This window comes from Odontesthes bonariensis, chromosome 18 (assembly GCF_027942865.1).
Source record: "Odontesthes bonariensis isolate fOdoBon6 chromosome 18, fOdoBon6.hap1, whole genome shotgun sequence".
NCBI classification, from domain to species: Eukaryota; Metazoa; Chordata; class Actinopteri; order Atheriniformes; family Atherinopsidae; genus Odontesthes; species Odontesthes bonariensis.
The window spans coordinates 6,227,507-6,354,145 of NC_134523.1; the positions used below are offsets into that span (position 1 = coordinate 6,227,507).

The window sequence follows — 126,639 nt, forward strand, 5'->3', positions numbered from 1 at the left end:
CTCATGCACCCTCGCTGAATGATAAAATGAGCCTCTGTGTTTACCTCTCTGACAGCTCGTAGCTACCACCTCGTGCATTTGTATGTCTGTAACAAGCGATGGGAGGAGTAACACAGCGAAAAACCTGCAGAACGAGCTCTGAGCAATTTGCACATCATAATACGTGTGAACATCTCCATCATAATGGGTCCATTGCTGCGGTGAGATGACATCGGGCTCATCAACCCGTGTGTCAGAACAATTGATGGGAAGCACACGGTGTAATAGTTCTTCCTGTCCTGTCCGTGCTGGTGCTTGATCTCCTGGGAGATTCATTCACACTACACAGAAATGTCGCCTGCAGCCCGACAAAGAAAATGGAAAAGCCTCATGTGTGGAAATGAATCCTACACATCTAGCAGACAGATGAAGAAAATCTGTGTTAATAACTTCTCCTTCTTGTTCTTAAAAAAAGAAAAAAAAGAAAAGGGTTTTGTCACATGTTATTTAGAACCAGGACGGAGGGATTAGAAAAAGATAATGTATTATTATTTCTGGCTATGCAGCAAGTGTCGTCTTGTGAATGCTGCCTGATGTTCCAGTTTCATGGGGTTAAAACGGAATTTATTGGAACCTAGGAGCTCCTGGACCACCTATGAATCTGAACACCACCAGGACAGATCACATGTTGGCATTTATGCCTAACCTCAGAGGATGCACACTGGAGGCATAGAGAATTTGGGTATGTAACTGCAGAGTGTTTGTTGTGTTGAAACGCTCTGCACTTGTGGTGAGGAGGATACATGTTGGAGCCTTTCAATGGATAGTGTCTGCTGCAGCCAAGATGCTGACTACTCATAAGTTCTTCATACAACCCCACTTAAAAAAAAGAAAAATAAAGAGAAAGAGATTATTCAAGCAGCAGTTATGTCTGACATATTGGCCATTGCACAAGCATTACCTTGTACAGGCTCTTGGTAAATGCATTGAGGAGATTAATGACTGGATGTGCCACAACTTTTTCCAGCTAAACAAAAACAAAACTGAGGTAATTGTCTTTGGAACCAAAGAGAAACGATTACAGGTCACCACAGAACTTCAATCTATACACCTAAAAACTACCAACCAGGCTAGAAATCTGGGTGTAGTGATGGACTCAGACCTAAATTTGGAAAAACACATTAAGGCAGTAACAAAGTCAGCCTACTATCACCTTAAGAATATATCGAGGTTAAAGGATCTGATGTGTCAGCAGGACCTGGAAAAACTAGTCCATGCATTCATCTTTAGTAGGCTACCTCAAAAGTCAGTTAGACACCTGCAGCTCATTCAGAACTCTGCTGTTCGAGTCCTCACTAAGACCAAAAAAGTGGACCACATCAGTCCAGCTCTGAGGTCTTTACACCGGCTGCCTGTCCATCAGAGGATAGACTTTAAAGTTCTGATGCTGCTCTATAAAGCTCTGAATGGTCCAGGACCAGAATACATCAGTGACCTCCTGACCCAGTATGAACCTTCCAGACCCCTCAGCTCATCTGGATCCGGTCTTCTATCAGTTCCCAGAGTCAGAACCAGACATGGAGGAGCTGCATTCAGCTTCTATGCTCCACATGTCTGGAACAAACTCCCAGAAAGCCTCAGATCACCTGAAACACTCAGTGTGTTTAAGTCCAGGTTGAAGACACACCTATTTTCAGCTGCGTTTGAATAAAGCTCCAAATCTGAAGCTTGAGTTTCAAACTTAATCACATTTTAACTACTAATTTTATCTATTGTTCTTTCATTTTTGTTTAAATCTTAAATCATGCTTTTTCTTTCTACTGTTTTAATGTCTCTGTAAAGCACTTTGAATCACCTTGTTGTTTAATTGTGCTGTACAAATAAACTTGCCTTGCATTGCTTTGCCTTGCAGTCGTCATCCTAAAAGGTTGGTGTCGCTACTGAGAAAATGGCACCACTGCAGGAATGCACAAACACAGACTTAACTACGCAGTTTCAACTTATCTGTTTTACTTTTGAGCGTCATTTAATTCAATTTTATTAACATAGCGCCAAATTGCAACGAACGTCATCTCAAGGCACTTCAAAGACACAATCCAATTCAAGCCAATTAGAATCCATGATTGATGTTGTTTTTGTTACATAAGCAATAATTTTACCTTATACACTCTTCCCAGCAGCTTTTTCTGTTTTTAACGGAGGTCACGATGGCTAACACTACCCAGGCAGTATGACGCGGCTGAAGTGACACCAAAGCAACTGGCGCACCTGGTATTGTGATGTAGTTTTGACACATGGTACTTTCTTAATGTTGTTTCAATTTAAAAATACTCCTTTTTAAAGTAACCATCTTTACATGTGCAAACCATGTTGTGATCTGTCTGTAGATCTGCTATTTTTACAGAAGCCGTCAGATGGTTGTGTTATGTCGCTGAGGCTCCTGCTAAGCCTGAAATTGAAACACAGCTGCAGCTGTTTTTGCATGCCTTGAACATGAATAATTCAAAAGGTTTTTCAAAAGAAAATGAATCTAAAGTAACTAACATTTTAGAAAAACCCTGTCATCAGATTAAAACGTTGCTGTTCCACATTTCCAGTAACTATGGACACATCCAAGTGATGGTGGAATAACTCACTGATCCTGCGTTTGACTGTGGTGTGGGACCACCCACTCTGTTGTTTGGTCAGTTTCTGCTTTGGGCACCTTGATTCTGGTCTCTTGTTGTTGACCGTTGTTCTCACTCGTTGTTTATTTATCTCTAGCTACCAAAACTGCGTCGTAAAGTTTTGGAAAATGTGCACTTTGCCGGAGAAACATCGAGATGAGACATATCCAGAATTTCTGGAAATATGAAATGAAAAATCCTGCTTAAATGACTGGGCTGGACAAGCAACTCCGAGATGTACCTCATGGGTAAAACGGTCCTCAGAGGCTTGTCGAGGATACACATTTGAGAGCAAGAGAACTGAGAGCGATGCATTAATAGAGCTATGCATTATTTAGTGTGTTTACTAACTGTATACTAGAGCTGCAGCAAATGTCTCCTGCAAGGGGTCTCTCACTGTCTCTCTTTGTAATATCGCGCTCCAGTTTAGTTTCTTTCTCAAAATCCCGCATTAAACAGGCAATTAAACTGAACTTCTCTGGCCACATGTGCGTTGCATGAAATCAGATGGATCGATCTCACAGGAGTGGTGAAATTATGCTGGTCGACGCTGAAAGGTGTAAAAACGATCGTGCTCAACAGGTTGCCTTGAGGCTGCTTCCAGTCTGTATCTCAAACTCAGAACACACTTACACACACACACAAAAAAAAAACCCTAAAAGTGTATTCCTCAGACATTTCACACACATGCAGGCCTCCCACACCACATGGTTAATTAATTCTAATTTGAACGGCTGTGGCCTCACCTCCTACACTCATGCCTTTCTGATGGTGCCTGTAGGAAACTTTACAGCTTCTTCAGTGTCCACGGAAGGCAAGGCAGAGGGAAGGGAAGCAGAAATGTGGAAGGAAAGATGTGAGTGAGGTGACGTGATTGAGAATTCTGTTCTCATCCAAGGGTGTCAAACACCAGTGTGTATCGAGACCCCCTTGGGATCTCTGCAAGACACACAAGGTGTTCTTCTATGTCTGCTTTGATGCCCCAGACAAGAGCGGACCCTGGGAGAAAGTGTTCTGACTCCACTCTTAGGTGTTTCTTACCAACAAATGACACCAACTATTCATAAAGAGGTTGGACGGAGGAGGTGGAAAGCCGCAGGACTTTAAATCAATTTGGATTTGTTTTTCAATCATTTTGGATTTGTGAATAACATGGGGTAGTATACCATGTGTTGTTGTTCTTCTGAGGTTGCATTTAACAAATTTTACAAGCCGTTAAAGGGACAGTTCGCCTCTTTTGACATGAAGCTGTATGACATCCCATATTAGCAATATCATTTATGAACATTTTCTTACCCCCCGCTGCGTCCTGTGAGCTGAGTTCCAGCCTCGTTTTGGCGTTGACGAAGGTAGTCCGGCTAGTTGGCTGGGGTCCCGAAAATAAAGCGTTTTTTGCTTCTCAAAACAAACTGCGTTCAAAAAGAATAATACATTTGCATCACAAAATCGGTAGCCAGAAAAAATCAGACCTCGCTTGTTATTTTTGCCTCCCTTGATATCAATGCGTACAGCTACCTGCCGATAGCCGCACCTGTTACAGTGTTTACTGCTCGGAAGCAGGGGACTGCTCGGTCTGCACTTCGGTCTGCACGGTTTACACAGCCCGTAGTGATACGAAGGTAGAGAGAAATAGCGCCAAGCGATGTGAGGTCTGACTTTTTCTGGCTAACGATTTTGTGATGCAAATGTATTACTCTTTTGAACGCATATTGTTTTGAGAAGCAAGACGCTTTATTTTCGGGACCCTAGCAAACTAGCCGGACTACCTTCGTCAACGCCAAAACGAGGCTGGAACTCGGCTCACAGGACGCAGCGGGGGGTAAGTCAATGTTCATAAATGATATTGCTAATATGGGATGTCATACAGCTTCATGTCAAAAGAGGCGAACTATTCCTTTAAGCACCAGACAATTTTCTGTTCAGTTCATGTACCTAAAACCTTAAAACCTGGCTGTGTTCTCTGTCTTTGCATCGTATAATCTTCTGTGCTCGCATTGCGTTGCATCCTGGACTGGATTTCCACTCTTGAACCATGGTGCATCATTATCATTCAAAAGGATTCACATTTCTGCCAAATGGAAATAAAAGGCCAGTGGCCCGCATTTCTATGGCGCTTTTCTAGTTAGGACGAAAAGATAATCAAGCTTTTGCATCAGTAGAGGTATAATATAAAGGTATAAAATTGAGCTTTTTTATGGCATTTGTCACACCAGTTGTATCGTTCAAGTCCAACTTGAGCATTCAGTTTCAACCCTGGGTCTTTTAGTATCTGGGCAACCCATTTTAGACTGTTCATTGGGCCTTTAAACAAGCAGCAATAAAGGTTAGCATGCACATTTAGTTTTGCTGAACCTGCACTGAATCTTGTGATTGCTTGTTTTTTCGGCAGCAATTAATTCATAGTTCATTGAACATCAGCCCTATTTTTAAATACTGATCTCTGGGACACTGTGTGTCATTCATATTTGTCTCCTAATTAGAGTATTGCAGTGAAAGGATGTCTGTATTCCCTCCTGTATAATTTCCCCTGTGCATGTCCATGTTAGTTAACAGCCCCACTGAAGCAGCATTTTCTCGTCCACGTCGTCTCAGCGGCGGGTAAAAACAGCTCTGCTCGCCTGCTCCTGTCATGTACCAGAGGACCGTCAAACTCATTAATAAAAACATTAACTCACAACAGCCGATCAATAGCTATTGACTCAGGCTGACTGATTTGCCACACCGGTGTGATCGATGGGCCGGGTTAATCCCGTGTGATTAAAGAGGGAGAGACGGTGGGTGCATCGTGGAGATGTCTCACTTCAAGCATGAGCATCCACTGACATTTAATACATGTGTGGGCGTGTAATACTCACACCTACTCATGCCTGACCACCCACTGCACCCGCCCACGCAAACAAACAGAATAGATTTGTCTACAAAAATACTGATTGAAAATCTTCCCAAATTTGACATTTTTCACAATATGTCAACAGCACTTTGAAGATATAGTTTTGATTGAGATAATACAGTCTTATGTGCACACGTCTCTCTCTCGCTCGCACGCACGCACACACACGCACAGTAGCGAACACATTGTTAATGCATGTCAAACATGCAGCTCCTGGTGTTGAATTTTATGACAAGCAAATAGGCAATAAATCTGAAGCCCCGTGCCGTGTTGTTGAGGCTCCAACAAATGTGCTCAGATTAAGCTCGCAAACACTCAAAACACTGTGGAACATGCGGGATGATGCTCATGGAAGCAAAGCACGCACACACACACACACACACACACACACACACACACACACACACACACACTCAGAGGGAGCTGAGCGGGGAGTATAAAAGGGGCATCCTTCCCACTCATCAGAGAAGTACTCTCCTTATTCTCACACACTCCTCTGCCACGCTGAACCTCTTTTCTCAAGGTAAGCGAGACACTTTTTCTTGTTTGTTGTCTGACAGTCTACTTAGGTGATCTTTAGAATTGAAGAATATTTTTCCTCATCATGCTCAATCTAGAATTCAAAGATGAAGGTTATACCAAGTAAAATATATTAATGCAAGGACCAAATTTGCCTACCGGTAGTTTCTTTTTTGTATTTTTGTTTTAAACCTTTTAAAGTCATTTTAATGGAAGTGCTTCTCTGTTGCATAGAAAAACTTGTGACAAATCTAGTCTAGTAAGTCAAAGCTTTACCATCTTGATATATTGAAAACATTTCTGGAGATGTTTCCCGAAAGCAAAGAGGAAATGAGAAATGCTCTGCTTTGACTATCAGGTCACTTTGAGCTGCTGAAATGGCGCACGGGATATATGCAGAACATGCTGCAAGGATTTGGAGTCAGACCGCTCATTAGCTGTGAAAGAGCAGTTGTCGGGCAGATGCTCTAAACTGTCTCACGGTGGAAGATTACTTCTGAGTCGTCAGACTGTTATCTCAAACCGGACTGCATCTCAACTTCTGTCTCATGAAACTGCCCCTGTGTGCTCCCGTCTCATCTCTTTTTGTGTTTCAGATGACTGCAGGGCTGTGTGTGTGTGTGGTGCTGGCAGTCCTGTGTACAAGCTGTTTGGGGCTCCCCCTCTCCTCCCAACCTTTAGACAAGGGCCAGCGCTCCATCTCAGCTCCCTCTGAAGGTACAAGTCTGTTTCCACGGGCAAACCAAAGCCCCAAAAGAGTATCAATCGATATCACACTGAGCTTTCTCATCTGACATTTACTCCCGTGTGTATCTTTGCCGGTGTGCGTGGAGCAGCTCTCCTTGAAGCTGACACCCACAGCTTTGGAGAGCCCCACCTCCGACACAGCCGCTCGAGTCCCCAGCTGAAACCTCTTCCTCTGTCTGAAGAGGATGCAGACTCCCGTGCAAACCTCAGTGAGCTGCTTGCAAGACTCATCTCCACCAGGAAAGGTATGCGCGAGTAGTGTAGATCTGCTTGTGTTTATGTGTGTTTGCCTGCGTTCACAGTCTTGAAGGTTATGCCGAGTAGATAAGTGTGTTTTCTGTGTGCCAGAACATCTGGCTGCATCAGTATTTGCAACAAAGGTTGAGTTTCAGAAACAACACAAGGGTTTTCTTGCCATTCTCCTCCCCTTGGTCATAGCTAATTACTGGAATTAGTGCAACGCCAGCTTTGTAAAATGAATTAGTGGCTCTGAAAAGCTTTTGTGGTTTTAAATAGCATTTATTAGTGTGTGCAGCCTTCCGGTCGTTCCCCACATGCCATCTCATGCAATCTTTTTTTCAAATCTAACTTCTAATCGCTTGATTTCTTCTTCCTCTCTTTTGTCAAGAAACACACAGACATACAAACATCGCAACCCTACCAAAGACTACCTAACTTTTGGTACATATTACACGTAGACACTCGTCAGGATCTGAATTTTATACTTGGTCTCCAGATATTGAAAACTGACTCTGTGTGCACAATATCTGTTTGTGGAACAATTCCAACTATCTGAAACATGCACATTTTCACAGGGCTACAAACTAAATGTTTTTCATTTCTTACGTCCTTACTGGGCAATTTATACCTAAAAGTGGATATTTTTTTCTGGATTTAAAGAAAAAACTGATACAAAAAACCCATCTTGACCAAGACATTAAATAAGTTAAGTCCTAGTTGGACTCAAAGAAAGCCTATGTGTTGCGACAATTGTATGAAAACACAAAAATGCAAATAAACTATAACACTGTCATACTTAAGCTCTAAAGTTTCTTCTTAGCTGTTGCATCATTTTCAGTAGAAGACTTCAGGACAAAAAAAAACGCGCTTGGAAGCTGTTAAGTCAGACATAAAAATCTATAAAATGTCAAAGTGCGCGCTGAAATTTCTATGTAATACCTTAGGGACTGTGCTTCTGCGTAATGGTTTGTGTGTGTGTGTGTGTGTTTGTGGGTGTCTGTGCTCACGCTGTTCACTTGCATGTTTTGGTGTGGGAGGTGTCGTTGTCGAGCCTTCTGCGGCCAATCTTCTCAGCACACCAGTGAACCAAAACGCTGTGTGTGTGTGTGTGTATGCATGTGCGTGCTGGTGTGTGTGTGTTGTGTGGGAGGATGTGGGTGGAGTGAAAAGTGCATCTCTGTGAGTGTGTGTGCGACTGATTACCAAACGGAAAGAAGCTCTGCTTCACTTTGCTTGGAAAAATGAAGAAATGAGTAAATTGAATACGGGATTTGGAGATCAGAGGGAGAGATGTTGTACGAGATGGCGGGGCATGAGGGGGAGGGAGAGGATGCTGTGCTCATTTACCGTGAGTGGATGCACACATTTGTGCACACATGCACATTCTATCATGTGAATGCACCAAAAGGAGAGCCTAATAGTATGGTGTCAGGCTCAAGTCCAGCTGTTGCTGCATCCTGTTTCTTTTGGCCACATGGAGTGTGTGAGTGTGCTGTGTGTATCTATGTGTGTGTTGTATGAGAGACTTAATGAGAAAGCAAGTACAGAACCACAACTGGGCAATTAAAATGCCCAAACGCAAATCAGCCCCACAGCAAAGCAGTCTCAAATCTAGATCAGAGGATATTAGTAACCGGAATAGAGAAAATAAACATCATCATTTATGAGCTGTGAGGAGTAACGTGCCTCCGGAAGGCAATATCATAAATCCGGGAAGCCTGTAATTTGTTCATGAATTCAACTGACTGCCAACTAAGTGCCATTTTAATGCAGAAAATGTCATTAAAAGAGTTGCAAAAGTGGTAAATATTGTTATATTAAAAGTATGAATCAGTGAAAATGCATTCTGCAGCTACATCTGTAAACTGTTTACTTTGTGTGTAAATGGTTCCAGTGCACCAGTTATGTCATGATTATTGAAAGTCTCTCAGATCAGTGAATCATTTTTTAAAAACTAATTGTCCTTCAAATCCATTAACACCAAAAAAAAAAAACCAAAGAAACCCCCAGACAAATACCACAGAGCTGTGAAGTTCTCTCATGCTGCCCCCACTCTAAGGAGCACTGATTTCACGCGTGCTCATCTTTTCTCCTCATCCTCCCAGGCTCTGTCCGCAGAAACTCCACAGCAAAGAACAGAGTCGGCGGACTGAGCGCCAGCCACCGGATAGCAGACAGGGACTACTTGGGCTGGATGGATTTTGGACGCCGCAGCGCAGAGGAGTACGAGTACGCCTCGTAAGGGGCAGTCTGTTCTCCTGCCCCGTCCTTTGTGGAATATGAGCAAAAGCAGAAAAACCCCACGCAAGCTGGCTCCTCACTGTCTCACAATAAGAGTCTATTTATGACGTATTTGTTGTACATTTGTTTGTAAAAGTGTAATAACGCAATATTAATACTGTATGCCAAATTTTGCAAAAAAGCTCTCACTGTTTGTTTCTGGTTTGTTTCTCTGGTTTCTTTATCATTTGGGGTGGAGAGGATTTGGGTCTGTTGAGACTAACTGAACTGAATAAAGAAGAAAAATACCCTCTGCATGTGAATTTTTCCAACAAAGTGCATGTTGCTTGAATTAAATCTATCGATATTCATCAGGCACTTCAAACAACACTTTGACTGTAGTGTTTTTTCAGCAATATTGAGGCGTCGCAAGTTTTTATACATCTAAAAAACGTGCACGTGATTAACACTCATTACGCATTTACAAGTTCTCGTGTTGTAGCTTTAAAAGCAGTGACCATCATAATACAATATAATATAATATATATAATTTGATTCTGCGTATTTATGTGTTTCCTGTTAAACAGAAACTGAGGAGGAAACCTCTTACTAAAAAAAACAGGCCTGCCTTGATTGGTCAGTTCCAGTGGCCTGATCAGGCACCACCCACCATTCTGCATCAGCAATGAAGCATTTCATTGGTTACTAATTTAGTATGTGAAAGGGGAGTCCTCAACATTTGTTAAAAGAATTTTGAGCGCATTAAAAACTTTACAACATGCCTAAGAGACAATTTCAAGCCTAATGCCTTGGTCACAAAGGTGTGTAGGTGATGTATGGAATAAGACAGATTTTGTAGAAACCGATAAACATCTCATTTAATTTTACGGAAGCTTTAAATATCTGTATCCCAAAGTTGCTGCTTTTTGATTGGAGAAATGCCATTCAATTCATTTACTGACTCGTAGCTTTTCTTTGCATTTTTCTTTACACAATCTCAAGCAGAATGCTTTTGGTAGTGAATAAACAAACAAACAAACAAACAAACAAAAACATAATTACATATTTTTTTTCTAATTTTGTTTGCATTGAACCATTGTTAATCATTCACATATTACGTGTTATTCTAATTTCATATAATTAAGCTTAGTAGTACTGCCACATTACACCAACTTATGAGATTCTTTTCTTTTTTTGCTGAAACCACCTCCGAGTGTGTTTGTTTTTTCTTTCTTTGAAATATAAAGTTTATATTATTTATTATCATTATCATCGTTATTAACAACACCTAAAAATTAAATAACACCTCTATTCAACACTTTTCAATGTGATTTAATTCAAGACTCACTGCTGGCCAGTTTAAAGCCATGCTTAAAGGTCTTATGGCATGAAAATAAATGGAGGTTTTTATATATCTTTATAGGCTTTAGTGGTCCCCTAATACTGTATCTGAGTTTTTTCCCCCAAAATTCTGCCTTGGTGCAGAATTACAGCCAGTCCCAAAAATGAGCTTTCCTTAGGATCCTCAGAATGAGCTGTTTAGTGGGGGTGTGGCCTTACTTACGCCCGTGGTACCATGCGCAAATGTTTTGTGAATCGCTATGGCACGTAGATGGCACGGCAGCCCTATGCCGTAAAACTAGCGAAACCTGTTTATATGAGCTTACTTTGACAATATGACGAACTAGTTAGTGAACAACTCTCCTAACACAGTCAAACATCAAGCAAGTGCTACACAAGACAGCAAAAAAGGCGTGCGTGAAGGGGAAAGCAGGAGTGAGGATTTTGACATTCTCATCTGATTGCTCTGGTTTTCTTGAGTTTCTTCCGCAGGGTGTCTGGGCTCTCCCTTATTGGGCTCGGTATTGGCCCAAGTTCTGAAAACATTCGTCGGTGAAATGTTTGGCGCACACATACACAAATCTCTTCGGTTCTGTCGTCACTTTCCCAGAAAACACTAAGTCTGTCCACTGGCTCTTTAGAGGTTCTGATGCAGGAGCTCTAAACAGATTTTTTACATCGATATACAGAGTAATGAGCTGGCCAAAGAGCTGTGGGCGGGGAAAGGCAGTTTATTGGCTCTGGGGGGAAACAACCTCCACGTCATAAGCGGCGGCTTTCCCGATCAGGCCATCTGCATGGTCACATTACCAAAGGCGGAGAATAATTTCCATTGCATGGTTTAGGTCTATCGTCATTTTTAGCCACTGGGGGACCGCAGGCAGGCTAGAGGAACTCATATTAATGTTAAACAACCTTAAAAAGTGAAAATTTCATGCCATGTCTCCTTTAAATTCCTTTTCAATTATTCTTTTGTGCTTTGGATGTGTGCTTGAAAAACCCAAGTTATTTCTCTCAAACCTAGTTTGCTGATACTGAATAACACATTTTTCTCTAAAATATGCCTCCAGAGGCAGCAAAGCAGCCCCACATCATGACTCTACTTCCACCATGTTTTTCTTATGGCAGGGTGTGTTTTTCAGTTCAGTTCAATACTATTCAGCAGTCCCTGAAGGGAAATTATTACATTGCATTACTTATTATCAAATATATGCTATTGTTGTCGGTATCAAAATAAAATGTGCATAAGCTGAAAAACATGTAGAAGTGTAGGTGAGAGGGAGGTGTGGTAGAAATCTTCAGAGGTCGCCATTAGTGGGTTGGGGTCTTGTTTTAGTAGCTTGGCAACAATTGAGCTAATGAGTGCACATGCAGAATTGGCAGATAACACAGATGAACTCTCAGGAGACAACGTGGACGTGAACTCAGAGTCAACAGTTCAGCACTTGTCTGTCTGCAGTCTCTGTCTCCACGTTTGGTTTAAAGTTGAGAGGAGAAGTGTTGGAGTTGTTCCCACAGCCATGTCTCGATGAAAAAAAGAACATTGGGCCTCATGCAAGAACATTTTCGTATTTTTATTCTAAATTTCTCTCACTTTTTTCGTAAGAAGGTCTCGTACGAACATGCCACGTCAGATTCAACAAACGCTCTTAACTTCGGAAAAAGTGTGTAAACGACCTGCGTAAATGATGAAACGCATCCATGCGTATTTAAGTGCACGAGGATAGTAAATTTGCATACTCCACGCCCAAATTAATACCATATAAAGCAGTGCCTCCTCGCTCCTGTGCCAGGAAGTGTTGTGTTGAGTCATGAAAACAGCATCAAGGCGCAAAAAGAACAACTTTAGGAGCTCTGAGATGGAAGTTCTGCTTTCAGAGATCCAAAAAGGAAAATCTCTCATTTTTAGCAGTGTCAGCAGTGGAATTACAGGACCTGCTAAAGCCAAGAAATGGGAAGTTATTACGAGTGCTGTTAATTCCATGTAACCTGTAGTTTGTAATGTTGTCGAAATAAAAAAGAAATGGTTTGATATGAAAATGGCTTAAAAACAAAAACGTCTCGCCCTGGGCAGGCGCTCGATGACTGCAACTAAAGCCGTGCAATCAGTTGTTGCCTCATCATGATGGCACTTTGATGGGGTGGTCCATGAGGGGGGTCTTCTGGCACCACACCTTCTGGTCTCCCTGGGCTGGTTCAGGTGGAGACCCTCGTTCATGGCAATATTGTGCAGATCTGGCATGCCTTCTCTGGGCTATAGAGCAGTCCCCCCCCCCCGCTGTATCGAGACACACCCACCTGGCCTTCAGCTCAGTGCGCTCCACGACAGCACGGGTGCTTTGATGCGTATATGTGTGCTCCAATTATGATTGGCAGTCCAGCCACGGCATGAAAGTCCCTCTTAATTTGTACTTGTTGGACATTGGTGTGTTGGAATTTGATGTACCATGGGTGATAAACTGATGAGAGCTTTGATCACCAAGGGGAGCGCACGGCTCACAGAGGACTGGGACACCCCTGATCTGTCTCCAATCTCGCTCTGAAAGGTTCCAGTGGCCAAAAATCCAAGGGTGGTGAGGACCTGGACTCTGGAGTTGTGGCTCTAGCAAGCTGCATATTTGCAGCAGCACAGTCCCTGGCAATCTAAGTTGCAACGTCAGCCATTCGTCGGTCTCCACATGGGTATCTACACGGTCTCTACACGGACGCGCTAAGGCATCCAAAAGTAGAAAGTCAGCCGCTGGTTATGCTTCCCATTGACCTTGTTATATACAGCGTCAAATTAACCTTCAATTAGTGCATAATTTAAGTCAAACAGAATAATGTCAGCATAATTATGTAGTATAATGTATATATTTATTTATGTTTGCTTCAAAGTAATTAAATATACAATCCATTGGTCAAGCAAACTTGATTGGAATAACAGCGGACTACTTTATGAAACTCCTACGACAGCTCTGGATCACTCGTAAATTCTGTTCGTACCTGAAAGAAAATGTAAAATACGGAAAGATTGGTGAAATTCTCTTAAATCACTTGTACGCACGATTTAAGAACAAATCTGTGCGTACGAACGGTTCTTGCATGAGGCCCATTGCCTCCCTGTGTTCTCATCACGAGTCCAAGCTTGTCACTTTTACCTACCGGGGATCTCACACCTCCACGATGATCAAGGGAAGAAATGGTTTAAACTTCTGTCAGCTTTTTCTCTGTCTTGTTCCTGCTCTGAATCCTAAACGTCTCCTCTTCAACTCATCTTTATTTGGTGTCTCATGTCAGGCATTACTCGGGCTTTGAAAAGCTCAGTTAGTTGCTCCAACAAGTTAACAGCTTCCCTGTTCCCATTAATATGAGTCATAACAGATGTGAAAAATTGCTGCTGAACCTCTTTCTTCCACAGAATTTTCATGCAGTTTCTTTTTGGTGTCATTTCTCAGTACAGGTTGTAGAATGTGTTTGTAAGGGAAAGAGCAAAACACCATAGTAGTGGAGAATTGTAATGAATAATGGCCATTATGCTGCCCTTCACTTTAACTGATAGATGTTTCCATGTGAGTGAGAGGTGGAGAAGGGGATCGATGAACATCGCAGGCCGGGTGAATTATTCAGAGAGGTGGTTTGGGTTGCCCTGGGGAAAGAGAGAGTTTGCCTTGTTTTTGTGTTTTGGACATTAAAGCCAATGGCTTGGACTGAGGACGCACTTAAGGCAGAAAACTTACAGAGACTTTAGATTAATAGCGATCCACTGGAATTGACCCACCCTTTCTGTTTAAAAATCTGAGGCAGAAAGGCTTCAGAGTTCAAGGCTCACCAATGGTTTAAGGGCTTCAATGGGACTGCTGGTAAATATTTCGACTGTGTGTGTATGGATTCCTACGCAGACACACAATAGAGTAAAAGAGAAAACAAAAATCGTTCGGCATCTTACATGGAGTGATTGAAGCACTCATACATGAATAAGTGCTGTAGCTTTGTGTGCTAATGGGCAAAGCCACACACTTATGAAAGGAAGTTTCATAAGAGTTCCAAGAGTGTGGCTACATTGAAGCTCCAGCTACTGGTGGATGGTCCAAACTCTTTTCTGAATCTGGCTGAACATCCTGTTTTTAATTCTATCCCTTCTCTCTCTCTCTCCTAAACCTCCATGTCTTTGACTTTAGATGAGTCAATTCGAATGCTTTTTAAAGGCACATAAAACAGAAGAGTTTCAGGGATATGAGTAAGTTTTAAGTTTAACTGGATTCATCTAACGTTCACAGCAAAATAATATGACAGTAAAGATGGTAACGAAGGAAGTACAACTAGAATTTGATTTAAACAAAGAACTAGTTCAACATTTTGATGCTCTTTGGCTTTCTGGCTCAGACTATAGGAGAAGAGTACAACGTGCGACAGTCTATAAGCACATCTGTATGCAATTTCTCGATGTACTTTATCTAATTTCTTTAATTTGTCTGGGGGGAAAAAAGATGACCGAGGTTTGCAGACTATGTTTGGTTCAGTAGTCATTTTTGTGTGGATTTTACCTAATCAAGATAAACACTTCTAGAAGCAGTGGTTATTGATAAGCTGACCTTGTATTACTCAAACATGACGCAGACTGAAGAGGATCCACCTCCCAGAGTGCGGTGAAATTCACAGAACTGTCCATGTAATCTATTTAACTTTGAAAATTAAATGGAAGCAACATGTTTTAAAAAAGTTGGGAAAGAAGCATTTTTACCAGTATGTTGTTTTTACCTCTTCCCATTCCTACTTGAAGGATTTCAGCTGCTTTACAATTTGGGTTTTCGATGGGAGTCAGGTGTGGACTGCAGACGTGTCACTCTAACACTCAACTTATGCTCAGATTTACTTTGTTCATTTGCTGTTGGAATATCTGCAGCATGCAGATCTCAAGTCTTGCTGAAATAAGAAAGAAAAACTTTATAATTACACAACTTTCTTTCGTTGCCTCTTTCCCAATTTTTCCAGAAAACTACTAGCATCAAATTTAAAATGAGCACATATTGTTCGAATAGTTATACTATATTTTTTGCACAATTTTATATAATATACTGTATTTGTTTTAAATGATGAGCAAATAATTGCATTCAGTTTTTTCCACTTACTTTACAGTGTCCAACATCCTTTGGGAATGGGGTTGCACTGATAAATACCATCCAGATAATATCTACTGAGATCATCTCGTCTGGAATTTGATGAGTTTTTACAAAATGACCTACTGTCGAACCTGCAGACAAAGAAGCAGTTTTGACTAGTGTGTGTGTACTGGGGCTTTCACTTTTTCAAAAAGGTCGAGTTTGAAGGAATTTGTAATGAACTTGCAATCGCTCAAATGTTTTCCAATGGAATATTGGAATATGTGAAATCTAGTCAAACAGCTGTACTACAGTTAAATGAGATTGTTATGTGTGATGGAGTTTCACATCGTTGCTCCAGTTCCATCGAAAGTTCTTAAATGTCTTTCCCAAAACAATACTGATGAGGCAAATGTCTTTGTCATATATCTTGCAAACTTGTAGTTCATTGCATTTTTACAAGTCTCTAGCAGGAGATCTGCTATAGCTGACTGTGCAGAATAGCAGGCAGTCAGACAACTTTGAACTTCCAATGTTGTCTTTCTTATCCTTTTGTTTTCCTTCTGCTGCCTTACTTGGATGTCAAGCTAGCAGGGGAGTCCCCGCATTTGTTGTTATGCTAAAGTAAGACAGCTACATTTTACAAAATCTACCAACAGCCTTATCAATATTTGTTACTTTACCATTTACAGCATAAAAAGTAAAACACTTAAATACACACACTGTTTCTCAGTTTATTTGGTGTTGTGATTGTCTTCTTAAGACATCTTTGCACAGTAGTTTCCTAGTTTTATTCACTAGTTTCCTTCCAATGTAGCAAACATAAAATGAGCTTATTTACTGACAGGTCACCAGGATGCTATCCGATAAAACACATACGAAAGTGTCCCACAAGAGAAGCTACTTCCAACATTCTGATGCATCTGCTTACACCAGCCAGTCATTTTTTACTTAGAACATGTTAGTGATGCTTAAAGTTTCATACAGATGTTGGAACTTTGAAGAAAAAGTGACAGTACAAGCTTGCAGGGCTTGTAAAGGGGAACATATATTTTTTTACAAATGTACTAAAGGGCATTTCTGAAGTGGAAACAAGTTTCTGGTTGTTTTATCACCTAAAAGTGGATGTCCTGTTTCATCACTGGAGGTGTGCTGCGTTGCTCTTGGCATCAACGAGATTAGTGAAATGTAATTTTAGGATGACAAATTTCCTGCATGAAAGACGTCTGTGACATTTGAAACGGTTTCCTTTCATCCAATTAAACTCCCCGCCAGCGATAGTGGCATTTTTTGTTTATTGCTCACCTCTGGCTCACCCTTTGGCCAGAAGAGGTTTAATAAACAGTCCTCATCACATCCCTTATAGCGCAGAGATAAAGATGGTGAAAGGGTAATGGATTTATGACTGCACAAATGTGGACAGACAGATACACAATGTCCTTCACATACTCACTATGTGTGAGTTATTTGTGAGCACCATCTGCTGGAGGAGGGTAAATAATAATCTCAAGTCTGGGGGCTCTTTTTCTTGTCGTGATTAGAGCAAGATAAAGAGCAAAATAACATTCCATAGAGAGGACAATTAGTGAGATTAGATTATTTGATGGTCTTTATTTGGAAAAACCCTGATAACATGCTCACTCCAATACTTGCAAAGACTTGTGGATCTTGGTTATGCACTTCACTGAACAATTTCTTTATAAGTGTGTCATTAAAGATATTTCAGAGACAATGAGCAGTATTTACAGTGAGCAGGGCAACATCATTTTTATGAAAAATAGTTCAAACCCTAGATAGGATTATTGAAATAAATAAACACAAGCCCTGTGAGCTACATCACACCAACATGAGAAACACTAATTTGTAATGACAAAAGGCCGAGGCACTATATTGCTTCCTTTCGATTAACATAAACCTTCAGGAAAACGTCCAAAACACACCAACCACAATGGTGTTTTAGCCCCCAATGACTTCCCCCATCCTGCTCTTCGCTGTCCTTGTGAGCTGTGCCTTCAGTGCATTGATCTGTCCAGTTCGGTGGAAGCTCCATCCACCCCCATCTAATGGCCAATTAGGAAATGAAGCAAAAGCATCTTTAATACTGCCATAACATCTATTCGGTGATTTGCTGAAAGTGAATTGTCAGACTCCTACTTATTTGCCTCAAGAAGGATGATGGTGAGGTCATGATGAGGCGATGGGGTTGACATATTTTATATATTAAACTTAAAAGAAATTAGCTTTTCAAAATCTCTGCATCTTAATCCAGCAGTGTTGGAGAAGAAAGGCATGGTTTAGTGCTACAGTGACTACAAATAGCCAAACAGTGCAATGACAGATTAAGCAGAGTGCTCCTGTGTTTGTCTAGATGGGTGCGGGACTTTGTGGATGTGTTTCAGAAAAGGCAAGAGTGGGAGTACTACATCTAGCCAGCAGAGTCAGTCTCCAAAGCTGCGGTGGGAGTGGATGTCTCAATAGCTCTATTTTTAGTATAGTCTGTTTTCAAAGGTCAGTTCACCCATTTATGTAAAATGAAATTACATAAAAAACGTTTTTGCGTGTCCATAGTTTTAAATATATATTTGTTTTAAAAACTGTCTGCCAGAGAGTCTGCAGCAGCTCTGCGAGCTAGCGTTGGGCTAGACACAAAGGGTTAGAATATTAACATGCTCAGAATAGCACCTTAGGTTGTTTGCATGCCAAATGTTGCTGATTATCAACGTGCACTTGAGGTCTAAGAGGATGTTTTAATTCTGGCGAAAATTTGGGCTAAAACATATCCAAAGTGGGGATCAGAACTGCGAGTGCATGTTTGTGCCAAAATTGTGATCTGTTGAACAGAATGTGATTTTTGAGGGTTTGTACTAGGAAAACCCAAAAATCTGGACACATACAAGCAAAACTAGAGCATATGCGTTGAACAGCTAGACATTAGAAGAAATATGTTAGATTATACCCATTTCTATTTTGAGTGAACTAACCATTTATGTTGTTTTTTTTTCCAATTCAAGCAATTTGAGTGGATGCTGCTCAGGTAGAACTGCAGTAATGATTGGAAGCTATTAGGGCCATATTAGTGTTGATTGGTACAAACATTGTCAGTCCATGTTTGGGCTTCCAGTGACCGCTCAGCAGTCCATCCACTCCGTTCCGCCTGTCTCCTTGGCTACCCTCATGGCCAGTGGTAGTCCAGACTACTCCTGGGGCCCTGGGGCTTTCATGGCCATGCTGGCTCCAACAGCAGCTGGATAACTCCGGTTCCTCCTCATTCCATCTGGCCCAAAAGGGGAGCCGGACCTGCGCAGCCCACCCAAAGGCCCCAGGATGGGAGCTGGACTCATTGCCCTGCCCCCTCGAGCTCCAGCCACACCCAGCCTCTTCACCTTGTCCAGCAGGTTGAGGTTGTGAACAGTCACACTAACATCCGTTTGGCTTTCACAGTCCCTCCCTCTCTGTCTGCCTCTCAGCCCACCTGTCACTTCCTTTAGAATTGAACGTGCTGGTTTGGAGGCCAGGAAGTTATCATAAGATGGGCTCTTGAAGTCGAAGCCTGCGGAACTTGGCACAGCTGAGGCACCTAGCCTTGTTGGGGAGTTTGGGGGGGTAGATGGGCGCATAGGGTCAGAACTGTATGCTCGGTTTTGTGCGATGGAAGTGCTGAGCAGGACTCCTCCGCTGCCCTGGCGGTTCTCCAGGCTCTGGTGATACATGGCTGCTGAGATGCCTCTCTCCTGGAGAAGGCGCACTAACCCGAGGGAGGTGCTGGTGGTGCGTGTTCCATCTCTGCACAGAAATCAAAGATTCAAAGACGTTTACTTCTTATCCTGCAATCTGCATTATTTTGTAAATATTACAAACTTTTCTTGCATCTAACTTTACTGAATCCAAGTGAACTTTTTGCTTTACTTTGGTAGTGAATAAATAATTAGTAGCTTATTTAACTAATTCATTCATTTAGCAAGAATAAGATATCATTGGAGATAACCGACAGCAGTGCTTGCATATGTGGTGTCTTACCTGAGGTTAGTTGAGGACTCAGAGGGCCTGAGGCTGAGCCTGCGGGGCGTGCAGGGAGTAGCAGCCGGAGTACCCAACAGAGTGCTGGTCATCACACAGGAAGACGACGCAGGCATGGGGTTTAGACTGGAAAGCAATTAAAACGGGAAGAAATTATAAAACTTTTGGATCATTTCACCAACTGAAATCGCAGTTTCATGAGCATCATAAAATAGTTAAAAGGCAGTTTAAGTGCCCAGAGGCTGTGTGAGCCATGTATTATTTAGCAACTTCACTTAACAGAAAACAGGCTTAATGTTGTTGTCTGGACATGTTATCTCCTTAGCCCGGCCATGTTCGGTTTTATTGAGACTGAGTGCTCACTGAGCACACTATGGGCCTATGTAAGTATAACAAATATCAGCTATATAATAACATTAGGCTGCAGATGTGTTTGTGTTTTTTAAAGACTATAATTTAGGAGATTTTTAAAAGCGTCAATGCAGAACACAATGAGCATTCTCCATAAAGGCAAATACTGTGTCATTGTTGTTATTGTTGTAAGAAATATACTGGTTTTTAGCAGAAAACCAAGTTTTGCAATAATTAAATTTGAATGAATTCTGGTGGAAATAAGACACAAAAAACTGGCTTTCACACCTTATCATGCAGCAGTTAAGGAGAGCGTCTTACCTTGGCGTGACCTGCGTCTGCTCATCTGTTGGGTGGAGGATCCGGCAGGTTGTAAAGGTGTATGTAGAGCTAGTGTGGGCCATGCATTTACCTGGGTAGTATGCAGCTGAAATCCCCACAAAAAGAAGCAGCCAGTAACTTTAATGCTACCTGACACGCCTCAGGTGCTTAAAAGAGTTAAAACAATGTGAAAGTTTCCAACAGTACAGATACAGGTCAGGAAATATTTGGGAACTAACACAGTTTTTGTTACTTCACCTGTTTGCCATAAATATATTTGACTAGCATTTACATAATGACGGGCGGCTTGAATGTAATTTGACAAATTAGTCAACAATAAATCATCCACTTTTTCCTCCTTTACGAAGGTTTACCAAGTCTTTACTGCTGCTGTGCTCTGCTGCTGGATCTCTGCCTTCAGTTTTGTCAACATCAAGTGAAATGGCACACGATAAGGTTTGCATCAGGTGATTGACATGACTAGCTTTTGTAGAATATTCCACTTATTTCTCTTCAAAAGTTCCTGGGTCTATCTATCTATATATATATAGATAGATAGATAGATAGATAGATAGATAGATAGATAGATAGATAGATAGATAGATAGATAGATAGATAGATAGATAGATAGATAGATAGATAGATAGATAGATAGATTTATATGTAGCTTGCAAGTGAATTGGAATAGAGATCATTAGAAAAAAAACACGTTAGTCACCAAATATGTCCAAGCCTATCTGTAAATGTGCCTTATATCCTCACCCAGTGCATCAGTGTTGCTGAGATGCGGTGATGGGGATGGAGAGGGTGGAGAGGGTGGAGCGAGGCTAGTTGGAGGCTGCCCGAGGCTGGCTTCACCTGTGCTGGAGGTAGAGGGCACTGCTGGTGAGGCAGAAGCCGAGGAGGTGGGCAGGTTCTGGAAGTATTGCTCTCCTGGTTCATCCTCCTCAAAACCACCCCAAGGGTACACCTGCAGGCTCAGCAGCAGAGATAAGAAGTCAAAATCTGCCCTTTTAAAAGGTTAAACTAACAGTTTCTAGGAGTGAGGCATCTACCAGGTGATATCTGTCCATACTCTCTAACTATTTTTCCACTTTGTGCTCCAAACGTTCCTTTCCTAAATGAACATACTTGATGGACAGCTCTTTTCAAAACAGCTAAACAGTGTAGCATTTATGGCAGTGAAATATTAAACCCCAACACGGCATAAAATATGCTGAGCTGCATTTTTCACAAACTTTGTCTCTCACGCTCACAGACCTGCTCCAGCTCTAGTTCGAGGGGCCTGTAGCCCTTTGGCACGACTCCCGGTCTGGCATCCAGGATCACACCGAGGTGAGGCTGCGCTAACTGCTGCCAGTGGTGCAGGGTGGCAGAGCCTTCAAACACACACACAACAGATTGGTGGAATACCTTTCATTCCCTGAAAACACTTAGCATTGCAGTGTCCCATGGTCTCAGTTAAAAAGCTATTTTTCTTCACGTTATCTCTCACCTATAATAAAGGCATACTAAATTGTTTTGCACTGTTATTGTTGGGACAAACTGACAGCTACTCTACAGTAAAGTTCACATACACACAATGGAAAACATTTGGCTAATGTGGGCTACTTTAACACTGCAAATTATGTGACATCACCATCACAAATGACCAGTGAAGAATGTATTTGTTTATTGGTTATTTGGTTTTAAGGAGACATTTTTAATGTGAGCATTGATAAAAAAAAAAAGAAAAAGAAAAAGAAAATCGAGCGATTGGAGAAGATAACGGCGTATGTCCAAGTGATTGGGTGATGGAAAGCAGGGGAATGATGTGAAAATGAAATGAAATGGAGAAATAAAGAATGAATGAGAAAATGTTTTTATTAGTCAGCCACATGTGTTATTCACAGATAATAAACAGAGACAGCAAGAAATGACAGTGACGATGGAAAAACTTAAAAGAATGAGTAACATGGGGAAAACATATGGATAATAATAATAGTGACAGAAAATAATGCCACTATTTATGCATATATATGAAGAATGCACCAACAAAACACAACAGCAAGGCTGATGTATGTTATGTGGGTGGAGTTTGTAAGCTTTTAAGTGAAATCTGAGCTATTACCAGCAGAGGGCAGCACAGGCCCAGAGCAGATGCCCTCAAGGGTAAATAAACACTGAACCACGAGGACAATGATAAAATGCTGCCATGACTCTGTCTAAGGTCAAACTTTACAATATCAACTGTTAAAGTAAAAACACCAGCGCAAGAGTAAACACACATTTAGAGGATAGCTGTAGTGCACGGCTGCTGAACTGTATGCACATTTTACTTTTAGTTTAGCTTCTCCTACGTGACAAAATTAGTTAAAGAACAGCAGCAAATGATCCGGCAGCTTTGGCTGAACAGAGTGCCATCTCCGCTTTCTTCTTCTTCTGTTTAATTGCGCTTGTGTGTGCGTGTGTTTACAACCACTCTCTGGGCTGTGTGTCTTTGTAATAGCTGGCTGACTTGTGATGGTGCATTAGAGACCAGAAGGAGTTGAAGAGCATCAGCGACAGAGGCCTCTCCTTTCTTTCCCTTGTGCTCCTCCTCTTCCTGCCACTGGCCCGGTCTCTGGCCCACCTCTTTCCTCTCTCCCTCTCTATCCCAGCTCCAGTCTTCCTGCCCCATCCCCATCCTTTCTCTCTGTCCCCCTCGAGGATTCGCCCGTGCCGGCTCTCCCAACCCCACTTGTTCCCTTTCTTTGTCCCGACCCCTCTGTGTCGCTCGCCTTCCCAGCTCCTCCCTGCCTTGCAGCCGGTTCCACACTCTCGCTCTCCCTCACCTTCAAGTGGCTTGACGATCTGGAGTTTGTCGGGGAGGTAGGGCCCTCGTGAGGCCCATAGGTGGAGGTTCCCGAGGGACATGATGCTGTCAGACGGGGTCAACAAGCTCTCCTGGCCGAGGGTGTCCTGCAGCCCAGAGTGTCCTCCCCGCCGCCGCTCTCTCTCCTCTTCAAAGAAGCGCCTCTCGCTGAGGTTGTTTTGCCGACGCAGAGACAGGCGGCGCAGGGCCAGCCGCAGGTCCTCAGCCCCACTCACCTTCTTCTCTCCACAGTCTGAGCTGCTGATGGAATGAAGTGGAGATGAGACCAAATGTTCAACCGAGGCTTTTTCTCTAATGAATAACTGATATTAACCTGCTCCTCCTCACCTGTTCTGATTGGATGCCGTCTCCATGAGGATGCTCTGTGTTCGGTTGTCAAGGGCAACGCTGCTCCCGCTGATGTCACCTCCGTACATGCTGGGATGGGGAGTGGAGAGGCCGCTGGACTGGGGTGAGGTCCGAGCCGACAGGGACTGGTTGGAGCCCGGGATATTGGCGCTGGTTGGAGTCAGTGAGCGCTGACGGACTGTCTGGTTAACATTCTTCACCGTCTCAAACACGCGCTTCCGATGGATCCTGCAAACACAACAGTCTCAGCCTGTACTGTATATACTGTTTGCTGACACTCTGCTCTGCTACCAACTCACAAAAAACAAACATACTTCTGTTCTTCGCACTCAGGGTCATCCAGACTCAACTCCTTCCTCATTGTTCCCTCGATCTCAGCTGCCAGAGAATCCTGCAACACCAAAGCTTATGAAGGAAGGGAAAACTGCAATGTGCACACATCCAGAGACACACACACACACACACATGCACATGCACTCTCTTACCATTGGGTACAGTCCCAGGGGGTGATAGCGGCGGGGGGTTCCTGCAGGGAAGTTTCTGTTCCTCAGGTTCTTCAGCTCCTCTTGAGCCTCGTGCAGCATCTCGATACACTCTAAGTACTTCTCCTCCAACTCCTGCAGCTGTTGGATTGTAGACATGACAGTTACATTTCAGAAACAGTCTCTAAAATGAAAAAACTGTGATTAGCAAGTCTGGAAACTTACCTCTACCGTAAGCTGCCTTTGGGCATCTTTGGCTGCAATAAGGTGTTGCGAAAGCTCCTCATTTTCTACTGCATACTGGACACACATTTACAGCACATTTGACTCAGCAGCAATAAATAATGTCACAAACGATGAATCTGAAACGCGACTGCTCATGCGCACTTACAGACTTGGCCTTTTTTTGCAGATCTACCATCTGAGAGAGGAGGTGTGTGATCTCCTCTTGCTGCCGGGAGGCATCCTCAGTCTTCCGAGCCAGCTCCTCCGCTATGGTAGAGATCTGCAGACTGGACAACCCTAAAGGGGAAAAAGTTCCACTCAGTAAGAAAAGAGAAGAACGTGAGTATATAATGTTGGCCCAGAGGTGTGAAACACACCAACAGAAGACAAGTCAAAATATCAGATAAAGCAAGAACGGAACAACAAAGCAAAAGCAACCAAAAGAAGTGAAAACGCATTTCAGAGAGAACAGCAAAAAAAAAAGAGGTCAAAAGTTGTGCTTTCCTAAATGTTGCTGGGATTTCACTTTCACGAATGTTTCACAAATGAAACAAAAACAAGAATTCCAATCCAAGTTAAATTCAGAACAACTTACTGAGTTCTTTCACACAGTCATTGACGAGCTGCTGCTCTTTTTCTTCATAAGTTTCAGTCTCCGACTTCAGGTGGTTAGCCTGCGCAGATAGCCACGATTAAACAAAAATTCCTGAGAGTTAGTTAATCACTTTTGCGTTTGCGCTCGACCGATATTGTGTGTTTTACCTCAGAGCGGAGTGACAGGTTCTCCTCTTCCAGCTCTTTGAGTTTCCTCTGGAGTGTGTCACTCACAAAGAATCCTGAAGCTGCGTCTGCTCGACTCTTTTTACCCCTGATAGAAAGATACACACAGAGTGAGCATGGAACTCAGCTTGAGGCCAACATCACTGTACTGATTTAGCTTCTTTTATTGTCTTACTACCTTAAAATTACAAACACAAGTGCTTATAAGTTTTAGAAATGACATTAAAAAGACAAAGAAAATGCTGACGTTGGGGAGCTGGTGGAGTCGTCCTCACTCTCCTCAGCTGCACTGGTGTAAAACTGCAGCAGCTCATCTTTCAGGTTGAGCTCATGGTGAAGCTGGGCCACCTGGAAGAGTAAAACACTTTAATTCTGGCACCACAACACTTGACACACAAGTCAATAACTAACGGTTAAGGTCCATGTGTGAATATGCAGACCTCCTCTGTGATTTGGCCCACTTGTTCTTCCAAATAGTAATTCTGCTCAGTCAGAGTTCGGTTCTTCTTAAGAAGTGATTGGCCGATCTTCGCAGCCAACTCCAGATCTCTCTCTTTCTGTTGGAAAGAAGAGAGAAGTTTAACCTTAATTCTGTAGGTCACATGACACATTGGGTAAATCTACAGCGCTGCGTCCTCTCTGGTGCCGAGCTCATGTTGGGGTTTCATTTCATTTATAAAGAAATGAAGAAAAAAGAACATTTCGGAGCTTTGAATAACGCCGCCTGAACAGAAGAAAATAGAGCATCTCACCTCCTCCAACAAACGTGTGACAGCATCAATGTCATTGTAGGTCTTCGTCATCTGGCCCACTCTGTCTGCACATAGCACTGTGGAAATGTGAAACATGCCAACACAGAGTGAACATTTTTGCACACACAGCCGCTTTATGTAACACACAAAGGCTGCATGGGTCATGTATAGCGTCCAGCACCTCCATCAGCAGTGATATAATGCCAAAGCTCTGGAGAGCAGTGCAAAGTTAGGGGGGAAAGGGTTGTTTTCCATGGCGCACAGCAGTTGGCTCTGTTGCCCTAGGGTGGCAGCTGTTATTGACTTCAGAGTCCTGATCGATAACATGATGTACAAGTTATTGAATGCATTATGGTAAGCCTCTGTAATACTGTCAGTGTTAAAAGCAGAGCAAAATCACTAAAGTAAAGCACCTTGGAAGGCCATTTTTCATAAAAATAAAGATAAGCTAAAATGTTGATCCATCTCTGTCTCGCAATGACCCATGAGAACAGGAGTATGTCGGTGTGTGTGTTAGCTGAGAGCCACAACAAAGCAGTCCCAAGGCAATAAGATTAAAAAATTCATCTGAGGGAGAACAAAGCCCGAGACAAGGTCCTTTGCTCAACTTTTCACTAGAAGAACCTACAAAAACTTCCAACAACTGTTTCAAATGCATCGCTAAGGAATAATAAACAATAAATTGAATATTATCATAGGAAGCCTGCAGTTCTAAAAGTCTGCCTGCACATCAGCCAGCCTGCACAAAAATCAAACCCCAGTATTAGGACGATACTCTTTCTTTCGGACATGTACCTCACCTTTATTGTCTTCCCCACAGTACCAGTCCTCCAGTTCACATTCACCCCTCGCCAGTCCCTCCATCCTGGTCTTTCTGTCCATGTTTTCCATCTGCTTCACGATGATTGCCATGCACGGATGTCCATCCGCCTGACGCTGATCCATTCACTTTCTATCTCTCTCAGTACCACTGCTCAACAACAGTATAACAGGCTCAGTGACTGAATTACCCTCCTCCCACATGGACGCAGCTGAGAGTGAACGTGGGGGAGGCGGGGACATGACAGAGTGCGTGTATCTGTTTTAGAAATGCTATTCCAGCTACAGAAGTGGAAGTTGTATCATGACTGGAGACAACAGGATGGAGGGTGGAGGAAAGATTCGCTCACAAAAGGTGGGCTGCCTACCTCTCTCCTTTCTGCCTGACTCTCATTACCTCACTTGCTCTCTTTTTCACTCTATACAAGGCTGCTGTACACAGATCTGCTTCTAGCAGTTATCACCATGACAACTCCCATTTCCAAACAAAACTCTAATACATGCAAGGGCACACAGACTCACTTTTGATCATTAATGGTGCTGCAAATATACAGATTTGGTATTACTAGTAACATAGAATGTAAACAAATATTATAACTTCCTCCTCCTGGAAATAGATTCCTAAAGTTTCTGTAAGTGCAGCGTTTAAGCACAAACTGAATCAGGACCACCAAGTTTTACAAAAGTTACAACAGTTGGGACATGGACACCATTATGTTTGACTGGAAAAAGAATTGCAACAGTCACATTCTTTTACCAGTAAAATTTCACACAATTAGTGGATTGTATTATCTTAAGTTCTTAAAGAATTAAATGATGAACAGAATCTGTCATGAAAAACCTCTGAATGCAAGGGACCAGGCTGAAAACTAATATCGAATGGCTTCACGCCCTGAGGCCTCATTGAAAAACAGACACAACACTGCAGTTGAAATCACCGCGCATTCTTTGGAAATGATCTGAGAACCACTGTCAGTGAACACAGTTGTCGCTGTATCCACAAATTCAAGTTAAAATTCTACTATTCTTTGTGGAAATCTTTCCTTTTATAAATCAGAGAGATAGCATGCTCCAGCCTAAAGAGGAGAGGAACCGCGCAGCTCGCTATCAGCCCACAGTTAAAAAAAACAGCACTGGTGATAGTATGATGGTGCATTAGTGCGCATGACATGGGTAAACTACACATCTGTGAAGGCACCACTGATGCATGTTTACCACTGTGCAGCATTTGCTCTTTTTCATCGACAGTCTATGAATGTCTGGGGGCACTGAGGAGGCCAGTTGCAGGACTTTTGCCAGAGGAATGTTGCCCATTCTGGTCTGATATGTCATCCGTTGTGCTAAATAGTACAGACTCTTCTTTGTTGTATTTTGTGTTTTATGAAGTGTCAAATGTTTTCAGTTGGTGAAAGGTCTGGACTGCAGGCAGGCCAGTCCACCACGTGGACTCTTCTACTATGAAGGCATGCTGTTGTAATAGAAACAATGAGTATTTTAGCATCATCTTGCTGAAATATGCAAGGTTTTCCCTGAAAAAGCCTTTGTATGGATTGGACATACGTTGCTCTTAAAGCTGTATACAGCATAACTTTCAGCATGTGCGAGTTGTTGGTTTCATGAACTAATGCAGCCCCATAACAAGTTGGATGGTGCTCATTTTATATAGTACCATTAATGATACTAATTTTCACCCGTGACCCGTGCTCAGAGAGACATTTCTAAATTTTCTGAATCTTTTGATGACATTATGTACTGTAGATAATGTAGATGTAGAAAAAGAACTTTGTTCCATAGTTTGCCGACACAGTATTTTGCTAATTAGAGAAGCTCTGTCTATCTTTACTTCTGAGAAACTCTGCCTCTCTAAGGTGCTCGTTTCATACCGACCTGCAGGCATTAAACCTTGTACGTTCCTCCAGATGTTTCTTTTTAGTGCTATATTCACTTTTCCAGCCTTAAGTTTACTCCCCTCCCAACTTTCTTGAGATGTGTTGCTGCCATCAAATTCAAGATAAACTATAAAATGTCTCACTTCTGACATTTGATACATATCTATATTTTGTTGTGAATAAAATATTGGTTAATAAGGTTTGTAAATCATTGCATTCCCTATTCTTATTTACATTTTACACTGCATAAAAACGTCTTTGGAACTGGGGGTCATAAGTCTGTAAAAGGGCTTGGACTAAGTTATGATCTAAAAGACACAATGCACTTGGTTTAAGAAAAAAAAAAAAGTAATTCCTCTAAATTAGGAGGATTAGGCGACCTCATATGTTTACTGGACGTTTCTCAACTGAACCATATAGCAGGCTATCTAACTGAAGTTGCTTGTTAAGCTAAGATGAAATTCAGCAGTTCAGTTTGAAATAGCTGCAATTGCAAAAAGCTAAAAGTACATTATCAATAAGCCCAAGGCATTGTCTATGCAGCTCAGTCAGGATTCTTTCCTCCTTTCTAAACGCACTGTAGAAACACGCTGTTTCATTACTGCATCGTATCGTTTTAAAAAAAGTCCCAGCGAAGCCAAGGAGAGAAAATATTATCTCTAGTCTCTTTCCATACTGCTGCATTGAAAACTACATTAAGGAAGCCCTGGGCCCAGTGGTTAGAGTGGGCAGTCCAATAACCGGAAGGTTGGCAGTTTGATTCCCACTTTTGCCGCTCAAAAAGATTGCACAGAGATGCCATTGAGCAAGGCACTGTACCCCTCATGCTCCCCGGGCGCTTTGATTGGCTGCCCACCGCTCCAGTGTATGGCAGCCGTCTCCATGAGTGTGTGACCCTGTGCATGAGCATGTGTGTGTTCAACAGGTGCCAACCTGGGTGGGTCAAATGCGGAGGAGTAATTGACTACATGACAACAAAGTAATCTTAATCTAATCTTAATCTCATCAACATACCGCTGTGGTCAGATCATCAGTCAAACTTACAGAAATATTTTAGAGTTTCTTCGATTTGCTCGGTGGTCAGGTCAAGTCTGGCATCCGGTGCGACGATGGGAGTGTGGAGCCAGTCATCGTTGTCGTAGCCGTAGACGGTGTCCGCCCGCAGCCGGTACACCGGCAGCTGCTCCTCCAGAAGACTGATGATCTCAAACTCGGGCAGGTCCGTGCTGTTGCACACATCTGGACATCACCGAACAGAAGAGAGGTGAAAGTGGAAGATAAAAAGAAATAATACGCCACAATAAAGTTAAAAATGTTTTTAAAACTTACATTTATTCACTACTTTTTGACATTTACAAACCAAATAATGGAATATCATATATTTTTGCATGCTTTTGCTTTAAGTGTTTGGTGTGAACATCTGTGCTCGGTGCTTAAGTTGAGATTCAGTTCGCAGCCGGTTGTTCTGACAGTTTCCTTTAGAATGTTATGTTGGTTTAAGTCAGAACTCACTGTACCACCGGGACTCTCAGACAGGGTCAAACCATGATACTACCACCACCATGTTTCACAGATGTGTAAAGGTTTTTGTGCTGGAATGCAATTCTCATTCAAACCACAATGATCTACTTTAGTGTCATTAGTCCATAAAACATTTTTTAAAAAGGCCATGTGGCTCGTTCTCATGATCTTTAGCCGATGGGCAGAAATATTCTTGTTAAAGAGCAGGGACTTTTATCCTCACAGCCCTGCTGAACACTCCATTGTTCTCCAACGTTCTCCTGATAGTGAACATGAACATTAACACCAGCCAGTGTGAGTAATGGCTTCGGTTGCTTAGTAGCTGCCTCGCAAACAACTCCAGCTGAGACCGCTGATGGTCTTGAATTTGGACCTTGATGAAAATCTGACTGATGGAGTCAAAACTCTTTCAAGAAAGTTTTGCAGCCTTTGCCATACTGATGGTCTAAATCAGCTCTTTTTCTACTACAGTACTTTTTCTACCGTTGAATACTGTGTCCAATGATTTCTGAAACACACAACAGAAGTTGTGTTTTCCTTTTTCCTTAAACCACTGTACCTGTTATTGTCTCGGCGTCCCTGCTGTGGGGTGGCGCCGGGTGCGTGTTAAGATGGCTGTACTCGCCCTCGCTCACATACTGCTCCTCGTGGGTAAAACTCTGACTGGGCTCAGGGTCCGGGTCTGGGTCCGGATCCAGGTCTGGGGCCGGGGGCGGGGAGGGGGCTTGGGAAGCCAGCTTGGCTCACCTCTCACTGGTGGAGAGAAGCAGGGGCCATGGGCCACTGGTTAGCAGTTCCACCAAAGAGACAAAGGACAGCAGAAAAGGACACCTGGTGGGGACAGAAAATAAGGGGGGTTGGGAGCAGTTACTTTGCTGTAACTCAAAGTCCACATCGATCAATATGTCTCTCTTTTCCTAGAGTCTTTAACTTCAAGTGGTGCTGCTGACTCTGCAGTGTACTGCCTGCCTGAAAACTGCCTGAATCATAGCCTGTCTTCAGCAGATAACACTTTGCTTCTGCCTGGAAAACTAATATGAAGGCAGGTGGGGGTAAAGTCGAGCAACTCTTGATGACGTTAACTTGTTCGTTTAGGTGTGTGAGCAGGGCCCAGCAATAGCCGCATTCGGACAGAGCCGTTCTAAGAACGGTCCTCCTCGAATTTCGTTCTGATAGCTGTCCTTCCCCAGGGGAACTGTTTCAGTTTGCATTTGCACATGAGTCGGGACTGATGCGGCGCAACCATCTGCGACAGTGACGTGTTACTTTAGCGCCACATTCAACAACAAAACAAAACCCGGTAAAAGTAAGGAGAGAAGAAAAAAACACCACCAAGAAGCTAACATGGAGAGCGGGGAGGCCACCGTGTTCATGGTCTGCATGATGGTGATATTAATCATGGACGATCACATCGGGCGTCTAACATGGAGGCTGGAAGAGCTCACAGAGAGAGTCAGGAGACGAAAGATCGAGCACAGGCCATACTTCAGAGCGCCGCAGACAAAGGAGACGACGTGTAAGTTTAACTTATTAAACACGCACAGGTTCTGTCTGTGTCGTATGAGGAAACATTTCAGCCGTGACAGCTTGACAAGGGGCGGAGCTACCAACTACCAAACACCTACGTCAGATGTGTTCCTATAGAACCCAGAACAGACCCAGCCTCGGAGAAGGAGCTGAAATGGTTATAGGAACTGAGGGCGATGGTCCCGAGTTCCTGTATGTCCGAATGCAGGAGAAAACGGCCCCGCGGATTAAAAGGTTATTAGAACTGCCAAAGGTTCCAACAGTGCGAATGCGGCTATTATACCTAATTCATCCATTCAGTCCCATTCTAAATCCCACCCTTCCTTTTCTTCATCCAATATTGATTTATTTCCTTATCCATTCACCCACTCTTCCCTCCTTCTACTGTCCTCAGTTTCAGTCATCATCTGGGAGGACAGCTGTCAGCCAAACCTAATGACAATCTAAAACAGTTCCCCTTTTCTCAAGCCCCCGACTCCTAGATGAGCCAAACGGAGGGGCCTTTGCTTCCAATTCTCTATCATACTACCTGATATTTTGACTCCTCATTAAACCATTAAACTAATCTTACACATCTGAGGCATGGTCCTGAAATAGATGCAGGTGTGGAATATACTAAGGGATATAAATATGGACAAACTTTTTGACCTGAAACCCAAACTTCCTGACCTCCCCAGTCACCCAAGAATGCCTCACACTGTCACAGATTGTACCGAAATGCTCAAGCATGGTGAGCTTGTATTCTGTCTGTACACCACAGGAACCAGCGTTTGGCTGCAGATGCACAGAGGGATACAACCAGTGAACACACTGCAGGTCGAGATCACGACATCAATGGTGGGCCCGATCAAACAGCAAGCGCAGCGGCTTCCAGGGCAGAGGCAGACAAAGGGACCTGTGCATTTGCGTGAGTGTTTTGTAGGAGATAATTGTATGAAGAGAGACCGACATGTGGTGAGGAATGAGCGCGTGCAGTCTTTTATGTTTCCGTCACAGACAAGCACCTGCAAGAAATGTGCACAGAAACGTTGGCAAATTCTCCGTTTACGGCACATCTCTCCCACTGCAGCAGTTTGAAAGCCGAACACTCTGGTGGGCTTGTGTCTTTAAATGCCTTTTCTCTGTAACACGTTACACAAATCCAAATAACCTTCACCAACCACATCAGCCTACTGTATGTCACCATGTTGCCAGTATTTGATCAGATAGGAATTGGATGCTGTGGGAAGAGGTGGGAAACTTAAATAAAATCCAAGTCGTTTGTGTTTTCAAAGTATTTTAAAGAAAAGCAGAGATAAGAAAAATAATGTATAAGGAAGCACTTGGGCTTGCTTCAGTCACGCATTGTACTACTGTCCTAGCAGTGAATGCTGGTCGCTGACGGTGCTGCTGGCAGTAAATAGGTCAGGGTTCATTCATGCATGTCACATCAACAATGCCATTTGAATGCTGTCTGAGGATGTGGCTTCGTCTACATCAGCAGGTCGAATTACGGATTTGAATCTGGGCTTTCATAAATTGCGTCCTCTCTGTTGCACACACACACACACACACACACACACACAAAATGAGGTGATCAGCTGACTGTGTGATGCAAGGCATCGCCATTAAAAGCATGAAATCATGGCAGCGGCATTCAGACCCTCTACTCACATCCACAGAGGCTGACCCAAGCGTGTTGTCTCTGTGAGGTGGAGTCGGGTCGGGATGAAATCTACGGATGCTGGATAATGCCGCGAGGATGGGCAGGTAGAGACGGGCTGAGTTGCAGGCCGGGTGGAGCGATGGTACAGCTGGGCGGTGTGGCGTCTGTTTACAGCGCTGCCTGCTCTGGATGATCAAGGGCACCTTAGGCTGGTTTCACAACTCGCTCCTGACCCGGTCCACGCCTTTGTCCCCTTCAGCCATCTCCCTCTGTCTCTCCTCTCTGTCCCCGAATGAAGCGGCCGCACAGCGTCAAACCTTAAGGACGCAGGAACAGGGTAGTTCCGGGCATGACCTTCAAAATAAAATCCATTTTCCACGAGAGGATTATAAGAAGAACCTAAGTCTGAATGTTAAAACAAAACAAACAAACAAACAAGCAAACAAACAAATTAAGAAAACACAATATTTGCTGTCATAATCATCTGAATCATCTTTTAATTTATCTGGACTGTTGCTCGCTTTTAAATTCATTCAAATTATTTTAATTGTTTCTCTTTATGTTCTTTTATGTATTTTTAATGCTTCTTCCACTCCCTGCTCCAATGCTTTTATTTTATGTAATGCACTTTGAATTGTTTTGTACATGAAATGGGCTATCAAAATAAATTTGATTTGAAAAACATTTATATACGTATATGTTGATTGGGAATTTCCATGCTTTTACTTTTACGACGGTGGTATATTTCTAAATAACTGTGACTTGACTTTTTTTTTTATCATACCCAACATTCAAAGACCTACATCAGGACCAAGCCGTCTGACGTCACAGGCACCCAGGACAGGAAAAGAACAGACTGGACGTAAGATACTGTAGTTTATAATTAACATGACATAGGAAGTTTGGTTCTAGGTCATCCCAGAATGAGCAGCAGTAGGATCCAGTACCCTGTTATGAGCCACCCCTCATTTTTTTTATAGATAGATGGCTTATTTTGAGTATCATAATAAAAAGAAAAACTAAAAAAAGAAAACAAGAAATAACTTGTGGTTGATTACAAAATTACTGAACCACTTTGGAAAAGGAGTAGGGAAAAAAAATAAACATTTCATATCCTACCAGTTCTTCCAGATTTAATGATCATTTTTATGGATCTGGATGTGGTAATTAAGTGAACATTAAAGTATATAAAGTGACACGTAGGATAGTTTATACTTCAGGATTTCCAAATATCATAGGCTACAGCCCCCCATCTTGCGACCCTGAGTTGGAATAAGTTTGTATAGAAAATGGTTGGATGGATAAATTTAGTCTAGATTAAATTGAGTAAAAATTTTCTCCTGTCAAACCATCTTTATGTTTTGCTCATATCTTGATTAACTGCCTCTAAAAGCTACTGTAAACTTGATATCATATCATCTGCAAATAAAATGAATCTTATTATTATTGATGCTCTACATGCGCCATTACTGTACAGACTGAAAAGATGAGTTTTGGTCTCGATACTGACCCCTGGGGAACATCACAGGCAGTGTTGTATAACCCCACGCTGTCTTTGATCATATTATCAGTGATTTCTTCAGTTCACTGACTTATTGCAATAGATGGTGATCTGTTTGACCTAAATCAACACTGATTGTATGTTAATACTTTTTTTTTTTTTTACTTATCAATAATCATAATCCGGCTATAAACATTATTTCAGTATCTTGAAAAATTAAAGAAAAGAAACAGGCCTGGAATTTGAGAAGTGGTCTTTATGTCTAGGTGTAACTTGGGTTAAGAAATGTAATCAGATCGGGTGCAACACGAACAAAGAATCCATTATAACGGTTAATCACCTTATCTATTTTGTCAGCACATTGTTCGTTGCTGATTAATTATTCAGTTGGTTAATGTGCTTCTGGACATTTTTTAATAATGGTAATCATTAATATGTTCCGGATCCTTTTAAATTGAGTTTAATTTCTATCTAATAGTTCACTGTATTCCTTTTTATATGTCATCATAATAGTCTTAAATATTTATCTCCTTCCTCAATAGTACTTCTCTATGTAAGTATGTTTTTTTTCTTGAAGTGATTTTGCTAGTCTTTTGTCCTCCGTGGACTATTAGTATAGTTAGATGATCTATTTTACAGCTTTATTGGACAGCATTTATTTTGGGAAGTTTTAAATGTCCTTAAAAAAGCTTGATATGCTTCATCGATATGTTTTGGTACATTATCTCCCAATTTAGTGTAGTAATTTGTCTTTTAAATTCAATCTTGGACTTCTTAGTCCTGCTCCGTTGTAATTTTGGTGTATTATCTTGTTTGTCCTTTCTATAATTCCCATAATGTTATTTTTGTTCAGATCCATCCAACTCAAAAGTCCATTCCTTTTTCTAGGTTAATCCATGTCTCCTTTATAGCTATCATAATGGATGCACATCTGAACTTACTCAAATATACCTGATGTTGTGGAAATCCACATGCAGAATGCACAGGCCAAGGTAAGAGAAAATAGGTGCAACAATTTATTGAAAGTTATGGAAACATGAATGGAAATAAAGCATACAAAGAAAAAAATAGCGTTTGTCAATTGAAAGTCATATTTTGGTATGTCTACCTGTATTCTTCAGCACAGTTTGAACCCTCTCAGACGAGCTTTCTGTCCTTTCTTTAAGGAGTCTTCAGGAATAGTTCTCCAGTCTTCTTGAAGGACATCCCAAAGCTCTTCTTTGGATGTTGGCTGCCTTTTGTTCCGTTCTCTGTCAAGAGAGATCCCAAACTGCTTCAATAATGTTGAGGTCCGGGCTCTGGGGAGGATTCATCCCTCCATAAGACCTGTTGCCACTGATTTTCAGCCCAGTTCTTGTGTTATTTGGCATGCCTCAGTATTTTCTCCCTGTTTTCCTTCCTTAAGAAAAGCTTCCTGACAGCCACCCTTCCACGGAGACCATTTCTGATGAGGCTTCAGTGTCGATGGATCAACTGAAGGTCCTGATGCATCTCTCAGGTCCTTCCTCAGGTATATACCGTGTTTTTAGGCCTGCCACTTCTTTCTTTTTTTGTCCTCTACTTGTCCAGCTTCCACAATTTTTACGGACACACTGCACGCCATGCTGAGATGCAAGTTTTTGGCAAAGAGCTCTTTGGAATCATCTTGTTGATGAAAAAAACTGTTTTATGTTGAACAAACTGTGTTATCGTTAGCACTTTTCTTTGTGCCCAAGGATACAAATTAAAATGGGTTCCTCGCTAAGTTGTCCGTTATGTGTACCACAACACTGGTTCATCTCTTGAGTTAGGTGCCTTTTTCTATGTCTGAATAATTCATAGGTCAGTGTTAAATAGCTTACCACAAAAATAAAGATAAACAAAGCATATTCCTCTAAAACTGGTCAGTGAGCGAGCAGCCAGTAACCAAAGAAAAACTTTGAGTCTTTCAGAAAGTCTGAAAAACTGTTTTTTACAAGAAAGTTTGGTTCCCTGGCTTAATTTGGCTTTAGAACATTACACTAAACGAATGATTAGAAAATATATAACTCACTCAAATCTTAAGTTGCATTTTTATTCACTAGAAACACAACATTTCGAAATTACGAACAGGTTTTTTTTATCATTAAATACAGAATAAATAGAAGAGAAGAGCCTCTGTTCTCCATACAAATCACAATGACAAAGGTCGAACCACATTTCTTCAACCCCGGACCGACATGCAGTGACCCTCGTCATGATCTCCTAAATGATGCTCCCTACTGATTTAGTGTGTTTCAATTTTATGTACACAAGAAAAACTTTAAAACAAACAGGAGTTGCAACAAAGAGCTGTACAACAAAAGTTACATAAACCAAGACCAACAATGAAGTAGCATCCCATAAAAACACAGAAATAAAAACAGTAAAAAGATCGGGCAAAAAGTAGCAGAAAAGCAGTTCAAAATAACACATACAGGGTAACATCAAAGTATTAAACACTACTTGAGTCAAACGCCAATGAGAAGAGGTGAGTCTTAAAGCTTTCTGAGCAGATTAGGAGCAGCCTCTCCAAAGGCCTGCTCACCTGCATTATCTGAGAGCATCTGGTTGGCCGATCTCAGTGTTTCGAAATACATTCATGACGTGAAAGGTCCTGTGGATAGGCTGGGTCCAGACCATTAAGAGCCTTGAAAACCAACAACAAAAATCTTTCAAATCAATCTTATAACACACAGGAAGCAAATTGAGTGAAGCAAACGCTCGTGTTATGTGACCAGCCCATCTGCTCCACGATGCAGAACACCATTTCTTACAAAACGACGTCAGGTCACTTTGGAGAAGACGAGCCTTTTCTCAACACAGTGTTGTCAGAGTTTATATGATGTGTTGTGTGGATCTGCTTTGTTGTACTGGCCGACATGAACAGTAGCATTTCATTGCATTAGTAATTGTTTCATTTAATTTGTAACAGTGTTGTTGTATCATCGAAGCAGTTTAATCTAAATAGCCTCAAATCAACCAACAGTCGCAGAGGGACGACTGTAATCTGTGAAGTGTACGACAGCCTCAATCCTCAACCTGTCCATTAATCCAAGGAAATATCACAAAGTGTACCTTCATAAATCAAACAAAAATCTTGATTTTATTCATATTGTTGTTTTTATATGCTTTTATGCTGCATAAATACTGGTTTAGAAGGCAAATCTACAGACACCCTGCCTTTTCAGAACAGTTCATCTTGGTTATAAAGCAAAGCCTCTGACACGAGATTACCTGTTCAACCAGTAGATGGCAGCAGAGGGCCTGTGTGGAAAACAGGCACGTTTTTCACTCTCAATTCATGGGGATGAGATGCTATAGCATATATTATGTATGGTACTTAACGTACGCCTGGCAACTGACATTTTCACATTGTTTCCATAATGAACACCGGTCACCGTGGGCGCCTGATCAGAGCGCACCGCGGGCGCGCTGCGAACCCCACATTGGAGGGTCTTAGTGAGGGTCTTTTGTAATGTTACTATGGGCCTGCCCTGTACAGTAAATAACACATACGTCACACGATGTTCCGCGCCTCCATTGCCATTTCTGTGTGTATGCCTCCACAATTTGCATCGAGTGGAAAACAAGGGTGCCAGAAAAAACAACAACACCGGAGGGGCTGCCAGATGCATGACTTCTCTCACTTCTTTATTCTGCTTGAATTATGGATGAGATGTGGATTATTTTGCATTTAGTTCTCCTTCCATCTGATTAATCCACGTTTATGGCTTCCACGTGATCATCTGCAGAGAGAAACTTTGTTTCAGGTTGTCGCTGCGTCCGATTTGTCAGAACTGAATCAACCTGTGTGAACTCTGTGTTTGGAGCCAGAGGAGCTGCATGCAGGCAGGTGGGAAGATGAGATCAGTTTGCTTCACGCTTAGACTTAATTCAGGTCTTTTCAGGAGTTGGTAGAGTTCGCCTGCACGGACCACATGGAGACAGATTTACCTTAATGACCTCGTGAATAACACTACACAGCCTCACCGCCTCTTTGACTCATTGTCTGCCGGGTATAGGCCTAATTACAGTCAGCCTCCCGCCTCCCCTGCACCGGCTGATCCACTTAAAAAGAGCGAGCCATCGATGTCGCTCCTACATTTCCAACAAAGATGAATTTCGACCAAATCCTCGCCGCCATCGGAGGCTTTGGCAAATACCAGAAGATTTTATACATCTGGATTTGTTTACCCCAAATCCTCCTCGCCTTCCACATGATGGTGAGCATCTTTACTGGAGCCGTGCCGCCCCATCAGTGCCGGGAGAACTCGAGCGCAGGAGTCGGGAATCAGACTGTTATCCCCGCGCCCGTCGGCTTGAACTCCAGCCTCTCGGACGCCTCCTGCTTCTCTTCGGATGTGCTGCTGCAGGGCAACCGGACGGAGCGCGTCCCGTGTGGCCACGGATGGGTCTACAGCAAGGAGATATTCCAGAGCACAACTGTCACCGAGGTACAGTGCGGTCGCAAGCAACAATCAGCTGTTATAATGCAAATTTTCTCTCCTACTTTACTCTGACACCTGCTACACATAGACGTAACAGTGTGCCCCCCCCCCCCCCCCCCCCCCAATGTAACAGTTTAAACTCAGTTTACTTCAGAAACAGCCATAAACCCTGCAGATAGGGGTTGTGGCTGTTTTGGGTATCCATAAAGGCTCGTTGGAAGTGTTTTGCATCACTTCAGCTCTTTGTGCTCATTTTACATCTCTCTCATGGTTTTTAGTTACAATAGGTGTGTCTCATTTTGATCATTTCTCATGTCTGTAGTCCCTACTTAGTCATATTTAGTATGATCTTGGTTGTTTTCTCTCTCTCTTGATAGTCATTTTGCAAATATTACTCTCTATTCTGCATCCCTTACTGGTTTTGTATGTCTCTGTGGTCACATTTGGGTCCTTGTCTGTCTTATTTCGACTGCTTTGTATATTTCGTCGGCCACATTGGTGTTATTTTGTGTTGCATTTAGGAAGATTTCTAATTCTGTGTCGACTTACTACGGTTGTGTTTCCATCCCGCTGTCTTTATGCACATTCTCAAATAGCACACACACACACACACACACACGAACACACACACACACACACACACACACACACACACACAAAACATAATGGAAAGTCTATAATTAAAAAAAGCTGGTGCTTAGTACCATTACACAATGCAAGATCAGTATCACCTTAAAATGTGTCACCTGAACTCAGCCGTCTACTACTAAGAAATAAAAGTTTACATCATTCGGTAACAACACAGAAACTACCTGCTCTTTCCATCTGTCAGTGGGACCTGGTGTGCAGCGAAGCTGGACTAAACAGTCTCGGATCATCTATCTACATGTTTGGGCTCTTGGTGGGATCCGTGGTGTTCGGAGTCATGGCTGACAGGTAGGCTTTGTGGCTTTCTTTCACTGTACCGACTTAAAACTCTGACTTTCTACAGATACTACACACAGTACGATCCTTTGCATCAAAGCTTGGCCGCAAAAGGCAGACGCAGCTGGAGTTCTTTGGCATGTGGTTGCTGTATGCAAGCAGGGCAGCTGACACACCACCCTCAGTTAGATCAGGGGCCAAAGATACACATGACAGTTTGACGAAAACTGCAAAGTTGGACCGACCATAACTTGAACATGTCTTTAAAGAAATGTTAAAATACCAACCTTTGACAGGAAGAAAGAAAAAAAAATTCTCGTTTAAGCTGGTGAAAATGCTAACATTAAAGATAACGACGACGTACAAACGCATTTGTAATTACAGAGCTTTTATCACTGTATCTACGGGATCTTTGATTAGACTCGTGTAAGGCCAAGCATACAAGAGAAAACTTGAAGAATTCCAAAAGAGTGCAACATCTGGCATTAAAGGGAGTAGAAGACAGTTTAACAGTTCAGTGAAATCTTAGCATCTTAGTACCCGTGATTCCCTTGAGACACATTCTTGGGAATTTGATTTTGGAATTTGACATTTTGTCATTACAGAGATCACACATGGCTCCTGGTAGCAATACTTGTACTTTTATACGTTTATACTTGGCACATTCATTCCAAGGAAAAGGTGTGTTTAAACAGATCCAGCTTAGTGGAGCAAGCTTCCACACGCTGTTTTACTAGCAAAGAAACATTTAGACGTTTTTTTTTAGATTGTTAGCAGATTTCTCCAACTCTTCACATCCCAGACTTTCAAAACTTCAAACCCAATTTTAAAGTCACACTCCAGCAATCTTTAATCCCGTGAAAACTCATTCATCTTCCTCAAAATTGGACATTTAAAGGGATAATTCGGAGTAAAATGCACTTTAGATCAATTTACGGGATGATTGGGAGTACATACGTTGAGTTGACATCAAAATCATGTCATTCGGATGTGTTTTGAGAATTTCGATTCGACCGTTTTTAGCCAAAAGTCGTTAGCCTGGAAGTGAGCGGGGCATATCATTTCGCCGCTACAAAACGCTATTTTTATACCTCTTCTACAGCTCCAAACAACACAACACTTACGTGGCAGTGAGTAGAGGGTCCCTAAAGCCAAACCGAAGTGTCCGGAGGTCTTCATGTGGTCGGATATAGAGTCCAGAATGAATTTAATCAAGTCAGTACCTGTTCTTCTCTGCTGCTGAATCAGAGCCTCTTCCGTCAACAGGACGCTACCTCACGCGAGACAGCCGAATCCTACCATGCCTCCACAATTCTATACCATAGCCAGATCAAATTTTGGGAGACTCACCGCTTGAGTACAGCAATTGTGAATAAGAGTGGGACAGAGAGAAAATACATGAAAAACAAATTGTCCCTGAAGACTCTGAAGCACAAGAGCTTACAGAATCTGATTTCGGGCTCTCACATTCTAATAAACAGAAGATGTCAGCTCCGCTATCTTCACAACAAGAGCCAAACACACCAAATAACTCCTCCATCTTGCTTCTGCCGTCGTCTCCACCCAACAGAGCATGCACATTAGTAAGCCTCACCCTGCAGGTAGTCTGGATTGGTTCCTCCAATCTTCTGCGTAGAACATGTAAAAACATCTTACTAACATGTTACGGATGTAAAAAATGGGATTTTATAATAGGCTGACTTTAAATTCCTTCAGTGAAAGCTGAACAACTGTAACTGAACAAGCATGGCTCTATAAGAGGCACAAAGGAGAATTTTAAGACAAAGCAAGTCACTATCCCCACTCAAAGGAAGCCCAGCACAAACAGCACAAAATTACCCTTTTCTTTTGCCCAGTCAAAACTTTGAATTAGAGAGTAAATCATATAATGAAGAATCAATTACACTGACGTTAATAACTTTCTTTTCTTAACATGCAAAAGGTCTGCAGGCTTATAAAGCACCAAAGAAAGTTATTCTCCCCGACATAAGACACTGCTCCTGAGCTCCCCGAAGGGCCTCGTTTGTGGTTGAGCCTTTATCCATCACTCAATGAAATCATCTTGAAACATATTTGTACACCGCCTACTTAGTGGCTAGTTCGCCATGACTCAAACACATATTGCGCAGCTGTCTTCTTCTCTGGCATTTTTTTTTTTTTTTAAAGTATTTTTTTGGGCTTTTTATGCCTTTAATGATAGGATAGTGTGAGAGAGACAGGAAGCAGGGGGCAGAGAGATGGGGAAGACACGCAGCAAAGGGCCGCTCGGTGCGGGAGTCGAACCGGGGCCCGCTGCAACGAGGACTAAGCCTCTGTACATGGGGTGGCTGCTTAAAGCTGCAGTCTGCAACTCTTTTTCAAGCATAATGCCTGGAACTGTCGGGGGATTCTGAAAGTAGTACATTAAATACCCCAATACAAAAAAAAAATTAGTTCTCTAGGTCCCCTATTTGTCCCGCTAGGTCCCTCCAAAGCCAGCAGGTTTGTTTACAAAATTGCAGACCGGACCGGTAAAAGGTAACCAATCAGGTTACGAGCTGGGCTCTGCTGCCTGTCAATCACCGATTGTGCACGCGCAATACAAGGTAGGCTCGTCCCCACGCTTATTTATCTGGACTATTGAACTTCATTACGGGCTAGTCTACTTACTGTGTCTTCCATGATCGCAAATGACAGGTGAGTTGATGAATGAGGAGTCGTGTAGGCGCATCTGGCGTGCACGTCTACGTGCACGAGTTCTCACGTGTTTTGAAGGGGCGGGACAGGAAGTTGAATAACTTTTTATTTTTCGGTTAAAAAATAAGCATTTCTTGCATTTTGCGACTACGGAGGTCACCGTTTTCAACTTCAAGCGTTCTGATAGATCATGTAAACTCTTAAAATGCAAAAAAGTAGGACTTTACGTATGACAACAACAAATCTTGCAGACTGCAGCTTTAACCCACTACACCACCGACCGCCCCCTTCTCTGGCATTTTTGACCCATCAAGGCAGAAAAGGCCTTTCAGCCTTCAGAAAAATGTTTTCTTGTTTTTCCTTTTGAACATTCAATTGTTTCGAACTTTCAAACAGACCACCCTAATTTAATGATCACCCCGTAAATGTAACCAGTAAGGGCTCCTTAATGCTTTCTACATGTTTTCCAGTAGACTCATGCCCATCTCATCTCTCCGTCTAAGGTACGGCCGGCGTTTCATCTTGCTGCTGTCCATCGCTCTCCAGACTGTCTTTGGAGTTGCTGTAGCTTTTGCACCCAATTTCCCTGTCTATGTGATTCTTCGCTTTGCAGTTGGCACCACCATATCTGGAGTCATCATCAATGCTTTTGTACTTGGTACAAACCACACAAACACACTCAAACACTGCTGGCATGATATCGTTGCAGGAACAAATGTATTAAATGTGTACAAAAGTATTTAGTCCTGAAAAGGATAAACTAGAAGCACGTTGGTGTCTGAGGACGTATGTTAACATTTACTTTTTGCAATGTAACCTGAAGGGTTAAGGTTACATTTTCTAAAGATTTTTTTTACTCCTCTTGGGCCTCTTAGATCTCTTCAAAACCCATCAGAATAAAATTGGATGCATGTGACCAAGGTTTTAGAAACAACTTAGCATTATTCTTTACCCACTTCTAAAGAGTTAGACTGGGAAATCAAAACCATCTTCATGTTTGTGTGGAAAATCTCAAGTTACAGCCAGCTGTTAGTGAACTTCGCAAAGAATGGAAACAGGAGAGCAGCCAGTCTGGCTTGGTCCAGAAAAAAAAAAAAAAAAGCTGCCTACCAGCACCTCTAATGCTCTCCGAACATCGTACGAGAAGCTGTGTACTGATTTACTTTTTATTAGACTTTGTGGAGAAATTATCCACAAGTAATAGGATTCTTACTTTTGTGCACTGAAATGAAATACTATTTAAAAACACAAAAATAAGGATACATGTAAAACGTATATTTTTATACGTATACACTGACATTAACATTCAAGATGTTCCTTCAGCAACTGCTGCATCTTTAGATACAGCTCTGGTGGGAGATCTGACCGTATCCCCTCCGTAATTAGACTTGTTTCTTGAAGTCTTATTTGGGAATGAGCCACCTCTCCCCGTTCTCCTGCAACTGTCATCACGGAGCACCTAGCTTGTACTTTAAGTATATGTACACGCATTTCAGTATCACTGCTGTGGAAGTTCTTCCAGCTTTTTTCCCCTGTTCCTTCCATAGCACTTATGGGGGGGTGCTTATTGCTAATTAACAGTCGGTTGTGGGTCTCAAGTTTAAGATGAAGTGAGATTCATCAGTTAGCACTCCTGGTTTAAAGCATATTTGTACAGATTGAACAGGCAGAACACACGCATCACAGCACTCCAGAGGTACTTGCATGTGTTGAATTTGGACAGAGCTGGGATTAAGGTTCCCTATGGTTTCAATCCTTATGCTAAGCGAGGATAACTGGCAGACTTGACAGTAGTATACATATTCTGACCTGAACTCCTTTGTCCTGTACACATGGACATGGGTATTTTTGATAACTGCAGATTTTTTAATCTGTTTGGGCTTATTGTTCACATACAAATGGATTTTTGGGCACTGAAACCAGACTTTTTAGAAAACGCTTTCCACGGTGAACACTTTCACAAGTCTGGTGGTAACATTCAGAGTTTTTGGCTTGCAATTTCCGATAGTGTGCTGCTATTTCCTTAGTTTAACATCCAAGTATGCACCGATGTCTCCTTTTGTTTATAAGGCATCGCCTGACTTAGTCGAGATGACGCTGGTGCTAATCTTACTAATAGGACTTTTTTTTTTACATGTTTTCACATAAATGTACAGTTAATCTTCAACTATAATGAGGAATGGAGGGCTCAGAACTTGTGCTAATACACTGCTCCATAAAACAATACTCCAAGAACACAGAACCAGACATCAACATCACCAATTTTGGACCAGGCACAGTCAGAACTCAAGTTGCTGGGGCAACTTTGAGCTTGAGGTGGTTTTCGCTGAAGAATGCTGAGAAGAATTTTTGTATGTTCAAGACATCACTGTTTGCTTTGTGACTGAGCTGCTTCATCCATACATGAAGGGCAGGAAACTGCTGTGAGATAAACCTGTCAATCCCTTTATGAAATGTGCATGTACCCTGTGCATCCAAATGTGTCTATACATTTTCACGTGAAGCTCTATGTGGTTGTAATTCTTTTTTGAAGGGGCTGGAGTTGTTTTTTAAAGAATACCCATGTCCATTGTGTCAGCTAGTTTAAAAAAAAACAAAAAAAAAACAGTTTTATGAAAACTAAGAAGAATGAAATGCCAGTAAAATTAAATGGATTGTACACTGGAAAAAATGCCCCTCCAAAAGCAAGTAAAAAAAACAACAAATAAAAGACGTTTTTGCTTGAAATAAGCAAAAAAAAATCTGCCAATGGAACTAGTGAAAATCGGCTTGTCAAGATTTATTGAAATAAGATGCGATATTTAGGAGTTTTGAGATAAAAGTGATCTTGAAATTAGCTTAAAAACCTCTTCAAATGTAAAAAAAACTTGTTTCATATGATATGTGACTCAAAACAATTTGTTTTCAAGACTTTTTCATCTAACAAGATATTCAAGATGTATTTTCTTCAAACAAGTCCCTATATTTGGCTGAAATAGTACGTGTTAGGAAGTTGTGTTTTATATTAAGTGTAATGAGATATTTTGACTAGAAATGAGACAAATATACTTGGTAAGACTTAGATTTTTTCCAGTGTATTGTAACATTAATGTGGATATATTACAATAAAATGAAAATGAAATCATTTCAGAGGCAAGCACAGCTGCAGCTACTTTATTTTTACTGCCTTAAACTTTAATGCTGTTTTTTGCAAACCCTTGCCACTCTTTCCTCCACCTGAAAGCTCCTGCACCTCAACACCTCACTTGAACCCACTACCCATGATTCCTCCTCTCCTCCCCCTTCCCCCTTCCCCCTTCCCCCTTCCCCTCCCCTCCCCTCTCCTCCCCTCCTCTCCTCCAAACCTTGCATTATTTTTCTCCATAAGGTACTGAATGGACGTGCACCAAGAGACGCATGCTGGCGGGTATCATCACAGACTACACCTTTGGCCTGGGTTACATGCTCCTGGCTGGGGTAGCGTACCTCATACGAGACTGGAGAAAATTACAACTAGCTATATCAGCCCCAGGCTTCTTGCTTATCTTCTATATACGGTGGGGAATTAAACTGGCATCTAAACATTAGATCCACTGTGTATTCATGCTATGCATGAATGCCCTCTTTGTGGTGCTCATTTCCTCCTCTACCCTCATGTCCATCACTCTGTCACTGCTGTCCACTTCCAATCCCAACCCACCACACCACACCACACCACACCACACCACCTCCCCCACTCCCCCCAACACTTCTTCCTCTCCCTGTCTTTGCTCTGTGATCTGTCCCCCTGTTAGGGTCCTTCCCCAGTCTGCCAGGTGGTTGTTGGCAAATGACAGGAGAGAGGAGGCCATTGCACTCCTTCGCAAAGCAGCACTTGTTAATGGACGGGTCTTACCCCCCGCTGTCCAGGTGTGTGTGTGTGTGTGAAAGAAGTGTTCTTTTGCTCTAATTCTAATTTTTGCCACCAAATTCTATGAAATTGTATAAACTCAAAAGCTACTTACCTTAGCTTAGCTTGACTTAGTTTATTTTCGCTTAATTTGCCTTGGGTTGGTTTAGTCTAGCTTAGTTTAGCTCAGCTTAGCCTAAATGGTCATTCTATTTCATACCAGCTATTTCTGACACATCTGTTCTTTTTAGTAAATGTCACTCATGCTCAGGATTAATTGGTGGGACTATACGCAGCAGAAATGTGCCCATGTTTTATGTAGGGAACTAATCTCTTGGTTAAAAAAATACAATCGGGTCTATAACTACTGACAGTGACACAATTTTTGATATTTTTCCTCTGTACATCCCTAAAGTGGGTTTCAAATGAAGCAGTCAGAATGTGACTAAAATGTAGTTTCAAACTGCTTTAATCACGAGCAGCTGCTTTAATCATTGTTTAGAAAATCAAACTTTAATTTGTCCCTCCATTTTCACTTACGCTAGCGTAGTTATAAACATAGGGTTATTTTTTTTAATTCTGTGATGCCGTTTCTTTTTGTGGTCAAATGGCTAACTTGGCCTTGAAATAATTATTTTTAATGAGGGAGCTCACAGGTTGCTTTTGTGGTGTGTTTTGGGTTATAATCTGTGTGTAGTTTCAAAAGGTTCCTGAGTGTCACCAGTAGTTTCCATTCCAAGGGAATCCAATGATTGTGGACTTTACATCTATATCGTCAAGAGTGTCTTTGATTTGGCTAGATGTTGCTATGGGGTTTTTCTCATGGTGACAGATTTCTGCAGTTATCCACTGTGGTTTCCTTCAATGGTCCGCCAGTTCCTTTACTGGGCTGAGCATGCTTATGCATCAATCCTCCTCGCCACTCATTAAAGGGATAGTTCGCCTCTTTTGACATGAAGCTGTATGACATCCCATACTAGCAATATCATTTATGAACATCTTCTTACCCCCTGCTGCATCCTGTGAGCAGAGTTCCAGCCTCGTTTTGGCGTTGACGAAGGTAGTCCGGCTGGTTGGCTGGGGTCCCGAAAATAAAGCGTCTTGCTTCTCTAAACAAAATGTGTTCAAAAGAGTAATACATTTGCATCACAAAATCGTCCATCCAGAAAAAGTCAGACCTCACAATCGCTTGGCGCTATTTTTGCCTCCCTTCATATCAATGCGTTCAGCCACCTGCCGACAGCCGCACCTGTTACGGTGTTTACTGCTCGGTCTGCACGGTTTACACAGCCCGCAGTGATACGAAGGTAGAGAGAAATAGCGCCAACTAGCCGGATTACCTTCGTCAACGCCAAAACGAGGCTGGAACTCGGCTCACAGGAAGCAGCAGGGGGTAAGAAAATGTTCAGAAATGATATTGCTTATATGGGATGTTATACAGCTTCATGTCAAAAGAGGCGAACTATCCCTTTAAGTTTATGCTTTGTTCTTTTTTTCCCCCATCACTTGAGTTAAAATCAACTGAAGACAACTTATTTCCTTACACCTCACCCATCTATGAAACTGCCAAACAGTCACTTATCTCATTACTTTTGCACCTGTGAAAATGATAAAAAAAATAAATTAAATAATTTTTTATTCATTTGTCACAACAAGAGTTGTGCGTCTATGGCACAGATACTTTAGGAAAATCAGACTTTACACCAAAGATTTTAGCAATTTATTCTATATGTTGCTCTTAAAAGAGCTCTTCTTACTGTATGATAAATATAGAATGGCAGCTTATGCCACAGTGATTTTCTCGTGTGTCCACTTGCATTTGAGGTTGAAAAGTGGGAGATTTTAGGTGGAGCAAAGCAAAGTCACTCTACAGTGGATCTTGTACGGACACCGAAGATGAGAAAGAGAGCGATCATCTTGTTCTACATCTGGCAAGTAATTTAAATGGCATCATAACAGACACAACTCTATAAGTTTGCTGCTCTCTTCACCTTCCTTTTTCTCCTGTGTTTGCAACTCCAGGTTTGTGAATGTGCTGGTGTATTACGGGCTCTCCCTGGGTGTATCCAGATTTGGGACAGACCTCTATCTGACCCAGTTTGTGTTTGGGTTGGTTGAGATCCCAGCTCGCACTCTGGTCCTCCTTGTCCTGCCCTTTAGCCGCAGACTCAGCCTAAGCGGCTTCCTAGCTGTTGGGGGGCTCGCCTGTTTGCTCATGCTTGCTGTTCCGGCAGGTAGGAGTAATGCAGTACACACTTTTCATCTTCGAGTACCTGCTTCTCGAACGTGTGGACAATTTTCTTCCATTTGTCTGCAAATCATCCAAATGTCCTGACTGCTCTTGCCATGGTAGGGAAGTTTGGCATAACAGCTTCTTTTGCTGTCATCTATGTATACACTGCTGAGATATTCCCCACTGTGGTAAGGTAAGATTTGGAGTTTTTTTTTCTAATTAGGGCATATTTTCCTCAAGTACACACTCCAACTTTTGTTGTTGGTGTGCCCCCAGGCAAACAGGACTGGGTGTGTCCAGCATGTTTGCGAGGATGGGGGGCGTGCTAGCACCCATGATCAACATGCTCCATAACCAGAGCCCTGCTACCCCCCTCATCATCTTCGGCACCTCCCCTCTACTGGGAGCTGTCCTTGCCCTGGCGCTGCCTGAAACTGCCAACAGACCTCTTCCCGACACACTGGAGGATGCAGAGAGCTGGGATGTTGGGTACTAAAATGATACCTTGGGTTTTAGCTGAATGGGACTTTATCCTTTCTGATAAACTAAAGTTCAAAGTCAAATTAGAACTATATTGATTCTTTCATTCCTCTTCCTACGTGAAAACTGCCTGCTTTGGAGCATGTTACAGAAAGTTAAATAGGAAATGGACAAAGCTGAAAATCCAGATTTCTTAAGCTTAACCTTTGTCACGTATTGGCTCAAAGACCAACTTAAACAGGGAAAATGCCACTGGGTTTTTCCCATGTAAATCACAATGCAAACAGTTGTCTGCTTTGTATTTTATCTGCTGCAGGTTTGCTCCCACCGAGGAAAACCCTGAGATGTGTGATGACGTTGGCCAACTGGCAAGCAGCACGGAGAAGCAAGAGTTACAGATTCTCGCAAGCCAGACCTAACCGTGTGTAAAAGGATGCAGACACTCCATACTTTGCGCAATAAAGAGCCTCAACTTTGAACATTACGTACCAGAACACCCTCTATGCAATTACATGTCAGGATGTGATTCTGAGCTCTATGCAAGAAAGCCACGTTTCACTTGCCAAACTAGCACAAGGTGTTAAAGCACCGGCACACAAAGCAGGCATTCAGTTCTCCTGCCAAGGTCAGTAAGAAGACTACTGTTTCAGTAGGGGAAGGTAAGAACCAACAGTCAGGAATAGTTTTGTAAATCCTTCATAACTTTGTACCTTTGACCCAGTTTTGTAAAGAGGTATGACACATTTTGGAAGACATAATAAATAGTCCATCTTGGGGCTTTACAGAGGCACAGATTTCATATTTGTATATGTTTTTTTTTTAGACCAATAATGATGTGAAAAACAACATTCCATAAGAAGACTGCCGGAGCAGTCCAACGCAGCACTCGGTCTTGTAGAAAACTTCATATTGACTATACAGTGATCTACAGCCTTTTATGCATTACTTAAAAAAAAGTTTCTGAAAAGTTTGTTGTATATTAATGCGGTTGTGCAAGTATCTGCCTCATATTCTTTTTTGTGATGTCTAGCAAAGATTAGATTGCATGTATTAGTTACCTTTGTTGTGCCTAATTTGGCCTTTAGTAGCTGAGTTTTGTACGGAAAACATGAGATGTAACCAATCAGCATGTAACAAGGTACTTGAGTTGAGGAGCGTTTGTAGATTTTTTTATTTTTTCCTCTTTAACCGAATTATACTCAAATGTAAATCATCTGTGGCTGTGATGCCATCTTTGATCCCTCAGATAAGAACATGTTACATGTGTTTAAGGGCTGATATTAAATGAGTGTTTGATATGTTGCGTACAAATTCAAAGCATGCATGCTGAGCAAAGGTCATCAAGTAAGTTTCTGCTGTTACTCAGTCAAAGGATTGTAGACGTTTTAAGTTCATCGTTTTATTGGCAAGGAATTTACAGTCCAATACACTTTGAATGAAGAACCTGTAAATGAGGAGTGGTAACCAGTCATTCCACAGCATGAATTTGAGAAAGCATGCTTTACTGCTGGCTACAGCATGTGGTCTTTTCAGAGTTAAGCAGAGATGTCACTGTAAATGAATGACTTTTGAAGAAAAGAAAAGAAATTGTGTCACAAAATTGCCCAACTGAAATGGAGGCGTTGTGCCTTGGTGCCTCCAGAAATAAACGTGTATGAGATGGTGGAGATATTTCTGTGTGCAAGTTGTGCAGCATCTAAGCAGCGATATTTAACAATATTACCAGGCAGTCGATCCAGACGCAGTAACTGCATCTTCACATGTTGAAAAAGGGATAAAGAAAGAAAAAAAAAAAAAAAGTGGTGGGGTTGTGTGGAGTTCGTACGAGTAGACGAGTCTCGGAGCGCCTTTAGTTAGGAGAATCAGAAGCTTTCCTGATGGGCGAGTTAAAGCTGCTCACAATGGGATCTTCTGAAGAACACATTTTTAACATAAAAATGAAAAATTCAAGCAGTCTGAGCAAGAGCTGCAGTTGTTTGTTCATGGTCTGTTCAAAGACCGTCTGCTTTGCAACACCATGGACAGAGTTAGGCCGACCGAGTCCAAGTAACTGCGAGGCAGAAGCGATGCATTGTAAATATCAACAATATCTCCAAACAGAGCACTCCGAGCACCATCTACAGCAGGTAAGACTACTCATGAGCACTACACACAACACCACCACCACAAAAAATAAAAATCACAAAAACATCCCTGACGTGTCAGTTTAGGACCAGGCACTCACAAAGTGGCTTAAAGTGAATATCATTAGGAACACAAGCAACGTCTATGCCAACGTAACATATGTAGCATCAGTGGTGACGCCACAGTTGTTATTCTTCATAGACATGAGGATGTATCCGTCGTTGCCCCAGTAGGTGGACCAAGAGTTCTTTACCAACCAGTACGGCTCCCCATTCAGGGTGCCGTATCCCACTGCGAGCACAGCGTGGTCCAAATCATCTGCGGTACTACCTGAAAAACAAGAAGGAGGAGTCAGGTTTATGGAGAGGGGCGGTGTAACAAGTCCGAGCACCAGTTTGAGGAAAACCCACCACAGGCAGGTTCGTAGTAGACCCCATGGCTGTAGAAAACGAACGACCGATGTGAGGCGTCGATACTGATGGCTGCTGGCCCGTTTTTGAAGAGAGCCAGCTTGAGGGCCTCTGCACTGCCAGATGTGACATTAGTGTAGCTCTGGATACGTGCTGTAAGCTGGGATGAGTTGACATGGCATAACCCGTTCTGTTGAGGGACAAAATAACAATGTTACAACAATAACAAAATAAACTAACTTTTTTCAACTTTAAAGGTGGCATTAACAGTATATACAGTTTTACAGCTCTGTTTTAACATGACTGGGCCTGTTGAAAAGCAGTCAGAGCAAACAGCGGAAATCACATTTGAAGAATTTGAAGTCTGGTAGTGGTTTAAACATGTCACACTGAGTATTTATGCCCTGGTTAAAATGGCAAATGAGCTGTCAACTTCCTCCAACACCTCAAAAGGTGTTTCATTTCAACCATTATGACACATTTTAACAGCAGCTTGCTTGTTTGAAAAGTTATAACTCCATCAAAGCAATATGATCTCACCATTCCCATATAGGCACCATAGGTTTCTGTTGTAGCGATGCCTCCGTGTTTCATAATCCACTCGTACGCCCTCCACTCCTCCCCTCCATCACAGCCGTTATTGCCAAAACCCCAGGAACAATCAACCAGCATCTGCTGAGACAGAACCTGCAGGAAGCCCGTCTGAAAGCCAAAATATAAAAAACTTTTTAGCAACCCGTACAGTTCTGCAAGAATCAAAACTCTAAAACATGGTGCCATAGCTCCGACGTTTTATAGCACTAACAAAAGACTCATGACCAAAACTAAACTCAGAACTCCACAAAACACATCATACGATCAAGACATGGATTTTGACGGGTCAGGAGGGAAGAAATGAGAGACAAAGAAAACATAACAAAACAGACTGAGGTATGTATACATGGGCTGAGATGGGAACTGTGAAGTTCATAATGAGCATTTCTGCGCCAGCTGTTATCTACGGGTTGCTAGGCAGATGCTGTGAGATCATGAAGAGGTAAATTTAAAGCTGGCCCCCAGGGAGTGGCTCTGTTTATGAACCTGCCTGCAGGGACGGAGGGGGTTGCTGATTTGCGCAGGTCGCTTCCTGCTGATGCGCCGCATCCTGGCAAATGTACAAAGACGGACTGCTGGGGGCCTCACAACAGTACTTCCAGACAAATTAGACTGTTCTTGCAGTCACTGCAAAACAATTAGGAGTACTTACAGAACAGGTCACTTACTGAGCCCTTGATCCGTGGCTCATTGTTTTTGACAAGTCTTTCACCCCAAAAAAAAACAAAACAAAACACACATCTCAAAAGGTTTAATATGTTGATTTACATTAAACTTTCAGTTTATACCAACCCAGCTTTGCCAGATGCACCACTGCAGCAATGTTAAATTAATTTATCAAACAGTCACTTTATAAAAGAAGATTCTCCGCGATGAGCACTTTTAATACGCTCTGACTCCGTTAGGTTTGGACTATTTTATTTAAGTAAAGAATGCCTTCTTCCACCCCCGGACCTGAGCAGGAGAAGCCATCGTGTGTTGTGCTCGTCCCAAGAGTTGAAGAATTTGGTCACTTCAACAGGGTGCCATCGAATCCCATAATAAACCAGTCCTATGTTTGGACCATGTTGCTGGGTAACGGGAGAAGGAATGTCTTTGAGCTCTGGCCTCTGTGCGACAGAAGCAGGCTGGAGCCGACATTCACTCAGCTTCATTTATTCACGCTCAATGTCAAGTCTGACCAACGAGTGTTGAAATTTGCACAATGAATCATGTCGTGGACGTCCCCCGGCCCTAAAGGGGAGGACGACTCTTCTCCCCTTCAGGGCATAAGAAAGGCGCCTTTCTTATAATAAGCAGCAACATACAAATGATGTAACTAAGCTGAAGAAATACAGACCGTCTGATTATACAAAGGCATGACAAAATATACTTCTGCCACGCTGATCCTAATTTCTGCAACAATTTATTCTTTCATACTCACTTTGCTGTGGGGTAATCATTTTTTTTGTCTTCAATTTTATTTTTAACAGTACATCTGTAACATGCCAGAGTTAACCAAAGGCTAGTTTTCATCTGTAGTCCTGATCTTATTCATTCATTTTATTGAAATGGAGCTATTTGTTTTCCATTCTGCGTGCTGTTGTCGCTGTGTATAACTCATTTAACTTCAATAACGTTTCAGTCATGTGTTTTTGCGTCGACTCTTTGCAATAATATCCCCTTGTGGTTTTTGTCCAAGTTGCTTAGCATAATTGCAATGACAATAAACCAAAAGATGGACAGATGAGGCACCGTGTGGAACATCTGTGGCTTCAAAGAGAATAAGGAACCAGCCCCATCAGTGGAAAACACTGGAATGGAGCCAGTGACGGTGATGCTAGCCGTCTTTTCTTTTCACCTTTAAGAAGAGAGCGCCCTCTACTGCTCCAGTGGTTGCAAAGCTCCAGCAGGAACCGCAGATGGCCTGGTCCTTCACTGGCGTCACAGCACCTGGAAGGGCAGATTGAAGATAAAAACTGGATGTCCTGTCAGACCGATGCACCTCTGGTAAACACTTCAGGCTTACACGCACCGTACAGCCTCCAGTCGAGTGACTCGGGTACTTTCAGCCCTTCATAAAGTTTAAAGGGGAAGGGGAGCCCTTTGTTTGGGGTTTTTCCATGTTTTCTTCCCCTCATAGATGCCAGCTCCAACATGGTGCGATCTGACAGGGAGTTCAGAGCCAGGCTGAAGGACAGCCCAGCTCTGTTCTTGGAGTGGACATACCTGCAGCAACAAGAAAAGTCAGAGACCTAAATCCATCCTGACCTGCTACTAATAATGTCAATATGAAATACTAGTGCTAAAGTAACGCAGTTAAGCATGAAACATTCCACTCACCGGAGATTATGTACAAAAGCATGCTCCCTTTTCTCATGTTCCTTTTTGTCGCTGTACTGACGCTGAAACTTCTCCTTGAAATGGTTGAACATCCTCTGTGAGTGGCCAGAAGCTGAGGTGTGGATGAGATCTTTCATTGGGTTAGCCAGCATGTGGTGCTCCACTCCTGGACCTGGAAAGCCTCCACAGCTCATTCCTGTAGGAAAACAAACACAAACCTTTAAATCCCTTTGATTGTTCTGAAATGAGCGGTTAAATTTACAGCTGGTACACAAACCCTCAGGCAGTAAGAAGACTTTGGGGTCCAAATGAATGCCGAACTCCTTGTAGTCCACGAGGTACTTGTCGTAATGGGAGCCCAGCAGTGTGTTGTATCCCATCATCTCATAATGGAGGGGAGTGGCCGTACCTTTTTTGCCATCCGCACCTTTTTCTGAATTGGTCACCCACAGCGTGTAGGTGTTCTTCTTGAAACCCACAGTGGTCACAATCTGCCAAACCTCACACAGGGAACCCCCAAAATACTCCATTCTCAGGAACTACAGGGGTAAACAATAAAGTGACATGAGAAGAAAGTGGGAAACCTGAGTGTTCAGTACAATGACTGAAAGAAAGACGCAACTTTAACCAAAAGTCTTCTATACCAAGTAGATGGCTTTTTCAAGCTGTGCTAATGGTATGAAAGTGTTGTGTACGTTATATGTATGGATAAAAGCAAATGTGGACAATCACTATCATTTTATACATAAAATAAAGAAAACTTTATGTATCCAAGTTTTATGTTGCCAAGTATTCTTCTTATTCAAATCCTGCAAGAGAGTGCTAGTGAGACAAGAGAGATCATTTCCACCCGATCACTGGGTCTAAAAAATAAAAAATTAGAGTGGGAAGGTTCAGAAGACTTGCAGCTAAGAGGGGTCCAATATTTAATTTTGAGACTGGGGGGGGGGGGGAGAAGTGAGCAGAATCTGCGTTCACGTGTCCCACTGGAATTAACAGACCCCGGACCTCCTGCCGGGCTCCTAATCAGGCGTGTCAAGTCTGAGGGAACCATGCAACACAGATGGAGGAAACCACTGGAGCAGAGCATCTCATTTCTGAACAGGCTCTGCTACAACTCCTTGGTGGAGGCAAGTGCACATTTAGCATTAATATGCAGTCCCACTGCAGCAACAGCAGTGCGACATCTGATACCCTAAGAAGCAGCAAACGGTTACATTTAGAATATGTAGCCACACTGCAAGCTGTTCACCATCTCTTTTTCTCTAGAGTAAAATATTTTAGAGTCCGACTTGTTACCATGCGGGTAACAATGCTAAAGGTCAGCAACAACTGGTAGTCTTAGACTAATCATAAAGGTTCAGAGTGTAGGATGGACATCATTCAGCAGCAAAGTTGCAGACTGCAACTTTCTGAGTAAACTCCACCTCATTCTCCACTTCCAAGCAGAAACAGTAGCAACATGGCGATCAGATTCAAGCTGATGGAATTTTCACGCTATTCTACACAAATGAAAACATACTTAGGAATATTGTATTGCATCTCTGTCAACACATCACCCAAAACAGCAAAGACTGGAAGTTAAAATTATTCAGTCGCACACACACCTGGAAGCCCTGCACATCTGGCAGCGACGCCTGCGGTGTGACTGCTTCGTCCTTGGTTCCGTTCACCTGGAAGCACTTCATCACATTTTGCTCCACCTCGGTGGTCTCAGGGGTGATTTTGTAAGAAACACCAAACTGCTGCTGCGACCCTAACTGGTAAGTAGAGACCTGACCTGTTGATAGAAAAAAAAAAGGATGTTAAAGTCAGACATCTCTGGCACCTAATAACCTCATACTTATAATTCCCAATACCTTAGACAGTCAGTACAGTAAATGAACAGATGAGTGGAGCACAGTTACAGTGCTGGCCAATAAATTGGGACCACCCTCCTTGTCCAAAGTTTATGTGCACAGGAGGGGAATACAAAATGCAAACGTATGGAACTCTGCAGTATGTATAAAGCACCTTTTCTCTAGTTGAGCGAGTCAGGCCCTAACAGCCTTATGAGGGTGTGCTAGTCTGGTTTTGAGAACTTTTTGGTAGATTTTGGTAAATTCAGACCAACATGTTTAAACACCAACACAATAATTCTATTTCTTTTGAAGTGACATGTAAAAGGGTGCTGTGTGCTACCATTACTTTACACATAAAATTCACCAAAAGGAGGGACACTTTCTGCTGCCTCATTGTTTTAGGGCAGTAGAAACTGATGGAATGTGCAGTCTATATCTGATCAAAACACTACATATCTAATCATTCTTGCTCCATTTGTCGCCATTTTGCCTTCTTATTAGTTTCATATAGATTTCCTGTACAGAGTAGCCTCGTCATTTTATTCTTAGGTTTCATAGTACAGAAGTTTTTTTTTTTTTTTTTTAATCCTCATACATTTGTAATCTCAGCCACTATGATGGGGAATCTTTATTTTTTCCCCAGCTGTAATCAGGATATTTAATAAAAAAAATTTAAAAAAACAGAGTTGGCAGATTGACTCCACAAAAAGTGCTTATGTCTCCCTTTTAACTTCCTGTTCACATGATAAAGTTGCAGTCTGCCCACTTTTCTATGACACAGCAGGAGGTCAGTTTGGAAACACTTATCTCAGCCATTACAGAAATGACAGAGGCACGTTTAAGAGAAGTGGCCACGAGGCGAGAGGTTTCTCACCATGGTAGTAGTCTATTCGACTGGACTTTGCGGCTAGGTCAAACCAGGCTTCAAATGGCTCCACGATCTCAGCGTAGGGCAGAGAAATGACACCTGCAATGACAACGAGAGGCATAAATCCAACCACAAAGAGCACACAGCGCAATCACCTGCCATTTAACAGCTTACCTTTGACGTGGTAGGCCTTCCCAAAATCAGGAAGGGAAGGGAAGGCTTTCCCCTCTGTACCTGAAAAAAAAAGGTGGAAAGTGTTTCAATATTATTTTCGAGAAAAATGCACATTTATTAGTAGTGTAACAGTTATGTGGCTTGAAATAATACAATGTAAACGTGTTTTTTAAACAATGAATGCATTCGCCTTTCTTCAACACTGACACTATCTTAATGTAAAAACACGTTAGAGCCATTTTCTCTATAGTGTCAACTGTAAAGTTTAATTTTTTAAATGGTAATTTTGTAGACGTGTTGCTCCCTGTTCCTCACACGTATAGCAGAGGCAGTTCCACTGGACAATGTCGTTCAAAATAAGAGACAATACCTTGTTTTACGTTACTGAGGCTACGTCATTTAGCACCAACCGTAGCGAACACTCAACAAACTTAAATTAAGGCTTTGGTCAATACTGTGGAATGTAGCATCAGCCATATTTTAGTGGGTGTGTGGTTTTCTTGAAAATGAGCTTTTAAATTTAGGTTAACACGGCTTGGCAGTGAAACCACGTGTGAGGCCATTGTTTATCTATTTGGACGGTAACGTTGCTAATTCCAAACGTTTTTTGTTTAACAATAGCTCTGATTGCTAGCTGCGATAACAGCTTGTAACGTTCGCCGACTGGATTCAAGCTGTGGAAAAATAAATATTGTCTCTTACCATAGGCAGCCAACAAAAGTACGGCTACAGTATACAAACGCTGCATAGTTTCGACAATGTGCTCTAAATACTAGAGAACAAAAGAGTCAAACTACATCCAAGGTACACGACTGAACATGACTTCAAATCACTGGTTAAATAAAAAACAACACATGTGAAATAATTACTGATGTCCTCCGCAGACCAATCACAGTTTGGCGAAGGAGAGTGTCGTCCAATCACAAACAAGGGGCGGGTTTTAGTGGCTCGAATATCATGTGATCCGGGTCATATGACCTAAGATGCGTGTCAGCGTTAGTTGAGCAAATTATTGCTGTTTGCTGCGAATTTTAAAAGGATCAAGGTGTGTTTTTGTGTTGTTAAGATAAGCTGCATGTTTGACATTCTGGAGCACAAGAGTTGGCGGGAGGACTGACTGAAACTGGAGCACTACATTATTTTGAAGATCCTTTTTTGACATTATTAAGGAACCAGAATAAAAACTTAAATTCAAGCATTCAAAGAAAGCCACATATTTTCTTTGGGTTTGGTTGGAGTCAGAGAGTACGTTGTTTGTTTCAAAGTTCCTTTCAACCACTCACCACCAATGTAATGCAGGCCTACTTAACATCTACTTGATATCAAGCAGGTATCCTTGATAGGTGATAGACTATGTATTATATGTCTATGAGGTTGGGACTTGGTCGTTATCAAAGTGTTCGTTCATTTACTCAGCCAGAATAGTCGTGCTGTAATTAGTTTAAAATAAATTAAATCGGGAACACAGATTGAGTTCTTCCAGTTCCTGACACTTCTTCACTCAACTCCAATGTAAAAAGGTTGTGCAGTTTGGTTCCATAGATTTTGATCTACAAACAGTTCAGATCACACCCATTAACACACAAAAAAAATCTGAGGTCTGGAAAAAAAAACCTAATTGGCAACAGCTCAAGTGCTGTTAAAAAAAAACAAACAAACAAACAAAAAAACAGCATCTCAGGCATCTCCAAATATTCAGAGGCAAAGTTGGAGAGATTCAGTAATTAAAGGCTGTAACACGACATGAAATTGCAAAGTATTAAGGGATTTCATCATTTAATGACACATAATATCATGAGATTCAGGAATTTCAAAGAAATCCCATAAGGGAAATGGCAGGATCCAACCACAGAAGCCGAACACCCGAGTAAGATTTTCATTTTCATTCAATTCCACCTGGAAAATCAACTATTTACAGAGATGATTTGATTAAATCCAGGGGGAGTAACAGTTCTCCAGTGATGATACGTTGATGCACATGATATGATGATACGATGATAAATCTGTCAGAACGTTTCATTTTCAGGATGAGATCTTCAACTTGATTTCACTGCAGACATTGAAGGACCAGAGCCGTCTCAGGTAGAAGAGACGGCTCTGGCCCCTCCTGTAAACTGCTTCTATGTTGGCAGACCACTCCAGTTTATTATCCAGCACCACCCCCAGGTATTTGCAGTTATGAACAGTCTCTATCTCCCCTCCATCAATGCAGACTGACTGGTATGGGGTTTTAGATCTCCTGAAGTCCACCACCAACTCTTTGGTCTTGGTGGTGTTCAGTAGCAAACAGTTATTTTTGGTCCAGTCAGATAAGGCCTCCACAAGGTCCCTGTACTCCCTCTCCAGTTCACCATGCACACATGCCACAACAGCCGTATCACCAGAATACTTCTGTATGTGGCAGGACTCTGAGTTGTACCTGAAGTCTGATGTGTACAGGGTGAAAAGAAAAGGAGCCAAAACAGTACCCTGCGGAGCCCCAGTACTGCATTCCAGTGTTCCAGAAACACATTTCCCCATCCTGACATACTGTGGTCTGGCAGACAAATAGTCTATAATCCATGATGTCAGGGAGGGGGCCACACCCATACCGAGCAGCTTGTCTTTCAGTATGGGAGGCTGTATGGTGTTGAAGGCACTGGAGAAGTCAAAGAACATGATTCTCACATATGAACCAGGCACATCCAGATAAGCATATGCCCGATGCAACATGTACAGAATCGCGTCTTCCACTCCTATGTGTTTCTGGTAGGCAAACTGGAGGGGATCAAGAGCCTCAGCAACCTGCAATCTCATGCGACGAACAAGGAGTCTCTCCAAGGTCTTCATGATATGAGATGTCAAAGCCACCGTCATGTAATCATCACCCTAATTTGAGCACTTATATGAGACAAGAAGTTTTCCACAGCATCTGGACTTTTTCCATCTGAATGCTCATATTGAAGAGCCTCTGAAGAGGGACTGCTAGTTGACCAGCACAGTCCCTCAGAAGCCTTGGACAGACTCCATCTGGGCCTGAAGCCCTCCCTGACTTAAGTCTCCTGAGCTCAGCTCCAACCTCCTCTATAGTTAGACACAGAGGTTGTAGTGGAGGGATGTGAGGAGTGATGTTGCTATCAATCATAGAGATGGGGGTGGGGGTGGGGTTGCAGCTGGACAGAGGAGGGCTAGTGGCGGGAGTTGATGCAGAGGTGGAGGTGCAGCTGGACTGAGGAGGCCAGGCAGTGGGAGCAGCCATAGATGTGAAGGTGCAGCTGGGCTCAGGAGACCTGATGGTGGAAGCTGCCGCACAGGTGGAGGTGCAGCTGGGCTCAGGAGACCTGGCAGTGGAAGCTGCCGCACAGGTGGAGGTGTAGCTGGGCTCAGGATGCCTGATGGTGGAAGCTGCCGGACAGGTGGAGGTGCAGCTAGGCTCAGGATGCCTGATGGTGGAAGCTGCCGGACAGGTGGAGGTGCAGCTGGGCTCAGGATGCCTGATGGTGGAAGCTGCCGGACAGGTGGAGGTGCAGCTAGGCTCAGGATGCCTGATGGTGGAAGCTGCCGCACAGGTGGAGGTGCAGCTGGGCTCAGGAGACCTGATGGTGGAAGCTGCCGCACAGGTGGAGGTGCAGCTGGGCTCAGGATGCCTGATGGTGGAAGCTGCCGGACAGGTGGAGGTGCAGCTGGGCTCAGGATGCCTGATGGTGGAAGCTGCCGGACAGGTGGAGGTGCAGCTGGGCTCAGGATGCCTGATGGTGGAAGCTGCCGGACAGGTGGAGGTGTAGCTGGGCTCAGGATGCCTGATAGTGGAAGCTGCCGCACAGGTGGAGGTGCAGCTGGGCTCAGGAGACCTGGCAGTGGAAGCTGCCGCACAGGTGGAGGTGTAGCTGGGCTCAGGATGCCTGATAGTGGAAGCTGCCGGACAGGTGGAGGTGCAGCTGGGCTCAGGATGCCTGATAGTGGAAGCTGCCGCACAGGTGGAGGTGCAGCTGGGCTCAGGAGACCTGGCAGTGGAAGCTGCCGCACAGGTGGAGGTGTAGCTGGGCTCAGGATGCCTGATAGTGGAAGCTGCCGGACAGGTGGAGGTGTAGCTGGGCTCAGGATGCCTGATGGTGGAAGCTGCCGCACAGGTGGAGGTGCAGCTGGGCTCAGGATGCCTGATGGTGGAAGCTGCCGCACAGGTGGAGGTGTAGCTGGGCTCAGGAGAACTGACAGTGGAAGCTGCCGCACAGGTGGAGGTGTAGCTGGGCTCAGGATGCCTGATAGTGGAAGCTGCCGGACAGGTGGAGGTGTAGCTGGGCTCAGGATGCCTGATGGTGGAAGCTGCCGCACAGGTGGAGGTGCAGCTGGGCTCAGGATGCCTGATGGTGGAAGCTGCCGGACAGGTGGAGGTGCAGCTGGGCTCAGGATGCCTGATGGTGGAAGCTGCCGCACAGGTGGAGGTGCAGCTGGGCTCAGGATGCCTGATGGTGGAAGCTGCCGGACAGGTGGAGGTGCAGCTGGGCTCAGGATGCCTGATGGTGGAAGCTGCCGGACAGGTGGAGGTGCAGCTGGGCTCAGGATGCCTGATAGTGGAAGCTGCCGCACAGGTGGAGGTGCAGCTGGGCTCAGGATGCCTGATGGTGGAAGCTGCCGCACAGGTGGAGGTGCAGCTGGGCTCAGGATGCCTGATGGTGGAAGCTGCCGGACAGGTGGAGGTGCAGCTGGGCTCAGGATGCCTGATGGTGGAAGCTGCCGGACAGGTGGAGGTGCAGCTGGGCTCAGGATGCCTGATGGTGGAAGCTGCCGGACAGGTGGAGGTGCAGCTGGGCTCAGGATGCCTGATGGTGGAAGCTGCCGCACAGGTGGAGGTGCAGCTGGGCTCAGGATGCCTGATGGTGGAAGCTGCCGCACAGGTGGAGGTGCAGCTGGGCTCAGGATGCCTGATGGTGGAAGCTGCCGGACAGGTGGAGGTGCAGCTGGGCTCAGGATGCCTGATGGTGGAAGCTGGCGCACAGGTGGAGGTGCAGCTGGGCTCAGGATGCCTGATGGTGGAAGCTGGCGCACAGGTGGAGGTGCAGCTGGGCTCAGGAGACCTGGCAGTGGAAGCTGCCGTAGAAGTAGAAGTGGAGGTAGAAGTTTTCGCCACATATAAATGATCAAATACATTTAGCACTGTTAATAGTGACGTGTGCACCAGGAAAAGCAAGGAAGAAAGTCTCAGTTAAATCAAACTGATGATAGAATGTCCACACGTGGAATCTAGAATGTTCTCTCATGTCTTCTGATTTACTGTATTCCTTCTGTGTGGTCACAGAGATGTTCCAGAATGTTGGTCAGTCTCTGCAACTCAACACTTCAACTTAGCTGTTGCAATTACACACTTGAACTCAAAATGATCTGTACACACTGCAGCTTATTTTCAACACCATACTTCTGTCAAATTGTGACCTAAATCCCAGCTTTGATGACACTGGTTTTGTGGATTTCAACAGGTGAGGAAAACCTTTTCCACTGGAATAATAATGAAAATATTTCACACTAAGGTAAACTGATGATTTTCTGTTTGGAGCTAATCTGCAGTTTCTGCAGACATTGTTTCTACAATAACACACACACTCTGCTCATTTAAAAAAGAACTAAATCTGTGAAAGTGGTTAATTTTCAGGATGAGATCTAACACAAGTTCTGTCAAAATGGTTTATTTCCTGAATGAGATCTTCAACTTCAGTCTTTGACCTTTTCAAAGGAATTTATTTCAGATTTTATTCAACTTTTTATTACAGATTCGTAAACTGTAAAGAGACTTCCATAAATTGACTGGAAACATTTAAAGGATTTGATTCCAGGTAAGATTTTAATTTTAATTTAATTCCACCTGGATAATCAGCTATTTACAGAGATTATTTATTTCAATCCGGGGGCAGTAGCAGTTCTCCGATGATGATCAAAATGATGACTGAAGGAAATCAGTGGAAACATGTCCCTCTTCATAATATCACAGGTAAACTTTGGATTTATTTTTTTCTATACAATGTTTTTGGGCTTTTGATGGACAGGACAGTTGAAGAGAGACAGGAAGCTTAAGCCACTACGTCACCAACCACCCCACTTTGGGTTATTTTGATGATGAAAGAAATGTACACGTTGTTGTTTATGAATAGATGTACAAAAAACATCTATTCATAAAGTATATCTGATTCTATCTAGGAGGAGTGATAGTTTTCCGCTATTGACAACAATCATCACAACTGGAGGGAGTTGATCAAAACATGCCACTCTTCAAAATATCACAGATATATTCATCAGAGCTTGCACCCCTCTCTTTTTGTAACCATTAAGAGTTCCATTTTTACTTATAAAAATATGAATACATTTTATTATTCCAGTCTAGTTTTTGATCGGCTCATAAAACTTCTGCTCTTCAATAAGATGCAAAGAAGAAATGCTTGACTTCTTGTGAAATAGTAACGCAGCTCTCAGTGAGCTCTCGGTCTTCCCTCCATGACATCAGAGTTGTTCCATTTGTTGACCTCTAATCTCAGCTCTGTCCTTTTTTTTTACATGATTGAGCTACAGAATGTTCCACGTCAAAATCTCTCCTTAAACACAATTCATCATTTATTTGATTATTTAATATCATGACAAGTATAAAGAATTAACCAACATAATAAATGTAAAAACATTCTGATTCCTCTTTTTCACTTTTTTCTAGGACTTTATTGACTTCTGTCTCAGCTTGTCATTATCCTCCTGGATTCCCAACCAACTTTTTTTCTTCTTTTTTTTTCATCAGTCGCTCTTCTGATGCCCATTCTATGATTCCTCCACGTTCTTCCAGCAGAAGCGTCTTTTTGTGGATTTTCCTCGTACACATTTACGTTCTAAAAATGTCATGTTCTCATAGAAAGAAAATGAACATAAAAGTTGGACAGATAAACCATATAAAAGGATAATTAGAAGCAAAGATATGGGGAAATTCTGATCAATTAGAAAAATATTTTTCATGTTCTTATATGGAATAAGATATTCTCCATTTTATTTAGGGTATAGAATAAATATGTAGGGTATAATTTAATATAATATCCCGAAATAAATAGGGAAAAGATCAACATACAATAAATGGGGTGAAACTAAAAAGCTACAATTTTTACAGAATTTCTATCAAATATTTTTAAAAACATAGACAGAAGATACTGAAAAATTTATTTTGAATCGTTTTAAGGTAACACAACAAACTCCAAGCCATTCTTGGATTCCACTTCCTCCCCTTGGTTGGGTTTGGAACCACCTTACTAACGACCACATCTTTACTCCCAGCTAACAGGAGCTCTGTCCTAACTTTAGTACATTTAAACTCCTCTACTAGACTAGATACTGGGAGCTGGAGTATGCCTTTCCCATACAGTGCCACAGTACTTAAGCATCTAGGAACACCTAGCCACTTCCTGATATAAAAACTAACTAATCTTTCCATTTTTTCTGCAATAGATGGACTTTCTATCACTTAATTCCCCTCTACTTATTGAGATACTTCTAGACTTAGTATGTATTATTTTCATACCAGCCCACTTTAGATTTTTGTTAAGTCTCAAGTATTCTCTTCATACATGGCACTGTTGTAGTCACTAACGTCATATCATCCATGTATGCTCTAATTGGTTTAAGGCGCATGCCATCCTGACGTCTCTCTCCTACAACCCACTTGAAAGCTCTAATAATTATCTCCATGGCCATTGTAAATGCTAATGGAGAAATTGTACACCCTGCCATAATGCCTATTTCTAACCTCTGCCAACCTGTTGTGAAACCTGCTGTACTTAGGCAGAGTCTAATATCCTGAAAATATGCTCTTACTAAGTTAACAACTACTACAGGCACTCTAAAATACTCAAATGCTTTCCAAATAAGGCTATGTGGCACTGAACCAAATCCAGAAATATAACATGCAAGTCTTTTTTTCTCAGTCTTGGCTGTCTGAATCTGATGCCAAATCAAGCTAGTGTGCTCTAAACACCCTGCGGAACCTGGTATTCCTGCCTTCTGCACAGTAGTATCTATTAAGCTATTCCTTTCTAAATAACTAGCTAATCTCAGTGCAACTACACTAAAGAAAATCTTCCCCTCTACATTTAGGAGAGAGATCATCCGGAACTGACTCAGGTCCGAGGACTCTTTCTCTTTTGGAATAAGAACGCCTCGTGCCCTACGCCATGCTCTAGGAATAACCTGTTTCTCCCAAACTATTCTTAATTGCCTCCACAAAAACTTTAGGATATCAGGTGCACTTTTATAAACCGGGTAGGGGACGCCGTTTGGCCCTGGGGCCGACGAAGCCTTTGCATGCCTGACTACCTCTTCAACCTCTTTCCACCTAGGTGCTCTAACATCCATCTTATGAGCTATCTCTCCTAATGGTGGCATGTCAGGTGGAAGGCCTACTACTCTACGCTGCTCAAGATCTGCATATGTATTTACTCTTCCACCTCTGACTTTGTTGCCTTAAGCTGCCCTCCCTTTTCCTGGTTAAACAATCCTTTAACAAACTTGAACGGGTCCCTGTAAAATGCCGTCCTTACATATTCTTTCTTCTTTCTCTTTTTCCTAAGACATTCAGCCCTTCTGAGTATTGCTAGCCTGCCTCTCAAGTCTTCCTGCAAAACATTAATTCCCTCTCTCTCTTCTTCTGTAGCTCTTTTCCACTTTCTTAAATTTCTTCTTTCCTTAACCAATTTCTCCATCTCTTTTTGCCGTCTAGACTTAACTAAATGTACTCTTTCAACCCTCTTTCTATCTTGCACCCCAAATCTTTGTACACCATAGGAGTAAATTATATCTCCCATCTTCTCCAGCCTATCGCTTGCATTTCCTCCTAATCTACCCAATATTATCGACAAATCTTTATTGACTGCCTCCCATTCTTTGTTACTATTTGCCCTAAGCCACTTAACTCTAGCTTTCTGCTCCATATTTCTCTCTATAACTGGGCTATTCACCTCAGTATCAGCTGCATCCCTTGTTAGAACCTCTTCGTCCACCTCCATAGCTGTGTTATTGATATCCTTCGGACTGTGATTTTCTACCTGCCGCTGGACTTCATCCGACCTACTCGATTGACTTCCTAAAAAGTACTGATCGATGCGGCCACACTGCCCTTCCTTTACCACACATCTCTTTCTTCCCTGATGCATTTTAAGGCCTCTAACTGATGTTACTTTCTGCCAGCCACAAGGACAAACCTGAAGCTTACTTCCCTCTAGTCTACCACTTTTATTTTGTCCAACTACGCTCTCTTTCCTCTGAGAACTATTCTGGCCAGTTCTAGCCCTAGAGAATAGGCCCATGCCCCTATCCTTCACTGAGTCGCGTATCCACCTCAGAGTCATGTTCGTTCCAGTGTCAGTTGCCATGTAGTCTGCCTGTGAGTCATCTTCCGCCCCTGCTCTCGCTGACTCTAGGGGTATTCTCTTTAATCTACTTGTAGCTTATGCTGGTTGTAGCAAAGCTGCTAGGCCTCGGTACCGCTACCGTGGATTGCTAGCCCATGGCAGCACCTTTGGGGTCTTTACCTCCTGTCAGCTGTCTTTCCAATCTGTCACATGGTCTTTCCCTTGTTGTCAGCTGCCCTATTCACAACAGTCACTAGCTAGGCTAGATTTGGATTTAAGGTAAACACAAGAAATTTGTGCTAAAGGAAAAATGGACCAGACTCAGTGAATTATTCCCTATACTCCCTATATAGATCAGTGAGCAGTGCTGACCAACATGTCATTGGGGTCATCAGGTGGGAACTCAAATGTATGATTCTTTTCCAGATAAGACATTCTATAAGTTGATCTCGCTTGCAAGTATTTGTCTGGCTGTAACATTTCCAATCACTTCGGAAAAATAAAAATCTACTAAATTCCAACTCTCACGTCCAACTAGTTTTATTTTGTCAAATAAGCACACAGCTCTGAGTGTGACTTAATTTTTCCATTACAAACAATACACACATACAGTAGCACAATATGCTTTCCGGGAAAGTAAACGTCAGTGAATTTCCATACGAAGAGAGTTTGTTTTGTAGATTGTCTCGGAAGTCTTTCAAAAAGCTAAAGAATGAAAACAATATCCAACCTCACCAGTAGATGGCAGCATCTGACAGAAGATAGTGGTATTATTGCTCAGCATTACAAAGCTGCTCTATAAAGCTTGAGTCCAAACTTATCTGGCACAAATATTGAAATCACAGGATGCATCATAATTGCAAAATAGCATGTTATCAGGAAAATGTGTAGTAGGGGAGAAAGAAAACCCAGGACTGATTGTGCTTCGCTGAACTTTGTCAGGTGAGAGTCTAAGAGCACTAACTGAAGTCATGAGATAACAATACAACAGCTGAGCAGCCAGTGGCACGCAAAACAGTCAGTGTGTGTTCAATGCAAACTAACAGCTGAATGGCAGAAGAACAGTCAGCAGGAGAAGGTGCAGGGGGACATTATTTCATGGGCACTCAACTAATAGTTAATGACTGGCATCAAATATGAAACATAAACAAGACTGAAGATGAAGAAAAATCAAGAGTCTGGAAAACGGTCAGCCAAATATCAAAGCTTCAAAAATCTAGCTGGAAAAAGTACGACAGTTAATGGGCCGTAAACATCGTAGGACACTGCGGCAGAACAAGACAGCTGTAAGTATGTCATCTGATGACTCAAGCTCAGTGCTCTTATGCAAGAGTTTCCCCCTAAGAAGCCAAACCCCAAAGACAAGCAAGAACATGTACTTTGCCTTCGAACACAACGTGACACATTTCTTTTCACTGAAAAGGACAGATCTGCCGCTTTAACAGTTTGTAATAACTATTACTTCCAGTGGCACTTGAATGTTTGTGAACCCTTTTTTTGTGTTTTTTATGCAAATATGACTTTAAACGTCTTCAGATTGGAAACACACACTTCACCAAACTAAACAATGTTGACCAACTATTCTAGTTTTTTTAAATCAAGGAAAATGAGCCATTGTAACATATTCTTCAGAAGCAAAAGTATCTGAATCTCCAGGATAAGCAGTTTATTAGAGGGTGGAATTAGAATCAGGTGTTTTCAGTCAGCGAGTGTGTGAATGAATGCTCTGTGTTACTCAGTGAATGAAGTTCTATCAATATCATAGTCAAACATCTCAGAAAAAGAGTTATGTAGGTCAAATTCTGAACTATTGTTACCCTCCCCAAGTGTGGTCCCCCAACAACGATTGGTCCAAGAGCAAGCTGTGTCACAGAGACCCAGCGAAGCATCTACTGTCCACAGTCAAATATAATGGGAACCAGTTAAAAGATCACTGGAAAAATGTTCAAACAAAGAAATCAGATCAAAATGGAATGTTTTGGGTTTAATGAAAAGTGTCATATTTGGAAGAAGGAACACATCGTCTTCTAGTTTAGGAACCCTATCTTTGCTGTAAAACATGGCGGTGGTACTATCATGGTTGGAGCCCGTTTTGCAGCAGCTGGGTAAGGAAGGCTCACATGGAACAATAGATTCTGAGTTACACCTGTCAATTCTAAAAGGAAATGTGAGGCTAAATCGATCTCACGAGGAAGCAAATCATGCAGTCACGCAACGACACTAGAAGTCGACAAGTCACACGCAGCAGGACATGAAATCAATGGGCCTCATGCAAGAACATTTTCGTATTTTTATTCTAAATTTCTCTTACTTTTTTCGTAAGAAGGTCTCGTACGAACACGCCACGTCAGATTCAACAAACGCTCTTAACTTCGGAAAAAGTGTGTAAACGACCTGCGTAAATGATGAATCACACCTGTGCGTATCTTAAGTTCACGTGCACGAGGATAGTAGATTTGCATACTCCACGCCCAAAATAATACCATATAAGGCTGTGCTTCCTCGCTGCTGTGCCAGGAAGTGTTGAGTGTTGAGTCATGAGAATAAGGGCTCTGAGATTAAAGTTCTGCTTTCAGAGATCCAAAAAGAAAAATCTGTCATTTTTAGCAGTGTAAGCAGTGGACGGGACCTGCTAAAGTGAAGAAATGGGAAGCAATTACGAGTGCTGTTAATACCATGTCAGCGAAATAAAAAAATAAATGGTTTGATATGAAAATGGCTTAAAAAAAAACGTCTCGCCATGGGCAGGCGCTCGATGACTGCAACTAAAGCCGTGCAATCAGTTGTTGCCTCATCATGATGGCACTTTGATGGGGTGGTCCATGAGGGGGGTATTCTGGCACCACAGCTTCTTGTCTGCCTGGGCTGGTTCAGGTGGAGACCCTCGTTCATCATGGCAATATTGCGCAAATCTGGCACCCACCTGGCCTTCAGCTCAGTGCGCTCCACGACAGCACGGGTGCTTTGATGCGTATATGTGTCTCGTGCTCCAATTATGATTGGCAGTCCAGCCACGGCATGAAAGTCCCTCTTAATTTGTACTTGTTGGACAGCGGTGTATGGGAATCTGATGTACCACGGGTGATAAACTGATGAGAGCTTTGATGACCAAGGGGAGCGCACGACTCACAGAGGACTGGGACACACCCGATCTGTCTCCAATCTCCCTCTGAAAGGTTCCAGTGGGCAAAAATCCAAAGATGGTAAGGATGGTGGGCGTGTGTGGAATTGGGTTTGATCGGCGTGTTTCTCTCTGGAGTCGTGGCTCTAGGAAGCTGCATATTTGTAGCAGCACAGTCCTTGGGAATCTTAATCGCGATGTCAGCCATTCGTCTGTCTCCACACGCTCTCTTCCAAGAGCCTGACGCACTAAGGCATCCAAAAGTAGCAAGACAGCCACTGCGCTTCCCGTTACAGATTCAAATGAACCTTCAATAGTGCACAATTTAAGTCAAACAAAATAATGTCAGCATAATTATGGGGTATAATGTATATTTATTTATGTTTTCTTCAAAGTAATTAAATATACAATCCATTAGTCAAGCAAACTTGATTTGAATAACAGCGGACTATTTTACGAAACTCCTACGACAGGTGTGGATGACTCGTAAATTCTGTTCGTACCTGAAAGAAAACGTAAAATACGAAAAGATTGGTGAATGCGCAAATTCTCTTAAATCACTCGTACAGACGATTTAAGAACAAATCTGTGCGTACGAACGCTTCTTGCATGAGGCCCAATGTCTTGGAGTTAAAGTGTGGACCTCAATGCAAAAGAAATGTTGTGAAAGGAGAACTTTCCATATTTAAAAGTTACATGAAACACATGTTTATTGCTTATAAACACAACAGTCACCACAAAACAGTTCATATGCAAGAATACATGAGTATAAATTTAGAGTATTTCTACTACAGGGTAATATTTAAACATCGGTCAAAAAACACAACACACATTCAAAAAAAATGATTCACTCAGCCACACAAACAAACTACCTCAAAATGGAGTTTGAACTTTGCACTCAGTTACACATTCACTCAGTCTTTCACGAATCCAAATGGAAGACCATCTGTCTAAAAAGTGTTAGGTCAAATTTTAAGTCTCTTGCGTTTAGTGCTCAGAGTACTGCTTGCGCTCGACTTTCTTCCTTCACATTTCTCTGAAATTGACTCCACATGCTTTTCAAAGTGATATAAGTCAAAAAGGGTGGGACTCCAAAAATAAAGGCAGAGAAAGAACAAGTTTCTGTCCCATTTTGATCCTCACGTGGGACAAGTAAATAGGCCCAAATGTCCTTTAGTGGTGCAAACTGTAGCAGGTTAATATGAATGAAAGATTACTACATTAACTTGGACACATCACTGCATAGCTAAAGACAAGTTACACCATTGCTGAAATGACTGACAGCCTCTAGAGTGTGAACAGAAGATTTGTCTTAGTTTTATGGCACGTAAGATGAGGGATATGGCCTCTTAGTAAATACACAACAAGGAAAAGCTCATCCATTTGCAAACAGTTCTTTGTCGTGGAAAACAAGAGGTGTTTGGGGAAATGTCCTCACTACCCCTCAATAACACTAGTGCTAATACTGCAGATGTGAAATAGAGAACACATGTTTTCCTCTAATTTGTTTACAATATCCACATGGTTTCACAATTTGTTCAACAAGGGTATACTGACATTAAATACACTACCTTTAGCACCTTTCATGGGACAATACTGATGTTTACACAACACTGAGACTGAGTCACGAGGGAGGGCAGCTTGCTGTCCTGTTGCTCTCAGTGGCACTTTATCCTTCTGTGGCAGTGAGTCCATGTTGAAGCTTGAAGCTGGGCAGAGTCAATGTTTCCGGCGCGAAAAGAAGCGTTAGACACTGTTGAGTAGCAGAATGGTAGTGGCGGAGCTGGGAGAGGAGTCCTCAGGGTCAGTGTAATGGGGGTCTTGCTCATCCTCTGAGTCCTCTTCTTTTTGTGTTACTGTCAAGGTTAGCTTGTTCAGACCGGCTTCTAATGTGGACTCCGCTCCTTCTGCTCTGTCACCTGGAACACACAAAATAAGAGAAGGAGCACTAGTTGGTCAATCTGCAAAGTAAACCAGGGTCACACCAACTGTCTGTACAATAAAGCTAAAGAGGATTGAGTACTGGGGCTTTAGACATGCTTGAAAATCTCCAGATCCTAATATGAAAATTGCAGAATATAAGTTGTAGATGTGAGACTATGTGTGCTCCACCAAAAGCTTTGATCAGTTCTGAAAACTGACCGACCCCGGTGCTACAATTTACGCTTCAGTTGTACAAGGGCTCCTTTTGTAATGCGAAAAATCTGAACTGAAAAACAGCTTGAGGTCTTATCAGTTAGAAAGTAGAAAGGCAAAGTAGCCAAAACCACTTCCTATCGATGCTGAACCCTTGTTCCACACAACTATCACAGAGAACGCAGGCTTGCCAGACTTGTGAATCTCAAGCTGCGTCATCACACACTGTTGTGCATTTGGCACAGGCTAAGTAGTTTGAGTTATTTGTGATGATTTGCATAGCTATATGTAGGGTTGTGCATTGAGTCAAAAATGTTTGAGAAACACCAAAATAGAGCTAACTAACTAGCTAAAGTGCCTCTCCATCTTGGGCTTGTGGATGAAGTCGTGACACTCACATCCTGGCTTATTTGTTCTTCCACTTTCTGATCTTACAACACCTGCGACTCACTGCCAGCTCATAGTTTTCAAGTTTTTTGTTAATGAATAAGCTACTTAGCAACCAGAAGCCAACAACAACAAGCCCTGGCACTGATGCATAGCCCAGGCATACCCACAGCACTGCTATACAGATTCGTGTTCTTCTGCAAATATTTGAGCTACCTGTGCTTAACCAGAGTATTTTTTTTTATTAAAATTTTACTTTATATGTCTACTTTACAAGTTAGATTAAAAGGGGAAAAAATGGTATTCCCATTTTTTTTCTTCTATAGAAACACTTTTACAGTGTGATACTTTGATACTGTTTTACCCATTTTATTGTATGTTTTCTGTTTAAAATAATATTCTACATAAAGTCTTAACATTTACCAATGACGTAATTCAACTCTAGATGTGATATGCAATGCTTTGTTTGCAAATTACAACACATTTTTACCTTATCAATCCCACACTTGCTCATTTGAGAAAACGTCTCAACTTTATGCTCCAGAAAGGATTTGTTAGCTACAGGTAAACTAAAAAGGCCTCTCGATAACAGGGTAAAAGATTTACAGATCTCTCTATCTTCCAAAGGCAAAAATTACACTGAGCAGGGCAACTTAGGCCTTACCTTAACACACTTTGAAGTGCTGACAGTTTGTTGTTCAAACATATCTGTTTGTGAATGGGAAGACTCTTCTAATTCTACTGCGGTGTGCTCACCGGTGTGTGTGTGTGTGTGTGTGTGTGTGTGTGTGTGGGATGGTGAAAAGGCGCAGCTTGCATAGAATAGGAAGTGCTGAGTGAATGCACACGTTAATGAGAATTCCTCTATAAAGAAATCTTTGTAGAAATATCCCAAGGTTACAAAACATGTATTGTACTACTTCCCAAAAAAATGTAATGACTTCTTCAAACATTTGTCAACCAGCTGTCAATTTGACACACACCTCTCTCCTGATCGCAGTCTGGAGAGGAAGCTCCACTGCACTGGCTGCGAGGGCCCAGGAGAGGTGAGGCGTGCCCAGAACCGCACACCGAGTCTGGGTCGTGAGAGCTGCTGTGGCTCACTAAGCCCAGACCACCAGGACATGAGGAGGACAGAATGGAGGAGGAGGAGGGAGAGGAGGAGATGTAGGAGCAGGGAGAGTAGAGTGAAGGGGAGGGGAAAGGGCAAGGCACGTCGAGAGGGGTGGAGGCAGAGGGTGGAGGATGGGAGCAAGAAGAGGTAGGCGAGGAGGGCATTGCTTGGTGTGAGGAGGTGGTGTGAGTGTCGGCCTCCTCCTCTGAGCTGTGACTGCCCTCTTCGTCAATTGATACTGACACCACTGAAACACATATACACACACACAGATATGTACTGTGAACATGCAGGCACACAGATGCACCAACTAAATAAACAAACAAAAGACAAAACAAAGAAACTCAATGTGGATTGATGAGGGGGGTGACTACTAATCTTCAAGTACCAATCATACTCACTTGACAGACCGTCTGACTCCATCTTGAAGTTGGCGATGTCCTCGTTGTCTTCGTCTCCCTCAGCACCAACGCCTTGCTCCCTGGTTCCCATGGCGATGGAGCGTCGCTGGGCATGGATCTCCTCTGAGATGCTCTCCAGGTTGCGCAGCGCTGTGCGGTACTCGGCTTTGGCGACCACAACTTTGGCCTGACGTTCATCCACCTGACGCTTGAGTTGCTAGGGGGGGGGGGGAATAAATAAATAAATCAACAAACATAAATAAAACTGTGTAAATTAGTGATATACTTCAAGGAATACAGGAAAGTTTTCTAAAGTTATACAAGCAGGACATTTAGACGACCAAGCTTGTCGTCACTCCTATGAGTAAAAGGCCATTTTAACAGCGGAGCTTTGAGCTAAAATGGCCAAGTCAAGCAGATCTTTAGCAGCTACTCAGTCATGTGAAAAAGAAAAAACACACCCTCTCTATCAAAGATTTTATAAATGTGTAAAAAAAGTGCAGCTCTGCTCAGGTCCCAATAGGTTGAAGTGTGGATTTAAACTGGATCATTTCAAAACCTTGATTCTTTTCTTTTTTTTCTGTGGCATGAGCCACTTTCAGCCAAGCTTCAGCTGTCAGATGGCCTCACACTGGACTAGAATAATTTGGTGTACAGAGGAGTTCATGGCTGACTCAGTAACTGTAAGGTGCCCAGGTCATGTGGCTTCAAAACAAGGCCAAATCATCAGCCACGCATCACCATTCTTGACAGCTTGATAGAGATGGAAGATTGTCACTGTACTGTACAGATGAATAGAATAGAATAGCCTTTATTGTCATTATATATATATATGTATATATATATATATATATATATATATATATATATATATATATATATATATATATATATATATATATATGTGTGTGTGTGTGTGTCTATACAGTGCATACATTTATGGGGCTAAAGGCATTGCAGTTCATTTTGAAAGCCCTTAACTGAAAGTCATAAACTGAAATTCTAGACACATTAAAATGTCGACCTCAGTATAAGATGGAAGGTAAACTGTCCACCTGGACATGAGTTACTGAATATGAGACATTTCAGTGTGGTGGGTGGAGAACCCACAAAGTCGCCCCTTCATCATAAGCATGCCAAAAGATTTGTAAAAACCCAGTTGCTTATCTAATATACATACCTCAAGCTGTAGATAATATTTGGCTTTCAGTTCAAAATAGGGTCTGCAGGGGGAGAAAGAGAAGTTAAACTGAGAGAGGAGAAACTGTGAGAAGAAAAACACTCCTCTGTGAGCACTCACATTCCTTGGCTCTTACAAAGGAAGCACACCCCAAAACTGCACAACCAACACATGAAACATCTGGACAGCATCAGATGACTTAAATGGAGCCCCTATTTCTCCCACACAAACCCGCTCACATATTAGTAGGCCCAAGCAGGGCAAAGTCATTTCCACTCTATCGTAACGGAAGCAACAAAACACGGACCTTGATTTGTTGATGGAGCGCTTCAGTTTCTTCTCCAGCTGTCTCATGTGGCTGATGCAGGAATTGTAGTTAGCTGCTGTTTTTCTGTGTTCGGCTTCGCTCTGAGTTCTCGCCTGCTCTGCCTCCATCACCTGGAACAGTCAGGACGGAAAGGAGGCTTTCGTCAGTGTCAGTACTGCAACTGGCCACCTCCTGTTAGGACAGAACGTTTGTGTAATTTTTGGTTTTGTTGCACAATGTACTTACTCTCTGTGTGGCATGGTTGAGCATTTCCTGCCAAGCAGAGTCAAACTGGCGGGTGTCCTCCTCCAGAAGCCTCTCCTCAGCCAGGGCGATGGTCTCCTTGGCTGCCCTCAGGATCTCCACTGCCCGCTGGAATTCCTGAGTGGCTTTTTGGGCTTCAACCTGAGCCTGCAGTTCAGAGAGAAAATGGCCCACAGTTAAAGCTCCTTCTATGCAGACTGGAAACTAAGAATCCAACTTAAAGATACCGTTCAACTTTCAAGGAGTGGATTTTAGTGCAAGGAACTCCATTCACTTAAAGATCCCATATTGTGCTCATTTCTGCTTCAATATTTTACTTTGGCATTCAATTAGAATATGATTACTTGCATTAATATTCAGAAAAACACAGTATTTCTTTCATACAGTACATGAATGTAGCACCCTCTGTCTGAGACGCTCTGTTTTAGCGACTGTCTGTTAAAGGCACCACGTCCCATCTGCTCTGACTGATCAGAAATGGTGAGGATGAAGGTAGCTGGTCCCTCAGCAGGGGTTACACAAATTTGTAACATGGTGATTTAAACAAGTGAGAAAAGAAAAGTCTGGACTGCAAACAAGGCCGTTCAGGTCAGTGGCTTTTGTGGGAGATAATTTCCCTTGAAGTGGATTTGTGCTGAGTGACTTTACAGATCATTTACTTGCACAAAAAGCTACATGACACATCGAGGAGAAGGCAAAATCCACAAAAGAATATATCCTCTTTAGGGTGTCATTAAAACTGAAAAAGTGACAGTTGGCCCAATCCATAGCATGTTGCAAGCCTGAAACCAATTAAAATCTTCTTTTTGGTTGTAAATCTAAAGCAAGTTGCAGAAATGTTACATCTTTAATAGTCTCCATGCAGCTGTAGCCCTTACACTGCTGTCGCTGTTTCTGTGCCTGTGTGCATGTTTGACCTACATTTCCTCTGCAGGAACCATGGTTGATTCTTCATGACAGCCTAAGAGGGACTAAGGAGATTTTGCTATTGCATACACACTCATACAGAGCGAGACAGCCATGACTTGATCCAATAGACAAACAGAGGATTTGTCTCGAAGGAAATCTGACATGTTGTTAGTGGGCTCATCCTGCCCACAGTCGCAGTCAATAGGGGAATTATTGTCATCACTCTGGACATATTTGGACCCACTTGCTACGCTCCAACAGGCGTGAGTTAAAGGTCAGGCTATTGGCTGAATGCCAACAGTAAGCAGTTACTGTAACTGATCAGATTTCCAATCCAATAAAGACCTTTCTCTTAGAAGATAAAATCCATTAGAATAAGGAAAATAAAAAGGTAAAAGAAAGAAAAATGATAGGGGAACAAAAATGAGAGGGTAACACATCTCAGAAATGTTCTTTAATGCAAACGGAACCGTTATGTTTAGGTAAAAGTCTGATATTCAAGGGATCAATATGAAAATCAAAACAAAGCAGCAGAGCAGGGCTTAGTTCGGGCTGTGATACCTCGCATAAAACAAGATTCAGATTTCCAAGTTAAAAAACAAGGATTGTTGAACCACATGAACCACACAACACATTTGAAGTGAATATTTCATGTTTTTCAACTGTTTTTCAGACATTTATTACCCTCTGTCTTTTTTATGAATACCGTCTTTCACAATGGTTATTGCTCTGTTTTAACTATAGGCTACTGCTTGTTTGTTTTGACTGTATATAACAATGGAAAAAAACTCACTTGTCCACTTTTTGTTTCTACCCTTGGCTGTTTTGAATATATTATTGTTGTAGCTTTAACTGTGAACTTAAGCCAGTCATTATGTTTCGACCATCTATTGTTTGAAATCCAAATGTACTGTGTATTCGTAAAAGTAAAACCAAGATGCAATTTCTTCCAATTTTGCTTCCAAGGAGCAAGAGTTTGCTTAAAGTAATAATTTTTTATACCACTTTACACTGATCGATTAAATCATACAAGCATAGAAAAGCACCTAACTCAAGGAATTAACTAGCACTGTCTACACACAACAGACGACTTATCAAAGAACCGAGTTTAAATTTCATCTTTAGGCACTTTGTTATTAGTCTGTTCTAAGGCCTACAATTTGTTCCCATTTCTTTAGTTGCATCTTTGGAAAATACAGTTTAACCAGAAGCAAAATGTGAGTCGTTTTACTTTTCAGGCCAGAAGCAACGCACATTGCATGGTAACGGGTCTAATAAAGACACTCATACTGAATATTGAGTTTCAACGTTGTTACAATGGTGTTAACAAAACTCTGTTTTTGCCTTGAATACTGTATTTTCATTTAAGTCTGCACATGTTTCAATAAAACCATTTTCTCTTTTTTCCTGACAATATATAATGCTATGAGCTTTGGCTAAAGACGTTTGCACAGAATCATATTTTTAATTAATTAATTGTCATTACAGATTCATCTCCCAAAAAGGGCTCCACACAAAAATGCCTTCTGTATACTGTAGACACTGGAACGTTTAAGTAATTTAAAATATAGTTATTGAAATCTGCATCTCAGTTCCAGTGTGTAACATTAAAGTAATTGGCAGAACTGCAGTATAATTCATATCTATGTTTTTTTTATTAGTGTAGAATAGAGTAAAAAAGGGAACCACTGCATGTTCACTATCATAGAAATGATCAGTTTATGTCCAAACACATTGTGACTCGTCCTGCTCCTCCTCACCCTCCACCATTTTGCACTGCTTCTGACAGTAGCCCAGAAAGGACAAACCAAACAAAAACTCTAGAGCTCATCTTTTCCTTTTTTTTTGCTGCCACCTAGTTGGGCTTTAGGTAGGGGTACTAAATTTTTGCAGTTTGTAAATTATGCCACTAGTCGCTGCTGTCAATACATTCTGCACACTATTGCTTTCAAATATTCTGACGTATTTTCTAGTCTGCTTTTAGCTCTATAAATGTAAGTTGTTTTGTTCACACCTTTCGTCATGGCTCACAACAGCGTCCGGTAAAGTACTCCAAAAATGGAAAAAAAGTGGCAATTATAGCTCATATGAGTGTTTCCAAGCCTTTAGTTTAAGAAGCAATAAAGTCCTCATACGGAGGAAAGGCGGGGAGTGGGTGGAGCAGCTGAGTGTTAAGCTTTTTGAGATCGACACCAACATATGATCCGTCAATAAGACAGCAACGCTAACATTTCTGTTACTTCCTGGTTAGATTTAGGCATGTCTTCGGTAGGAAAAGAATTAGAAAACCAAAGGAAAGAAATACACATACAGACATATATATATATATATATACAGTATATATATATATGTATATATAAATGTGAAGCAGAATACACAACAATGCAGCTACACCATGATTTATTTAGTTTACATATCTGAAAAGGATTGGGAAGAAGTGCACACTTGTTTGAGTTAAAATACATTCTTTTTACACTGTCTCCCACACTCTGCTGTTTGCCTTGATAACATGTAAACAAACACATTGTGATAAAACGCTGTCATCTTTATTGACCGTATCTGCCCGCATGAACAAATGCCATGTGGCTATGTTTGGGCAGTAGGACCGTCTCAACAAGAGGGCTCACAGTAAACTGAGAGCTGTGGTCCACAATATCAAACAAATTGTTGAAGAAAATCCAGCCTAGGAACCAGACAATTCTCAGAGCGGCTTCATATGCTCTGGTAGAATGCCAGATGGTAGAATTGAAACTGGCCTTGCCTGTGCCAGGCAGATGACAACTATAGGAATTACATGCGGCAGGTTTGATATTAAACTGAGGAGAGGCCCCAAAGAGACATTTTTGTAGTCACTCAAGCTGCTTCTGTTCTGGAAGGGTATCTTTTATAGGTTAACCTGTCAGTATATTGACATCATATTAACCTGTGTACCATGACCCCCATGTTTAAGATAAAGCCTCCAACAATGACTTGAGCAATCAGAGGAAAAATACAGAAAACAAAAAAACTGGCGTCTCCTGAGCCTTTTTTTTCTCTGTTTTATTCTAGCACAATCCAACAATGGTTAGAAATAATATCCATGGTTAGAGGAGAGGGAATATAACCACTTGAGAAACTGGCAAAGATGAATCCCTCGTTTTTGCATCTCATTGTGACCCATTTCCCAGACTCTACGAGGAGAAGGTTAAGAAGGAAAACAGACGGGGGGCGATGGATATTTGATGAGAAAACAGGCAGAAACAGGAAAGGAAGCGAAACTCTTTAAAGCATCATCCATCATTGTTGTTTTTATGTCAGATCTGCACTAAAATTCTTGGATTTCCTAAACAGAGCAGCCTTTCTCATACAGGGTCAGTGTGTTTTCATGACGTTTCAGTTGCAGCTCTGACTGTTGACCAAACGAGGTGACTATGGGTTTCCACCACTTTTTTACTTCCACATGAAAGAAAAAATAAACAAAAAATGAGACAACAAATCCTTGTGAGTAACACCCAACAAAGCTGGAGGGCACAATTTCCCATTGTGTTTATGACACAAAGCCCAATGAGCTTCAGACAGCATGCATGTGATGGGCTTTGTTACAAGTTAATCATGATGTTATGGAGCCCACATTTTGTGTTACTAAGAAATATGTAATATGATGATTTTCTCTCAAAAACAAACAAACATGAGACACTGTCACCTCGTGATCTTCCCTGTGACTCCTCATATCACCCAGCTAAAGGATGTTTCTGATGTGTGTGCGTGCGTGTGTGTCACCATGCAAGTGACTCATTTCAATTCGTGTCTCAGACACAGTTATCCAGTCTGGCACGTTTGTCTCTAGAAATTCACTCTGTTTACAGTTTGTGCACATGCGAGATGGGGGGCAAAAGTGTAAAGAGGGGTGGCTGGAACACAGGCTGAAGGTGGGGGCGGGTGGGGGCGGTAGTGTGGGGACCGACAGACAGGCAGCGAGGTGTAAGAGACTGCTGGGTGAAAAGGACAAAAAGATTGGACAGTACAGGCAAATTCCTACACACCACCCTCCCCTAAGTCTGTCGGAATGTGGGGAAGAAGGGGGGGCAGCGGGTGATGAGACTGGCTAACGTGTGGGGGTAGGTGGACTTTGGTGAATGCTTGTGTTTGTGCTGGAGGGTCAACCAGGGCAACTCTGGATCCTTTTAAAATGGGTCATGTTTTAAATATTAAATATTCATCCATAAATCATAACCACACAATTTGCCAGTTTAACTTGAGGCCCGTATCAGCTTTGGTCTGTCCCAAACACACCCACTCACACCCCCACACGCGTGCACAAATCCGAAGACTTTTGATCGTGTGACATGAATGCGGGGTCGATCAAAAATCAAAACCTCCCCGTAATCCCAAGCCCCCTTGTGTGACCATCAGCAGTGATGCCGGTAGCTGCTCGTCTGTCATATTGCAACAAGAGGTAAGCAAGAACACAGACACGCGCACGCACGCTGGCACAAACATAAATACTCAATCTATTTCAGCTCAGCTCTGACACACAAATGTCAGCCTTTTGAAGTATGACTCAGTGCCTCTAAATCATTGGCTGGGATGGGGGGGGGGGGCTGCTGGACGTCTACATTTTTGTTGATATCCAATCAGATCAAACCCATGACAAGCTGAAACATTTAGACCAAAAAGCACACAACTCACTGCAGGGGGAACTGCACAGTTTGGAGTTCCAACCACTGGGGAAGTTGCTCTACTTGGTAACTACCTGCACCCTCCCAGAAGCATTGAATTAAAGCAAAAATGAAATGAAATATGCTACAAGTCTGTCAACTGTCCTCTCAACGACACTAGCTTGGGAATCAGAGGTGAGACTGGGTTTAAAAATAGACACCACGTGACTGCTCCCTTTAAGTAGATATAAGCGGAGCTCTTTAAACTTCTCATCGCTAATCCTCAGTAAGCCTGCGCTCACAATCTCTGTTTGCCAACCTCAGAGTCCCTCCAGCAAGCTTATGTGTGAACGGGTGGGAGTGTGTGTGTGTGTACCTGTCTTGCCACTTTGCGGGCTTCCCAGTAGGGTTTGGAGTCCTCCACAGCTCGCCCGATTCTCTTCACCAGCTCATCTAACTTCACCGTTGCTTCCACCAGCACCGCGCGGAACCTCTGACGGCAGTCCTGTGCGCATGCAAACATGCAGAAAGAAGCATACAAACATGTTAGGTCATACACAGTCAACTGAGCACGCTGCTGGTCGCTCCCTGTGAGCACATTATCTTGCTGGCGTTAGCATTTAGCTGAAAGCACCCTTGTGTCTGAGTGCAGCCTCACTAAGTCACTTGTGAGGCTGCATTATCTCTAGTGTGTAATAAGTTCATCAGAAGCCACAGCCTTCCTCTAGCTGGCCCTGATAAATTTGGCACCGGAAAGAAACTCCTCCATTTCAATTCTTCACTGAACTATTACCCAAACATAAATGCAGGTGTTACCATACACAGCTGGACAGTATCTCATCCATTTTTCTTTGTTCCTTTGGGTGTTACTGCACTCAGGGTGGTTGATCAACCTTTTACATTTTTTTTTGGTAATGAAGAACTCCTGCTTGTAAGAAATAGCACAGTATTAAAGGATGTGGCAACGTGATATCATACTTGCTATTCATAGATATCTTCTGATCAGATTTACCGAATCAGGCCTCTGTTTGTGCGCCGGTCAACGTGTGTATATCTGCTTTGGGGAAGTTGCGTCTGTGTGTCTATGTGGGCCGCAATTTGCAGAACAGGGGGTTGAAAGGTAGCACCTGCATCCTGTTCGCACAACTGACGGAGAAATAAATGAGAGGTTAACGAGGGAAAAGGGAGATTGTGCTGCAGGAAGCCCACTTCCTGTGACATCATAGCATTTCCTGACCTCCCTCTCCTTCATTGAGATTGTGACGGGGCACCGAATCCAGGAGGCAAATCCTGTAAGTTGCTGCACGCAGATACACTCTGCTGGATTTTTATGCTTCTGCCTGTGGCACACACGCAGTCTTATATCTCTGTCAGGGCACACAGGAGGTTTAGGGTTGTGTTGCCAACACGGAGTCACACACAATGAGCATGGATTTAACCTCACTGCTGGACCTTTTCCTGAATCCTCTCAATCTACTCTACACCAACTTTAATCAATTTCAGACTGGAAAACTTGCCAGCAGCTCTTCCAACATTCTTGAGACCTTTACATACATTTTGCTTCCCCAATAATTGGTTTCTTTATTTATATTAGTCATTCAGACACATCTTATTGTGGAAAGCTTCACAAAAAAAAAATGGCAAAGGTCCAATATTCGACTAGAAAACAGGAATAATATAAATGTTACACAATTCATCTGTCTCACTCTGGGGTGTTGTGCTTATTCCAGCTGTGGTTTCAGGAGTTTGGATGTGAATGTAGATCTAATGAGAAACAGAAGAGGCCAACTTTTAGGATAAGGAAAACTGCGGCCTGGCTCTGGAATGTTTGAGCTTTGTCGAACACTATCCCAGCTAGCACACATCTGAATGCAAGCAAAGCGCAATAAAAGCCCCCTTTATTAAGCATCAATCTCTCTCTGGTACTTCACTTGATTTTACAGCCTTCTTCCTCTTTAAAAGTATTTGATTTGTGTCTTTAAAACAAGGCGGGGGCTGTTACAGGGCACTTAGGATTCAGAATGCTCCAAATGTGCCACTGAAATATCTAATTTATAACTCGTGTAGAGGTTTGGGTTTATACAGTGCAGGAACTAGATTCCCCACTTCACTTTTTCCACATTTTCCTTATTTTCCTTTTATCACATGGATGAAAAATGTACATTTTCCTAAGTCATTCCATGTGAACTCTTTCAAAGCAGTGACGCTGTTGCTAGGTGAGCCTGGAAAAAAACAAAATCACACTGGAAACAAGAGGAGCCAAAAGGATTTCTCACTTATTTAGAGTAAAACATTGGATTTCAAGACTGAAAACTATGACTTAAAGGTTCCCCCTGCTCAGCCAAGGTTGCAAGCATTTACCCACAACAGGGGAGACGCAGAAATGATCACTACCACAGTGTTGGTGCTTTGTCTTACCTCCAGCTCACTCTCCCAGCGGTTGATGTCATCTGTAGACTGGTTCAACTTCTCCAGTTCTCCCTGTTTACAGAAAACACGGCATGCGTGGGGAAACGCAGAGACCAGCAGGACTGTTAAATCAGATTGTATATGGAGAGGCTAAACTGTGTGACTTCTGTTTACCAAATTACTGTGCAGACAGCCTGCTGCACTGAGCATCTACTCACACTGGAGCATTTAACCACATTCAGCTGACAATTACTTATTTTAAGTTGGCTGATACAGTGTTCTACAGTGATCATATGTTAATCTAATGTTCTATCACATTTCAATGGTCTGTGCACAGCAAATTCTATGTATAAACAAGATTACACACATCTGGGTAGTTCTATTCACTGGACAATTGTTATCCCAGTCGTACCACATCTGGACCCGTTTTTCTGTCTCACCTGGATTCTGGGGTCCACCTCTTCTTCCTCCTCAGCACACTGCGAGTCCTCCTCACAGTTATTGCCATTTCGTTCCATCTTCGGAATATATTTTTTTTTTTGGCAAAGAAGCGGGGGTCTTCGGTGCAAACAAAGCTCGGTCCCGGGGTGCTGAATGGCAGAGTGATCCGCCCTGTCTAACCTTTACGCAGAGCGCACTGCATGCTTCAAGCCGTTGGAGGATAAAGCGCGTAAGAAGAAGCGGAGGTGACAGGGTCTGCAGAGCCGCAGGGTGATCCAAAACATACAGCAAAAGACCATAACCTCAAGGACCGACAGCGGACGGAGAGTATAAGAAAAAAAAAAAGCATCAAACTAGATTTGATGAGCAATGGGACCACTTCTGGTTCGTACTTTCAAAGTAAATATCAGGTTTTGCGTCACCTCTCACAGGTTTAAGAGGAAGGTCAGTCTCTGCAAATTGAGCGCTCAGAAATCAAATGTTCCCTAAAGGGTCTCTAAGGTATGACTTGTCAAGCTTTAATTATGAGACCGTGGCCTGTTTTGAGGCCAGTTCAAGTCCAACACAGAATCAAACTGAAGCAGAGAGCTTCTTGCATTCACGTATTGATGCTATTAGCAAGTTCGGAAGTTAATCAAATGTTAACAAATCTATGCAGGACCAAAGTTTAGAAATAATAAGCAACAAATATTAGTCAGAGACTCGAAACATAAAGATAGCCCTACAAAACACACCCAGGAGGCATAGGCCTAATAATCCAACCATTCAAAGGCACACATGCATTCATATCTCGTACTTTATTGATCCTTAATAATACTAAATCTACCAAAAAATTCCCAAATCACTCTTATTTTGAAGAGAACCTTTTCTGGTGCATTGGGATCTACTTCTTCCCAGCTTGCTGGAGCGCCAACGCGGGGCCTCAGCGGTTCCACTCGCCCTCTGGTGGCACTGGCGAAGACTCCAGGGAGCAGGGAGGGTCAGGCTGGAAAATGGCAGCAAGCTGGCTTTATATAAACACGGCAGACAGTGTTTTTGTTCAGAAGTGGTTCCCACCAGAAAAGATGTCTAAAATTGTTTTTGTTTTTATGTGTGTGTCCAAAAAACTAAAAGACGATAGTTTGATGCCAGCAGATATAAACGCACACTTTATCACCGGAAGTACTTAGTTTACGAGTAAATGTAGGCTATTTGTATTCTTTCCCATCACTCACTGGGGTAAGGTTATGAGTTATTATTTGATAACTAGGGGTTTTATTTATTTCTTATAATTAAAGAAGGCTATTATACTAGAAAATATTCAAATTAGGCCCATTCCGATTCAAGAACTGGCCAATGACCTAAGTTCTGACAAACTTTCAAAGCCCATTCGCATTCTAAGCAGATTCAAAATTAGTTTAAACGCACGCCTCGACACATAGCTAAAACACTGCTCCTATAAACACAAGTAGTAAAACTGGGTGCATCATTTTCTGTGATTTTGTGCGCAGATGCTTAAGTGACTCTTTTTTTTTTTTTGTCGATTCAGTATGTCGTACTCTTTTGGGGTTTATTTTATATGTTGTATCGGCATTTATATCAGTCCCGTGGCTTCGCAGATGATTTCACCAGGTTAAAATGTTACAGTAATCTATCTGACAGAAACTTGGAGATTGGCCCGTAAGCACCTCGGAGATGGACGGCTGCCCGGCCTCGCTGTTCGTCATCGCGTTTTTTCCAGCGTCCTCCTGCGTATGCATGCATGCGACCGACGGTCTGATTTCATAACGTGGGGAGGAAGAGAGGAATGGGGCTTTGAGATCGGATGAACACCAGTCCCCGGTAGGATCCGTGCACAAGCAGCGTTATCTTTATTCCCGGGCCATGCAGAGGGTGCAGTAGAGGAGATGCTGTAAGGAGGCTGCTGATGCTGCCGTTCGATCAGCTGTTATTTGTGTCTTTAGCATCATCGCCACGACGGCTAGAGAGATAGAAATCAATCTCCGGAGCCAGGGACACCGCAGACCGGATAACAGAGGATGGAGTTCAAGCATCTGGTGGATGCGGCGGAGAAGTGGTGCTCCGGGAACCCGTTCGACCTCATATTCGCCGAGGAGAACGACGAGAGGCGGCTGGACTTTTACGCAGAGCCCGGGGTCTCCTTCTACGTGTTGTGTCCCGGAGGTACCGACAGCTTTGTAAGTGAGCTGCTGCAGGGCCTCAAGCTCTATGTGTGTGTGTGTGTGTGTGTGTGTGTGTGTGTGTGTTCTCGAAGGTGTGTCGAAGCTGGGTTAGAGGTGGGGTTGTGTCGGTTAGTCCCGGTTTTACAGTTTATGGGCGTGTGAGAAAAGAGGAGGGGGGCTTAAGGGCGAAGAGGGGAGGGTATGATGTCATTTTATGTTTGTGGGCAAAGCCTCTTTTAGAATTATCAGCAGTAACTGCATGTGATGGCAACACTATCAAGCTGACCGGGTTAACAGCGGGCCGAAAACTTGAAAAGTGAGGGTTCTCCACAACCTTGTGAAAAATTTAAAACAAAAAAGGGGCCTCTGAAATCAAATGAAATATATGTTTTAGAGAGGAAGATTGATGGCTACCTCTCCCCTACAGCTGATCCACTATGTGAAGACAAAGACCAAAAATACTAGACAGGGAAAATCCCACTGTGCTTAAGAAAACATCCCCTATGTTAAATATCAAAATTCATACCCAAAGATTTTGAAATTAGAATGTCTGACTTTCTGAGCTTCTGAGCTACTATCCCTAAACATGACATTTCCCTTTCCTTTTATCTCAGAATTCATCTCAGACTCAAGAGATTGGAGATGAACTTTTCCGATATAGTTTCGCAGAATTCTGACTTAGCATCTGAAAAATTCAAGGTTAGCATTTCTAATATAGTATCTCTGAATTATGACATTGCATTTCATAATGCAGGCAGCTCACAGTTTTGACATGAACCTTTATGGATGAATTTCTCAATATTCCGACTTAATGTTAAAAAGTCTTTAGATACTATCTCTCAATTCTCGCTCAGTATCTCAGAATTCTGACTTCCCATGTGAAAATTTTGCATTTGTTTTAGAATTATTATTATTGTTGTGGCACCGAATTGTTGTGAATTATTGTTTTAGAATTGTTTTAGAATAGAATTGTTATTGAGTTTTCTTGCACAAACCTGTCCAAACTTAACCTGCCCCTTATTAGAAATGTTTGTAGACCGAGACATGGTCTGCAGGTTTTTTGTTGATGTTTCATTACATTCATTTGGCAGATGTTTTTATTAAAAAGCAAATTATGATTTAGAAAAAAATGGGGGTCAAACATCTTGCCCATGAATATAGACAGGACAGATCAAACCAGCGATCTTGAGGTTAAAATCCAACCAGTCCACCTCCTGAGCTACAGCAAACTATTTGACAACAAGATTACTTAATTAATCAAATCTCTTAACATGATAGGCTTTTTACTGTGGTCAAATATCAGATCCCTTCATTGTATTCATTTTCCATTAGGAAAAAGCCACATGTTCAGGCTTTGGACGACATCAGAATCATCCTCAGAAAGAAAAGTTCTTATTCGGTCTGTGTTGTTAAACGTAAACTCTGTAGGCCGTTAAAATTCACATCACTCATCGCAGCATAGCTTTGATTATTATTCACAAGCCATTTTGTAATAGCTTGCTTTATCCTATAGAGTGTGGTGCAGTGGTGGCGTTATGAGTCCTAAAGCCCCAAGAGAAAAGACCCGCCCTCATTGCTACTCCCTCCTCCCTCCTCTGGTGATACGGCCAACAGGGCGGGAGCAGATGGAGATGACCCAGGAGTCAGGGCGTCTGTTCAGTCAATAACACATTATGTCACAGAGACCGTGCCTATGTTGTCTTTGCACGCTTTATCTGGACTGTCCCACAAACAGCAGGGCAGCAACGCAGCAGTTTGTTTTGTTTTGCTGAAAAATAGCAAAACATTTAATCGGCACAATGAAGCCCTCCTAATGAGGATGTCGTCAAAGAAAAATGCGGCAGAGCTTTATCTAACGAACACACGTGCAGCAAGTACTTTGATACATTATTTGCTGTCTCCTAGCACCAACTTCTTTTTCCATCTTCCTCCCTCTTCTTTGTCATTATCTACCTCTCAACTCAAACCTTTCTGCTGCTGCGTAATCTAATCCTTCTCAGTTGTTACAGCCCTTTCACTCATGAGTGCAGAGATACACACACTGCCCACACACACCCATACGGCCACAGTTCTCTGTCGGCTGTGCACTCTCAAATCAAGTAGAATAACTACCTGTCACTCTGCAGGACTCTTAAAATCTAGTTATTCTCCCTCCATTAATATTGCTATCAGAAGGGCATCTCATATGCCTTTTTCTCATTCACAACACCAAGTGCCTAACCACAGTTCTTAGTTTAAATCTACTTAAAACCAAGTTCTAAACTTAGCTCTGAAACCATGTTTAAATGTGAGACTGTGCATGAAAGATGGATGTAGCCTCTGGGTCTGAAGCGTGAAGCATCTGCAGGAGTGCCATAAACCTTCATTTTCACTGCTTCTCTCTTGAATTGTAACATCAATACATTTCCCCCCATGATTTTATGTCTTAAACTCAAACTCTTATTCTATATGACAGGATGCTTAGAGTGTAGATTATGGCCCTTTTAAGGATTGTTGATTATGCTTCGGGGCATGGCTACACTGATAAAAAGTCACGACTTTAAGGGCATCCTCGGGTTTTCAAATCAGATTAAATCCAAACTCTGCGTGCAGTCTCTCAAAACCAACATGGCGATGGCCAAGTGCCAAGCTCAGTGCCTCAAAACTGTAGTCCATAAAGCAGTGATTGTGGCTCTGTCTTTATATAGGTTGTGATGTGAACTCTCAAACAGCTCTTTAAGGGACTACAGAGGACATCACCTTAACTTCCTGTAAACTTAAGGCCTTTACATGTTAAAGGTGACATGAAAAAACAATATAACTGTGCAATAAGTATACAGTAACAAATATATCAATATTTACATTAATATGTGTGATAGAGTTGCATTGAACATTAAAGGAACACCGTATATTTAATTTTTCCTTCCTCACAGATCTAAAAAAAGTTTTTAATTACGACAAGTGAATATGAGTTGGTTGTCACAACCCATTAAAATTTACACCGTTGGAAAGGAACAAATCCTCCAACTGAAACGGTCAGGCAGGTTATTTGTTCATACCCATAAATATGACGCCATAATGGCGTCCTGTACAGAGATATGACACACGAGCATTTCCACATCAGAGCTGACGTCTTTTACAAGACTGTCCTTCAAAAAGCCACAGAATCCTCATAAGGAGGCGGGTTCATGCTTTAATGATGCATGTTCAAGACCAACATGTGACAACAGGCTTTTTACCTGCAACACTTTACCAAAACACTTTTTCGTCACTTTCTGGTTGGGTTTAGGCAATAATGTCTCTTGTTTATGGTAAGGAGACGATTATGTTTGGGGCTGAAATACATTATTTTTACTGTGTGACCGTCAGCTTCATGGACAGCAATTTTACTCTTAAGTTGCAGCTGCTCTCACAGCCACCAGAGCTCCCATAATTTAAAAATGTGATTATAGGTCATTTTGGCCTGCACCACCAAACACCCCATGGGGACATGTTTGGATGTAGAACAGCCTTATTTAAGATCCTGTTGAGAATGTGAAGGTATGTTCTGCTATGTTGCTATCTTTGGTTTGAGAGTGCACTCTCCGGTTAGTTTTTGATTTGTTTGGCTGAACAAATCTGATGGAGAAAGGTGGACACAGAGAAAAGAAAAGGAGAAGGAAGATGGAAATTACCTGGACATGTTGAATTGTGTGGCTGAGTGCATGATCTGCTAATTAATTTTGGTATTGTGACTAAATCTGATCCTCCACGACACACTCCCCCGAGTTTGAGTGTTGAGACAATACCCTGAAGTTAGAATTCACTTCTTGTACAAATAAAAGACACCATCACAGCAAGTGAATGCATTAATGCAATATGGCATCTAAACAAACCTAAAAACATGTCTTCACCTGAATAGTGAAGGACTGAGGACTTGCTTTTTGTTTCCATGAGTTGAATGCACACTGGTTTTTCCACCTTTTTTAAATTCCCCGTCAGGCTATTGCAGTAGTTTGAAGCCATCCGGGTCATGTGAAACAGTGTTTAGCTGCTGAAAAAGCACAACAATTATGACAAATGGCTTTTCAGCTGTTTCTCTGCTCATAATTTGATGGTCAATGAGGTTAGCTTGTGAAGTGAAAACACGTACTCATGTGACAGTCTGTCCATCAGTGGCAAAACTGGAGCAACAACCCCTGAGCAGTTAGATAGAGAGACTGCCAGTAACTCCATCTGCAAAACTGTAGTAATATGTTTACAGACTGCAGATAGTTTTATTTCCTTTTCATGTCACTATCAGGACTTCCTTGTGTAGGTGTGTCTCCATACTTAGATAGGCATCCTTGCATATCAAGGAGGGGGTTTCAGGCAGTTCAGATAAAGTATTTTTCTGCTAAGCTTTACTCAGTTCCTGGATTATGATTGGGCTGTTTATTCCCACAAACACTCGAGAGTCAGGCGAGCAAAATAGCAACATGTATCAATTTATGTACACGCACTAAATACGTAAATTGTCTGTCCTTAGGTATTAATTTTGATCGGGACTTTGGGAAAAAAAGTGAAATTCCCCCAGAAATAATGTGTCTGGGCTCATTAACACCACAGAAGTTGAAGTTGATTATTCGATAACTATTGTAATATTTCCCTAATTCTATACCTGAGCCTGAAACAGTTTGGAGGCCCCCCTGAAGAGGACTGCTTCACAATTTGAAAACCTGTGTATTAGGCATTTTACTGTTATGGCTTATGTGCACAGTTTGGAGTATTTTAGGATTAAAAAGCTTTTGAAAGAATTATTTGAATCCCGTGATGTAAAAAAAATCTGTTAAAATATCATTACATTTCACATTACAACAATTTCAGACCTTCCACTTTACCATAATCCAAAACAAGTTCCTCATGTACAACATCTGAAATCATGAGTTTCAGAGCTGGGTTACACCTGCCTGTTGTTCTACACGCTTGACTGGGCACCCCTAATAGCTAATACATAACCAAACAGTGCGGCCTTTAGACTCCAATTAAACAACAGTAAAGTAAGCAAAGTAACATCACTCCAGTGGCCTATCACACACAGCTGTGTTTATCTAACAGTTCCTGTAAAAAGCTGTGAGTGGGTCGCACACACTGGTCCTGATTGAGGAAGTTGAATTTAATCTGATCAGAACTCTTGCATTTGATAGCAACTGACCCTTACTCAGTGCTGTTTTATTGACCGATAGCACACTTGTTTCCTTTTCTGATTCTCGTCTGAGCTTTGAAGTTAAAACTGTTCTCATCACAATGAACAGACAAGCAGACTGGGTCACTTAAGGTAAAGTTTGCGCGAAATTACTGTGTCGTCTACTTGCATGTGTATGGACTCATTTTACTCTTTGTTTTAAAAGATAATAATGTAGATAATATAGAACATCAAGTCCTGCACGAAAAGTGTAAAGGTAAAAATAAAATACACAAATTAGATAAAGTAAGATCATTATGAGGTAATCATGTATTCTTTGACTCAGTATGACACATTGCTTCCTTACAGGAAATGCTCATTTATGCTGGGCAGTACTGTGTAAAGGTCTAGAAATCTATTCTATTCTATGATGAATGATTGATTTCTGATTCAGTCATCACATTTAGAATTTTTTCTTTAGCTCGTAGTTTGCTCTCACCATTTCATGTCACTTGGACTTCTCTGTCCACTATATGTCTAAATGACTATTTGTCCTTCATGAAATATCTTTGGTTTATCAGGTTTCATTTTTGTTCTTTTTTCCCACGCTGCACCACCCCTGCCTCAGCTTTACTTATCAAATCATTGTATGTCAGTGTGTGGCCCACTTATCTGCACCCATTTCATCACATGAAATGCTGTGTTTAAGCCCTGTAAAATCATTTCTTGTCATCGTAATTGTTTGCATTGTTTCATTTGTCCACGGTTGTCGAGAAAGATGCTAATCGTGTGTTTGTGTGTGTGTGTATTTCTGCGTGTAGCATGTGTGGAGTGAGAGCGAGGACTGCCTTCCTTTTCTCCAGCTGGCCCAGGATTACATCTCCTCCTGTGGGAAGAAGACTCTGCTGGAGGTGTTGGAGAAGGTTTTCACGTCCTTCAGGCCTGTAAGGATACAAAAGGCTTGGCGCTCCGAGAGTCACGGTTTACATTTTAACACACTTCTTCAGCCACAGCGCAGCAAACTTTAACTGTTTAACAGCCCCCACAACATTCTGTTCTCTCTGCTACTGTGAAAACGTCATGTTGAACTCAGCTGGCCCTGACTCAGACATATGATATTTCAGCACTGCCTTGCTTATCTCATAGCACATGAAAGTCACAGGAAGCCATGATTCAAGGCTTTATATGAACTTTAAGAATTTTCCTGCTGTTTGGCGTTTTCAAAGGTTTTGAAGGGGTTTTTATTTTACTTTTACAGTTGCTGGCCAGGGGATACAAAATCTGCCAGCTCAGAGCTCACCAATGAACACCTTATGTAATGGGGACAGTAACTTTTATGGTCTTATCTGGTTGTCTGGCAACTTTATGGAAACAAAATGAGTGGCTATAACTAGTCAGCACATAACTTCCCATAAAAACAACTTTTCTGTTGGTTAAGCAAACGTTTTTATTTATTAGCTTTCAAGGTTTTTTGTTTTTTTAAACCACTATTTAAAGAGACAACCTAGCTTGTTTACAGTATAATGCTAAGCTAAGCTAACTCAATTAGCTTTAGCTTCATATTTGTTGTACAAACATGACAGAGACATCAAGTTTCTCATTTAAATTTCTTTACTGAAGTACAATTTACAGTAATTTTCTATCTGATAAGGAATACGTTATCAGAGTTAGCCGAGAAACAAGGCATCAATTCATTTATGATCATGAAAGTGTAGTGGAGATATTTAAAGAAGACCTAACCTTTTTCTTATTTTCTGCCATGCATTGTTTAACAAAGACCTTTAACAAAGTTTCAAATGTGTCATTTCTACCTTCTTGCCAAACTGTACATGCTCACAATAGATTTTCTGATAGCATAAAAGTCAAACTGCTCTCCTTTTGGAAAAATAAATAATATATTAACAATAGTGTATAATGGAAACAGATGTGTACAGTTTCTGATTAAACTCCCATTCCAGCAATTATTAATCTCCCAAAAACACAGCTTTAAATGATTAAATCCAATAATTGCCACATAGTTGGTTTACAGTTGTTGCTTTTGGCTGCAAAAGGCAAATTATAAGAGATGAGAGAAATGTTACTTTTTTTTTTTTTTAAACTGTAAAACTACTCCCACTTTGAAAATGAAGGGCTGGACATGTGCAACTTAAGTTCCCTCAAAACAAAGACTCTAATATAGCATTCTTCCTATTTCTCCTTCTATTAGCTGCTAGGTCTTCCAGACATCGAAGATGATAGTTTTGAGCACTACCACGCTGACATGGAGGGGGAACCTGGGCCCGACCACCAGCAGATGGGGGTTAGCCAGCAGTGATGATCCCCCAAGAAGAGGCATGAGTCTGGGCAGAGCTGTCCTGAACCTCAACACTTTTGCCCATTTGAACGACACCTTTCACACATATTTGCATTCAGTTTGCTGAAAATGCACCACCATGTTCTTGAATGTCTCAGTGGCTTTGCTTCCCAAAGAGTGCACTTTGTTGACCCCTGCCCCCCCCCCCCGTCCCCTCTCTCTCTCTTTATCTTTCTCTTTCACACACCTACACGCACATACACACACACACACACACACACACACACACACACACACACACACACACACGCACACACACACACACACACACACACACGCACACACACACGCATACACACACACTTTGGAGCTACATGAGCAGTAGCCATGTACAATGCAAATATCATAATTCACTGTCTGGTTAGTTAAAGTTCCACAGCACAGCAATATTGCATCAGCTTTGTTATGCAGAAATACAGAGAGATGTTACGGTAATATACATTTCCCCCTGTGGAGATGAATGTGGCAGATAGCTTACTTTCTCTGTCGGTCTCACACAAAGGATGCATGTGAGAAAGATGAAAAGGTTCAAAACTGACAGTTTGTGGCTACATGAGGCAACTGGAGTGACACAAGAGGTTGAGGAAGGAGGGAGTTCTAGCAGGTGTATTCTTCCACTCCACGGAGGAATCAAGGAGGGAGCAGTGTAAGGATGTACAGTTACTTCTGACACACATTCAGGTGGGGCAACTCTCAATGTGTGCGGATTCAAACACACTTTACATTTCATGCAGGTTCCAGTAACAAGCCCTCATCACAATTGCTCCTCATGAGTGCAGCTTTTCAGTAGCATTCATTATATTTGGGGTGTGTTTGTGTTTGCAAAGCAGTCCACCTCAAATAGTTTAAGGTCACCTTTTAACATTCTAATTAGTGTCGCTCTCTTGTGACTGTCACAGAGGCCCATGCTGCAGCTTAACCCGCCCCTGGGTCTGGATGTTTTATTGTCACCTGACACCTTGTGTCTTGTATCCTGTTGTCTTCCTGGTTATTGGTGGTTTAAGGTTTGCTCTCATTTCTCTGCACAATTAGAGGATATTCCCTCCTAAAGATTGCCAAAATCTCTTTTGGGTGTGTTATTTTAAAGCTATCGTCTGATTCAGAGGTTCCTCCAAGTCGTAAAATTTAACAAGGGCACACCCACACCCCAGGGCGATATCACAGGGAGGGGAAATAGTTGTTGTTGTTGACCACCCCCTGCCCTCCCAGTTTGCTCAGCTCGGTGTCCCATCCAGTGCACTGCAACGCTTCAGGCCCCCTGTCGCTTTCAACCACCAGATCCAGATGCAAGACTCTGTTGGAGCTTCCTCCCCGTTTATTTGTTAATATTTGTCTTACTAATTTGCCTTGAATGTTTTGTCATGCTGCGTATCTTCTGTTTGTCCTCTGACGTGTGTGTGACATTGGTCAATAAAATGTGTGAACTGACTCTTCCTTAATGGCCTCTAGTTAATGCAACACGAAGCGCCAAACATGGAGGGATTTTGATATCTCAGAGTGCACTGGTGACCTACTGCGGCGCCAACAGCCCGCTGGTGTTACTTAAGCTGACGTCACGTGCAGCTGCGTCAAGCTGGAGTTTCGAGTTACACAAAGGAAACCAAGGATTTGCCATTCAAAGTAAAAGCATGACAGCTGTTGAGTGTTTTTTAAAATAAATGTTGAATAACACTTTACGTGCATAACAGGTTGAGCTCTTATAAAGTTTCAGTTTAACCAGCTGCTACATTGAAGTGATAACAAGCTAACAATCAAATACATACAACCTGTGCAAGTTTTGACTCTTATTTGTTTGTATGATGTCATAAAAACATGCGCAAATATGAATGGAAATACAGTGTGAAAGGCAAAAATGGCCTGAAACCTCTTAGAGAAGTCTTCAGGAATATCTCTCCAGGCTTCTTGGGGGATATTCCAAAGCTCTTCTTTGGATGTTGGTTGGCTTTTGTTCCTTTTTCTGGCAAGTTGATCCCACACTGCTCCAATTGAAGGAATCGTCCCTCCATGAGACCCTTAACCACTGATTTTCAGTCCACTTCTCGTGTCATTTGGCATAACTAAGCCATTTCTGCTCGTTTCCCTTCCTTAAGAATGGCTTTTTGTTAGCCATCCTTCCATGGAGACCATTTCAGCTAAAGAGTTAAATGCATCCCTCGGCTCTTGTGTCAAGTCTCCTTTTTCTTAGGAATATCATTTTCAGATATTGTTGATCTCTTGTGGATGTTTTTTTTTTTTAGGCCTGCCACTTTGCCCTCTACTTGTCCAGCTTCCACATTTTTTACAAAAACACACAGCACACCATGCCAAGATATCACTCTCTGAATACTCCAAAGCCTACAATCATTTTTCAGCATATTTTTGTAGCTGATGATTAAAGTGTAAAGGCCCAGTCTCATCTGAGAGTGTGATTGCTAGTTTATTTAGTTTAATTTTTTCGTCAATCACCTTTGAAATTCAGGCATTTGCAGCATGTTTTTTTAATTACCCCAATTAAGCTCTTGTGCTAATATGGAAAAGCAGAATGATTCAGTGTAGGTTTCAGGCTTGTTGAACCTAAAACTCATACAATTAATAAAGCTCAAAGAGCTTTGCACATGTCAATAAGTCAAACTGACGGATAATTATAGAAACGTTTAATATAGTTCCACTGGGCATTTCAGCCTTAGTTTTCCCCATCAATGGAATACGTTTAATTTGAAAGGACAAACCCATCATCATCCGGTGTACTTTGGTTCGTCTGAGCCAGCCGCCCCGCCACAGGAGGAGGGCAATCCCTGCTTTTATTTTTCTTTCCAGACGGCCGCAGTTCAGCACAAAAACAAACTTGGACCAGACGAGCTTTAGGCCAACACTTGCGCTCATGTCTTCGTCTGAAGCGGGCCAGCTGAGGGCTTTTAATTGAACAGATCTTACTCACTTTATTTTTTTCACTGTTGACACAAAGGGGAAGGGCTGTGCAGAGAAGAAAAAGAACAATTGAAAAAAATCAAGTTTGGCGTCAGCGAGTGCGCACTTTACGCACGGGGCGCACCGTGAAACTGTGATGCTGGATCACCTCCCTGCACACGACTTGGGCTGCGTTTCCTTTGTTGTTGTCATCTCTTCTGGACTCGCTGTAATTATGTGTCGTGGCTAAAAACTTTAAAGTGTTCACAAAAACCTTGCAGAGGAAAGCCCGGAAGAGCATGGGGGGCAAACAGAGCAGCCCAGGGTTTGACGGCAGAACTCGGGCTTATTCCAGCTCCGATCTCCCATCTGGAAACACCAGCGGAGGGGAAAGGATTGGGGGGTTCAGGTACACAAATGGTCCCGATGGCCCCCGGATCCGATACACGAATGGAGTGCCAGCGCACTCCGGTATGAGTATCCCCGGGGGCGGCAGGTCGGGGTCACACAATCAGAGCTTCGATGCCCCAGATGGTGATGAGGGCGAGCTGCCCCCTGAAGGCCACAGGCTCCTTATAGGGTCCTTACCGGCTCACCTGTCCCCTCGCCTGCTGGGAGGTAAGATTGTTACAAAATCCTAACAGTTAACCAGTAAAAGGTTTTGAAAGACCAGTTGCATGTGGGTACATGTTATTGCGCTGTGCACTTATTAGAATTTTTTTTAATCTCCTGATTTCCTTATCTTTCCTTTGTCAGTGTTACTCAGCAGTGAGTATTGATCTAACAGCGTTTAATGCTGTTTATTTGATCTTTTGCAATATTTGCAGTTTATTCGTTGCTCTTAGCTGTAACATCTGTAACATCCTTATCTCTTGATAACAATACAATGGCTCCCTATGACTCCAAACTCAACACGTTGCTTCATGTCAGATGAATTTCATTTTCTGACAGTCTTGAATCACAAGCTGTTACAGTTGTTGTCGGAGCTGCTGAGTATTTTTCCATTTGACATGTGATACCTGAGATATGTTAATAGCTGTCTGATGACTGAGCCCTTTGTTTAGCACTTCTGCACATTTATTGTAGCCACAGGTGGCTCTGCTGCGCTGCGCTGCCCTTTGTCTTCCTTCTTCTGCTTCTCCTCTGTTTTGCAAAGCGGGCCTGTTTTTCACTCTGGCTGAGAGGGAAGAGTGCACTATGTAGGTCAACAGATAAGAGCTTCCTGCTGGTTACACATTGCATGACAGGCACATACGCAACCACACACACACACACACACACACACACACACACACACACACAAACTTCCTGAATCTGCAAGTCTTGCTGTTTCCAAACGAGGGGGTTGTCGTTTTCAGATCAGACCACAACAAAACAGAAGTCAAACTAGCGCAAAAGGAGCGTTAAAACCGTTTAACATCCATGTTGCTGAGAAACGAATGTTCCAAAAGGAGCCCAGCTTTCCTGTCAGAGCCCTTAGAATTGCTCTATTTTTTTGGTTTGTTTTACAAAGAGATCCATAAAAGTCCCCAACAGAACCAGAATTACTGGCATGGGTAATAAGAAAGTCTTATCACTGATCAATAAAGTTTGTTCACGGCAGCCACGGGACTCTGACTCCGCAGGCTTCACACACCACCCTAACAAACACATGACATAAAGCATGAGGCAGACAGCTGGAGCAGTGATAATTGCCAGCTTCACATATGCCTTTTTTATTGTCTGTCCTTTCTTTGTTGAGGTGTTACAATGTTTAACAGGAGCTCATCTTATCTCAGGTCAAGCAGCTCTTGACCTAAAAATCTTTGTGCAGCGTAGAAGATACACAGGGAGGCTTTGTGTATGCGGGTCAATTATGCGTCACTAACTGGATTTATAAATAAAAGGGCAATCTATCGCCTATGCTTAATTGTGTGTCTGCAATTTGCTTTGGGCAAGGACATATAAAGCTTGTATGAGGTAAGCAGATGGTTACATTTTATAGGAGAGGGAGAGTTGCTTGCAGGTGTTGGGTCACGTAGTGCCGCATCAGAGAAAAGCACAAATAACAGTCCCACCTCCTCTCTTGTGTACATATCAATAAAAGGCTGTGAGAGAGCCACATCAGGGTCCTCATGGTTTTTGTTTTGATGTTTTCTTTCCAGGGTTCCACTGTCCTGTTTGCTCCAAGTTCATGGCAGCGGATGAAATAGAGAAGCACCTGCTCATGTGTTTCAGCAAAACGCGCCTCACCTACAACAGTAAGGCTGTGGGAGCGGGGGATTCTGAAAAGTCTTTGGTATTATTCATAAAAGACGCTTAACTAATCCCAATGGGAAATAAAATTGTTCCAGTACACATTAATGAAAATATAGAATATAAAGTAAAAACAAAATGTCACTGTATAGAGTCGTTATGCTGAAGAAGCCTCTGACTGAAGACACTATTTTGTGTAGATGGTGCACAGCGTTTTTACTTATGGCTCATTTTTGATGAAAAGAGACACAAACAATGAAAGAGGCAAATGTAGGTGTCTTAGGACATGCACATCTGCAACTGTAGACACTACATATGAGCAGTTCTTCTTACTGATGATGCCTCATCAAACTCGTTGGCGTTTAAAAATAAAAGAAGGGCTACTTATTCAGCAAACCCAGAATCTCCCATGCTTGCTTTTTATGGTGAAACGACAGGAAATTATATAACAAAGGAAAATATCCATATTATAATAATATCCATATCCATATCCATAGTATTTTTGTTTTTTGCTTTCCACACTCAAAGCAACACAGTTTGAGTAGCTCAGGGTCCATAGGAACCCTTACAGACTTTGGCAGATAGTAGAATTGACATAACTTGGACTTAGGTGGATCCTTAAGGACACAAGAAATATGAATCGGCCCTTAAATGTCAGTTATATTTAGTTGCAAATGTGACGGCGGAAAACTTTGGCCACCTGCTGTGACGTACTTGTTCGCATTTTAGTTTCTGAACAGTGAACCTGATTTCAGGAGGTCGCCATCTACAGGAGGTGTGCTGTGCATGCAGGCAACAATTTTAGTGTAATTACAAGATGTTTCCAGGCCGCAGTTGCCCACAGAGAGCCACATACAGACTCTCCGATGAAGCTATTCACACATACATGGCACTGAATCTACGCACACTTACAGATGCATGAAGTATGACAGCTGTGATAAAGTACCTTCCAGAAGTCTGTATGGAGGACTTTGTTGCGTACGTGCACTGTAGACTGGGCACTATAGAGGGGGTATTCCGTACATGTACACAGTGAATCAACTTGACGACATTTGTACAGAACTCCAAATGGAAACTCTGCGCCTCAGCAGATTTTTATGAATTAACCTGACTTGATATCAAATTTTTGTTTTTTTTGACTCCATCGACTGCCCCCACATTTGTAGCTACGAAAATATGACCGTTGACTATTATTTTTTACTGATTACATTACTTTAGAAGTACAAGTCATTAAATTGGATCTGTTTCCAATCTCTTTATAACAATGCATCATGTCTTACATGATTATCATTGGTCTTTTAATCTTTTCAAAAATTTACAGGTACAAGTAGGATTTTATAAAGTCAGAATAATTCCCCTGCACTAAAATGTGACACAGCACAGCAGGAAAATATCAAAACCTAATACAAACAGGCGTTGCAGCTGCACGTCTGTACTGCAGTCTGTATGCATGCATGTTGTTTATTAGCACCTGTACAGAGCGCACACACACACACACACACACTCACACCTATTTGTGCACTTGCAGGAAAGATGAACAGATAATGTCTTTGGAAACAGTCAGATACAATCACTACACACACATTGCGGTAAAGACTTGCCAGGTTTGACATTGCAGAATGTGCACAAAGTGGGTGTTTTTTTGTGTACATTTCTGTACATACACACGCACACAGCTGCCAGACAGCAACACACTCACAGCAACGTGCATGTTTCTGATAAACGTACAAATGCAGCTTGTATACTGGACAATGACACTTAGCTTATCATAAGTGTACAGGCGTTGCTTTATACCTTATCTAACTCATGTAAATACTTTATATGTACATTTGACTGGGTTTGTCTTTTGATAAGTTTTCATAAAAAGACCGCAAAGCACTAAAAGCACTAGTAACTCATTTACCTCTGATACTGACACAAAGGCTTATCATATCTTGTTTTGTGCGTAAATATCGTACGTAAGACAAAATCATCACCTGATAACGTGTCTGTCTGATCCGAGACTTCACATTTTCGCGTAAAGAATTGAATGATTAAAAGTGAAACTACTTTCCATGCCGAACACCGTCTATTCCACTTGGAGACTGATTTCCCCCACTCTTATCTGGGCTTAGATGATCACAGGTATTCTGGTATCAAAGGTTAAACAGATGGCTGTGCAGGATTCAGTTGACTGAACATTTGGTGGGCGAGGCAGCTCTTTGCTCATTTCGTTCCTGTCCGTTTTGTCTTTCTCAGAGGACATCCTGTCCAAAGACTCTGGGGAATGTACCATCTGTTTAGAAGATCTGGAGCAGGGAGACACCATTGCCAGGCTGCCTTGCCTCTGTATCTACCACAAAGGGTAAATGATAGTTGTGACTTGGTGGACATTTACTTAGTGTATGTATAAAGTACACAAACACACCTACATGCTCTTGTGAATGTTTTAAATGAATGGTTTGGCATTCGGGGGAAAGTCACATGTTTTTTCAATTTTCAGATTGACACAACTCTTATGATCAGGTCTGTTGTTGACTACAGTAATATAAAATCAGATGCTTTCACCTGTGGTGAAAATATATACTGATAGGCTAACCGCTGTTTCACCACATTTCTAATCTTTGTGCTATTCTAGTTTATGTATAAAGGCACGAGAGTGCTGACAATCTACTCACAAACTTTGTGGCAAGCATGTAAAAATGTAAGAGAATTATCCAGACTGTCAAACTGTTGTTAGTTTTTCTGTAGTACTGACAGAGTAGTGGAGGAGTCTATTTGTGCCAAGCACTTAACTCTTTCGGTGCCATTGACGTCTATAGACATCAAATGCGTTTTTTAACGGAGCGGGCTGGGGGACAATCTAGCGGAGTTTGTCACTAAATCTTAGGCTTGTAAACACTAAATAGAGAATATACTGGCAAAATTACCCGCAAGGTGGCAGCAGTGCCACTTTGCACATAAAAAAAGAAGTTTTCTCTGTTTTTTTTTGGTCAAACAGCTGTTTTTGGTGAAACCAACCTATGTTCTACTGTCTATTACTAAAGGACTGAAAATGGTAGAAACAAACTTTTTTTTCCTGATGAAAGAAGAGAGTCTACTCTTTCGTTTGGTAATTTCGGTGTGTACATAGTCATAAGACACACTTTTCTGTGGGTCTTGGAAAATCAGTCAAAATACTGTAAAACACTTGGCAGTATGGGTCTCTCTGAACTGAAAATGGCTGGCAGCCAATGAGTTAAATGCACAAGCACAATGAAAAGAATAAAGACAGAACAGATTTTGTTCCCGTGGAGAAATCTTTATGAATAAAAGGAGTGACACCAACTGTACATTGTCATTATTGCTGATTTATTTGTACAACAGTTTGTCAGATATTTTGTAGCCTCCTTCGCTTGCTTGCAAAGAGTTAATTTCAGTGATTGATAGTAACAGGTGGTTAGCTTGACATAGCAACTGAAAACACAAAACCACAGTTAATCTGGCTCATTCTAAAGGTAACTAAATAAACAAAAAATAGATGTGATATGTTAATTACTTTAGCTTTCAAGTGATTTCACTTGTTTTTGGGCAGCACCAAGGTAGCTTCTTGTTAGGTATCTGTTATTGCTAAAGCGAAATGACGTACTGACAGTTAGCCTATAGCCTTTTATTTAGCACACTAGTTTGACCTTTGTACTCCCGTAGCCCCCTAAACAAATTCATACTTTGCCTTAATACAGTGCCTTGTCTCTTTAAGGTCCTCTATCGAAAGGCCTAGTCTACCCTGATTAGACAGCTAATTTGTCAAAAATGTCAGTGTATGAATAAGCTGGTCATGTTTTGTTTCAGGCATGCTGAAACACTATGGTGCAATAAGAGGGACAAAATGAAGTTTCCCAAGCTGCATATAGTAAGCAGGGGTCACAGACCTTGGTGGAAAATTCTTACAGAATTTCACAAGATGGCAGGTCATGTGTCGAATCAAGCATCTTGCCACAACATCTACTGCCACTTCTGGGCATTAGCATGCTAACGCTAGCAACCCACTGGATTAGCTTGTACTGTTATGAGGCATTTTGAGAAGTATTTTCTGTCTGAAAAGCAGCCCCCTTTGGTGTAGATGTTCAGGCTTTAAGATAATTCCTTTATAATCAGTGTAGTGACCATTTGTCCATAAAAACCAAATTAAACTAAAACCAAACAAAATCAAAAGGCCACTGATGCCCCATGGGGATGTGGTTTAACGCAGGCAAAAGAAGATGAATGTCCAAGCTGAATTCTTGCATTTTCTGATGATTTATTTCAAAATAATAAAACAAACCAAAGAACAAAGAAAACCATGCCTGCTACTCTCTCCTTTTCCATGGTAAAAAACCATTGGCCCACCCAGGTGCATGCTGGTACTCCAGGTGCCTACCTACACAAATAGCTTCAGGTGCCCAGTGTGACCCAATTACCAAAATATTCTAAAAAAATAACAAACAAGGAATATTAGCAAAAAATCTAATCTAAATAAAGCACTGAAATTAATCAAATAAAGTTACTCATAATTAACAAATTGGATTTACAACTAGAACCAAAAAACAAAAACTAACTTTACAAATAACTCCTACAATCAGATTTTAGTGTAGGCAGGGGCCCCACCTCAGTTTTTACCTTTGACCGCTAAACTTGCATGTTTCCTTCTTGTTCCTTTTTCAGGTGCATAGATGAATGGTTTGAGGTGAATCGCTCGTGTCCGGAGCATCCTGCCGACTAAGCGCTGCAAAAGTGCAGTTTCAGTCTGCAGTACATCACTGAGGCTGACTATGTGCCCTGACCAAATCCCAACACTGCCTGTTCCAGCTGAGCATCAAAGTTCCTCAGGGATTATAAGACATTATGATGCACAGAATCTTTCATATTGCCTCACGGAACTGCGATGGACTCTGGATATGTTTCTCAATGTGATGCGACGTTCAAAGAACCACTGGTGGAGCCATTTGGACTTCAGAATATATATAAATATTCCAAATTGCCAAGTGTTGGCCTAAAGTAGGTGCATTTAAACTGGAGTCTGATCCAAACAGTTATTCTGAACTGAGTGTGGTGTTACAGCAGAGGACTTGTCCAACATGTTGAAAAAGAGATTTAGGCTAACTGGCTGCTTTGAGTCACTTAGCCTAAATTAAAAGGCTGATGTTGTGCAATATGAGAGACAGTCAACCGGAATATTAAAAAAAACCAAGCCTATATCAGCTTTAAGGGATTCCTGCAGTGTTGATGGTAGTCAGGAAATGGGTCTGAATTGTATTCCAAGTTGGCTATCAATATTGTTTGTGAAACAATCATGTGTCCTTAACTAAATTGTCTAACATAAGATGGTCAGACTTTGTTAATCACTTGGCCACTTAGTACCACAGTAATATGATTGTGTAGCTTAGTGGTGAAATTAAAGAAAGGTAAAGACCTATCTTATGATGATTCATAGTCTCTCTAAGGAGTGCCATAATGTGCTGCTATGTCATAGACTGGAAAGTTTTCCTATAACCTTTGAACCTTTTTGTTTATCGTTTTCTCTGTTTGTACTGTAATGAATTGCACAACAATAAATGTTTTATCTTTGTGTCTTTTTCTGCATAAGAACTGTTCTGTGCTTCTTTGTACCTAAACGTAGAGGAAAAAAAATCACCTCCCCCAATTTAGAAATGAGTAGGGGTGTATGACATATGCTTTGAGTTAATCTTATATGTACAGATAAGAGGAATATTATAAGGTGTACTTATGTGATATATTCAGATTGTTCTTTTTTTTAAAGTATTTATAATGAGTACTGTATACCTTCTACAAGATGACTAAAGTTATCTTGAAAATTGTTCTTAAAATGCTTCAATTAGCTGAAACAGAACTCACTGAGATATTCCTTACAGGCATTCTTTTTAAAACTTCCTCACTCATATTTTCATATTTTTTGTTTTACTTTCTAGTTGGACAAGAATCAGAAAGATGAAAAAATTACAGATACAGGCATAAGTGGAGGATTATTTGTCAAGTAGTGGTCACTTTTAGAAATGGTAAGTCAGATTTTAAAATGAAATGTTCGATATGGGAGCTCTTTGTGGAGTGGTTCCATATGTTCTTTTGGAAACGTTTTACCTAACATCTTGCACATGGAGACGGACACAATTTTGCCCCAAATTATTTATCATTATTGAATATAACATGACAATCCAAATTTTCTATGAAACTGCACACAATAATAGTTAAATCATCCATAAACCCCCAATTGAAACTACAGATTGTTAACACTTATTTGGAAAAAGAAAAAACAACGTTAAGGTTAGCGTGACGTAACTTTAGCGCGTCGCTTGTGTCGCGGGTTAGATGACGTGCACCCTGAGACGTTTGTTTGGAGTAAGGGTACACAGAAGGCAAAAAAACCGTTCAATAAAGTTTGCTTTGACTGAATCGCGAGTAACCTATCACCACACTGAGTAGTTATTTTTGCCATAATAAGGTAAGAGTTTTTATGGACGATTTCCTTCCTCGAAGGTTAGGTTAATCTCCATTCCAGAATTTTCCTTAGCTAACGTTAGCTAGCATCAACTCAAATCCTTTAGATACACAGCTAGCGTTAGCTTGCCCACCATGTTCTAGTACTCACACAGTGATTCCCTGGTTCTGAGTCATATTAATCCACCCTGTCTTTTAATCTGTTGATTTTCATGTTAGGAATCGCTAACTCTGGGTCAAGATGTCGTATATGCTACCACATCTCCACAATGGCTGGCAGGTAGATCAAGCCATCCTGTCTGAGGAGGATCGAGTCCTTGTTATCCGCTTCGGACACGACTGGGACCCAACCTGTATGAAAATGGACGAAGTTCTATACAGCATCGCTGAAAAGGTTTGATTAGTTTATTTTCTGTGTCATAAACCGGCCTTTTAGGAGACTTTATCAGCCAGCTTACAGCATCATGTGTGCTCAGTCATACTATCTGTTGGGCTGATGTTTCAGTACCTTATTGGGGTTGTGAGCCGTGTTGTGTGTGATCCAAAAAACACGTCGGTATCTGAAAGGCTTAAACGTTGGCTGTCTGAACCTGGTTCTTATGTACTGTAGGAAAATTAAACGCCTGACGAGGTCACTGTTTCTGAGGTTTAGTTAAAACTCGCCGAAGACAACGAGGTACAACATAGGGACATACAGTTAAAATTATTTTTTTCATTCAGCCTGATAGAGAGGTATCGCTTACGGTAAGAAATAATTCTAGATGTGACATTGGACCCATATCCACTTATAGTGGTGTCTGTAGATCAAACGGTGTCAAACTGATCCAAACTGCAGGTTTTTGTTCCAACCCTGCAGCAGCACAGCTGACTTGTTTCATTCAATCAACTGGAACAAAAACCTGCAGCCACACCGGCCCCTTCGAGGATCAGTTTGACACCCCTGCTGTAAATGGTCACAAGGGAAAAATACACATGCTGTGACAAAGATTAGGTTATCAAACAGGGGGGAATTTCAGGTAGATCAAAAACCGCTTAGTAATTGAGGAATCAGATTAATACATCACTCACAGTGTAATCATTCACACATAGTGATGAATTCTACCACACTACAAACATGTGACCAACAGTGGATGCACTGCAGACATGTTGCAGATCATACATACTGTTTAGCCACCAGACACCAGAATATTCAGGGGCATCATGATTTAGTTTTACTTTGATTTGTTTGAGTTTCTTTGTAAGAGTACATCGGATGAGGGCCCTTTGCAGGAGACGGTTGTGGTTTTTTTTGTAGATTGTATGCTGTGAAGCATCATTGCTGTTTTCATTCCTCTCTGAGGTTTATCATTGATGTCACAACCAAGAATCTCATGGCAGTATGAGGTGTTGGATGATTTTTTTTCCACCCTTCAAACAACACTTCGGACGACATTTTCAGAGCGGCTGCTCAAAGCTATTAAAGGAGAAGTTCGTTTTTTTTAAACCTGGACCTTATTTCTGGCATAAAATACGTTCATCTACTCAACGATAACAGTTTGGTGAAAGTCGGCGTCCTTCAGAAGATATTTAGATCACTCAAGATCCGTGTATATCCATATAACGGGAGAGAACAGGGCAGACAATACAGCCCTCTAAATAAGGCAATATCTGTCTTTATTTCACCAATACTTTAAGACGAACGAATGAATGAACGCGTACTATTGCACTGTTAGTTCAGAGCTGTTATTGTTGGCTATTGGGGGCTTATCGGGGGCTTTCTACACATGCGTCTACTTAGATGACGTCATCAACGCACACCGCTGCAGCACAGCTTATTTACTCCGTGCTCTGTGACGGTCGGCTAACTTCACACAGAGTTTGCTACTTCTAGTTTTGTGCAACATGGCAGGATATTTATCAGATTTTGACGACGTGGAAGACCACTTTGAGTACGATAGACGTCCTTACCGGAGTGAATGAGCTGTGCTGCAGCGGCGCGCGTCGATGACGTCATCCCACTAGATGCGTGTGTAGAAAGCCTGATGGCCCACAATAACAACAACATGGAAGGTCTGAACTAACAGTGCAATAATATGCGTTCATTCTGAATTTAACAAAGTCTTTTTTGCTAATGTGGGAGTGGTGAGCTAGTTTCAGATAGACTGATACGAGAGACCAACGAGTTTTGGTACATTATTGTACATGAAAAATGGTAGAAGAAGTCATCTTTCCAAAAAAATAACATATCTCTGTGTTTATAACTTTAGAACAGACAAAATTAGAAAAAAACACTTATTGTGTGAACAAACATCTGACATTCATACTATTTTTTATTTTGTGTGTTGTTTTTGCTTATGCTAGCTGTACCGGCCCCCACCAGTTCCACATAGGTTTCACCTGATGAGTGTCTTACTGCAGTATTCATTTGATCCACTCACATCAGTCTTGACTACACAGCTCACGCAGTGATAAAACCCCGACTGATATGCTCACCCTGTGGCATCCAGTGATGGGCCGATCTGCTGCCCCAGATGGGCTCTTCTGTGTTTTATTGTAGCCATTTACAACTGACATATCCTACAAGAGCAGGTCGGGTTAAAATGACCACAATACAACATATTATTTCATTTTCTTCAGTGTCGACAATTTTTGTTCATAGGATTGATTGCCAGTAGCGTCATTCAGAGCTTTCAGGCGAAGGCGCTGATTGGCCCGTTTTCTGTTGGCAGCTGCATTCACGCTCTCCTCGTTGGGAATGATTGAAAATAGAAGCAGACATCAAAGAATACAACACAAGTCCTTCCTTTTAGTGTTAAAATCGGGCCATTGATTGGTTTATGGTACGTTTAGACATGATTCAGGGGACTGTTTAATGATTTGATAATATTTTTAATGTTAAATTAAGGTTCAGATACAGGTTTCTTTGTGTGAAAAGTATTTTAGCTTTCAAAAGGATGTCATCCGTTAGCGGGCTTTGTGTCATGTTTTAAGGGAATTGTGTTGTTTACTTGTTGTCGTCTTGTATTACAGTCATAGTAAAACCGTGTGCCCCCACTACGTCCTTACAGGTGAAGAACTTTGCCGTCATTTACCTCGTGGACATCACAGAAGTGCCCGATTTCAACAAGATGTACGAGTTATACGACCCCTGCACTGTCATGTTCTTCTTCAGGTAAGTGTCTGTAACGGCTTATATGCTCTATGTACAACCTCTGGCAAAAATGGTGGGATCCCAACTCTCGGAGGATATTAACTCACTCGTTTTAACTGTATAAAATTAAACGACTGCGTGAACATCTGCCAAAAGTTGGGATTTCATCCCTTTAGCCATTTGTTGTAACAAGCACATTTAAAAACCGTTGAGCCGAAGTGGTTTCTATCCAGGATGATGAAATAAGTCAAATAAAGGAATGTAAATCAATTCGAATGGTGTTAATGATCCTTAATCCCTTGTTAACGAGTTAACCTGCCGTTGATCAATGTAAAACGGTGTTTCTGTGTGTGCGTCTTTCCAGGAACAAACACATCATGATTGATTTGGGAACTGGAAACAACAATAAGATCAACTGGCCAATGGAGGATAAGCAAGAGATGATAGACATTGTTGAAACGGTGTATCGAGGAGCGAGAAAAGGAAGAGGTCTGGTGGTGTCTCCCAAGGATTATTCTACAAAATACAGATATTGATTTTTTTTTTTTTAGATCTTTTATTTTTTTGGTTCTCTCCACTTTTTGTTGTTCTGTTTTTGTTCGCTGATATTTTGACACAACACAGAGACTACAAATATCAGAAGTTAAAGAATGTTTTTCCCTGCTCTGGCTTTGCCGGTGAAAGCGGACATTATTCCTAATAATGGCTTTGACTGTATTACTTTGTGCCATTTGTGTTTTTTGTGCGATTTATTCGGTTTCTTAAACATCAGGTTGTCTGTGCTCTTCAAAGACGTATTTCTGTGAAAAAAAAGTGTGAAAAAGGTCAGAAGTAACTTTTAAAATAAAAATGTTTTTTCTACATACAAAGTTTTTGGTGATGGTACTGAAGTGAAAGGATGTAAAAAGGAAATAAGTTAGCTGCTGTTATCTTTGCAAAGATCATAGCACAGTACATTTGAATACGGCGAAAGACTGTCGAGACATTTCTGCAAACACAACTTCCCCAGGTCACAGACAAATGTTTAAGATTTGCTTTGGGATCATATTAAATCAGGCGTTTAATTTCTGATGCCGACAGGAAACCCGAGAAGTTCCAAAAGAAACAATACCATTTGCTGCGCGCCGCTTTTGAAATCTGATCAGCCTTTTTGTTCTTGCGGCTGGAAAGCTTAACTGGCGTTTTAGCCATGCTCAACCTTGGGGTGACTTGTTACAAAGTCTCCAGTAGATGGAGCCAGAGTACCCGACAGCGAGCATCGCAGCCTGCTGATGGCATCATTGAAAGACTTGGGATTCGGATTGTCTTATTTGATGATGATGAATTAACATGAAATGTATTAGCTGGGTGTGCCAGTGTATTATGCAAGAAAAGAAAAAAAGATGCAGAAAGATGAACAGTGTAGGATTTCAAACTGGAAGGAATGTTCTATTTGTAAAAATAGAGTTGCGTCTGAAAACTGAGAACATTATTTGCTGCACATAGATACAATTTTTAAAATCCATTAAATGTACACAGTAGTAACTAAAGTAGTGTCATAGTAACTGCCGAGTATTCTGTGCACACTGCTGAGATACGCTCGCATACCTGAGCTGAGTGTTCTCGAGTGTGATGTCCTGTGGGACGAAGCTGCACTCTTGTTTGCTTGTTTTGGCGCCCAGAGCTGTGTAGCGCCTGCCAAATGGGGAAAAATACACATGCATTTTACATGCAGTGCGTCTAGGACGAGCTGTGAAGTGTGTGATGAACAGGAGATGTCACCTGAAGGAGCTTTATTTTTCCCCCACAGGACCCTACCTTCCTCACAAAGTGTGGCCATTTCCACCAGTAGGAAGTGATGATGTTATGAAAATTTTCATTTTATTTTTAGATTTTTTTTTCCTAATTAATGCAAGAAAAAAAAAATCTGTATCCACAGTAATCCCTTAATTCTAATCCTTCCTTGGGAATTGTTAAAGCCTGTCTGCAGTATTTACACACGATGAAAACAATGAACGTTCTTTGTTAAGCTGTCTGAAGGCAGTCCAGTCAACACGGGAGCTGAATCTTCCACCGAGGACAGCTTTCAACAGTGAGAGTTACTCGAATATTGAGATGAAACAAAATGCTCTAGGAAATAAAAAAGTAAAACAGGAATGTGTGGATTAGAGAAGCGCGACTGTTAGCTCTCTTTTTCACCTCCTTATAATCAGACACCACACATTGCATGGGAGACGGTCCAGCCTGTTGAGTGATGGATGAGGTGAACAGACGTATTCAGTATCACTGTCTGTTCCACTTTATGTGTGCAACTGTTTGGAAAGTATAGCCTGACACCTTGCCCTCTCCTGACTGAGACAAGTTGGGAGTCACTTGGGCAAAGAACCCCCCAGTATCAGAGTAAGAGTGTGCATCTTCTGTAAGGTGCAGTTCCCGGCTCTCCACTGCCAAGTATTTGACTAACTGCCCCTTTGTGCAGGCCAGAGAGCTGGATGGAGGAGAGATGGCTGAACTCCAGCTGGCCGTTAAAAGGTGCTGAGGAAGAGGAGGAGAGGCGCATAGCTGCTGTGGCCGCTGCAACAACCAAACACTTTGACCACACTTGGCTGCTCGTGAGTGAAAGCCACTCGGCCAACAAAAAAAAAGGCTTTTCAGGAACCAGAAAGTTGCAGCCTTTCTAGGTTAAGTATGTTGAATTTTTTTAGGTTAGCAATTGAAAGTTGTAGCCTGATCGTGACCCAGTTGCTCTAATCTCTACACTAGCAGTCGTGAACATATTTGCAGTTGAAAATAAACTACTTTCCTCATGTTTAACTGTGTAGACCGTGCTGAAAGCCTACAGAAGCCCCCTCCAGGCGTACCATGTCCTTTCCACTTACATTAACGAAGAGTCTGGCATGGCTTTGTCTTTGTCTGGCCTGCCCCTGCAGGGTCCATGTACGCCATTATTGTGTCACTGTCTTCATAAGGAGCACGGGGCAAGAGGTCGCTGCCGATGGTCCATTATAATTTGCATTATCATGCATTGTTGTTTCCTATTACTGTTAATCAGATCAGCCTCTGGGGAAAGGAGGAGGTCCGGACAACTAAGGGATAGTGGGGAAACGCCAGTCTAGACATGAGCGGATACTTGGCAGGATCAGCACTGAGGGTTTGTGTGAAGTCGGACAGAAGGAGGAGGAGGAGTGGTTGTTCTACCTAAAGACTGTATAGGGGATATACACAAACACCTCTAAAGCTTTATTAATCCAGGATCTGTTTTCAGCTGATAGCATTTGAAAGGAGGGTCCAGCAGGCAGACCACAAGGATGATCTGGGTGCCAGAGGGAAGACATGCTGGCATCCCGCCAACCTCTCTATGTCTTTCTTTCTTCCCTCCCTCTTGCCTCTCTGGTCTGTCACTATCCATGTGGATACCCAGCACGAGAGCAGCGTGAGGGGCAATTGCCAGTTTTTTGGGATGCCCTACCCCCACCCCTGCAGGCTCCCCCATTGGCACAGATACAACCCAGATACGGTTTTCCACCCCCCTACCTTTTCTCTGTATCTTTTAGATCTTTATCCAATCTAAAAATGCATCACATGAGTCACTGACTAGCATGTGTCATGCCACTTTAAATTCTGCTCTTTACATACCCACTTTCCCAGAGGCAGGATGCACAGAGATAATTGTAACAGCAGAGGTTATAAACGTTTTGAGCTTGTGATGATTTATCATTCATTACGTATGAGTCATAATCTTTTCAAACAAGGATTTATACTTTTGTTCCCAATTTCCCAAACCCAAATGATAACTCTTTGCCAATATCACACTGTTGTATTTCCTTGGAGGAAAAAGTACGGTCAACAAGACAGATGAAGTTAAAACAATTTGGCAGTGTGAGGATTTTGAAGTACAGTACATGGCAAACTTTCCCTATATATGTTCTTTCACAATAGCAATGTCCTGTGTGTTCATCTCTTGGCCCTGCCGCTTAGCCCTATCCCCACAAATGTTCTTTTTCAGCTCATGTGTCCGTGACTATAGAACTGTTAAAGTAGCTCCACCTCCTGCAGCTCACACACTGATGCTTGGTAATTAGCAATATGATGATGTTATAATGGCCATAATGATATATCTGGCAGAGGGACCGAGTTAGTCCTTTTTGCTTTATTTACATCAGCTTCATTTTGCTATGAATGCTAATGTTCGTTTGTGTACCCAGATTTTTTTTTATTCAGGTGTTTTAAACCAGCTGGAGTAACACAACAAACATTGTCGTGTTTGGTGTTTCCCTTAAATTCTTTTCCTTAAGTGTTTCGGTCGAGGTTCGGCTTTTTCATGTCGTCACCTTTTCAAGGTACAGCCTGAAGAAAGTCAATCCTGAGGTTCATTGATTCCATTCTTAAATGCGTCTGACCGAAACACATTTCAGAACTGAGAACCTGCATCACCAGCAGCTTCATGGCGCTCCACCAACCAACAAGCTGCCATGGTCAGACACAGCAAAATACTGAGCATGAATTATTTCATCCTCTTTCCACTTTACATGATCTGTCTGTCGTAAAATGCATCTTGCTGCATCAGGAATAATGATGCACCCACATGATAGCATTAGACATGCTGACCAACAGATGTGAGACCCTACATAACAGTTGGGCCCTGGTTTGAGATAAATAGAAACATGTTGGTCTTCTGATGGTGGTTCCTTTATGGTAAATATTTCAATATTACTTTCACATCCCATCAGAGAGAGACTAAAGAAAAGATTTACTCTGTGGATCTTAATTTAAATTCTTCAACAACAGAAAAGATAGATGTGCCATTTAATGATGTATGAGTTGGATTAGTTTTTTTTAAAACTGTATCTGTATTTAACAGCCAATCCAGCCTGCCTGACCCTCTAAAGTATCAGTTCGTCAACAACCCAATCCTCAGCCAAGTGCAACACCTGTTTCAGTTTGCGCATACCATAACTGTGATGTCTATATTTCTATCAAGTATTCTTATTTCTGGCCCTAATCCATTTCTGATTTTTTTAATAGACTACATTAAGGTAGACTGCTTTGTAGTTTGTAATGCAGATAATTGTCAGCAGCCAGGACAGAGAAAGTGGAAGGAGTTCTGGCTACTGAATGCAGTTCCAGCTAGTTATTAATAACTTAGATGGAATGCTGAAGGATCCCTCAGGTTATGGGTCAACCGGCGCATCTTATAGAGGCCATTTGAGTACAGTGAAATCCCTCCTGTTTAAAATAAAGAAAGTACTCTAAGATGGTATGAGATGTCTGACATGGCATGTTTCCTGCTGTATGTGTCCATCAGATATTTCACTGCAGTGATCATAAAGGTGAAAAGGGACTTGAAATGTCCAAAAACAAACATTTTCCACCCCATTACACAACAACACCAGCATGCTTTCTGTCGGGGCTCATCGGACCACGCAGTTGCTGCTGCAACCTTCCATTGTCAGGTTTTTAGTAAACTCAAGCACACTGTGGCCTCAGTTTCCTGTTGTTAGCTGACAGGTGTAGCAAGTGGCCAGCGAGGGTATTTTTAAGCACGCTTCACTCATTGGAGCAGTCTGTCAAACTGCTGCCACTCTCACATCAATGCGGTATTCAGTGTTCATACAACTGCACATGAAGTTGTTTTGTCAAGGAGAAAAGCTGAAGGAGGAACGGTGAACACAGGCTTGTTTCCAGATACCTTCTGAACCAAGATGCTATTTATTCATATGATCTGTTACCTTCCTTTAAGACTTACTCAGTTGTGTGGGCTGAAACGTCACTTTGGGTTTTGGCCCAGTGGGGTAAACATTCAGAGTAGATGAAACATTGCCTACAGGTTGCCAAAGATTAGCCAGCTTGGATGTTTCATCGTAATAACATGTCAGCACAAACACATGAACAAACACTACACTCTTACTCCGTGGCGGCCTTGATTAATAGATGCTGACACACTTAGCAGTGTGTGTTACTACGTTCGTTAAAGCCCCCCCCTCCCTCTCTCTTTTTGTGTCTGCCTTTTATTCCACTCACGGTGATGTGTCTAAATGAATTTGCATCTCTTCTCCCACTTAATTCCCGAAACAGTGTCATCCCTCCGTTTGCTATAAATCGAGGTGTCCACTGAGACAGATACCAGTACACAGAGGGGAGGTGTGTTTACGCAGTCCATGGCAATGCGGACTCGCTGGTGCGCTGTGCTCACTCTGAGCAAACACACATGGATCGCATGAGGCCCCTGGCTCTCCAAATCTCACCTCCATTCATGGCAGGCGCCTCCATTCAGAAGCTTCAGACCCAATTAGCACCTGCTCGGTTCTCACAGGCAGACCAGGCCTCCTGCTACAAGAGAAGTGTGACACCGACACATGCTCCAGCTGAACCAACAGAGCGTTCACACAAACGCACACACACTCAGGCTTGAGATGGAAGAACTCCATTTTGTCTTTTCCTAATTTCAAGAGGTGCATAATCCATCATCGTACATCTAGTTTTGATCTTTTAGGAAGGTGCAGTGAAACTTTGATTTCCTTTCTGCTGAGTGACCTTGCTTTATATTTGTACCTCTGCTTTTCTCACTGTTGCCCCGTAATGGGTTATGACACGATTAAAGGGGGAATCCACTGATTTTTAAGCGTAATGATACTGCTGGGCTGATCACAGCTTGTGAATGGAGGAAAATCTTCTGGACATCAAAATAAGACATTCTTTTGCAAATCCCCATATAAACTGTAAGTGGAGAACTAAACACTGATGATCTACATTTGTAATACTGACCAGACAATGATTTTTGCTGGGTTATATTTTCTAAGGTTGATTGATACTTTACTGGATGATACTTTCCTGAAATAATTTATTATTCATTTGTTGTTGTGAGCTTTGACATCCATTGTCAAACCAAAAGAAATATATTGTTTTAATCCACTGATAGTAAGCATACTATGTGTTTACTGTTTAAAAGTAATTCCAAATCTTATTCAGTTACATCATACACTGTGCCACGTCCATGGGGTTTTCCCCATGTTTTTAGTTTTATGTTATATCATGTTTTAGGTTGTTTCATGTCTTGGTTTTTGAGTTCATGTTTAGTTAGGTTTTGCCATTGTTTTTCCCTCAGTCCCCTTGTTCTGTTCATTAGTTTCACTCACGTCACCTGTTTTCATTGTCCCCAGCTGCTCTCATTTGTCAATCCCTCCCAGTTCAGTATTTAGTTTCCAGGCTCCCCTTTCAGTTGGTGATTTCTTTCCCCCGATTTCACCACTCCCTGCTTGCCACGTCTTAAGATGGTGGTTTTTCATGCCATGTCATGCCAAGTCTTTTCTTTTTCTTGTCACAGTTATATTCATGTTTTTGCTCCCACAGTTTAGTGTTGTCATCCGGCTCAGCCGTGCCTTTTGTTAAACCCTGTTTTGTGAATAAACCCAGTTTGCTCTACACCTCTGGAGTCCGCATCCGTGCTCTGCCAACCCCCCACACCCCCTTACTGACACACTGGACCTTGATTAGTTTGAGACTAAATTGTGATCACACTTGGTTGTATGATCAGGTCTGTTCTGCTGAAGAGGGCCTTCCTGCCATCAAAGAAGGGAACATCTAAAGCCTGAACTAGTCACGTTGCACCACAGACGTCCATGCTGAAGCCCACGCTCTCTCTTCATGACTCTCACAAGCTAAATGTTAGGCTTCTATATTGATGAGTATGTGGGCTGCTGGTAAGCTGGCATTGTGCACACACTGCTCAGAGCATCACCACTAACAAAATGAGACCGTAAATGTGTATCATGGCTGTAGACCGACTTTTGGACATTAAATAAAATGTTGCTCGGAAGTGTTTTGTCCCTGAATGAAATACATGAGCATCCCCTCCACCAGATACCCTCACCCACTTCTTCTAGTCATCCTCTAGCCTTCAGCCGTTTTTCTCTCTCACCCCATCTCGTCTTTCCCTCTGCCTATTTCTGTCACCTTTCTTGGGAGTCATTGACAGAATGGACGCCCCACACCCCACCTCACCCTCCATCTTTTCTTCTCCATCCTCCCGCCTCACCCCACTGTTGCTGTCGATGTGGTCTCCCTGCCCCTGCAACACCCCCGCAGAGCTCAAGCGGTTAGTACAGTCTGCCTGTGCTCTCTCCTTATAAGGGCAAAATACATTGACAGAGGCAGAGAGAAGAGGCTGTACCAGTGCAGGCAGGCAGGTAGGGGGGACAGTGGCTCAAGCAGGAGGAAAAGAAACATGTGATGTTGAAGAAGAGGAGCACAGATCACAGGAAATGGTGGAGAAGTGGAGGGAGTGATGAAGATGGCCAAGGAGAGAGGGTGATGGGCGATTGTGTTATAAGAGAAAGAGTCGTGCCATTGCTTCTAGTCTTCTGAAAGCAAATACGGAGGCAAGAGCAGTTGTTTATACTGTTTATTTTGTAATAATTTTATGTATTTGTGGAAAACATGGGGGTTACAATTTAGACAGAGGAAACTGTCCAGAAAAACTCATTGTGTTTGTACTGGATAAGATTTAATCTGAATTTTTTTCTTATCTGTTATGTGAATTTTTCGTATCTCTACATTTCTATTCATCCATCCATCCATTTTTCTGTACCCACTTAATCCAATTCAGGGTCACATGGGCTGAAACCTATCCCGGCTGCTAGAGGTGGGGTGCACCAGTCCATCACTGGGCCACATGGAGACAAACAACCATGCACTCTCACACTCACTCCGAGGGTCAATTTAGAATCACCAAAAAAACATACATGGATGGTTTGAGGAAGTTAACCGGAGAGAACCCACACTTGCTGCTGGTTCTTCACCTCAGTTTGGTGTATATGAGCCCTAACATCACGAAAACACCCTTAAATTAGCAACCTTTCCACCAATTTGTAAACTGAGGGAAAGCACAATAAGGCAAACAGGGCAACCCTCATAGCCAGCCCTTTCTCTTCTTTTTTTGTTTTTTTGTGGAGTAGCACAAACACTAAAGGTGACACAGTCATTTCAGACAGCTTTGACAATGACATTAACTCTGAATACCTCACGACATGTTGGTAACCTACATCGGTTGTACCTGCAGTTAGAACGTGCACAAAGAGTGTAAATATTTCCCGTTGAAAAAAAAAAAGATATAACCTGATGCACCAAACACTTCTGGAACTGCTTGATAGAGACTGTGGAAAAGGGCAAGTACTTTCAAGAGAAAAGAAAGAATGAAAAACTTTGAAATACAAACAGGTGATTGGATGAATCACTTGCCTATCTCTTTCTCTCACCCAAACAGAGAAAGCTGGTGAATAGGTGCTACCATTATTGACAACTGGTACCCTGACTGGTCTGTTAGTTTGTATTTTGGCCTCAAACAGCTTAAAGCATGGCAAGGTGAGTTCTCTATTGGTTGTGATCTGGTGAATTGAAAAAAAATAATTCTGTGGAGGCTTTAACTTAAAAACCTGCACCGCACACTTTCAGCATTTTCATCACTGGCTGTGATGTTTCTATAGACTGATGGAGACATTTTCCTATAGACTCAAACAAAAGGCATAATTTGCTTGTTGCCTGAAATCTGCATCGTTCACAGTAAGTTGTCTACATCAAAAGCATTTAATCATCATCATCCTTTCATTCTTGCTGTGATCATCTTATCATATTGTCAAGCATATGATGTTTTCATGAATATACATTTCCACAAGCTTGTGTATTGTCCAATTACACCACTCCATAGTCAGCTGACACCGAAAGTACTCAATGGAATTTTCTTCTACACATGCAGAAGTTTAGTTTAGTTTAGTTTATTAGTTTATTTAACAGGGGCCTACTAGTGTTGCTACTACAACTAAATACATCCTAAAAAGCAGCAACATCATACACAGCAACTACAAACAACAAGAACAACAGCAACAACATCTTCACTTGGACATACACTACTCAAGAACACTACTATCAGTGTGCATAAAACACGTGAAAACGCACATCACACAGTATAAAAAGTCTACAACTACCATATACAGTTCTATGAGGAATCAATGATCACATCGTTGATTAGCCTTCAGCCATACTTTCAAATTTGTTTTAAAATGGCTGAAACTTATACACTATCATTCTGATTGAGTTCCATTGTTTTACTGCACTAATGGAGAAAGCTGATTGGCTAAAAGCAGAGACCTAGAAACCCTTACTTTATCTCTGCAAAATGATATGCATTGCTTGAGTGGTTGTGGTGCGAGATCATGAGTAACTTTATACATCAAGCACACATCAACAACACAAAGAAAACTTTCGAAGGTCAACAAGTTGTATTTTGTTATGATGGTACAATGATGGTAATTTCCTGTTTTTTTGTCAAGAACCTTTATGACCTGTTTGTAGAGGGAGCCTAGAGGTTGTAAGATGGTTACACCTGCCTGAGACCAACTTGTAGAGCAGTAAGATAGATGTGAGAAGATCATTGAGTGTAAGAACAGTTAAAGTATCTTTACACTGTGTTTATATATTAATATCCCGAATTCATCCTTGAGTTGGAACAAACATGTTGGGTGCATTTACTTTCCAGCAGAACTGATTATCGAAGCACCTACATGTGTGTGTCCCTGTCAGTTCATGAGATTAATAAAAAACAGGAACCAGTTTATAGAAAAAACACTCTCTATCCTATCGCCACTATTACAGCTAACAAAAAAAAGATACTTTTTTTAAAATAAAAAAGTTAAAGTGTCATTTTGTAAATAAAAGATGAATCAATTTTATCTAGATGGAGTTTCTGTGATTCCAGTTTGGATGCTGTCCTGTGCTATTTTTTACAGTTAAGCCTGAATTCATTTCATTTCCCCAGCACATGGACTTTGAAGAAATTATATTTCAACTGCCTTTGCCAGGCACTGCTACAGTCATCCAGTAACCAACCTGCATAATGATGCGCTGGATGTTTTTGGTACCAGGACTTCAGTCCTCTGGGCTGCCTGGTGCCGGTGGCTGTGAGAGGGGATATACAGCACTGCAATTTCTGAGGAGGCGGAAGTGTCCTGCTCTCTAATGGCTGCTTGTCAAGAGCTTCAGCCATCTTTGCTTTTACTGTTTTATTAATTTACTATCTGTCCTTCATAACATGACAAGTTGATTTGCACGAAGTGTCCTTCCATCTCAATGTCGTGCTGGACCGGCAACTCAAGATTAAATGCTCACAGCCAACACTTTCTGCTGTAACTTATGATTAGAGGCAGAGGCGCACCTTGTCAACAGGCAAGGCAGGCAACTGCTTGGAGCCCCGAGCCACTAGGGGGCCCCCGAGAGCTGAGGTGCATTCAATCAAAGATTGTCTAGTTACTTTATAAACTGTCTCAAACAGTGGCGAACGTTCGTGGTGAACATGTTTTCTTTAAACAGTTAAATTTAAATGATTTAGTCAAAGATTGTCTAGTTAACATGCCATTCTATAATTCCATAATTGCATTGTTGACTTCGTCAAACTCACGTCAAGTTCCACTCTAGGCTATGTTCGCGGAGAACTAGCCCCTCAGAGTGTTTGCGATTGTTGGCAATTTTCGCCGGAAATTCAAGGCTAGTGGAAAATAAAAACCATTTGATTTTTTTGCTTGGGGCCCCCACAGACTCTAGAATCGCAACTGATTAGAAGACATATTCCTTAAGTGGAAGTCAGAGGGGACGTCGGGTAAAGTCATAAATCTTACAATAATGACACAAGAATTAGTGACCACTTTGGAACATTTAGTTTGCTTTCAGCCTCACCCACTGTCTCGCTTTTTGTAAAGGTTTAAACAACAATAATACTTGGTTGGGTTTAGGGAACACAACTCCCTGGTTAGGTTGCTAAAACTAGTAGGTTAGGTTTAGACATCAAAACTACTTGGTTAGGTTTAGGAAAAGTTTTCTGTGTACGGTTGTGGTTTGGTATAGCCTGGCGACGCCATCCTACGTACTTCCGCCCAAAGATTTTGGCTCCGCACATAGTCTGGCCAAATCCCCCTACCTCGGTTCGCTCAGTGTTTTGCCAATCAGCAAACAGTTGCGAGTGGTGACGCAGAACTCACCATTATGTTGTGGAGAAATTAGAGTCGAATCCCGCGTTGGTCAGCCGTCCATTGGGGAGTTTATTGAACAAACCGTCACAGCAAAACGTGCATTCAGAATGTACAAAATGTCCGACGAGCTCATCTGGTGACACCCTTTTATACCGTTTTATCATAACAAGTGTACGTGGCCCTCTCTGGAGGCGCCTAGCTTTCGCAGTTTATCATAAACACGCTCCTTCTAACTATCAACAATATTCTGAACCAGTCAACAAGGCCCAGGATGTAACTAGGCCAGAAGTCATGAGCATGTCATGACATCCTTCTCCCACATAGTCCCCCCTGAAATCACTTATCAGTGATTTAATAAAGAAATAATCTAAAATGAAAGAAAATCATCCCACATAGTTAATTAAGAATTAATTAACATAATCAACACTCAATTATTCTAATAAGAATTTAAGTTCATGGAAGAAACGATTGGAGGAGGGGTGGATCATGGGTCCGGTGGAGGAGACGACCAAATCACCGCCTCTGGACGCCACGACAAAGGGGCAATCTGGTAAGATCATGTCAGATTGGGTCAGAAGGAGTTGTTCACAATGGTTGTAAGAATAGAAAGATTTTTTGGGGAAGTCTAGGGGGATTGGATACCATTAGCACTACAGGACAGAATAATCATGTTAATCCAAGAACAGACGGAGTGTACATGCACAGGTGGAGTCGGGAAAACAGTGTAACTGTGGAAAATGGGTTAAGGCAGCACAGGATATGTGGTATAGATGGGCATGGTACACTACGAGAGAACTGACAGCGACGGAGTGTCTCATATGCGCAGACGCTCCAGGAGCATTGCCTGTTGTTGTTCCAGAGCCACACACCTTCAGGGACTGTGCGGTGGTCCAGCAACAGGAATGCAGAGAAGGTAGGTTCACATCGGCAGAGGATAAATGGTTATTGTTTCCTATGTGTGGTATTAAGTGCAGATTGATGTTTGGGCCAATAAATTACATAGTTATTCTTAGCTACACGAGTGAAGGGTTTGCAGGCTTTGGAGAACAACTACATGAGACGAGTATTTGAGGAGGGGTGGATCATGGGTCCGGTGGAGGAGACGACCAAATCACCGCCTCTGGACGCCACGACAAAGGGGCAATCTGGTAAGATCATGTCAGATTGGGTCAGAAGGAGTTGTTCACAATGGTTGTAAGAATAGAAGGATTTTTCGGGAAAGGCTAGGGGGACTTGATACCATTAGCACTACAGGACAGAATGATCATGTTAACCCAAGAACAGACGGAGTGTACATGCACAGGTAAAGTCAGGAAAACAGTGTAACTGTGGAAGAGGGGTTAAGGCAGCACAGGATATGTGGTATAGATGGGCATGGTACACTACAAGAGAACTGACAGCGACAGAGTGTCTCATATGCGCAGACGCTCCAGGAGCATTGCCTGTTGTGTTCCAGAGCCACACACCTTCAGAGACTGTGCAGTGGTCCAGCAACGGGAATGCAGAGAAGGTAGGTTCACATCGGCAGAGGATAAATGGGTATTGTTTCCTATGTGTGGTATTAAGTGCAGATTGATGTTTGGGCCAAATAAATTACATAATTGTTTTCAAAATAAGGAAGGGCCACAAATTTGAGTCTTCTTGTGCGGAATTTAATCATAGTACATCACAGGATGGGCCTCCCTCTGATTATAGAGTAGATTACGATGGTGAGTTTGAATGCTTTTGGAAGTCACGTAAGTAGTACTAATGTTAAATGAAAACAAGATTTATTGGGATTTATTTATTTGGATCGGATTGTGAAAATATAGAAATGATCATTTTAACTCTATATCTTTTTGGGGATCAGACACACCCAGTGGCTGAGAGTTACTGGATGTGTGGAGGTCATGTTTTGTTAAATGTGCTACCCAACAGGGAGATAGGTTTTTGGGCACTGGTGAGGAGGAACACATCAGTTGTGGTAGTGTATGACAAGGTAAACGAGATGCTAGGATTGGATGTGGAAGAAGGGAGAGTTAAAAGATCTAGTGATGGCTACATCAGGGATAAGCACGTTTACTTGGATGCAATAGGGCAGCCGAGAGGGATTCCTTTTGAGCTCAAAGCACGCAGGGAGGTTGCAGCTGGATTTGAGGCTGGGTTGCAGGGAATCATATTTAACAAAATGGGGAATGGATTAATTACATATAATACAACCAACAGGGAATTCTTAGCCACACGAGTGAAGGGCTTGCAGGCTTTGGAGAACAACTACATGAGACGAGTATGATGGCTTGGTAGAACAGACAAGTTTTAGAATGTATATTAGAAGGGAACATGGTGTGTGCCAGATGGTTGGGAAGTCCATTGTAGTCCATATAATTGTAGTTCAACCGCAGCGGAAATAAACATGGCGACGGAAGAACGCTAGAAGCTATCCATGAAGTTGTCTCAACTCTGGAGAGCATTACACAATTAAAACAAGAGCAAGAGGAATGCCTCGTCAATTTTATTAGTGGCAAGGATGTCGTAGCTCTCCTTCCAACTGGCTTTGGGAAAAGTTTGCTTTATCAAATGGTACTGGTACAATGAAAGCGGATGTGGGAAGCGTGATTCGCGAGCTAGAGACTCGTGAGAGTAAGCATGAACCTCGGCGCATAACCTACGTCCTTTCTAAACATTACTGATTGGTTAAGGGAACTCCAATGAATTTAAGTTGCTGAGTAAGGTCCCACCCTCCATGGAAACGGATTCCTCTTGGGTTTTTCCAGACTGTTTGACGGAGTCAACAGTCGGCTTTCGCCCAGGCTAGGTTTGGTATAAATCTCATAGCTTTGCAAAGGAAATCTGACACACTGGATAATGGAATACACTGTTTAACTGTATGTACTTATTCACTGCACTCAAGAAATGTCAGTATATGTTTTGTTATAACACTGCGCACGTTTACATTACAGTACAAAAAAACGAAATATTGCATTAGTCAGACCAAAACCAGACTTTAAAATGTATGTAAACATGTGAGTCTGACCAAAATGGTACAAAATCAAGCTTGTCAAAACCAAGCTAAAGCATCCACACTATGTGGCTGAGGTTCAAGCAACTTAAAGACTGCTTCTGTGCAGTGAACTTCTCTACACTTATGTGTACGATGATCTCCCACAGAGAAATCTAGAAGCAGCAGAATTTCTTGAATGTTTATTTATACATTCCACAGCGTAGGACATGGAGTCGGACAACTTGATTCTCTTCCCATGCATTAATACAGGGACAAGGACCGTGTTGGTTAAGTCAAGCTGTAATTGACTCGACTCAACTGTGTTTGTAATCATGCTGACCAATAAAGAAAGCTCTAGTATATGTAATTTTAAAAGTAAGGAAACTACAACTGTTGTCTTATTTCTTATTGAATTCTTTAGTTCCCATTAATTGTGCATTGCGACATTTCTGTTAAAAGAAAAAAATAGCAAAGCTGCCCAGCTTTGATTACTTTATACCCCTATCTTTTCAGTGTTTCACTTTAACGACAGACTGGCACTGACTTTATTGAGACTAAACTCATCTGAGGACAGACTTGAACACTTCAGACAGTCTTTGCCATTCATGTAATGGACAGCATGTATAGTAAGTTTACCTAAAAGCAATGGACACTATAAATAATCCAAGGTGTTCCACCTCACGCTTGTTGGCGATAATACTCAGGAATTAATGTTTCAGCTAAATAGACCTCTTGAACCTTTCCACATTACAAGCTGGGTTTAAAAAAAAAAAAAACATCTTGCGCCTCATAATTATTAGAGAAAAACAAACTGAAAATACTTTCAGTTTAACAGCAGATGTGAATTTAATGGAGAGTTTAAAACTGTGAATATTAGTTACAGAGCTTTGAACAGAGCCCCTATGCAATTAAGCAGGCTTAGCAATCATTACTTCAGCTTTATCTAAAAAAAAAAAACACAAACAAACTTTCCCCAGAAGCGTATGCAAATTGACTTACTCATCATCCTTCCTCAGTATCCTTGGATACGTGTTATTCACTCATTTTGCTTCACTGCAGCAGAGCTGCTCATTTTAAAAAGCAATGTGCCCACATCAGGTGATGATCATGTGTCTTGGATGGAGTCTGCAGTATCTGCTGCTTCATTTACCACACAGACACACGCACACGCACACGCACACACACGCACACACACACACACACACACACACACACGCACACGCACACACACACGCACGAACACACGCACACACACACACACAAAGGGGTGTGAGTGTAGTCTTAACACCATTCAGAATTGGATTTCACAGGGAGATGAGATGTGAGTAATTTAACAGTTTGCCAAAGTTCAGTTGGTCAGGAGGAACCCCCCACCCCATCAAAGACAATGTTTATTAACAGACAACAGGCAAAACTGTCCCCCAACCTCTCTTGTCTCAAGGAGAACATCTGGTTCTGTGAATATTTGAGTCGGGGGTGGTGCTGCTCGGTGTAACTGTGAACCCGGAGTATTTCAGTATTTGAAAGCCTTCCAGATTCTGAATCATAAATGATCTCTGTCTTCGTTGGAGTCTTTACCAAGATAAAGCAATAATACATGCACCAACAGATTTAAGTGTCTGAAACCTCAAGTGTATCCCCAGAAGCTACAGTAGTACCTACTCTTGAGGCGTATGCAAGCTCATTGTTTTTGCTCAGCAGTTAGATTTAGCATGTTTTCCCCCAAAATGATACAGGACATGATTTCATTTTTTTGAATGACCCTCAAACATGACTGACAGGGTATTTTTATTGAGTCTTACACCTGCTCTATAAACCTGTGAGTATCTCTGCTAGTTTTTTTCTGTTTACCCACTTCCTCCAAACAGGAGACTTTTTAATCATCACAGCACCATGTTTTTGTGATTTTCGTCCTCTGTAATGGAGATAGCACAGCTGATTTCAAGTATGTTGAGCTCTACAAACGCTTAACTTTTTTTGAATGCTTGCCAGTATGCAATATATTTTTTTTCCCACAACAATTTGATTAATTTTGGTTATGTTTTATTCTGATATCACATGTCTAAAGTTTAAAGTGTTGAGATTGTAGCCTACTATCAGGGAAGATAAGGTCTGAAACTCAGCTAAATGCTTGCATGTGATTAAGAATAGCCTACGTTATGCCTGTTAAGCAACGTTGGACAATGTTTGGTGATGTGAAAGTAGCAGTCAGAAGATCCACTTCTCAGACACAACCACAGAAACAGGAAGATCCATATTCGCTGTTTGACATTTAACCATCTCTCTGCTTCATATAAAGCTTTAGAAGGCAGCACAGAGCTAGCTGTCAGAGGTGCTAGCAATGGCAGGCAATACGGAGCCAGCTGTTGTTATTTGTCCATTTTGTTTAGTCTCTTTTTGATTGATCCACAATGACTTCCTATTACATGACAAAAAAGTAGATACGTTAGTGGGTTGTTACTGGTTAACTTGTAACCACATGGCTATGCTAATTTGTGGTATTATTTGCCTAATGTCTAGCTAAAATCACACAGGGAGATTCCTCATAAGTGTCTAAAGCTAAATTATGGCTAAATGAGCTCATTTTAAAATGTTGAATGCCATTTTGTGTCATGTCAAAGTTCAATTTAGATGAATTCGAGCTTTAACTATTTTCCCTGAATGGATAAGAGGTGGCTGAGCGGAAATTTCAGTGGAAAGCGCTTTAAGATTGCAAGATTATAAGTGTCCTCTCTGACCCATCAGCTTGTTCAAATATTAACAATGGCCACAGTGGGAAGAGTTCATCATCTGGACTTTTCTATCTGCTCCTAAAGTCACTCCCATGACCCTTTTATAAAAGGGCACCAAGTCTTTGTGACCTCCTTATGGGCCCAACTGTGGCACCATAATAAACTGTGATGAAGTATTGCACAGCAGCATTTGTTCTTCGGCTCTTCCACTCTGCTCCAGTCCCGCGGGTGGGCCACAAGCACTGGTTTGGGTACAAGAC

The 126,639-nt window shown here is 42.0% G+C and overlaps 8 protein-coding genes across 9 annotated transcripts; 5 read left to right on the plus strand and 3 right to left on the minus strand.

The window, feature by feature from the left end:
- Window positions 1-5,966: 5,966 nt before the first annotated feature.
- On the plus strand, window positions 5,967-24,579 carry LOC142367641 (cholecystokinin-like). Its single transcript, XM_075449667.1, has 5 exons — window positions 5,967-6,058; window positions 6,651-6,771; window positions 6,891-7,046; window positions 9,147-9,279; window positions 24,469-24,579. The coding sequence occupies exons 2-5, from the start codon at window positions 6,651-6,653 to the stop codon at window positions 24,479-24,481; spliced, it is 423 nt and encodes a 140-aa protein (XP_075305782.1). The 5' UTR covers window positions 5,967-6,058; the 3' UTR covers window positions 24,482-24,579.
- trak1b (trafficking protein, kinesin binding 1b) lies at window positions 16,458-26,815 on the minus strand. Its single transcript, XM_075449661.1, has 17 exons — window positions 26,614-26,815; window positions 25,814-25,890; window positions 25,502-25,618; window positions 25,309-25,409; window positions 25,044-25,149; window positions 24,877-24,955; window positions 24,448-24,578; window positions 24,282-24,356; window positions 24,060-24,197; window positions 23,889-23,965; window positions 23,554-23,802; window positions 23,186-23,466; window positions 21,633-21,751; window positions 21,135-21,342; window positions 20,373-20,478; window positions 19,701-19,826; window positions 16,458-19,466 (listed from the first exon to the last, which is right to left on the minus strand). The coding sequence occupies exons 1-17, from the start codon at window positions 26,756-26,758 to the stop codon at window positions 18,878-18,880; spliced, it is 2,724 nt and encodes a 907-aa protein (XP_075305776.1). The 5' UTR covers window positions 26,759-26,815; the 3' UTR covers window positions 16,458-18,877.
- An 11,234-nt stretch (window positions 26,816-38,049) lies between these two features.
- LOC142367092 (solute carrier family 22 member 13) lies at window positions 38,050-49,801 on the plus strand. Its single transcript, XM_075449009.1, has 10 exons — window positions 38,050-39,169; window positions 39,996-40,099; window positions 43,267-43,421; window positions 46,131-46,299; window positions 46,537-46,651; window positions 48,456-48,562; window positions 48,654-48,865; window positions 48,949-49,057; window positions 49,141-49,353; window positions 49,661-49,801. The coding sequence occupies exons 1-10, from the start codon at window positions 38,831-38,833 to the stop codon at window positions 49,761-49,763; spliced, it is 1,626 nt and encodes a 541-aa protein (XP_075305124.1). The 5' UTR covers window positions 38,050-38,830; the 3' UTR covers window positions 49,764-49,801.
- Window positions 49,802-51,358: 1,557 nt separating this feature from the next.
- Window positions 51,359-58,494, minus strand: LOC142367091 (digestive cysteine proteinase 1). Its single transcript, XM_075449008.1, has 11 exons — window positions 58,380-58,494; window positions 57,678-57,737; window positions 57,510-57,602; window positions 56,402-56,574; window positions 55,072-55,333; window positions 54,795-54,990; window positions 54,487-54,680; window positions 54,313-54,404; window positions 52,419-52,580; window positions 51,879-52,068; window positions 51,359-51,798 (listed from the first exon to the last, which is right to left on the minus strand). Exons 1-11 carry the CDS (start codon window positions 58,423-58,425, stop codon window positions 51,611-51,613), a joined length of 1,656 nt encoding a protein of 551 aa, XP_075305123.1. The 5' UTR covers window positions 58,426-58,494; the 3' UTR covers window positions 51,359-51,610.
- A 12,335-nt stretch (window positions 58,495-70,829) lies between these two features.
- On the minus strand, window positions 70,830-84,683 carry LOC142368280 (SH3 domain-binding protein 5-like). Its single transcript, XM_075450405.1, has 9 exons — window positions 84,330-84,683; window positions 83,899-83,961; window positions 81,857-81,985; window positions 75,917-76,081; window positions 75,671-75,801; window positions 75,364-75,406; window positions 74,184-74,400; window positions 73,652-74,029; window positions 70,830-72,064 (listed from the first exon to the last, which is right to left on the minus strand). The coding sequence occupies exons 1-9, from the start codon at window positions 84,405-84,407 to the stop codon at window positions 71,892-71,894; spliced, it is 1,377 nt and encodes a 458-aa protein (XP_075306520.1). The 5' UTR covers window positions 84,408-84,683; the 3' UTR covers window positions 70,830-71,891.
- Window positions 81,198-95,395, plus strand: mturn (maturin, neural progenitor differentiation regulator homolog (Xenopus)). 2 transcript variants are annotated; one of them, XM_075450408.1, is made up of 4 exons: window positions 81,198-81,278; window positions 86,274-86,507; window positions 92,436-92,558; window positions 93,821-95,395. In XM_075450408.1, the coding sequence occupies exons 2-4, from the start codon at window positions 86,349-86,351 to the stop codon at window positions 93,926-93,928; spliced, it is 390 nt and encodes a 129-aa protein (XP_075306523.1). In that variant the 5' UTR covers window positions 81,198-81,278; window positions 86,274-86,348; the 3' UTR covers window positions 93,929-95,395. The 2 variants fall into 2 exon arrangements, with proteins under 2 accessions (XP_075306523.1, XP_075306522.1); XM_075450407.1 differs by lacking the exon at window positions 81,198-81,278 and adding an exon at window positions 86,046-86,151.
- Window positions 95,396-96,673: 1,278 nt separating this feature from the next.
- On the plus strand, window positions 96,674-104,661 carry LOC142368281 (E3 ubiquitin-protein ligase znrf2-like). Its single transcript, XM_075450406.1, has 4 exons — window positions 96,674-97,471; window positions 98,998-99,093; window positions 101,327-101,432; window positions 103,751-104,661. Exons 1-4 carry the CDS (start codon window positions 97,153-97,155, stop codon window positions 103,806-103,808), a joined length of 579 nt encoding a protein of 192 aa, XP_075306521.1. The 5' UTR covers window positions 96,674-97,152; the 3' UTR covers window positions 103,809-104,661.
- A 745-nt stretch (window positions 104,662-105,406) lies between these two features.
- Window positions 105,407-109,540, plus strand: txnl4a (thioredoxin-like 4A). Its single transcript, XM_075449537.1, has 4 exons — window positions 105,407-105,545; window positions 105,761-105,935; window positions 108,589-108,692; window positions 109,036-109,540. The coding sequence occupies exons 2-4, from the start codon at window positions 105,783-105,785 to the stop codon at window positions 109,205-109,207; spliced, it is 429 nt and encodes a 142-aa protein (XP_075305652.1). The 5' UTR covers window positions 105,407-105,545; window positions 105,761-105,782; the 3' UTR covers window positions 109,208-109,540.
- The last annotated feature ends 17,099 nt before the right edge of the window (window positions 109,541-126,639 follow it).

Bases quoted from the DNA above. Each gene is read 5' to 3' on its own strand.
- trak1b (XM_075449661.1), bottom strand. From the start codon at position 26,758: ATGGATCAGCGTCAGGCGGATGGACATCCGTGCATGGCAATCATCGTG. The intron at 24,579-24,876 runs GTAAGTTGTTCT...TTTCCCCTTTAG, and splicing joins TGACTGTGTGAAAGAACTCA to GGTTGTCCAGTCTGCAGATC. The intron at 21,343-21,632 runs GTCTGTGAGCGT...CTGAGCCTGCAG, and splicing joins TCGAACTAGAGCTGGAGCAG to GTGTACCCTTGGGGTGGTTT.
- LOC142368281 (XM_075450406.1), top strand. From the start codon at position 97,153: ATGGGGGGCAAACAGAGCAGCCCAGGGTTTGACGGCAGAACTCGGGCT. The intron at 97,472-98,997 runs GTAAGATTGTTA...TTTTCTTTCCAG, and splicing joins GTCCCCTCGCCTGCTGGGAG to GGTTCCACTGTCCTGTTTGC. The intron at 101,433-103,750 runs GTAAATGATAGT...TTCCTTTTTCAG, and splicing joins CTCTGTATCTACCACAAAGG to GTGCATAGATGAATGGTTTG.
- txnl4a (XM_075449537.1), top strand. From the start codon at position 105,783: ATGTCGTATATGCTACCACATCTCCACAATGGCTGGCAGGTAGATCAA. The intron at 105,936-108,588 runs GTTTGATTAGTT...ACGTCCTTACAG, and splicing joins TATACAGCATCGCTGAAAAG to GTGAAGAACTTTGCCGTCAT. The intron at 108,693-109,035 runs GTAAGTGTCTGT...GCGTCTTTCCAG, and splicing joins ACTGTCATGTTCTTCTTCAG to GAACAAACACATCATGATTG.
- LOC142367091 (XM_075449008.1), bottom strand. From the start codon at position 58,425: ATGCAGCGTTTGTATACTGTAGCCGTACTTTTGTTGGCTGCCTATG. The intron at 56,575-57,509 runs GTGAGAAACCTC...TTCTATCAACAG, and splicing joins TCGAATAGACTACTACCATG to GTCAGGTCTCTACTTACCAG. The intron at 52,581-54,312 runs GTGAAAAGAAAA...TTTGGCTTTCAG, and splicing joins AGGGCGCTCTCTTCTTAAAG to ACGGGCTTCCTGCAGGTTCT.
- LOC142367641 (XM_075449667.1), top strand. From the start codon at position 6,651: ATGACTGCAGGGCTGTGTGTGTGTGTGGTGCTGGCAGTCCTGTGTACA. The intron at 6,772-6,890 runs GTACAAGTCTGT...TGCGTGGAGCAG, and splicing joins CATCTCAGCTCCCTCTGAAG to CTCTCCTTGAAGCTGACACC. The intron at 7,047-9,146 runs GTATGCGCGAGT...TCATCCTCCCAG, and splicing joins ACTCATCTCCACCAGGAAAG to GCTCTGTCCGCAGAAACTCC.
- LOC142367092 (XM_075449009.1), top strand. From the start codon at position 38,831: ATGAATTTCGACCAAATCCTCGCCGCCATCGGAGGCTTTGGCAAATAC. The intron at 46,652-48,455 runs GTGTGTGTGTGT...CTTGCATTTGAG, and splicing joins TCTTACCCCCCGCTGTCCAG to GTTGAAAAGTGGGAGATTTT. The intron at 48,866-48,948 runs GTAGGAGTAATG...ATTTGTCTGCAA, and splicing joins CATGCTTGCTGTTCCGGCAG to ATCATCCAAATGTCCTGACT.
- mturn (XM_075450408.1), top strand. From the start codon at position 86,349: ATGGAGTTCAAGCATCTGGTGGATGCGGCGGAGAAGTGGTGCTCCGGG. The intron at 86,508-92,435 runs GTAAGTGAGCTG...TTCTGCGTGTAG, and splicing joins CCGGAGGTACCGACAGCTTT to CATGTGTGGAGTGAGAGCGA. The intron at 92,559-93,820 runs GTAAGGATACAA...TCCTTCTATTAG, and splicing joins TTTTCACGTCCTTCAGGCCT to CTGCTAGGTCTTCCAGACAT.
- LOC142368280 (XM_075450405.1), bottom strand. From the start codon at position 84,407: ATGGAACGAAATGGCAATAACTGTGAGGAGGACTCGCAGTGTGCTGAG. The intron at 83,962-84,329 runs GTGAGACAGAAA...TTCTGTAAACAG, and splicing joins AGGTGGACCCCAGAATCCAG to GGAGAACTGGAGAAGTTGAA. The intron at 76,082-81,856 runs GTACACACACAC...TCTGAACTGCAG, and splicing joins CCCGCAAAGTGGCAAGACAG to GCTCAGGTTGAAGCCCAAAA.